Genomic DNA, 144,179 nt, shown 5'->3' with positions numbered 1-144,179 from the left:
CAGCAAAGATACTGTCAGATCTAAAGTCCCATAACAACAAAGGGTGTTTCGTTGTGATTTCTGCAGCAGCTCCAGCCGTTGGGGGAAAAATCACTCAGCAAAGCTCTTGTTTGGTCCAGTTCTCTGTGGCACCTCGAGGCAAGACTCAGCCAGCTGGTGACAGACACAGCAGCTTTCTGGGCCCTGTTCTAGTATTGCATCATCTGGGGAGGGGTAGGGTGAGGCTGAGCTAGCAGAATTCAAAAACAGCTTTCAGACTTTTACTGCCAGAGAAGACCAGGAGTTGTATGTAGGGTTTCCAAGAGACAAGTTGGTATGTGCCTTTGATCTTTATCAAGCTAAAAAGGGTAATATAAAATACAAAAATGGCAGATTTGTGTGTATATGTGGGTGAGTGTAAGAGAGAGAAGAGAGACAGAGAAAGTTGGGTGGGCAGGGGGAGAGAGATAGAGAGCACCCAGGATTGTCATTAGCAAAGAACAATTTTTAAACGCCTATCCCAGCCTTGTGCAACCCTTCTTGGTTGAGATGAAAGAGTTTCCAAGACGTTCCAAGAAATACTCCCACTAGCTGATTTCCAGATGCCATCTTGTGCTCCAAAGGGACAGGAGGCCTTTGTGGCTGCCTGGCTCCCACCACTGCCTGCTTCCCACACCAGAGCAGAAAGAAAAGTGGGACAGAACACGTTTTACTCCATGCAGGCTCGAGGCCTGATTCTAAATGAAGTGGCTTAGCTCAATGGCCCTTTAGAGAAGGTCAACACCACGTGGTCTTCATGTAGCTCTGGGTCCTTTAATACTTACTGAATAGCTGCTGGGTGCAGGTATAACAAGTAAAACCCATACCTGCCCAAATGCCCACTGCTGCCATCCTATTGTCTTGCTGCTCCTGCCCTCAATGAGCCCCCTCCTCCCAGGTGACCAACTTCTGCCCATCAGGTAGGCTCCTTCCCCACCCAGGTGACCTGAGTGCTAGACTTGGGGTTGGGCGGGGGAAGAAAAGGGAAGATGCAAACTACAGTGGTTTTATGAGAGCAGCACTGACCTGCCACCTGCCTACCAAAATGGGTGTCCCCAGCTCTGGGCCTCAGTTAACTATCTGCTGCCAGAGCCTTGAGCCTATGTTAATTATACAGGAAACTTTGATTTAGCAAAAAAGCTGATCTTGCCTCTAGTGACCTGCAGAAACTGCCCACAAGAGCTAGTCTTGAAGTAGCCCAGGTGGATTTCTTGTTTCTCATGTCAGTAGAAGGTTAGCAATCATGAAACTCTGTGACCATCACAGTCTGATCACTGACAATTTCAGGTTGTGGAACGCTTACTTTCTTTTAACTGGGTCTGCATTCTAAATTGAAACATAATTAGAGCTAATTTAACTTCTTTGGGTGCTTTACCTGAATCCTTATCTTGCAATTTGAACTTTCCTCTTGTAATTTAAGTGGAACTATATCAAGTAAACAGACAGTTATGTATTTAAATGACCATCATAATCCCCAGGATGTAGACAGCACCTCTCTGCCTTGGGCAGCGGTTTGCGGGCACACAAGTCTCGAACTGAAATAAGAAGGCAAGACATAATTAGGCAGCGCCTCTCAGCCTACAGTGGTGCCTTATGAGTCTGAACGACCAGGTCTGCGCATGGAGAGCCCGGCCTTCTCAGGCGGCGACAGGTGTGTCCTCCGGACGGGCTCCTGGCCGCCTCCACCAGCTTTCCCGGGCTGAACGCGGCTGGACTCCCCCAAGGCCTCCCCTTGCTGACAGCTCCACGCCTGGGGGACGAGAAGCGGCCTCCCCGGGGCGTCGCAAGCACCTGGGACAAGAAGAGGAGCCGACGTTGAGGGAGACCTGAGCAGTGGACGCAGCCAGCGTCAGCCTGGGCGTCCCCGGAGTCGCGGCGAGACCCTGGCTCCCCACCACCGCCCCGGCTCTCAGCTTTGGCATCGCGTCTCCAGAGAGGGCGGTGGATGACGAGGAACTGCAGCAGTGCACGACCCCCGGGCCTCCAGACGACCCTGGGGAGAGCGCGCTGAGTTCCTGGCTAGCGGCCCCCTTGCAGCCGGGCACCCCTTCTCGGCTGCGCGCAGCCACTTAGGGGCACAACATAAGCCCCTGGGGAGGGAGCGGGCTTCAGGGGCTGGGGAGGGAGCGGGCTGCAGGGGCGGTGGAGAAGAACGGCCCGGACGCAGCCGGGCACAGGGCGGGCCGGGCCTGCAGACTAGAGAGACGTGGGCTGCGGTGAAACCCTTAGGGCTGCTTTGCCGCGCACAGACGCGGAGGCCTTTACAAGGCCGGCAGGCCTCGCCCAGGGCCTGGGCCGCTGCAGGTGCCTTTGGGTCACACCCGGAGCGAATCCCACCCCCTCCCGGGCCCGCTTCTGTTTACCAAACCCCTCAGGCATTGCGTTAGTTGTGCGGGGGAAGGATAGAGGCAGGGTCCTCTGGCGGAGGGGAGGGAACTGGGGACCCGGGGCTGCTGGGGACGCAGGCGACAGAATGGAAGGCGAAGAGGCGGCAGCTCGAATCTGTCTGGGGTGATTTTAACCGGCGCAGAGGTGCAGCATATGCTTTCCAGGTTGGACTGCGGAATACAAAGAACGACTCTGAGCCCGGGGAGCCTCCTGACACCGAAACCAAACGATCCCGACCTAGGGGGGCTGAGTGGCAGGAGACCGGATTTTTTGTTGAGTTGCAATTAAAGAGAGATAATTAAGCCCGGAGCCGCGCAGCTTATTAATATTTATAGCCCGGAGCGACAGGGCCTGCGCTCGCTGGAGGCGGATTTGCAGGCCCAGGCGCGGAGCCGGTGTCTCCGGAGCCAGGGGCTTCTCAAAGACTCGGGAGGAGAAGGCTCGATGGGGAAATTGGGGAGCGTCCGCCTTCTGCGTTTCTCCTAATTACGCCAGCGGTCAAAGTCCGGCCGGGCCGGAACGTCCCGAAGGCCGGGAACGGCGCGATGCCCGAATGCGGGGCGACTCGGCCGCAGTATCGAGCATTTCGGAAGCCCAGTTAGGTCTTGTCTCTATGTTAGTTACCCAAACGTTGCATCTAGCAGTATGTTTCTGGCCACGGGGACAGACCGCGCGTTAAGGAAATGGCCCAATAATTAGGACTCGGGGTACAATGTGTGTTATTTTGCTGGAGCATGCGGGGCAAAGGAGACACTGGGTACATGCGGCCCTGGCTTTGGGGAAATTTTGCAAAAAAGAAAACGCCCTCCGGCCTCGAACTTCGTCCGCGGTCGGCCAGGCACCGCGCTGCGGTTCCTTTCCCACTCCGCGGTCCCCGGGTGTGGGCCAAAGCCCGGACCGGCGGGAGGAGCTCCCGGTGCCCGCATCGCTGCCCCGGCCTGGGGGATGCGCCCAAGCGGGCTGGAAGGAGGGGCTGCACAGGCGGCGCCCACAGGGTCGTAGCGCCAGGGCTGGGAGCCTGAGAGCGGTGGGTTCCCTGCCTGCGGCCGCGCGCTCAACTCCCGGAAAATGCGCGCGAAGCTTTTGCAGTTTGTACCGCACGCGGTTCTCGGATCTGTGCTTTTCGCGCACGGCGGGTGGGGGCGGGGAGGAAGCGCGGGTGGGAGTGGGCGGCCGCGGTTAGCTTCTCCTGTCACAAACGCAGGGTTTCGCTGGGGGCGCCGCTACGGTTCCTATGGCAACGCGGCTCCTCTACGCAGCCCAGGAGTCGCGGTCGCTGGAGGCTGCGCCGCGCACCGAGCTCTTCCCTGTGGACGCCGCGGCAGCCAGCATCTTCCTGCTCATGCTTTTCCTCATCTTCATCTCGGTCTGAGTGGGCTCTGGGCCTCTCCACCAGCCTCTGCTCCAGAACTGTTAACTGCGGGGGGGGGGGGGGGGCGGAAAAAAGGAATTTGTCGTCGCAACGCGCGTTCCGATGGAGCCTCACGCCACAAAGGAAGACTCATGCTGCACCCCGCGGGGCAGATGCGGCGACGCTGGACATCGCTGCTCAGCTGGGTCTGCCCCTCCGAGCCGTTTCCAGAGCTGCTTAGCGCCGACGCCCATAAATGAGGAGGAAGACTCCCTGTGTATTAAAAGGGGGATCCGCAGGGTTTCATTTGATAAGGATAATTAACAAAAATATGTAGGTGGCATGGTAATCGAGTATTCTTTACGCGTCTCTCCGCACACGCACTCGTACCTGAAAACGTTTTGGCAGGCACAAAATGATTTTTTTGTGTATAAAGAATGTGTGTAACTCCTGGATGGTGGGGTTCAGCAGGACAGATTAGTGGCATTAGATAATTTACAACGAGGATTATGTTTGTGCTGAAAATAAAAGCTATATTGTTTATTTAGTTCATTGCCATTTGCATGTGTCCAAGCCTTTTATTAACATTAACCAGCTAGAAAATAATGGCATAATGACCACCTAACCTGTTTTATCATGGGAAAGTAAATGTGATGAAAAAGTATTCAGCACCAATACCCAACAGATAAAAACATTTGCCCTTTGTGGCTAATTTACACATTGTTTGAAATAATGTATACTGTTCTTTTAATGTTCACTTTCTTGACCTTCCTGCAGTACTTTCAGTGACTGTCACACTATTTTCTCTCTTGTCCTCGTTGTTTATATTTTTTAAAATAAGCTTTTTGAAATTATAGAATAGTTTTAGGCTTACAGAAAAGTTGCATAGTTCTATACCCCACCTCCCGTTTCCCCTACTGTTAACATCTTAGTGTGGGACACGTCACAACTAATGAACCAATATTCACGCATTGTTACTAACCGAACTCCATATTTCATTTGGATTTCTTTATTTTTCACTTTTTCTCGTCTTGGATCTCATCCGGGATATCACATTTAGTCCTCATCCCTCCTAGGCAGGCTGTGACAGCTTCTCTGGCTTTCCTTGTTTTTTATGACCTTGAGCGTTTTGGGGATTTTTTTTTATTTTTAATGGAAGTATAATTTACATATAATGAAATGCAAAGATCTGAACTTACAGTTGTAAGAGTTTCAACCATTGCATACTCTTGATATCTACTTTTGCCCAGAAAACATCAAGTCTGATATTTGACATATTGTCACACAAATATTGCAGAAGTATTTATTTGTTAGTTTCTCCCACATATATACACATTGTAGTAAAAATTTTCCCTTGACTTTTCAATTCTCACTTAATATTTAACATTTTTCAATTTCAAAGGTCATTAAAGAGCTATTAACATAATGGTAGCTTTATGAGTTGTTGATAGTTTACTTTCAACAGCCTTCTTTTGGACACAAGTTAAGCTACTGATTGTTTTTTATTCTAGAACATTTTCCTTTCTGTAGAGAGTACAGTCCAGGCATGCTCCTTAAGAAACCAGACAAACTGGGGGATAAGTTAATCTGGGAAGTTTATTGGAGTGGCTTTGAAATCTTAAAAACAGTTTCTTTGTTTTTTAGTTCTTAATATTAAAGCAATAATTAATGCATTTATTTGTGCACAGCTCTTGGAAGAAATGTTTTTCAGTATCACATTGGTAATTCTGCCATAAATAACTGAGTCTCCTAACTGTAAAAAAGCCTTCCACGTGTCCTTAAATCTTTGAGAATTTGACACATGGTGTAACCCCTAAAGATGTATTTTTAAGTAATGTTTAAAAACTTAGAACTGGTGCTTAACAATGAGGAAAAAGGAAAAAAAAAGGTCTTAATATTATTGTGAACCATACTATAACCAAAAGCTTGAGGCAGACACATTTTTTAAACAACTGAGTAAAGCACTAAATTAATAGAATCTAATTTCCTCTTCGCTTCTGTGATGTTTTATACGAGTAGGGTCAGTGGATCACATTTTTATGGTTTGGTAATACAGAGTGGTGGACATCAGAGAGAAAAGGTAAAATTTAAGGTTGATGTTTTTCACCAACTATTTTAAAGAAACCCACAAACCTGCCCAGTGTGGTGGAGACCTTCTGGCCACGTTTAGGTAAAGCTGGTCATCTGAGAACCCATCTGTTGGTAATTCCCAGAGCTGCCTTTTAAATGTTTTTGGCTAAAATAGTTTTTAGAGTCAGGCCATATTCATGCCAACATGATTCTGGCCCATGTTATACTTATCTTTCTCAATCCACAAGTAAAAACCAAGCCAACTAGGGTAAAAACTGTTCCAAAGGTGTGGGTGGCTGTAGGCAGATGGTTTTCATTCTTTTGCCATGACAAGAAAAGATTCAAAAATCTGTATGTTTTAGCACTAAATATATTTTGCATCCATTCTTTAAAAAGCCTCAACTCCTATACAAATCAAGTAATATGAGCAAATATCTTCCAGAATGATAATTTTGAGAAGGATGTTGAGGAGTAATGCCTTTGAGTGAAGTCTACCTTCAGTTATGGCTAAGAAAAGACATAATGTTAAACACACCTGAGCATGTGTGATTATTTCAATTACTTGCCTGAATTTGAGTAAGCTAACTGTGACTATCAGAAAGGATGTCAGAAACAAAAATCCTGGTTTTTCTCTGCCTGCTACAAATCACATTTCAGCAGCTGTCTCTCACCGGCTGAGAGTTAGCTGAGTAGAGGATGACATAGATTTAGTCACGTGTGCACCGATTTCGGCGTAGTGATTAATGCATGTGGGCTCTGAAATTAGACAACCAGGTCCATATCTGGTGCCATTACTGACTTGCGGATGTTCTTAACCATGTCACTGAAGTCCTCTGGGTCCCAGTGCTCTCAAATGTTAAATAGAGATAATAATACTAACTTCATAAAACTGTTGTGAGGACTAAAGATATTCACATAATATTCAGAATAGGAGATACATAGCACATGGGAAGCACTCAAATGATAGCTCTTATTATCATTGTTTTTATCATTTACTGTTTTTAAATGCTTGCTGTAACCAGGTATTATGCTATACAATATGCTGAGGTTTTGGTAATATCAAAAAAACAGATGTTTTTCTACATCATAGAGCCTAAATACTAAATCCTTAGGTTTGAGCCCCATTCAACCTGCCTGTTTTAATTTAAAAAGTGTATTTCTACAGTACTTTAGGAGGCTGAGGCAGGAGGCTTGCTTGGGCCTTATGAGTTCAGGACCAGACTGGGCAACATGGAGAAACCCCATCTCTACAAAAAAAAAATACAAAGACTAGCCAGGGGTGGTGGCACACATCTGTAGTCCCAGCTACTCAGGAGGCTGAGGTGGGAGGATAGCTTGAACCCAGAAGTTCAAGGCTACAGTGAGCCGTGATCACGCCATTCCAGCCTGGGCAACAGAAAGAGACTCTGTTTCAGAAAAAAAAAAAAAAAAAAAAAGTTTATTTCTGACCTGTAATATTCATAACATTGTGCTAAATGCCGTTGATTTTTCTGTATTCTCATTCATTTTTGCAAAACAGATGCAAACAGAAAAACAACTGGGACTTACCCAAAGCTCCAGATAGAGAAGCTGCATTTCACACTTAGGTTCCCTCAGGACAAGATTCCCCCAGGAACACAAAACACAGCACCAACTGCACATCATCTTCCATTTACTCAACAGACAATGAGTATCAGCAACGTGTCAGGCATTGTTCAGAGCTGGCCATTCAAGGATAAAACACAGTCTTCATCCTCAAGAAGCTTATGGTGAATTGGAGGAAGAGACAAAATTAAATATGTAATCAGTGTACATGGGATAAGTTGCAGTGCAAAGATATAGGGCATCCTGCCGAGACTGAGGGGTGCAAGTGGACAAGAAAAGCCTCCCACAAAAGAGGCCAAGCATAGATGTCGAGAAAAACCATAGCATTAATCCAGGTGAGAAATAAGGAGAACCTGAGCCGAGAATGGGCTGTGCATGGAGAGAAGTTTCCGGGGTAAAGGCAAATCCTGGTCACCATTTGGATGTGGGGAAGAAGGGAGAGGAGAGTGTGAAGGAAGTCCCCAGGTCTCTGTTTGGGGGACCAGAGGGGCATGTACCCAAAGAAGGGGTGGAGCAGACATGCTAATGGGTGTCCATGGTGGTCACATTGCAATTACCAGCTCTGGAAGGTACCATAGATACTCATCCCAAGGAGAGCACCAAGAATTGCACGTGAAGCCAGCCTATCTCTTGAGAGAAATCCCTGTAGCCGGGAAGAGAGAAGACAAAATAGTAGGAAAATGGGGGGCAGGCACGGTGGCTAATGCCTGTAAACCTAGCACTTTGGGAGGCCAAGGTGGGAGCATTGCTTGATCCCAGAAGTTCAAGACCAGCCTGGGCAACATAGGGAGACCACGTCTGTACATTTTTTTAAAAAAGAATTAAAATAAAAATTAGCCTAGTGCAACGGTGCATACCTGTAGTCCCAGCCACCTGGGAGGCTGAGGTAGGAGCATTGTTTGAGCCCAGGAGGTTGAGGCTGCAGTGAGCCATGATCACACCACTGTACTCTAGCCTGGGCAACAGAGTGAGACATTATCTCAAAAAAAAAGAAAAGAAAAGAAAAGAAAGAAAGAAAAGAAAAATAAAATGGGGTGAAGGGGAAATACTTGACCTAGAAACATGATTAAAGCCTGCTACAAGGTTTTCTAGGGTATGATCACTTTCCTCATCCTAACACCTTTAGGTCAGGATAATTTCCTGTAAAAAATAGACTTACGGCTTTAGCCAGCGGAAAAATCTCGAAGAAAAAATAGCATTCACTCTGTAGAAAGTCACTTTAGAGCCAAATTTGATGCATATTTCAATCTTAAAATAAAGTATGTACAGAATTAGTTAGTTCCCTCATATAGGATTAAAGTGTTTAACCGTTATAAAATTTCTCAAGGAGTTTTAAGATTTGTGAAAATTGATTATTATGAATGTATTTCACCTAACCAATTCATTTGCTTATTCTTCTGGGAATACTAATGCCCAAATATAAAGCTCTAATTCATATGAACAAAGAAATCACTCTTACCGTATCACAGAGCCTGATTGGCATGAGTGTTGAAGGAGAAAGTACTCCTGTGGCTTAGAGAGGCAGTGTGGCATGGCAGACAAGAGCACAGGTGTAAGAGTAGCCAGGGTAACGTAAGCCCTGCCAGGCTCTATCACTTGCTTGCTCTGTGACCTTGGGCAAGCAAATACCTCCAAGCCTCAGTTTTCTCCTCTAGAAACTGGACAGAGTGATAGTACTTATCTTCCATGTAATGAAGATTAAATTAGGCAATTGCTGTGGTGGGAATATCCATATCCCTCCAAAATTCATATGTTGAAATCTAATCCCCAATGCAACAGTATTAAGAGATGGAGCAGAACCCTCATGAATGGGATTAATGCGTTATAAAAGAGGTGAGAGCTTGTTTGTCTCTTCTGCCATGTGAAGATGCAGCAAGAAGGCACCAGCAAGGAAGCAGAAATTGAGCCCTCATCGGACACTGGATCTACGAGTTGGTCTTGGACCTCCCAGACCCCAGAACCATGAGCAATACATTTCTGTTGTTTATAAGTTACCAGGTCTAAGATATTTTGTTATAGCAGCCTGAATAGACTAAGGCAGTCATCCATGTAATATGCTTAGCACAGTACCTGCAACATAGTAAGTCTCAGTATATTTATTTAGTGCTGATAACCCACTTAACTATCTTGGTGCCAAGTTTTATTTACAGAGAGTTGTTATCTTTTAAATTATTTATTTCTCAAAGTCTGGTTCTTCCAACAAGTCATTCCAGGATTTGCTATTGTACATAGAATTATGCCTGCATTTAAAATGAATGATACTAGAAGGAATGGCCTTATTTATTTCAAGAGATGTATTTTTAAATTGATAAAAACAAATGTAAAGTTTTGAGTATCATTTCTTAGGTAAATTTGACACCTCACTCTGTGCCTCTCCTGAGCTATAATGGTAGCAACAAGGAAAAGCTCTTTCCTCTCTGATGAATGTAACACTTTCTGAATTTAGGTTTGGTTGACTCTTCTGTTAACTCTCCAAACATTCCTGAAAGAGGGCTGCAGGGTGACCTCCAGCAGACTGGATGAGGGAGGCTGGCTTTTGTGTCAACAACTTATGCAAGCATCAGGTACTTCCATTAAACACAAGTGAAGATGCCTCTTTGCTCTGAACCTGGCACGCTAAAACTCAGCTTTGAAAGAAACACAATATTCTTTTTTTCTTTTCTTTGTGTTTTTGTTTATGTTTGTTTGTTTGTTTGTTTTTGAGACAGGGTCTTACTCTGTCACCCAGGCTGGGATGCAGTGGTGAGATCATGGCTCACTGCAGCCTCAGCCTTGTGAGCTCAACTGATCCTCCCATCTCAACCTCCTGGGTAGCTGGGACTACAGACTCATGTTACCATGCCCATCTAATTTTTTGTACAGACAAGTTTTCGTCATGTTGCCCAGGCTGAATTCCTGGGCTCAAGCAATTCTCTTGCCTTGGCCTCTCAAAGTGCTGGGATTATAGGCATGAGCCACTGTGCCTGGCCTGAAATCACAATTTTCGATTTTGGTTCTGACATGGGGTCATATTTAACTTAGCAGAAAGTTTGCACCTAGCAATAATAGCAATTGGCCAATATCCAGCCTTCCCCCAACCAAGCAGAAAAAAGATCTGGGGGCAAATGCCTGTGAGAGGTTGTGCACAGTGTAAGACCAACACTCTCGTGTGCAGTCTCCATGGAGAGCCAGAGCCTCCCAGCATGGGCCAGGCTCAGGAGAGCACCACAGGGGCGTGGGGATCCCAGGAGGAATGGAGCATTTTGTTCTCAAGCTCTTGGGCACCAATATATCACCCAGGGACTGTGAGTGGGCAGCAGAGACGCTTCCCCTCCTGCTCACTCCAGAATCCTTCATTGTGACTTCTGCAGTACCAGACCTTTCTTTTGCTCTTAGTACACTTAATGTTCTAGTTGCCTGGTTATTTTCCTTGAGTTAAAAAAGAACTCTAGGGTGAATGACCTCACCTAACCCTGGGGTTAGAAAGTGAAGGGTCCAAGAACCTGGAATAACACCCATGATTGTTTTTTAGGCAGAAGAATAAATATTTATCAAATAAATATTGGTCAAATGCTCAGTCAATGCTGCCTAGACATGTGTTCGTATTTCCTAATCATTTAACATTGCAATGTCATATCTTCAACGATCTTCAACAACCTCATGGGGAAGACTCCTACACTGCCTCATTTTTGGTAGGTTAAAGTGAGCCGTGCCAAAATAAGCAGTTTCTCAATGGTAGCAAAGAAGTCAGTTAGCTGAACTGGAATTTCAAATACCTTACTTCTGAGTTCTACCAACACACATACCTTTCAGTATCAAAAATACCATTTTTAGACTCTTTCTTGACAAAAGTGCAGAAAATAGGTGGTAGGTAACATATGTGTCAAATGCTAAATTGTTTCCTGTGGTTTTTTAAAAATGTTTTCCTATGTTTTTATAATAAGCAAAAAGAGCAAAGAAAATTACCAGAGTTCTGATTTTTTTTTTTTTACACATTGCTTGCCCACCTAGAATTATTTCTATTTCCCAGGAAATATAGTTTCAACTATATAGAATACACAGTCACATTTTTTAGAGAAATAATTTTCAATATAATCCCAACACACATAGTATGAGATACTTTGAGTATTTGCTGTCACATGGAATAAAATATGGTAAAAAAGCAAAAGCTGCAGGGCTGGCCAGGTGTGGTGGCTCATGCCTGTAATCCCAAAACTTTGGGAGGCCAAGGCAGGAGGATCACTTGAGGCTAGGAGTTAAGACCAGCCTGGGCAACATAGCAAGTCCCCCATCTCTAAAAATAATTAAAAACTTAAAAATAAAGAAGTACAAGCTCAAATAAGGACAACTGTCAAATCAATGTATAAGTCTGATTTTATTATTAGCCTATTACGTGCAGTAATGATATATTCTGAGCCCAAACCTGGCATATGACCTGGTAAATGCAAGGGGGGGGAAATGGGACAACTGTTTAAATTCAGAAGTCTATAAGAATTAGATGGCCTTTATCACGTTACTATTAAGTGTGAGGAAAATATTTTGGAATGACTTGGAAATACTTGAACACTCTTAATATTGACTTTAATTGTTCCTTGAAGTTCTTATTGTGTGCATTCACCTGTTACAAAACTAAAAATACTATTAGTAATGAGAATTCAACTTAAGAGTCTTAACTATGAAAACGATAAATATTAAGCTTCAGATAATATAGCACTAACTTTTTCCAAGTTAAACTCCAAAGACTATGTCTATAAAATCATTGGTTGGGCTTGGCTCGGTGGCTCACATCTGTAATCCCAGCACTTTGGGAGGCTGAAGCAGGTGGATCACTTGAGGCCAGGAGTTCGAGACCAGCCTGGCCAACATAGTGAAACCTCATTTCTACTAAAAATACAAAAACTAGCCAGGCGTGGTGGCATGCACCTGTAATCTCAGCTACTTGGGTGGCTGAGGCACAAGAATTGCTTGAACCCGGGAAGTGGAAGTTGCAGTGACCTGAGATCACATCACTGCAAACCAGCCTGGGTGACAGAATGAGACTCTTTCTCAAAAAATAAAAATAAAAATAAAATAAAGTCATTGGGAAATTGCACACTGAACAATGTCAGTGTGGGCAGACATTGTGGAAAATCAATCAGAAAAGGATACCTTTTCCCTCAATTAAGAAATGTTAACTTTCCCTGAATTAAGTGGCTGCTTTGATCTATTCTGTATTTTAGTCATGGCCAGATACGTCATTGTTTGTTCAGTTTGAAAGAAAAATAAAAAGAACTCAGAGAACTGTATCTGGAAAAGCATATTTACTGAGTACTTACTGTGTACCAGGGTCAATGCTCAGATACAGAAAAAGAACAAACAGCCAAACCAACAAATGGCAAATTGGCTCCTGGCCTTAAGGAGCCTCTAAGGAAACAAACCAGTAAATAGATGACTGCAAAACAATGTAGCGAGGTTCTGACAGGGACAGCTAGCTATTCTACCTTGTCACACAGCCAGAAAGTGGTTGAGTGACATCATCTAACATGGCATCTACCTCCCAGAACCACTTCTTGGGGATCAAACCTCCCAAAAGTTTCCACTGGAGGAGACTTCTCAGGATTTAATAGAATATATGCAATAGTTGAAAATAGACTTTGAGAGGATTAAGATGGGTGGTCATTTTGAGGATAATCCTTAAATCACACAGTGGCTTCTTACAGGGATCTGCTCAATAAGATGTTAATGTCACGTCTGAAGAGTGGGTACACAAATGCAAAGCACGGGAAAGCATGCACCACTGATGAGTTTCAAGTCGTGACCTAAATATGCAGCCCTTTCAATGGTAAGATTAGGCCTGATTAGGAACTAAAAACGATGTGTTTGCTTATTTACATAACCGAAGTGTTTGATATTGGTCAAGTTAATAATCTCCCCAGACTTATTTTCCTCATCTGTAAAATGGGATAATATTAGGACTGTTGCAGGGATTAAATGAGATAATCCATGTAAACTTGGAACTTTGCCTGCTACATAATGCTATATATTTTAAGCCAAAGCATAGTGTCTAAAGTAGAGATATTTTTGTTTTGTTTTTTGTTTTGAGACAAGGTCTCCCTCTGTCACCCAGGCTGGAGTGCAGTGGTGCAGTCACGGCTCACTGCAACCTTAATCTCCCAGACTCAAATGATTTTCCTACTTCAGCCTCCAGAGTAGCCGGGACCAGTGGTGCAGCCACCATGTCTGGCTAATTTTTAAATTTTTTTTGTATAAATGCGAGGGTCTCACTATGTTGCCCGGGCTGGTCTTGAACTCCTGGCCTCAAGCAATCCTCCCACCTCCTCCACCTCCCAAAGTGCTGGGATTATAGGCTCAAGCCACCGTACCCAGCAGGATATTTTTAAAAACGGAATAGATGCAGTTTAAAAAATGTTTGGGGAGAAAGGCAGAAATTGTATTCCGAAATCTTCCTTCTTTCTCTTTTATGTATTACTTGTGTGAGAATCATTTGTTAAAAATAGAGTCCCTATCTCTTAGAGATTCATACTGAAGTATTTGTGGGTGGGTGAAATGATACGATATCCAGGATTTGTTTAAAACTAATACAGTGGGTGGGGGCTGGGGAATGAGCAAGTCGATCAATGAACCAAGCTTGGCCGTATGCTGATCACTGTGGGAGCCGGGTGATAAGTACAAGGAGCATTGTTATACTATTCTCTCTACTTTTGTATGTGCTCGAAATGCATACTAAAATGTTAAAAAATAATAATAAAGGCAGAATGTGTAGCTACTGTCTGCTTTTATGTATAAATTCTCTGGTGCAGATTGAATGTCCAATTTTTCTTTTCAAACCAGGCAAGCATGAATTTCTGTCAAGCTGAGGCAGAAATCATGTTGCTACGGCAACTCTTCACCACATTAAGTGGTTGTAGAGTCAAAATGGCAGCAGGTTTTTTTGTTGTGTTTTGCTTTTCCAGGAAATGATCTTCGTGTCAGAAAGAGAAATCCATCCCAAAGATCCCTGCCAGCCCCCATTCCCTAAATGAGACTCCCTGTCTTGCCTACCATAGGGGATGAGGGGTGTAGGCTTCCACAGTTTTGAGCCAGGAAGAATAGAGGACAAGGAGTCCCTGGGGCAGACTCGTGGGGGAAACCACCTAAGTTAGGGGTTCTGCTGACTCTGTTGGCTGGGGATTCACAGCTCAGGTAGGGCTGCTGGTGGACAAGCAAGGAGATCCCCTTATCAGGAAGGCGCCCCATCAGGAAACATCTGTTTCTTGCCTTTCATGCCCTTTCCTGACATATGCAACTGATCAATGACAAGAAAGGGGGCCCAGTCCCCACTTCCTGCACATGGGACTCTGTTTCCATAGAGGCCCACTATGTGTCTTTAGAATTACAAGAAAACCATTCTTTGGCAGGGGATCTTGGGGTATCATTAAGTCCATCCCCTGCCTTCAGAGAGAAAGTCTCTAAATCATTCCACATGTTGACTCCAATGGCAACATGAGGGCAGAGGGAGCCCAAGCAAGAGCCATTAGGGTTAATTTCACAGCACAGAACAAACAGGCCCTCTTGGCTTTGCTCGCTGGAGAGATTAGATGGGGTGCCCACCCCTTGCCTGTTTGCTGTATTATCCTGGGCAAGTAATTTAACCTCTGTGTGTTCAGTTATATAAGGCCAGGTACAGTGGCTCACGCCTATAATCCCAGCACTTTGGGAGGCCGGAGTGGAAGGATATATTGAGCCCAGGAGTTTCAGACCAGTCTGAGCAACATAGCAGGACCTCATTTCTACAAAACATTTTTAAAACATGTTTTAAAACAGGTGCATGGTGGTGTGCACCTGTAGTCCCAGCCGCTCAGGAGCCTGAGGTGGGAAGATCACTTGAGCCCAGGAGTTTGAGGCTGCAGTGAGTTATGATCACGCCACTGCACTCAGCGTGGGCAACAGAGTGAGACCCTGTCTCTAAAAAAACTAAAATAACATGAAAAATTTTAAAAAGGGTTCCCTTGAGGTTGTGGTAAGAATGAAACAAGATGAAATATGAGGAAATGGCTTGAAGAATGCAGGGATGATTTGCTACTCATGTGAACAGGGAGGAAAATTACAAAGCCACTCTGTCATTTATTTTTCCCGCTTTTCCTGTCTTCCTTCCTTCCTCCCTTTCTCTCTCCATCTCTGTCTCTCTCTTTCTCTCTATCTTCTTTCTTTCCTTCTCCCCCTCTCTCTTTATGTTTTGATTTTTAATTCCACAAACTAACCTGAGATTTATTTTTCTGGCATGTCCATAGAGACTGTCTCTTCATGTTTTCAACAATTGGTTCATTTGTAGGCTTCTGGGTGCTGACAATAAGCACCTAGGACATTGCAGGCTAGTCTGTGGGTCCGATAATTCATCCAATACCCTAATAGCACTTATCACGCGATCTCACAGTGCTGGCTTTCTCCTTCCATCTCCCTCTAGCCAATCAAATTCAATACTTTATCACGCACACTATTATTGTTTCTGAAAATTTCCTGCACACTACAATCCAGAAATCTGACTACCTGGAATTTCATGTACTCAGTCAAGAACTTGTCTTTATTATGAGCGTAATGAAATGTTTATTTCAACTGAGTCAACATGTAGAGGGTTTTGTTTGTTTGTTTTTATGGTTTCCTGAAACTTGGTGCCAGCTACAAGAAGCCCTAGCATCCTGCTTGGCATCTGGGATTCAAAACATTTTTAAAGTGACAGGAAGTCTGTGCTGGCTTATATTTTCATACATCTCAGTGCTTTTGAACAGGCCACTTTTCACGAGGCTGCTTCTGTTCCCTGTGTTTTTGTTGTTGTTGTTTGGTTGGTTGTTTTTTGTTTGTTTGTTTTTACTTCAGGTAGAATTGCTGACAAAGGTAAACAATCAGAGGTGGGCCTGCTGTAAGGGTTGCCATGTCTCTCTCTCTCTCTCTCTCTCTCTCTCCTCTTAAAAACTGTAATACAAAGTCCCAGTTTTGGTTTTCGGAATGCTTGATGCTGCTTAGGCTGTGAACAGTGTGTTAGTTGTCAAGTGCTGGAGCGTGTCTTCGTTTAGTTTCCATAGGATGCCGTCTCTGGGAAGTGAAGCACATTTCTCCTCCTGAGCTCCCCCAGGGTGGAGGCCCCAGAGCATATGGGGCTGAGGCACGAAGAGCAGCACACAGCAAGGAGCCTGTGGGGCGGTGGTGGGAAGAGGAATGAGAGCGTGGAGTGGAATCTCAGGTGGATCCAGAGCCATGGGGAGCCACTGCGAGTTCTAGAACAGGGTGATGCAGTGAGAGCCTTTGAAGCCCCATCTGTCTTGTGGCCTCCTTCTGGTCACTTTGGTAGTCTGTAACAATCACTTCAGGTCGTAAAGCAATCTACCTGATGGCAGAACAGCCAAATGGCCTAGATGGGGCTCAAACCCACTAAAACTAAGATGTGTCAATATTAGACAAAGGAGCTAACAGACTGTGAACATAATCAATGAACTTTTAAAATGGCAGTGGAGGACAGGTGCAGTGGCTCATGCCTGTAATCCCAGCACTCTGGGAGGCGAAGGGGGGAGGATCACTTGAGGCCAGGAGTTCAAGACCAGCCTAGGCAACATAGCAAGACCCCAATCTCTACAAAAAATAAAAAATTAGCCTGGTATGGTGGCATGCACCTGTAGTTCCAGCTACTCGGGAGGCTGAGGCAGGAGGATCACTTGAGCCTAGGAGTTGAAGGCTGCAGTGAGCTATGATTGTGCCACTGCACTCCGACCTGGGGGATAAAGCAAGACCCTGTCTCGAAGAAAAAAGAAAAAGGCAGAGGAGCATCTTCCTCATTTTTAGGAAAAGTACAGACACCAAGGATTTGTTAAGGAGAGAGACCCCAGGAATTAAAAAGCTTTAAAAAGAAGATCCTATCCCTTAGTAATGTTTGCCATCATCATAAAAAACAGATAAAAAGTTGACATTCATGCAACGCTTTGCAAAATTCTTTACAAAGAAGTAAGTGAAGTCTTTGCGGAAAAGAACCTTGAACTCCAACTCAGAAAATACCTACATTGATGTGGAAAAGATACCAGACCCATCAGCCAAACAGACAGCTATTCATTCACTGTAAATGTAAGCAGTATTTCCCAGCCAACTCATTTGGGAGTAGAAATAGCATCTCATCAATAATCACGATTTCATATTTCTCAGTACACAGTATGACTCACGGGCAGTAGCTCCCAATCCTTTCTTTCTCAGATTCCCAGATTCCTCCCAAACACTCCCAGGACTTCAGGGGAAGTGTCTGGCTAATGTGAAGAGTGGAAGTTGTCTCTCTTGGTTCTCATGCCATTGTGTAATTTTCTTTCTCTTCTGCCCAACTCATAGCAGGGTGTCATGTGTGGCCATGGAGTTGGGGGAGCAAGGAGCTGCAGGGCCTGCCTCAGTCACTCGGGGTTTACTAAGGCTCTGTATATAGGATGTATCAACTGGGAATGGTGGCTCACGCCTGTAATCCCAACACTTTGGGAGGCCGAGGTGGGTGGATCACTTGAGGTCAGGTGTTCGAGAGCAGCCTGGCCATCATGGCAAAACCCCGTCTCTATTAAAAATACAAAAATTAGTTGGGTGTAATGGCAGGTGCCTGTAGTTCCAGCTACTCTGAGGCTGAAGTGGAGAATTGCTTGAACCCAGGAGGCAGAGGTTGCAGTGAGCTGAGATCGAGCCACTGCACTCCAGCCTGGGCCACAGAGTGAGACTCCATCTCAAAAATCATAATAATAATAATTAGTTTGGAATGGTGATGTGTGCCTGTAGTCCCAACTACTGTGGAGGTTGAAGCAGGAGGATCACTTGAGCCCAGGAGTTGGAGGCTACAGTGAGATGTGATTGCACCACTGCACTCCAGCCTGGGTGACAGAGTGAGACCCTGTCTCTAAAAAAATAGTAATAATAATGCCTCTGTCTTCATTGCCACCAAGAGTGCTGTTTTTGACTCCCATGTTCCATGGAAATGTTAAGGAAGCAGCTCTTAGTTTTTATTCCCTCCTATTTAATGGAAGACAGTCTATTACAAGCAAGGGATCTGAAGTCAGACAGACTTGGGATTTAGATTTTAGATACTCTTTTCTTTAGCTATGTAACCTAGGGCCAGTCATTGAGCCTCAGTTTTTCCAGCTATAAAATGGGGATGATCATAATAGTACCTCAGGACTAGGGATATCCTCAGGACTTAACTCACTGATCCATGTAAAACGCTTGCCACAGCGTCTGATCTTTGTTAAGCACTCAGTAAACATTGTTATTGTTGTCTTTGTTGTAGTCAATGTTATGTTACTGCTGTTCCTACTACTGTCCTCTTCATGTTGGGAATTAGCTATGAGTCCACTGGGACAAGGCAAGAGAACATCGTGAGTGACAAGCACCAGGCTTTTATAAGAACCTTCGACCCTATAAAGCTCCTACACAATGCCTGGCACATAGCACCTTCTCAACAGGGCTGACTTCCCCTGTTGACACGGTCTTTCCCCTCTTTAAATAAATGTGTCTGTCACCCATGGTCTGAAGGCAACACTTAATTATATTTTCTCTCCGTGTGTGTGTGTGTGTGTGTGTATGTGTGTGTGTATGTGTGTGTGTGTGCTTTAAACTTTTGCGATAGCTTTTAAGAGATATATCATTGTGGTTTGGGGGAGGAGTTGTATTTTGTTTTGTTTTATTTTTATCTTTATGTCCCTGGAGCTCCTAGCTAGGTTAACTGGTTCCCATTCCATCTCTTCAACAACTCTCTCCACTCCTGGAAACAGATCGGCTCAGCACTTCAGGAGTCCCCATTTTCCAGCTCTAGCTCTTCTTATAGGAAGTGCATAAAGTCCTGGGCCCGACGCTGCTGTCTGACCCACCACTTCAACATCGGCCAGCTCCAGCCGTTCTTCCTCCCAGATTCTGTTCTGCCCAAGAGCACACATTCCCGGCTGGCCAAGAGTCTTCATTGACAGTGAAAGGAACCCTCAGACGATTTTAAATATTTCAAAAATTCTAACAACAATCAGAGCTGGTTCTGCTGTAAGGGTTGCCGTGTCTAATTAAAATGCTATGAGCCTTGGCATGTGGCTAGAAGTACATCAGCTCTTTGGGGGCAGTACTTGCCGGTCCTGCTGGTTAGATGCTCTGAGTGTCTAACAAAAGTGGAAAACCAATTAGTCATAACTTCCTTTTTCCCTTGATGGGGATTAGGAATAATAAAGACTTCTTGGTGGCAAAAGGCTGGATGCCTCTGCTCTAGTCAATTCCATTTTACCAGTATAAATTTTCATAAAATCAAACCAAAGGTAGCAAAACAGGATACATAGGAATGTGAGGATATTATGAGCCCTTGTCACCTAATTGCACTGAGTCCATTTGCCCATGCACAAGGAAAGCCAAACACCAAAGCACCAGATTTTTGTAGAGAGAAAGGTTTATAGCAAGGTGGCTGTGCAAGGAGACAGGAGATGGACTCAAATCCATCTCCTTGTACTGGTCTCAAAGCAGTATATGTAAAGGAGAAATTCTGGGGGAGGGGTTTTGGGTTTGGTGAATGATTGGAGGAAGGGGAGGGGAAGTTTGGAAAATCCCTTAAGTGGGTGCGGTTGTCTCTTTGTGCTTCTTTGTGGCTGTATGTGCAAATTTGGGGGGAATTGGTATGAACCATATGGTATGAATTCAGACTGTGACATCAAAAGGTCACCCATCTGGCAAAGTAAGACCATTCTTCACAGTCTGTAGCCAGCCATATTGGTTGCAATTAGTTTCAGCTGTTTGGCTAGTTTTGTTTTGTTTTTTGTTGTTGTGCTTGTTTGTTTGAGACAAGTTCTTGTTCTGTCACCCAAGCTAGAGTCTGGAGTGCAGTGGTGAGATCACGGCTCACTGCAGCCTTGAATTTCTGGGCTCAAGTAATCTTCCCACGTCAGCCTCCCAAATAGCTGGGACTAAAGCATGTGCCACCATGCCTGGCTTTTCATTTGTTTGTTTTTGTAGAGATGAGGTCTTGCTATGTTGCCCAGGCTGGTCTCAAACTTCTAGGCTCAAGCAATCCTCCTGCCTTGGCTTCCCAAAGTGCTGGGATTAAACGCCTGAGCCACTGCAACCGCCCCAGTTGGCCAGTTTTGTTGCGAGTGGAGGGGATTGTTACAAGCTGCTTCCTTATATGCCATCCTGTAAGACAAGCTCAAGAATTCCTGTTACCAACTTCTTTAACCCTTTGGGCACAGTTTCACCTTTAGGGTCGAATGCCTGATATTCCTGCAGCCCAAAAGTCTGGTCTCTTTTAGGCTGCAGGCACCGGGGCGAGCACTTGTTTTCATGGGTGAAATATGCTGTTGCTTTCCAAGAGCAGCATCACCCAAAACTCTTTTGAGATTTTTGACCACCTAGTTTGTAGAGGACAGAGACACAAGGAGGAATATTCCCTGGCTCTTTCCCCAGCCCTTCCTACACAGGACCACCCTGTGGTACTGTTGCCTGTAAGTCCAGCTTTCCTATGCCCAGCTAGTTACAACAAATGCGTGGGAATCCTGTCCTTCCCCGGAGCCCTGCGGGTGGCAGATGGAGATCCTCAGTCCTCATCCCTCTCTAAACCATAGAGCACAGTGTTAGCTAGTCTGTTCATACTGAAACCTTAAAAAATAAAATAAAATAAAATAAATTTTTTAAAAAACCTTTTTTTTTTTCCAGACAGGGTCTCACTCTGTCACCCAGCTGAAGTATAGTGGTGCAGTGACAGCTCACTGCAGCCTCCAATGCCTGCGCTCAAGCGATCCTCTCACCTCAGCCTCCTGAGTAGCTGGGACTATAGGCACGCACCACCATACCCAGCTAATTTTTAAAACTTTTTGTAGAGACAGGGTCTCATTATGTTGCCCAATCTGGTCTCAAACTCCTGGCTCAAATGATTCTCCCACCTCAGCCTCCCAAAGTGCTGGGATTATAGGCGTGAGCCACTGTGCCTGGCCTCCCCCATCCTTCTTTACACGTGTTTTCTGTGCCACGTAGTTGATCATTTAAGATCTTGCATTCTCCCTCTAACATCTCACGTGCTTTCATTTAAAAAAAAAAAATTATCTGGGGTAGATTTCACATATTTAACAAGAGGGTCAAAAACCCATAGGATGCATGTGATTACTTTATTATGCTCACTAATGTACTTCATGAACAAACCAGAGTTACAGCTACCCACGTCCCTTGCTGCAGGCCCTAGGGAACTTTGCAATGAGTGCTTCATGATCCAGCCAAATATGGAATAAAGGTGTGTTTGACAAATCTTAACTCACATTGTGTGACACACTAATGTTATGTTTGTGGCTTAGATGAGAGTTTGCTGCCTTGGTATTAGCAGAGCCAGCAACCTTGTGAGAAAAACTTGGAAGTGATGCAGCTGCCTCCTGAGCCTGCATTTGGGATCATTCCGCTCACCGAAGCTTTGCCCAAACTTGGTGCTCAGTGTTTGTCCCCAGACTGGATGCTGGCTCACATTAGACAAGTCCAAGATTGGTGGCAAGCAAAGTACAGCAAGTGTCTATCAGGCAGGCAGGAGAACACATAATGAAAATTTAAAAGCTGTATAAATCTTCCGGGATTAGAAACACATGGAGCAGGAATCAGGCAAGGGTCGTGACAGAGACGGCAGAATGTCTCTAAATATTATTTCTGACAATACAAAATCAATTTACATTTAATACATTTTAAAACAGCCAACCTACCCATATGATTTGATATTACAAAGGAGAGCTGAAATGGAATCTTAATGTGGTTTGTAAGCATATTCAGCAGAGGTTTATTATTTCTAAAAATGCTTTGTGTAATCACTGTACTTTATCGTTGAAATTGCCAGGTTTTGTGATACAAATATATTAGATTCATAATTAAAATGCTGTTGTCTATTAATGCCGCCACAGCATTTTCCCCAGGCAGACACTTAAAAAAAAATCCTATATACTTTCAAGGATGAGTGATCTCCTCTTTTAGGAGAGATTCCTCCCTCCACATGCTTTATTTATTAATACAATCAATTCAGGGAAGAATAAAGCATCCTCAGAATGAGACTAATGAGGCCTAAGAGCACAAAATTGAAAATAGTCATCACCTTGGCCCAATTGTGAAATAGTCTCTCCAGACTACCCACTCTTCTGTAGTTTTAAAGTGGTATCGATTTCTAAGGCTCATCAAACAGTGTTTTCAGAGTAATCATCGAAAAAAAATAAAGATACAATGAAAGTTATTGTTGTTGTTTTCTGGGCATGGTGGCTCACACTTATAATCCCAGCACTTTGGGAGGCTGAGGCAGGAGGATAGCTTGAGCCCAGGATTTTGAGATCAGCCTGGGCAACATAGCAAAGCCCTGTCTCTATAAAAAAACAAAAAAAATTGCTGGGCATGGTGGCATGCTCCTGTAGTCCCAGCTACTCAGGAGGCTGCAGTGGGGGGTTATCGCTTGATCCCAGGAGTTCAAGGCTGCAGTGAGCTGTGATTGTGCCACTGCACTCCAGCCTGGGTGACAGAGCCAGACCCTGTCTTCAAAAAATAAAAAAACCTGAGATGAGGAGGATGAAGAGGAGAGAAGCATCATCAGGGCAGGAAACCAGCAGTTCAAAGGCCAGAGGCAGGATGCACTGGAGAGCAGGCCGGCCTGATAGAAGCAGAGCAGTGCAGACGTGGAGGGGGCCCAGCTGGGAATTGCCTCGGATGTCTTAAGGCACTGAGCAGCCACTGAAGGAGGGAGTGGGGCTGTCACTAGAAACACATTTTATATGCGCATTAAAAAAAATACTGTAGTTGCTGTTGTAGTCTGTACCCTGTGTCATGTCCTGCTCTTCTCCTAGCTGTATATCAGAAAACTTTTCAATGTGTTCATCAGAGCCACTGTTAGTTACAAAATGGTAAGTCATTCAACCATTCCCTTATAATCAGATATTTAGACTTTGTTGAATAATTTTGATTATTATAGAGTAATGCAAGTAATTTTGTACTTAATACCCTTCTTCCTATTTAAGAATAATTCTGTGTCAGGATATGTTCCTAGATGTCACACCAGCCAGAAGTGACAATATCCATTTCCTTGACTATTTGATGGGTGAAAAAATCATTATCTTCTAGTTTCAGTTTACATTCCTTCAATGACTAGTAAAATTGAGTAGGTCTCCATATTTTGTGACAAGTATTATTAGGGTAAAAGATAAAGTTATAAAGTAATTTAGTGAACACATAAAGAGAATTTTATACCCCAGGATTTTATATCCATAAAGGGTATTTTATACCCCAGGAAACCTGCGGCATGTGCAGACCAGTGAAACCATTTTAGATTAGGCTACAGTTCTTTAATAAAGCTATATTTTTTTAAATCACTGTGTTCTCTAAAGGCTAAATAAATTGTTCTTTGAAAGAAAGGCATTAACAAGCTAATAAAGTATACCTATAGATAATGGATGGAGAGTGAAATCCAGTATCTGTATGGCTTAGATACCAGATTAATCTGTTTATATGGCTTAAGCACAAATCTATGCCCAAATCAGTGTCCAAGTATCTACGAACTCGCCTAGTCTACCAATAGAAACACAGGCTCAACTTCTTTTTTATTGAGCTCAGGATGTATCTGTAATGATCTCATGGAGGGTGGCTTTTCAAGGAACTCCGGGTGGTTTTAAAATAGTGGCTTCACTGAACCACCCAACACAGGAAAGCTATGTTTTTCAGCCCATTAGGACAAACCCCAAATCAATTTACAACTGTATTCAGGAAAAGCTCAGAGCAAGATTGCTGAAGGAATTCACTTCAAAGGCCAAGTTCTAAGAGGGATTTTTTTCTCCCTCCAGCTGCCTCCAGGATAGGACCCTACTCTTAAAAGATTTGTTTGAAATTTACGTAAAATCTGGCTGGTTCTCTGGGCAATAATCACAACCACTGAGGCGAAGTCAGGCCTCTGATGGAGCAGACGCCTGAGGTCTGACTGCCTCTATAAAATGCAAAGATGACAAAAAAGGTTCTGGTATGAGTGGAACCATCCTTCTTTCTGGGGGTTATTTCCAGAGGCCACCCGTGGAGGGCCAGCATTGGGAGGCCCCAGCAGAAGAGTGTAGAGCTGGCCCCTGGCCGGCACATCCAGTAAAACCCAGGGCTGAGGTTGGTGGTGCATACCTGTAGTTCTAGCTACATAGGAGGCTGAAGCAGGTGGATTCCTTGAGCCCAGGAGTTCGAGGCTGCAGTGATCTATGATTGCATCACTGCACTCCAGCCTGAGTGACAGAACAAGATCCTGTCTCTAAAAATAAAAAAAAAAAAAGATAAAAATAAGCAGTCTAATGCCGTCAGTTCAATAGCTATTGAATACCCCTATAAAAGCCAATCATTTAAAAACTAGTTTTAGAAAAGACTCAGAATTCTACATGGCTATAAAATAAACTGTGAGTTAGAGGCAATGAATTCAGGAAGGAAGAATCATTCCCTCATCTTTTGTATTACAGTATGTATAAGACAAGGTTATCTTACGGCTGAACTGAGAAAGCTCTATGCTTATCTATAAGTCGAGTACAGACTCTTGGTCAAGATAAGGATGAGACTGCTAATTTAGAATTTGCAATGTGCTGTTTAAAGCTTGAAACTTCTGCGGCGAGCCCCTGGGGCCAGCTTGTCTACACTGCTTAAGGATGTACAGATAGCTGGCTTATACCAAATTTAAACAGTTATGTAACCTGGTTTTAGCTTTGTAACCAGGGCGTAGAATCTGTGCAAACTTTTTCTCAAATTCCCCTGAAATAAAGATACTTCTCACCTAGCATGCTGGTTCATGATTAAAAAAAAAAAAAAAGAAAAAGAATTCTATATGACACTCCACAGTCAAAGTAAAATGCTGAGGATAATAACTAGTTTAAGCCCAGCCAGTATAAAGCCACCGGGAATAAGGTTCAGCCTCTTGGCCATAGTAGCCTGTCCTTCTCATGCTGGAGTCTTGCACATTACAACCTCTATATGCAGCCCATTGAAGAAGAGAGAGCATTTTGCCAAAACCTTCCACGTGGAAAGCCAGTGTGACTAGACAGACTGTCTTTGATTTCATTATGGTCTGAAGTTTAGTCACCAAGCAGAGCAGCCAGCATAGGACCCGAGGCAGGGATGAAAAGGTCTCCAATGTATTTTCTGCCTCAAGAAATAGGGACTGTTCACTTTTGGGGACTTACTGTTTGCTTCTGTGCTCCTGAAACTGGACACCACTCTGGTAAGGGAAGGGTATGAAGAGCCAGGATGGCACAAAGAAAAGGATAATTAATCAGGTCATTCCTTGGCACTCAGCCATAGGTTCCTTGGCAACATGGATCCTTCAGCTGTCGGCAATCAGCCTACAGGCATCTTTCAATTATCAACGCTATTGGAGGGGGCAGTGATGTGGGTAATCCCAAACAGCAGATAATCCCTCCAAATCATTTAATTTATCTTTTGAATGATTTTCACATGTACACACATGATTTCTTCCTTCCTATTTATGTTCTGCTTAGGCCAAAAATAAAACTGATGTGCATTCTTTGAGCACACACCAATGAATGAGAAGGGTGGCTGAAGGACACTGGTCCTCAGATTAGACATTTTCTGTGGATCATCCACTCCTGGATGATCCAGGGTTTCATATATTGATTGCATAGACTCATAGCACTGGAAAGAACCAAGAGATCATTTCTTATTTCAAACCCTTTGTTTTGCAGATGAAGAAACTGAGTCACTGGCCTAAGACCATGTGGCTAGCTAAATATCCATCCAGCTGTCATTATTTTATCCACAAAACTTCTCCTGCCCCTGACTGTTCCTTTAACCAGTTGTTCCCAATGAGGGAAAAGTCATACGAACCCAGGTGTAGCTTCTGCTCAATCGCTTCTCATGGGCTGCGTAGTAGGATGCTACAAAGCCAGGCCCCAGACCAGTGGCCCCCACTCTGGCAGCTCATTAGAATCACCCAAGGAACATTTAAAAATCCTTGGCCAATTAAATTAGAATCTGGAATGGGGGTTGGGTGATTAGTGGGTGAGACCCAGGCATTCAAAGTGCAATTAGCTGGGCACAGTGGCGCACGCCTGTAATCCCAACACTTTGGGAGGCTAGGTGGGAGGATTGCTTGAGCCCAGGAGTTTGAGACCAACCTGGGCAACATAAGAAGACCCTGTCTTTACACACTTTTTTTTTTTTTTTTTTTTTTTGAGACGGAGTTTCGCTCTGTCGCCCAGCCTGGAGTGCAGTGGCGTCATCTGGGCTCACTGCAAGCTCCGCCTCCAGGGTTCACGCCATTCTTCTGCTTCAGCCTCCCGAGTAGCTGGGACTACAGGCGCCCACCACCACGGCTGGCTAATTTTTTTTATTTTTAGTAGAGACAGGGTTTCACCGTGTTAGCCAGGATGGTCTCGATCTCCTGACCTCGTGATCCTCCCACCTCGGCCTCCCAAAATGCTGGGATTACAGGCGTGAGACACCGCGCCCAGCCACAAAAAAATTTTTTAAGTAGCCAGGCATGGTGGTGTGTGCCTGTGGTCCCAGCTACTTGGGAGGCTGAGATAGGATCACTTGAGCCCAGGAAGTTGAAGCTGCTTTGAGCCATGATTGCACCACTGCACTCCAGTCTGGCTGACAAAGGGAGACCCTGTCTCAAAAACAAACAAAAATACCAAAGTGCAATCAAAGTCAAGAATTATTACCCTGAAGGCTGACTCCTTCCCCTACCAGCTGTATAGCCTCAGACAAACCCCCTCACCTCTCTGGGCCTCAGTTTTCTCTATAAAATGGAATAATGAGGATGGTAGTTTAATATTTGCCTTACTGTGTTGTTGGGAGGATTAAATGGTTTCATATATATAGAAAACACTAAAACAGTTCCTAATACATAGAAGGTGTTAGATAAATGTTAGCTGTTATAATTAGTACCACTACTACTGCCAGGACTATTACATGAGGGCCCTGTGGAAGAAGGAACATGCTGAGGGTTCTTGTTGAGACATTGGGCTAAATGGAGACTCATTTTGGGAAAACTGGCTTGGGGCCTTGAGTTTTAGGTTGACTTCTTCACTCAACAAAATATCCTAGGAGAGGTGGAAAGAAATAAATCAGCTCCTGAAAACAGATTTACCCTTCAACTTGGTGGGGAAAGAAGAGCATTTTAGTGGGTTATATTTGAGTGATATCTGTGTTTTTTAAACATACTTTATTATTTTTGTTTTTATTTTTTGTAAAGATGGGGTCTTGCATATTGCCCAGGCTGGTCCCAAACCCATAGGCTGAAGCAAGCCTCCCACCTTGGCCTCCCAAAGTGCTGGGATTATAAGCATGAGCCACTAGGCCCAACAGGATATCTGTGTCTTTTAAATTACCATAGCATTTGGCCATTGTTCACTTAATACTTACATCCATATTGATTATAAACATGCAATCACTACCAATAGAGTCTGAATTTAAAGCATTGTTGATTCCCCCTTTGCATTATAGCACGGCCCCCTTTGAGCCTCTGTGACACACCTTACATTGGGATGAATGTAGATTCCTAGGCCCACTGTGGTGGGGAACACTTTTGATATCAGTTTGTGGTTTTAAGAACCTTTGTATTATAACTTCACTGTGATGCCAGAAATTTTTCGATTCCCTATTGTTATGAACTAAATGCCTGTGTTCCCAACCCCACATTCATATGTTGAAATCCTAACCCCCAAGGTGATGATATTAGGTGGTGGGACTCTTAGGAGAAATTAGGTGATGAGGGTGGAGCCCTTATAAATGGGATTAGTGCCCTCATAAAAGGGACAGGAGAGTGCTCCCTGCTCTCTACCATGTAAAAATATGGTAAGAAAATGGCCACCTGCAACCTGGAAGAGGCTTTCACCAGAACCCAACCATGTGGGCACCCTGATCATGGACGTCCAGCCTCCAGAACTGTGAGAAGTCAATTTCTGCTGTCTGTAAGCCACCCAGTCTATGGTATTCTGTTACTGCAGCCCAACTGAGACACCCGATTTTATTTTATTAGCAATCTGATGAATTAGAAATGATCGTTACTGGCCTTCAGAAATTGACCTACTTACTATTGCTTAACGAAGTAGCAACCAATTTTGTTCTAAGGAAGCAGACACACTATACAATTAGTTTCAGGCTAAATGAAACAACCTCACATGCTTCTCACTAAATACTTACTATAAAGATGCTAGCAAATGGGCTTCCTTCTAAATAGACAACTATCATTTTACAGAAAAATGTTGAGACTAGTTATATTTAATAACACATAAGGCAAATGTTTGTATGCTACAAGATTTCAGAATTTATTTCTACTAGTAAAGAAATGATGTAGAAGTCAACTCGTAATATTTATTTATTTATTTATTTTTTACTTTTTGACACAAGGTCTTACTCTGTTGCCCAGGCTGGAGTACAGTTGTGCAAACGTGGCTCACTGCAGCCTCAACCTCCTGGGCTCAGATGATTCTCCCAACTCAGCCTTCCAAGTAGCTGGGACTACAGGTGTGTGCTACCATGCCTGACCAATTTTTTGTGTTTTTTTGTAGAGATGGGGATTCACCATGTTGCCCAGGCTGGTCTTGAACTCCTGGGCTCAAGTGATCTGCCTGCTTTGGCCTCCCAAAGTACTGGGATTACAGGCATGAACCACTGTGTCTGGCCTGCAACTCATGATTTTAAAGACTTCTTTTAACAAACAGGTTCCAAAGACCTCACTGTGTATTTTTTGCAAATTGTATTTACAAAATACAATTTTGTATTTACAAAATACAATATTGTATTTTGTGTATTACCAGCACCCCAGAATCCCATAATGCCTAGTCCCTGCTCCCACATAATTTTGATCCTGATTTTTAACACCATAGATTAATTTACCTTTAAAAATTGTTTTTTATATCTTAATACAAACATCTTGATTTTATGTAAGTAGAATCATACACCATGGACTCTCTTGTGTCTGGATTCTTTGCTCAGCATTGTAAGATCCATGTATATTATTGCGTGTAGTTGTAGATTTTTCATGTCATTACTGTGTAGTATCCCACACATAAATATGCCACAATTTATTCATTCTACTGTAGATGAACTTCTTATTGTTTCCAGTTTGTGGTTAATATGAATAGTGTTGCTATGAACATTCTAGTACATGTGTACATCGGTTCATTGGCTATACACCTGGAATTGCTGGGCCTTGGGGTATATACATGTTCAGTTTTAGCAGATTTTCCCAGTTTTCCAAAGTGGTTTTACTACTTTTCCCTCTTATCAGCTGAGTGTAGTCATTCCAGTTGCTGCATATCCTCACCAACCTTTGATATTATATACCTTTTTCATTGTAGACACTCTTTCACCGAACATTTTAAGAAAATAAAAAATAGACATTACAAATCATGCTACTGGAAAATGCTAAGCCTGTCCTCAGGACAGGACAGGTCTTTCAGTCTGCAGTAGAAGTGAAAAAGGGACCTGACTGGCATGACTGCAGAGCTACTGTCTTCACAGCTTTTCCATGTTACATGACTGAGCTCCTTAGGCAGTGGGGAAAAAAATACCAGGAAGGAACATGGCCCTGGTTCTTGCCCAGGCTGCTCTCTTGACAACAGGAACTTGGTGATCCCTGGAACAGTTCATATATATTTACTGAGCAGCTCCCATATTGGAATCTTGTCAGGAACCAAGCCTTTGCCCTCAAAGAGCTTACAGTAACCTCAGTGCTTTGGAGGGGCGACTCTGGCAGCCAGGCTGGGCATGTCAAACTAGAACAGGGAGGAACTGAGGCCAGGAGGTACTACAAAGTCCAGACACACAGAAGCGGGTACCAGAAACAACGGGGCAAATTCCCAATGATCTCATCTACTCAACACCTCCCTGGAAGTGTTTCCTTTATTGAAAATTCAGACATCTTAAAGTTAGTTTACCTTTGGCTTTTTACCCTGGCTTCTAAATGCTGAGTTTCTGCTAAAGAGGTCCTTGGGGGTCTTGGGCCAGCAATCCTCCAACTCCTTGGCCTGTCACCTTCTTAGTTGTCTCTGGACATTTCTAGAACATGGCTCCTCAGAAACACTCTAAATGCTTACAAACTTTTGTCAAGGGGGCTTGTTAAACACAAATTCACCTTCCTAACACTACTAGTCACCCTCAGCTACCATTATCCCTGCCAGAACATGCCTGGGCTTTAGAGTTCAAGAGAAAGATCTTTTAGCTGCAAAATCCCATCTTCTCTAAGCCTCAGTTTCTTCATTTGGTTCTGGGAGGATTAGATAACTTATGTAAAATACTTATTAGTCCCCTGGCATATATTGGGCATGCAACAAATGGTAGATAATATTATTAGCTATTATTTAACGTCTCACCTGTCAAGTCATATGGCAGCTTCAGTGGGGAGCCTCATCTCTGATGAGATTGCACTGACACCATGAATATGGTCACATCAGAAGAATGTTCCTTCATGACCATAGGAATCAGGCAGGCACCCATGGCCTGGGAAAGGGGTGCAGAGAGTCATCTGGTTGTGTTTTTCTCTCCAAAAATTCTGTCCTCTAAAACCATCAGGTGTTTTGACTTGATCCCAGTATTCTAGGAATTTTCTTCCATGGGTTGTTAGTTTCTCCACTTGTTCTGCAGGAAGACCACATGGTAAAACCCAAAATGCATAAACTTTTCTGGTTAATTTATCATTTTCCAAATTTAAATCTCATTTTTTTCAACCTTGACCCCAGTCTTTGGCATCATTCCTTTTCTCCCATTTCTTTATGTAGTTTGAAGCCTGCAAATGTGTTCTCAAACATTTTTCTTAAATGGTTACTCAATAATCATAGATGATCAGTCCCAAAGGTGAGTTTAAAATATGTTGGCAAAGAGCTTTCAACTCCTGTCCTGAGCTGACACTTGAATGATTTGCTGAGATTTTCTAACAAATATTTATTAAATATCCACTTTAGTTAAGGAGTTGTGAAATCCCCAAAGATTAATAGAAGGCTGCTTACTCTTAAGGGGCTCACACAGGCTCACATCTATGATCCCAGCACTTGGGAAGACTGAGGCAGAAAGATCTCTTGAGCCCAGAAGTTCAAGACCAGCCTGGACAAGATGGAAAAACCCAATCTCTACAAAAAAATTTTTAAAAATTAGCCGGGTGTGGTGGCACACACCTGTAGTACCAGCTATTTGGGAGGCTGAGGTGGGAGGATCGCTTGAGCCTAGGAATTTGAGGCAGCAGTGAGCTGTGCTAGTGCCACTGCACTCCAGCCTGAGTGACAAAGCAAGGCCCCACCTCTTAAAAAAAAAGGGAGTGGGGTGTTCACAGTCTTGAAGAGAAAACGATTAATCAGAGTACAAGGAGGGAAAGAGTATAAACCAGGGTAATAGGCATCCAACTCCCTGCTCCCCCTGCTTACAAGCTGTGTGACCTTGGGCAAGTGTCTTATTTTCTCTGAGCCCTTCTTTACTATATCATACAAAGTGGGAATAGTAAAATTCTTCGTGACTGTGTATCAGGTGGGTTAAATGAAGCAACACCTGAAAATCACTTAGCACATTAGCTGACAGAGTAGCCATTCAATAAAGGTTGGGTCTTAACCTTCTACCCCTGCTTCCCAGTTATACAGGAACACACACATAGACCTATGCCTGAAAAACTCAGATATATTTAGAACTAAGAAATATCTTTAAGTAATCTAAAAACTTAAAAGTTTTACATATGACACTGCTATTTCAACTAAACACTCATTTAATGACAACCATCAGTTACAAGGATCAATGGATTCAGAACATCCATACTCTTGGGGGTGGGTCAGGGGAGGCAGGGTACTGAGCCCACATCCTCAGACTCCACTGGGCAAGTCCAAAAAAGAAAAACAAGTTTTGACACACAATCTTTAGGTTTTGGAAAATATTTATCATAAAAAACAAAGGCAATGTTAAATTGAAGATATAAATGATAAAACATTTAACATTCTTTCTAAGTAACCCATGTTGTATAAAGTGATTCAGCGAAGCTTTTTTTTTTTTTTCAAAAGCACTGCCCATGTCAGTATCACCATACCTTATTTAACCACACTGATAAGCACCCTTGGAAACCCACTGTTTAACTTACAGAACTTTGGACTTTGTGGAAGTGAACAAACTTCAAAATCTACTTATTGCTGACATTGTTGGTGATGGTGCTTGGAAACCGTTTTTCCAAATTTGCTTTGCACCTAAGAACTGCCTGCAATCAGTAACAATATTAAAATAAAGTAGCTTGCTAATTGATAGATTATTATGTAGACATCACTTTGAAAAACAGATGTTCCCAATTGGATTTACTTGTTTTTTGCTAAATGATGTCCCTTTGGGGAATATTTTAGCATATATATAAATACATTTTAAAAATTGCACATAACCATACATAAAACTTAAAAACTTTTTCACATTGAGATGAGGAGTAATCATTTTAACTCTGTTATCAAAATACTATCAGAAAATGATTATTTTTTGTTTTTAAACAACACAATAAAAATTTCAAGCATACATAACAATATTTATATAGTGACTCTTTGTATGCCGATCTCAGCTGCAACAACTACCAATCCCAAGGCCAACCTTGCCTCATTCACACTCTTGTCCATTTCCTCCCTCCCTTATTATTTTGAAGCAAAATCTAGATATTATATCATTTCACCTGTAAACATTTCGTTACTTAACACTAAAATATAATGGCTACTGTCTTGTCAAAGTAAGTATAACATCATCATCATCATGCTTAAAATAACTAACAGTCCTTCATGTTATCAAATATCCAGTCAATGTTTAAATTTCTCATTGTCTCCTAATGTCATAATTTACTTTCTTAAAAACCAGATCCAAATAAAGTACATGCTTTGCAATTGATTGTTATGTCTTCTAAGTCTCTTTTTAATTATAGGCCATCTTCCATCTCTCTTTTTTTCCCTCTTTGTAATTTATTTTTCAGAAAACTGGGTTGTTTGTCCTAAAGAGTTTCCCCTCTTCGGGTTTTGCTGATTGCATTTTGGGGTGATATTTAACATCTTTCTCTGCACTCTATTTTCTGCAAATTGATAGCTGGAAGCTTTATACATATGTAAGATTTTTAAGGGTTTTTTTCTTTGGCTTTTATCTCCTTTCATTCATTCAACTTTTACTGAATACCTACTATGTGTCTGTTACTGTGGGTTGCTATGAAAACAAAAATGCCTCAGAAGCTTAGCTATGAGTGAAGGAAATGCATGCAAACAGAATTATAATCAACGCGTTTGGAGTTGAAGTTTAAAATAGCTGCTAAAAGAGCCCTGAGAGGCAGAAACTAGCTTGCCTGGAGTCAAGGGAGCCTTCACTGATGAAGTGATTTTGAATTGGGCTTTGAAAAATAATGGGTAGGAGTTTTCCAGATGAGAACATAGGAAGAGAGGAAGTGCAGGCAATTTCCAGTCCAAGGGATCAGCACATGTGAAGGCAGAACATCTTGTAAGACAATAAATACAGCTCAATGATCTAAGTAGAAACATTGATGACAGTGTCCCTGAACTGGATAAAAAGATCTTAAACTCTTTAGTTCCTGCCTCCTCAGTCTCTAGAGAAGCTTAAGGCTTTTAGAAAGAGTTGATCATCTCGTCCAAGGGGAGGAGGAGCAGTGTATGGAGAGGATTCCAAGAGCAGCAGAGAATGACAGCAGATGAGTGGTCAGGGAATCTGAGCACTCCATAACAGAGCTTCAGACAGAGCCCAGCTGGCCTGTTCCAGGACTGGGGTCTTTGGTATATCCAGTGACTGGCATGTTTTACACATGCATTCAAAGGCAGCCTTTGGTAAGATGGTCAGGTGAGCAACGTTCATTCTTGTTATTTCCTCAGCCCCCTTGGCATACTCCTCTCATTTTCCCTGCTCCTGCTCCCATCACCTCCATCCCCAACAGCAATGACCCTGAACAATGAGGAAAGAATCTGATTCTGCAAATATGAGAAGATGCCTGGGGGAAAAAGAAGGATCAAAGGGAAACGCAGGGTGGTGGGGGCGGGGGCAGTGAGAGAAGTAGAAAGCTCCTGGAACAGCCCTTCTGGAACAATGCTCCCAATTACTGGCTGCTCCCTGAGATGATGCTCCCGTTTCTCTCCTTCTCCAGTTGGCAAACTGCAACTCATCCTTCAAGGCCAGCTCAGGGGCCACTGTCCGTTATCTCTGTGACCTTTTGCCTTGCTGGATAAATGCTCCCATCACCGTGCTCTCACAGCACATGAGCAAATCTCAGTTCCCTCATCCATCACTCTGTATATAATCATCTACTTGTGTCCTCCCCATCTCCTCCATGTGACTCCTTCCAAATAAGATTGTGGTCCACTCCTCTCTAAGTCCCTGTGCCTACTCTAGTGATGGCACATCAAGATATTCTGTATACATTTGCTTTTCGACAAATTGAAAGTATTTACTAGAAGCGTTTGGCCTGCATCCTTTGCCACACTCCACCTCTTTTTTTCCCTCCCAGTTATAAGAGGGCATAGTAGATGGTGGTCAAGAAATAATGTCCTAACTTTGCTATTGTGGTGTCAGGCCTAAAAGTAAAGAGCAGTATTACTTGTCATCTGGGGAAAACCAAGAGGGCCGGCCTCAAATGGCCTAACTGAAAGCCTTCTTCCCTCTCCGTTCCAGCAGATAAGGTCCCCTAGCCAAGCTACCCTCCTCATCAAGTGGACCAGATGCTGTTCCTGCTTATCCCTGAGTACTGGGTTTCAGTTCCCTGCCAGCCCATGCAATTGAAACAAACCAATCACATCATCCTATAGGAAGCAGGGGGCACCCCACCCTCTTGTTACCACAAAGCCTGCTTCCCAAGCCCCTGCTTATTCATTCAGTTCCCGAGGACAATCTTCATTCGCTCTTGTGTGCCGTATCCTTCTCCCCCTGGCTATGAGTACATGTGACTAATAAGCTGCTGTCAATCTCAAGTGTCCAGTGTCAGGTGCTGTGTGTCTGGCCAACGACATAACCTTAGGGTGAGAATCCCTTCCTCACCAATGTGGTAAATAGGAGGTGACTAAAACCGTTAGTCCCACAAGAATAGCAGTGATGGTGGGAAGTGGCAGCCAGCCAGGCAGGGATGAAGGAGACCTAGAAATTTTGGTTAATCTCTGTCGTGAGTCTCATTTCATGCTGAGCTCCTGAGTTCCTAAGGTAGTACTGGTCACCTGTACACGATTGCCAATGTTGACTGAAAAAAAAAAAAAACTGGCAAAATGTGCATTTGCCCAGGTAAAAAGTCTGCATGCGTAATGACTAATACCACATGTTGGGTAGTCCAGATATTTCAAAAAATGGCATCCCCGAGAGTGGAAATATTGCTTTTTTAAAGGTCTTTAATTGAAATATTTGGGCCCAGACTAAGCTAAATTTTATAGGATTGCTGAGGTTAAACTCTAAGAGAGCCCTAAGCTGATTTCTTTACATTCCACGTTGTTTTTCCCTTTTTAACCCAACTTAAAGCAAGGGGAATCCATTCGGTACCAAAGCACTAACCAGCTGGGGTTATCCAAACAAGAGTAGATATTTTCGGCCTGAATTATTTCCATAATTGCACCACTTTCCACTTGGCAGTAGAGTTATTATTCTGCAACTGTATTTCATGTTTGTGAAGGAGCAGACTCCTCCCAGCCTGCAACTATGAGACAAAAGCCACAACTCTAAGATGCAAATCAGCATCCCAGCCCTCATTTAATAAAATGCTTATTATATAATCGTTTTAAGACACAGGTATTATTAGAAAAATGAGGAAGTAACAACAACCAAAACGAAAATGAAGAAAAACCCAATCGTCAGAAATGCATCAGAGCAATGTTCTCTTGAAAAAAACTTTCCCTGCTGAATCGTTCACTTTTCAAATATGACTTTGTGTTAGAAAAAAGTTCAGATTCCATCCAAAGTTCAAGTCCATTGTTCCCTAGGTAATTGCCACAGATCAGCAGGGTATTACTCTCTGATGTCCCAGCAGCAAATCATTCAGCTGACAGCATTTTAACATCTGTTGTAGACATTTTTTAAAAAGCATCTTTGGCATCCAGAGGAATTAAATACATCTGATAAATGTCTGAGACTTTGGACAAGGCTCAAAGTCATTTTTCCTGAGTGAAGAAAGTACACTAGAAAGAGAGCAAACTGTATTCACTTTTTCAAATTCCCTAAATACTAACATTTGCATTTTACTATGGGTTGCTATACTATTTATTATTTCAACTCTATCTTACTCTATAGAGCACATTACAAAAGCTAGCAATAATTCTCACCTTACGTGCCTGAAAGGTCGTTTATTAATTTAGTAAAACCTAAGTAAATAATAACATTTCAATCGTTCCATAACCCTCCTTGTCTTTTCCCATCAACACCCTCCTAGGACACCCAAGATGGCACTGCCAGCCACAGATGTGTGGCATAGGTGCTCTTGTTTTCCCATGGTTTTCTATTCTATTTCTAAATATTGTTCCATTCACCTTTATTATAGACACTGACTCATGGAATAGTTACAGGAACGTGTCCATAGTCTCTCAGAACTAGGAACAGAGCACAGAAATCTCTGTTCTTGACTGTTTGTACTGACCCCTGGAAATTCTATGTGTTTCAGTGGGACACAGACCAGGGCATCCTTTTCCCTGATCCTGTTGAGGATGTGGAAGGAGTGACAGGAAGACTGTGGTCAGGAGTCTGGATTCCAGTCCCGCTTTTATCACCAACTAGTATCCTTTGGCAAGGTCTGCTTTCTGAACCTCACTTTCCTTATCTGTATAAGGAAGACATTGGATCACAGGATCATTTAAGGTCCCTTCAGATCTAACTTTTTATATGTGGTAGATCATTTCTGATGGTGGTCATGACAATCCTTCCTACCTCCTATTTCATACCTTTTTTTAAAGGTACACTTTACCTAATAGCTACAATAAAACGCATACATTTTGACAAATGTATACACTTGTATAGTGCCACAATCAAGGTATAAAACACTTCCATCACGCCAAAAAGCTCCCTCATGCCCTTTTGATGGCAATCCCCATCCTCTAGCCTCAGGCCACCAGTGATCTGCTTTCTGTCACTATAGATTAGTTTGCTTTATCTAAAATTTCATATAAATAGCATAATATATGTGCTCTTTTGTGTCTGGCTTCTTTCACTCAGCCTAACCACATTCCTTTTGTAATGTGCCTGTACCATCCTCCCATTAAGAGTAGAATCTATTTTCCAGCTCCTTGAATCCAGAATGGCCCGCTGACTTGCTTTGACCAACAGAATACAATGAAAGTAATGCTGTGTGATTACTTCTACCCCTTGGTAAACCACTGTCATGTAAAAATGCCTGAGCTAGACTACTGAATTACTGAAGACCATGTGGAGTCAGAGGGAGGCACATGGAGGAGGACCAAGGTCCAGACTTGTGGATTAGGCCAACTTGGATCCTCCAGCCCCTTGAGATACCCCTAATCAAGACCACGTGGAGCAGAAAAGAGCCATCCTCCCTGACCCCCACCTGAATTCTTAACCCAAAGAATTGTGAGCGAATAAAATGCTCTTGGTTTAAGCCACTAAATTTTTGGGTGGCTTGTAACAACCAAAACTAAAATGATGAGTCTTCTGCCCTGTCTTCCTTAAGGTCCAACAGAATCTCTTTCTGGCCCTAAGACTATTAGCTAACTATACAGGTGTTTTCCCTGAAATTTTTTCTACTTCTCTTTCTTTCCTTTTCCTATTGTTCCTCCCTCAGGTGTCATAAATTGCATCTAAATTCTTGTAACTCTGTTTCATGAACTTGAAAACTGCAGTGTATTTTTCTTCCATTTCACTTTACAGGGTTAAAGAGTGTCAAATGTTTTCTCTCTTCCCTTCAGATCCAGTGTTCTGGCATTTGAATTACAGCATGTTCTAGAGAAAAATAAAGAGTTTGGGAGCCAAGAACCCTCATTTTATACCTAATGAGCTGTAAGGTTCTGGGCAAGTTTGAAAGCTTCCTACACCTGACTTTCTTCATGTAATTTCATGAGCTGGTGGAGACAGCATAAACTGCAAAAACAGAAGAGAAAGTTAGTCAAAAGCAAAGTGCTCTTTATTTCCACAACTCTGACAAGTTTTCTGCAATGATATTTGCATGCCCTCCATGTGTCAAGTTCTCTGTCACAGGCTTGAACATGCAAGGTAACGTTTGCCTATCACCAGGAAAACAAGATAAACACTATTTCTGCCTTACGGGCTTTTGCTGGAAGTAAGATCTCTCTCTTCCACTCTCACTCTCTTGCTCTATCTCTCAGTGTGTGCGCGCGTGTGTGTGTGTGTGTGTGTTTTATGTTGCTGTTCTCCACAACCGTTTTGTTGTGGGCTACTGTAAGACTCGTTATGGTCAGGCAAAATCTGGGTGAAACATTCTCATGGAAGGGTGAAAGGTGAGGTTTATATGAAAAAAAAAAAATGCACAGGGCCTAAGACTTCTAGAAACCACCCTTAACAGTAAAAGAATTATGGTAGTCCTCTTTTCCCAAATACAATTTTAAACTTAAAAATCACACTAAATCATAAAATAAAGGTAAAGAAGCTCATTTCTAATTTGCACCTTCATAATTACTTCAAAGCTTTGTTTGAAATATCAAATAAAATCTTTCCAATTTTTTTCTCTCATTTTTTTCTTGCATGTCTTTGTTTCTGTTGGTGTCTTAGAACAGAGGATCTCAAAAAATGATCCCTGAACCAGCAGCATCAGCATCACCTGTAAACTTGTTTGAAATGCTAATTTGGGGGCTCTACCCCAAATCTACTGAATCATTAACTCAGCGGGTAGGGTCTAGCAATCTCTGTGTTTTAACAAGCCTTTCAGGTGATTCTGAAACACTGAAGTTTGACAGTTACTGCCGAGGACAGATACTTGGGCTGCCTGTTGCAGTTTATCAAACTGGCTGTTCATTAGAATCTCCTGGGAAGCTTTATAAAATTATCAGTGCTGGGACTCCAATGCCATAGATTCTAATTTATTTGGTCAGGGGTAGGCCAGGAAACTAGTATTTTTAAAGTCTCGTAAGTGATTCTATTATGTCTACCAGCATTGAGAATCACTTAGCATTTTAGGTAATCTGGCTTTGACTCCTAGGCTTGAGCAACTTGGGGGAGAGAAGGGAGGAGCTCAGCATGCTTCCTCGGTTTAGGCTGAAGAGGATAGGCAGGGAAGTAGGGATAGTTCAGAAGAATGTTTAAGCAAGTCTGAAATAAAATACATTTAAATGTGAAATGTGGAAGGGGGAGAATTATAGTTAAGCCATAGTCTTCAGGGAACATTTGAGGCAGTGAGCATTTTAGACTGAATGACAGGAAATAAGTTTAGAGAAAACCGGTGGAAGAGAGTCAGAGATAATACAACTGAGATACATTAGGCTTGAATATTCCTTATGGGGCTGTACTGTGCACTACAATCCCATCATATATTTACATTCTAAGCCTCTAAGCTAACATTATTTACTCTTAAAAAAAATCCTGGGAAAGAACACCTCTATTTTAAAAATGTGTTTAATTTTGCTATTCTCCACATTATTTTTGGTTGTATATTACTATAACATTGGTTATGGTCAACCAAAGTCTTGTGAAGGAAACTTTCTCATGGAAGAGTGAAAGCTGATTTGATTATAATAGCTAGTAGTAGGATTTGTGAAGTAATTTTCACTTACCCAACAGTCAACTGAAGAAAACCACTAAGATCATTTTTAGGCTTTTTAAATATTACAGGCATAAAAAAGAAACTTTTAGAAATGGATTCGTTCTGGTTAAAAGTTTTTTTTAAAAGGATCTGACTTTTAAATTGTATTTCATCATATATTTTTGATATGTTCATATCTCAGATGAGTTGAGGGACTAAAGAAATGAGTTTTTAAAAAATTGGTGAATAAAAGGAACCAACTAGCAAAGAAGGTGGTTGTGGCAAATGTAAAAATAAGAACAAAGATGTAGAGAAAGGATGAAAGGGCCCTGGGAGTGGAACAATATGAAAGAAGGGACTTTTGTGTTTTGTTCACTGCTATATCTGTAGCATCTAGAACAATGCCTGGCACATGAAAAATGCTCAACAAATACAGTGTACTTGTTGAATAAATGACCTCCAAGGATACCTCCAGTTTTGTGAACCAGGATGCGATAATTACTGGGTGATTGAGGAATATATCAAATTTTTAACTTTTTTATTTAGAGCTTTCCAGCCGTACTGAGACAGGTGTTACAAACTTTCCCAGCCAAGACGTGGTCTTTTCCTAACGAAAAGTTCCAAAGGAATGGAGATTCAGACTGGAGCAGTTTCTTAGAGGAGCTGGCTACTCTGATCCTCTTCACTCCAAAATAAAGTGTACTCCCGCTCACTTCCCTCAAAACAAATCCACCACTTATAAATGTGCAACCTGTGGGGCCATTTTTGAAACAGGTAATAAATAGGAGGATGTGGCCAATTTTCATCTGAAACACTCCCCAGATATGCCTCCAAGCACTGTGTACACCACCATCTTGTAGGTGTTCTGAATGTCCCCAAGTCCCATGTTTTGCTCACGAGGCATGCCACCTTAACTCCCAGCTGCTGGAAATGAGAATACGTCTGAGGATAACAGAGAAACAGTAATAAATGGCTTCCATTTTCTTCATACATTTTTGATGGGTTGACTTCAGAGAACCAATCCCTCTAATGAAGTGGAAAGCATCCTAGAAGTGAGAGCTCACTTGTTTCACTTTCTTATTTGGAAAATGGAATGCTGGCGTGACCCCTTCTTAGCTATTCCTAATGTATTACTGCTCCAAAACACAAAGAGCAGGTTCAAAGAGATAACTTCTCCTGGCATCATTCGCCTTTTGGTTTTATGTCTGTCTCACAATAACTTTAGATAATGTGCCCTGTTTCTTTTTTATCCACTGATTCAGCAAATATTTACAAAGCCCCCAGAACACTGCCAGGTACCGTGCTAGGCCCCAGGAAACAAAAAATTCCCTGCTCTCCAAAAGGAGATAAAAATCAAGTGGGCAGAGAAGCCAATAAACGTGTAAAATGCGTTATCATACCAGGAGGTTATAAATGCTACAAAGAGAAATAAAACAGGAGTATGGGAGATGGGCAGTAACAAAAAGCTCCAAACCCGAACTTTACTAGGCTGCTGTCAAAACAAAAATATTCTATGCTCCCCCAACCCTGTTTTTTTTTTTTTTTCTAATTTTTGTTTTGTTTTTGCCCTTGCAGCTTGCCAGCTCTCACAATAGCTGCCTTTTAAATAGTAGTCACTCTGAGGGATGAGAAATTACCTAATGGGTCCAAAGGACACTATCTGGGTGGGGGCAGCACTGAAAGCCCAGACTTCACCACTCCGCAATACCTGGAAGCAACAAAGCTGCACTTCTACCTCCTGAATCTATAAAAACAAAACTAAAATAAACAATAGATGCTTCACTGCTGACCCCAAGCCCCTTTCTTCTAGGTTCGGTTTCCTCCCGCTTCTCTGACCAGGCGCTTCCATTGGCTCTGCATAAAAATTCGAAGATTATGGGATCCCCAAGTCAGCTCGCAGCCCCACAGCCCTCCCGCCTTCCTCCCCTCTCTTCACGCCTCCCTCAGGCCGGCGATGCCATCAGGGCCTGTGTCTGAGGCGTCCGCCGGATTCAGCAGAACAAACATCATAAAAAGATTATTTGCGAGAGGAGAAGACGATGTTGTGAGAACTTGGTCCCAGACACCGTCTCAGAGCGGCAGAAAAACCGCAGGAAACCTAAGGAGCACGACCCTGACGGCGACGGAGGCGGTGCGCGCGGACAGCATTGTCACCTCCCGCCGACGCCAGGGCTCAAATCGGAACGAAGACGGGGAGGCCACAAATCCCGGCTTCTCCTTTCTTTGGCTGAGGCGGAGAAATCGCCCCGCAGTGCCCGGCGCGCCTCCCGCGGAAAGCGGGCGGTGACTATTCCGACAGGCCGCCCGCAGCGCTCCCTTTCCGCAGACAAAGCTGCTTCGAAAGGCGCTCCGGGGCTCCCGAGTCACCACGTTCCGTTCGACAGAAGAAAGCGAAAGCGGCCGCTCCCTGTCAGGCAGCCAGACAATAGCGGCGGACAGGCCGCTCCACGCCAGCATCTTTGTTTCCCTCGCGCCGGGAAACGTTCCCCGGATACCACAGAAACCAGAGGCCGATACCACAGAAACCAGAGGCCGCTCTTCCCGCTCGGACCTTTACAGCGGGCGGGAACGCGGCGACCACCTCCGTCTTGGGGAAGCGGCAGGCTGAGCCCCGCACCTCGCTGTGCCCTCCAGAGCGAGCGCAGGAGGCAGGCGAAAAGCTTCTGCAGGCGCTTGCTGCCTCGCCGACGTCTCAGCTCCGGCGGCCTTGCGGCCTGGTAGGGCGGGAAGTAGCGCCGGCCCCGCGCGGAAGGAAACGTGAAGCGTGATGCGGTAGCGCGGCTTTATAGAGCCGCGCCCCCAGAGACGCTGCTGTCGCTCTGCGTCGTGTGTGAGCTTTGTTTCGGCCTGCGCTGCCCGCTGCCTGCTGCCCGCTGCCCGCTGCCCGCTGCCCGCTGCGGCCTTGCCCCTGCGCCTCGGAGTAGCCGCCGCGGGCCTCTCTGGTGGAGCAAGGAGACCCGGAAGCCGTCCCGGGGCGAGGGGGTAGCGGCCTGGCCTCTTGGGCCCTCAGCATCGCGCCCACCGAGCCCTCTGCCCGGGTTTGGGCGTGGAGCTTGCGACGCGACCACTTCCTGGGCTGTGCTTCTGCCCGAGATGATGCCTCGCCGCGACGCCAGGCCCCATCTATCCCCTCAGGCTTGACAGCGGGTGCCAGCAGGTCCAGGCCGACTGACGGGCGGAAGTCGGCCCGGTGCTCCCTCACACGCTCACACGCCGGGCGCGCCTTAGTTTCCTCTATTGTGACAGAATAGAAACGAGAAGATACAGGTTAAAATTACCTACCGGCGCATAATGAGTTCTCCAGCATCTAGCTAGTTCTACCATAGGATTAATACCCAAAACCACGTGGGTAGAGCTGAAAAACACGATGCTGTGGGGGGAAGAACCCGAAAAGCCATAGTCGGTCTGATTCCATTTATAGGACATTCTAGAAGAAGCAACGGTGGCGATGCAAAGCAGTTGCTTGGGAAAGGAGTGGAACAGGACAGCATGGAATGCACAGGAGCAGGGGAACTTTGGGGCAGTGGTGGGACAATTTCATATCTTGAAAGGAGCGGCGGCAACGTGACGTATACAGTCGCCCCAAATCATCAAACTGTAATTTCTAAATGGGTACGGTTTATTAACATTCAAATTATAAGAAAAGTCATTTCCTCAAAAGTTGGGGGGTGGGGGGAAGAGTTAAAGAAGGTCGTGGCTAGGTGGTCGTTGAGGAATAAGGGAGAAAATCACAGTTTACAAAATCTGAGAGCTAAATCCTTGCTGTTTCTGAATTGAGAAGCAGTGGACACCAGCAGTAGGAATGGCTCAGGTCCAAGGAGGCCATGCCCTACCAGACCCGGTTGATGTGCTTCACCGCATTTACTCAGTCTCACCGTCCACCTCCACCCCGGTCTGCACCTCTCGCTTAGGGTAGAGGCCTGGCCTCCAGTGCCATCTCCCGACAGCCTCCCCCAGGTGAGGGTCATGCTTCAGCACTGCCTGCCGGACAGAGAGGCTGTGATGATGGGATGCTCTGACTCAGACTCAGGTGAGAAATTTGAAGGAACAGAATGCTCTTGCCTAGCAGTTGCCTGGAGGGGTCAGGTGCTGCCCCCAGAGAAGTGGGAGAGTTAGAGCTCCGTGAGGCATACTTTCCCCAAAGGGCGCAGAAACATGAAGTAGTCAGCATAGAAACTCCTCTCCCTGCCATCCACACAGTCCCAAGGCATGCTGGTTCTACATGGCTTGTCTGGAAGCTGTCCTTGAATGTGAAGTTGTTTTCAGCTCAATAATGTATTTGCCTGCCTTCGCCTTTCCTTTCACCCTTACCACCTTGGAATTGTACCTCCTAATAAAATCTTCGCACTTAAACTTGGCCTCAGGCGCTGTTCATGTGAATCATTTTGCAGCCTTTGGGCTTTAGATCTGAAAAAGCCTTTGTGCTTTTCTGAAAATTTGGCAACCACAATAACACAAAATTAGGATTTTTTTTCCCTGGGCTCTGGTTTACTGTCCCATTAAAGTGCTTCTGTAAAAGGCAACCCAATTGAGACCAATGCTGAATTTATAAATTTTTATAGGTATGCCCCTGTTTGAAGTTGCTAGAGATAATAAAAGTTTGGGCTTCCGTTTATTGGTTCCTAGTGGTGTTTATTCTCAAGAGTAAATTCCTAGAGCATTAGGCACTTAAGTGCTTTAAAAATTTGGAAACTTAAACCTGAGATGCATGCAAATGCAAAACAAAATGCTTTCAAATCATGATCATAAAGCTGTTAGTCTTGGGGGTCTACTTATGTTTTTGGTCATGTTCTAGCTTTCCTAAAGACATCAGGGGAGGATATGTTAAAGCCTTTTTAAGTGATTTCTGGTTCATAGTGCTTTGCAAAACAATTTTTCTTTGCATTATTTTGTATATTAAATACTTCAGTAAGTGTTTTTAATGATAATGGCCACTGGCTTTGTGGCCTACTGTTTATTGCAATTTTGTCGGGCCTTATTCTAGGCTTCCCTTTCACCTGGGCTTCCCAACCATCTGTAACTTGATCAACAGTAATTTGAGATGGGAATGGCCAGGGTCATATGTTAAATAGGACAGTTCCACTTTTCTGACCGCAAAATCCTTCCCTTCCTGACCAGTTAAAAACTGTTACATAATCTACAAACACATAGCTCTAATAAGTTCTACTACATACCTTGGCAAAGGTCGCACCTGAAATCTACCTTTCTATTGGCACAATACATTTTATTAGAGATTTTTATTGCTTATAATTGTGGCCTATCAGAGCACTTAATTATTTTTCATAACACATTCTGCCTTCATCCACATCATCATAGTGAATTGGTTTTTGCAAGGAAAACTTGGTCATCCTAGCATGTGAACAATTTTTAACCTTTTTTTGAAAAATGTTTCATCTGAGGTTAATTTCTATTGGGAGCAAAAATAAAGCCAGGCTGTACACATGATGTGTTTAAATACATTTTCACAAAAAGAAAAATATTAAGAATATCTTGGGTTATGGACATGCAGTATCAGAAGGCATCCCAATAAACAAAAGTGAGAGCTTCTCTTTAAATCCTAGCACTTGATTATTTCTAAATATATAAGGGCAGATAATGTTCAGCAAACATGCAGGTTTTACAAATTGGCTTCTTCAGAGTAGGTCATAAGCTTGCTGCAATTGTGTTCCCATTACTCAAACATTTTTAGAATTTTTTAGAAATTTGCCACAAGAGTCTGAGTCACATTCTTTTAAATGACATCATCAGTGATAGCAAATCTTCCTCCTCTGAGAGCAGATTTTTAGAAATACTCAAGTCATTTGAAACCACACTGAGTTTAGTAACATCATTTGGCAGGGAAAAATTGAACTAGAAAGAGTAAAAATAAGTGAACTGATTAATGCTTTTTTAAAAATTAAACTCCAAGAAATGGAGGATTAGGGAAACTTTGGAGCAGAAATTAATGATTAGAAACAATGTTTTTGATCAACTCCAAAGGTAATTCTTTGGAAAAAGATCAAGAAAATGGAGAAATCGCTGATGAATCTATTTAAAAAAAAAAAAAAAAGAAAAAAGAAAATATAAAGGAGAAAGGAGATATAACAGATATGGATACTTTTTTTTTTTTTTTTTTTTTGAGACAGTCTTGCTCTGTTGCCCAGGCTGGAGTGCAGTGGTGCGATCTCGGCTCACTGGAAGCTCCACCTCCCAGGTTCACGCCATTTTCCTGCCTCAGCCTCCCAAGTAGCTGGGACTACAGGTGCCTGCCACCACACCTGGCTAATTTTTTGTATTTTTTAGTAGAGGCGGGGTTTCACTGTGTTAGCCAGGATGGTCCAGATCTCCTGACTTCCTGATCTGCCATGGAGACTTTTTATAAATTATGTGAGACTACTATGTGAAATTAGCTATGTGCTAAACATTTTTTTCTGGAAAACCATCAATCACCCAAATTGAATCTAGGAGTAGAAAAACTAAGTATATCAAAGCTAGGGGAGAAATTTAAAAAGGCCTAAAGACCGAGAGAGGCTTTAGGCAAATTCTTGCAAATTTTGAAAGACATAAAATCCCCTTTCTAAATGAATAAAGACACTAAAATTTAAGTATTTTGCGAGTGAAACCACTTTTATTATAAAACCTATCAAAAATGGTATATGCCAAGCATGATGGCTCACACCTGTAATCCCAGCACTTTGGGAAACTAAGGGGGGAAGATCACTTGAGCCCAGGAGTTCCAAAAGACCCCATCTATACAAAAAGTAAAAAATTATCTGGGCCTGGTTGGTGGTAGGCTCCTGCAGTCCTAACTACTCGGAAAGATTAAGTGGGAGGATCATTTGAGCTCGATAGGTCAAGGCTGCAGTGAGCCGTGATCTCGTCACTGTACTCCAGCCTGGGTAACAGAGCAAGACCCCGTCTCAAAAAAAAGATAAAGAAAGGACACTCAAAAAATAAAAGTTCACATAAGAAACTCAATGCCAGAATTCCCCCCAAAATACCAAAAATGCCAGCAAATTAAATTCAATAAAGTCAGTCATTTTAAACAATCAGGTAGATTTTATGCTAGAAATGCCAGGACATTTCAATACTAGGAAAATAGTCTATATAAAAATACATTTAGGTTATATAAGAATAAGAACCTTATTATCTTGATAAGTGATAAAAATCTAGCACCTATTCCCAATTAAAACAACTATATTTTTTAAAAACTTTTAGTAAATGTTAAACTGATAGCCAACATCATATCTTTTAATAAGATTTTATAAAAATAATAATGGTACTGGTAAGACAGCCAAATTAACTTTACACCTTCTCTCCGAAGGCCTCCTGAGTAGCTGGGATTACAGGTGCACGCCACCATGCCCAGCTAATTTTTGTATTTTCAGTAGAGAGGGGGTTTCGCCATGTTGGCCAGGCTGGTCTTGAACTCCTGACCTCAGGTGATCCACCTGCCTCGGCCTCCCAAATTGCTGGGATTACAGGTATGAGCCACCGCACCTGGCCTGCTTTTTATTTTTTAATTTCATAAAGTGCCTTGTACATCTTCCCACATCAGCACATATAGACCTACCAAAATTTTTTGTAGTGGTTAAGTACAGTTATATGAATGAACCGTGATTTTTCACTCACCTATTAGGGACCATTTAGACTATTTTCTTGTTTTCTGCAATTACATACAGTTAGAGCATCCATGAATGTCTTTGCCTATTGATGCAGGTGTACATGTTGGATTAATGCCTAGCAATGGAATTGCAGATTAATATTTGGATAGCTATTTCCAAATTAATATTCAAAAGACTGGATTAATTTATAATTCTACTAAAAGTGTGTGCAAAAATGTCAATAATTGTTGAGGCTAGGTGAGAGGCACATTAGACTTTCATTTACTTTTGTGTATATTTTTAAATTTCCATACTCAATGACAGACAGGCATTTTCATTAAAAGCAGGTATAAATATGCCTGCTTTCACCACTATTATTTAAAATTATGCTGAAGTCATTCTGTAATAAGACAAGAAACAAAAATACTAAGTAAAATATTGCAAAGCAGTAGAAAAATTGCCTTTATTTGCAGAAACTTTTTGCCTAGAAAACTTAAGAAACTTTATTAAAAATCTATTATAAAATAATTATTAAAATCAATAACTTTCTACTGATCTAGCAATAACCTATTGGGAAATATAACTTTTTGGGGGTGTTGGAACCTGGGAACAAATATATTTCTTAAAAAGATTCTATTCACATATAAATAATATTGGCAAGAACTGAAAGGGATTTATACAAAGAAAAAGAGAAAAAATGAAAGCAAAAAGATTTGAATAGATTGAGAAATATGTATGCTCCTGGACAAAGATATCTATCCCTTAATTTGCAATTGTAACTAAAATTCCAACGGGACATTTTTAGAAGTTGAAAAAATGTATTTCCATCTGGAGGAAAAAACAGAGTAGCCAGAATACTTTGAAAAGAAAGAATAATAACATGAGATTTACTCTACCAGATGTTAATACATATTATAAAGCCATAATAATTACAATAATATTGAACTACTGAGGAAAGATTGACAAATAAATATTTCAGAACAGATAGCCCTGAAAGAAAACTCAATATTCCAATAAATGAAGCATCACTAATGGAGAAGACATGGATTATTTAATAACTGGCACTAGGAAAACTGGCCAAGCATTTGGGAAAAAAAATCAGATTAAATGTTCACTTCATGCAGTCTACTGAAATACATTCCAGATAAAAAGATAAATGTGAAAACTGAACTATAAAAGAAGTAAAAAAAAAAATCTAAATGAATAGCTAGGTGATTTTTGGATGGGAAAGAACTAACCACAAAACAATGGAAGAACTCATAGATTTATCTGCAATAATCGTTTAAAGCATCTGTATACCAAAAATTACAACAATATCAAATTAGAAGTTGTGAAGTAGAAAGATATTTGTCATGACTATCATAAAGTGGAAGAGTTAGTATTTACATACAGGTCCTTAACAACTCTTTTGAAAGAAGAAATCCCGAAACCTTTTGGGCAACAACAGCATCATTGAGCTTAAATTCAGAGAACCAGTTTGAGAGGAGAGCTCATTTGGAAGAATCACTAACTTACTGAATTTTTAGAATGTTAGGTTTTTATTGTATGTTTTGTTTTGTTTCTTCTCACCTCATTTCCTGTGTTCAAGGTAACATTTGGAAATGCTTTCTTCTCCAGTTTTTCAAAAGCTTCCTAGAATATGATACTTCCTTATATCCTTTGGAAGAGGTTCAGTTGATCTCATTACAACCCCAGGGGTAGATACTCTTACTATTCCCATTTTCCAGATTAGGAAGAAGGTATTTTTGTGGCTTTAAGCATAAGTAGGCGGCAAACTGAAAAAAATTGACATAAACAAGTCATTCGAAATAAAGTCATTAAAGGAGAATCCAAGCCAAGTGAACACTATTTAGAGAAAGAGAGACAGCTGTTAAAAGTACCTGGCAATCCTCAAAAGACATGTGCTCAGCCAGGATCCCTACACCCGCCCTCATCCTTAGTTGTGACAGACCACGCCCAAGGGATATAGCCTAGCTTTCGCCTCGAGCTAGAGAGATGAGCCTGTGAGGAAGTACACCGACTTCAAGGGGGAAACACCATCTGATACCTGCACTTGTGCTAGCATTTACTGGGGGCTTAAAACTGAAACTGTCCTAATCATGTTCTGACCTCATAATATGCATGAATCATCTCACGTAACCATCACCAAACAACCCCAGGATTTAAGTACATTTATGATCCCCATTTTCCACTTTATGGAATTGAAGTTCCACAGAAAAGTTACATAGCTTGCTGAAGTTCACACAGCTAGCAAATGGTACAAGCTGTATTTGAGCCAGGCAGGTAGCTGGGGATGGAGCAGAAGCTCCTTGGCTACATGAAGCCAGTAGCTATGTACAAAACCCTTTCATACACAAGAGCTCATTTGACCTTCACAACTTCTTTGTGATGAGGTCAGGAAATATTCTCCCCAATTTACACTAAGACAACGGGAAGCTAGAAATGTGTTATTGGAATTAATCACCTTTTAAAAAAATATCTGAAAGAGACAGACAGCAGGGCATGGATAGACACGTGGTAAGGAATGACTGGAAGGAAAACAAGGCTTAAAAAGCTTGAATCACAGAAAAAAAACAAGGGCCCTGAACTTTAAATAGATTAAACACAAGCTGCATTGAAGGGAAGGAAGCAGGGGAAGGTTATCCTGAGCACAGCAAGAATGAAAATCATACCAGTTCATGAGCCAGCAAGGGGTATAATAGTACTAGATAATAAACATTGAGAAAAATCACACCCGTAGCATTTCCGTTATTTGGAAGCTATCTACCTTCCTGAAATACTAACTCCTAGTCCATGTCACTGTTTAAGAATCATGCTGTTAATTTATGTCTGTTTATTTACATGACCTTTGTTAGTTTAGATAACAAGACCAGAAGTTGTGTACAAACCACTAAGATGAAGTTCCCACTGAACAATAGGATTTTCACCTAGCTTTTAAATACCATCATGGTAATAAAGTTTGTACAAATACTTTTAGAATTTGTTCACATAGAACTAAAACAACATCCGTTAACCTCTGAACTTGTTGCTTGTTTTTTCTATCACATTTTTTTTATTCTGAAATACTGTGAGTACAAAGGAACTTCACAAGAAACATGCATGTTCTGAGAAACTTACTTTTATAAAATGATTCATGCTAAATGCACTAGCACTCCATCTGTTTAAAAGTAGGAAAATAAAGGATCCTTTTGCTATGACTTATTACCTCCTCATTTATCTGATTTTGTTTAAGTCCAGTTTGACAGTTATCAGAATAGATGCATATATATTCTATACTTCGTTCACAATGTTTAGTTCTTTGGAATTTAAAATCAATATGCATCATCAACTGTAAGGGAAATTCTTTTATCTACTATAAATTATAGCATTCTCCTCAAGTTTTATGAAATGTTACTTAGTAGCATAGGATTTATCATAAGAACATTGTCTCTGTAGTATTCATATTCAATTCAACATTTTCTAAATAAGTGTCCATCTAAATCCTCTCTCAAAAGTGAACAAATTTCCTGTAATCAGCCCTTCTTGACCTTCCTTGCCTTCTTCAAATATGTATTCTTTCCTTCTATAATTCTGTCCCATCAAAATCCTTCAGTGACCTGTAGCAACCAAACAGGTTTTCAGTATTTGATCTCAAATAGTTTAAAAAAAAATTGGAGGATTGTTCAGACTGAAATATTTTGGCTACGCCTCCAGGGAAAAAAAAAGGCACTCTTAATCCATGGTTATAACAACATTGTTCTGATTTTTTTTTTTAATTGCCAGTGTTGTCATGAATGAAATATAGGATGACTCATCCAATGAGAATTTGAATGCTGGTGTAAAACCATAGAGAAAATCCAGGTGAGTTGAAGGAGAAAGAGATCAGGGACTTGTGAACAAAATGCAGTCAGAAAACGAAAAGAGAGTCTCTATGAATGCAGGAAAACAAACAGCAGGTTTGAACTCTAATAGTTAAATCCTGCTAAAGTCTACTGACATATGACACCAGGATGGGAGAAAAGCCGAAGGGTGAAAAGTTTCTAAGCTGACTATTAAATAGATGTAACTCACTGACGAGTGTGCCCATGTGGGATTTTAATTACTCAGACATCTGTTTGGCGAAGTGTACTACTAAATAGGGATCAAATACAGAGATCAAATTACGTGGGGCAGGGAGTGGAGATGACATTCATGAGTCAGAAAGGAGAGCTATCGGCCAGGGGAAAATCAATCCCGGCTTTACATCTCACCAACAGAGAAGCAATTATTTTAGATATGGGCTGGTTAGCATCCTAGGTCATGAATTTAATTAAATAACCCTCGAGTGGCAGAAAACAGAACAAACCACTGTATTTAACCGTCAGTAAGACATGCTGCAAATAAATGGTCCAAATTCCTCCTTTTTTCCTTCCCTCCTCCCGCATAGATTTGTTGTAGTTTTTCTTAAATTCACAAATCTCTTCCCTTTCCTAATGTAGCCTTCTCAGTGGCATCCAATAAATTCATTTACATACATGGCTTGAATCAGAGGCAGGGTTTGTCTCCAAAATTCCCACAATGGGATACTTGGGAAGGGGCAGGAGGGGAGAAAGGCACGAATTAAATCACCATTTGAATTCCTTCCTTAGGTTCAATAAAAAGGCTAACAATACACAGAAATATCCTGGGATCAAAGAGAAGACCCTGTGGCCTCATTGGACGTTAGTAGGTGCCTTGGAAGAAGCAGAGGCAGGAGACACAAAGGAGTTCAAGTGATTGGAACAAGAACTGTAGAAGACATACCTAAGCACAGGAGAGGGGAAAGAGAGCATTCAATTGCTTTTGAAATGAATATTTAAAAACCAGCCTCACTCAGGGTGGCCCCTTGCAGTCCTCTGCTGAGTCAACTCTCTGCTTGGCAGCCTCTTGTCCATAGCTGACTCAGGGCAGAAAGGTGATTGATTGCCTTAAGAGCCTTCCCCTGACCTCTCCACTCAGCTCTCCTTCCTCCACCCCACCATTCTTCCAGAGCCCAGCTCAGATCCACAGGTTTCCTCCAAAATGCCTTTCTTCCATTTGCAGATAACAAAAACCAGTTGGAAAGAATATAGGTAAAAGAGTAAATTTACTGGAGGGAAGAGTCTTACAAGGAAGAGTTGAACAACTTAACCTCCCTCAGGGAGAAGTAGCCCAGGGCAGTTCCCAGGACCTCAGAGGCTGAAATCTACAAGTTCCTCCAAAGGGTTGGCTGCCATTAATGATTTAGCTACCAACTCCCAACTACTGTCTGTCTGTGCAAATCTAAAATTCCTGGGAGAATCTGATTGGCACATATACACATGCACTCACATACACACACACACACACACACACACACACACACACACACGCACAGTATGTATTCAAGCTCAAGCTGTTAAATAAACTCAGAAAATCATCCTACAATGTGGTTCATTCCTTCTAAACTGGTCTTTTTGCTACCATTTTAAAGTTCTAAGAAGAACTACTTCAGATACCATTAACCTGAGTTGAGCAGGTGTGGAGGATGGTAGAGCCAGATTCCGATGCCCAGTGAAAACAAAGTGGCAGTTGTCCTGACAGAGTAGATCTTGAAAAGAGCCTTTTCTTACTTGGGCAAGCTACACTTATAAAGTGTCTTGGCCAAATTCCCCTCAAGGGTTGCAAGCAACTAGGATGGCTCATGGAACTTTGCAGCCTCATTCATTTATTCAATAATTATTTCTTGATCTCCTGCTGCGCACTAGGCAACTATGCTAAATGTTGTGCTGGATACAAAGATGAATCAAGCATGGTTCCCGTTCTCATGGTGCATAAACATAGACCTGCATCTCTTGTGTGAGCAACAATCTTAAGGGCTTCTAAGAATAATTTTTCATATGAATACTGATTTTTAAATCCCCCTCCCTTGGATGAGAAACCTAAAAATTGTGCCTGAACTGTGAGGCAAGGTCATTTGTTAAGGTTAAGATTTCACTCTTGGTATTTAGAGCCTTCATTAGGCTACATCAGATGAGAACTGGGATGGCTTCACAATTAACCACAGACAGGCATCATTTATTTTTACCATGTGACTTGGAGGGTATGATGGTGCTGGGTGTGGAATTACCTTTTGAAAAACCACTGATGTTTTCTTTCTCCTCTGAACCAAATAGATAACTGAGCATAAGTTAATTTTTAAAAATTCTAGCCATTTACCTTACCTTTATTTGGGAGCACGATTGGGAAGATGCTTGGCAGCTAAGCTCCCAGAGGCAATACAGGACTTCTAATTAGCAAGGACTGCTAAGGCCACAGAGAGTCTACCTGGGCTATACATGAGAAGTGTCTGAACTTCTGGTTTGGATTCACATCTGAGAAAATTTGACGTTCTGGTTTGGTTGGATTCCAGTTTGAACCAGTTGCCTATGTGTTCTCAAATTTGGGGTGGCGGTGCTCAAATTAAGGTGTCAATTTTAAGATTTAGCAAATTATTAAGACTCATCCTGGTTGTGGGTTGAGGATTTAATTCAGCTCATATTTGTGGGTAAGGATATAAAACATGTGACCAAAAATCACTGCAGTTGGAGGATGGGTTTGTTGGCCCTTGGTCCTAAAGAGGAGATATGGGTGGAGCACTAGACTATTATGGGCCACCCTTTGTGCTGCTCAGATCCACTTGCCGCTTGGGGTAAGTTCATCCACCCAGTACTCGACAATTCCAGGATTCTCATTGGTCTTTATTACTGGGGAAACTTATAAGGTTAATCAGCAAACTATAGTCACTGCAGCTGCAATAGATCTCAAGCCTGAGGTAACTGACATTTCACCCTCTTCTCTACCCTGTCCTCATTCTAGAATTGCCTCAGCCACTGCCAGCAGCCATGTGGTCTAGGCAGACTGTCTGATGGGGTGACCCAGACCCTTGTCTCCAAGATTCTGAGTCCCTGGTCCCCATGTCTATCCCAGCCATAGCTTCTGTTCTTGTCTGCTTACTGTTAAAAGTAGGCATGAGAGCATCAGGAAACATCCCATCAGATCACCTGTGTGCCAAACATTCTTCCCTGTGTTCTGTGACAAAGTTCTACCTCCTCCTGATGATCAGGATCAATGGTCTTGCTAGTTTACTGACTCTTTTTCCACTGGTCTCTTGGCATAAGGAGACTGAAGTGACTGAGTGGCAGCTGTAATGTGAAGTACGATGGGACTTTGTGTCCACTGATGAAGTATTACCCCAGTAAAAGCCAAGACCACTTGACCCATAGAATCTAAAGTTTTGGGGACAGGAAGCACAAATTCCCCAAATGTACCTCTGGGAATGACAGTAAGCAGAGCCATGCCTACTTCCCCCCTTCTCCCTGTAGTTTCTGGACCTATGTATTCTACCTACTGGGGACATAGCACCATATAATGGCATTGATTTAGGGTGGTATCTCAACCTTGTGGGGGTATCTTCTCCAAGCTGGAGCCTCAGTTGCATCTTTAAGAGGACAGTCCACCATTCTATCATACCAGTGGCTCAGGAATGGTGTAATATGTGTGATAGGACCAGTAGACTCTGACCCAAGGCAGTATCATATGGAATCTAATACCAGTGGATCAAGCATTCTTAAGTCCTTGGGTAGTGGTACTGGCTGAGGTCCTATGGATAGGAAAGGCAAATTCATGCCAGAATATACAACAATCCCAATCAAGATGAATTCCTGCCCTTTCCAGGGTGGAAGAAGTTGAAGTCAACTTACCTCCAAATGGTTGGTTGGTCTCGGTTTCTGTTATTGACAGATTAGACATTTGGCAGCAGCAGTGGCAGTAGCTGGATCAGATTTGGTGAATGGAAGTCCATGCTGTTGGATCTATTCATAGCCACCATCCCTGCCACCATGGCTACTCACTCCGTTTATGTGCCCATTGTGCCAGCACTACAGTAGCCAACGAGAGAGGCTGCTGCATGCATGGCTGAGTCATGAATGTTGTTTAGTGCCTTTTGGTAGTGGCTGCTTTGATGTGCATTAACATATGACACAAAGTTCTTCACACCTTATATCCATACCAATCCTTCTGCTTCTAAGCCCCTGACCAAACTACCACCACATTCACCACTGTCCATGAGCCTGCATATGTTCTTTACTTTGAACCACTCTTCTTTTCACACAAAGTGGATGACCAAGTGCATCCTGTGGAACTTTGCCTATTGGAAGGATTTCTCCCTCACCACCCTTTTTTAAGATCACCCTAAGTAGGGCTGTAGTGCGGCAGCATCCATTTTTGGCTTGCTCTCTTATGCGGAGCCAGCCAGCTATGAATGAAGGTCAGCACTTTTCTTCCTCCATCAGCTGGCCACAAGGGACACCTCCTTGCAGCCGTGGTTATGAGCTGAGATAGTTGTGAACACCGTAGTTATAAACACCAGTGCAATAGGCGTGGATGACATGCAGGTCTGGGCCATCAACTGGTACAACTTACTTGTGTCCTCTGGCCCAGCTCATGCCCAATCCTGTATCTGCCACTTCCATTTTGTGATAAATCGCCACCAGGCCCACCCAACTTTATAACTTGGCAGGTCTGACAGAGCCAGCTCCTGATGAATATCTCAGGTTCCATAGTTACTTGATGTCTGAGGGTCAGGTGCTTCATTTCAATCAGGGCCCAGGGGTCTGCAAGAATTTCCTTTATTTATTTATTTTTTTGAGATAGGGTCTCTCTCTGATGTCCAGACTGGAATGCAGTGGTGTGATCATGGCTCACTGCATCCTTGGCCTCCAGGGCCCAAGTGATCCTCCCACCTCAGCCTCCCAAGCAGCTAGGACTACAGACACACACCACTACACTCAACTATTTTTGTATTTTTTGTAGAGATGAGGTCTCTCTATGTTGCCCAAGCTGGTCTTTAACTTCTGGGCTCAAGCGATCCTCCTGCTTCGGCCTCCCAAAAGTGCTGGGATTACAGGTGTGAGCCACTACAACCAGCCAAGAACTTTAGAATGGCATATTGTTGTTTACTACAGATAATATGGCCCTTCTCCAGAATCCTAGGGGGTCTATGCCGTGATTCTTCTATTGAGATTGGTTACCAGCAACTATCCCCAGCATTCTTTCCGACCACAGATTCCTGTAACACCATAGGGTCTGTTGAGGGATATAGCAGGGCTTCTTGTACTGCTGTCGAGACCTGCTACAGGGCTCTATCATCTGGTAAAAGGGTTGGAACAATATTCTGAAGTGCTGGGGAAATAATTACTAAATATACTTGCTCAGGTGCTTTAGGTTCTGTTGTCATAAAGATCATCCTCTCCTTCACCCAGTGGGTCCCAGATCTGAGATCTGAGATCTGACTCAGGTTTGGAAACTGAGCTAGTGACTGACTTTTTACCATGACAGCTGCCCTCAGCCTCATATTTTTATTTTAGAAATTGATACTTGTTGACTGCTCATTTATCTTGCCTCTAGGAAATTCTATCAAGCATTTTCATAGCTCTCTGTAGAATGGGCCCCTGGATGCCACACCAATCTTGCCACTCATTGCAAAAACTGTGCACACCTTGCTTCTGACAGTTAAGTCTTGCTACTTGGCCTCTGTTATTTCAGGATCCTATCATCCTTATTTCTGTTAAGGAGCCCAGTTCTGTAGCAGTGTCTCCTCCAGTCAACCCTGGCATAGAGAAGAGTGCCTCCACTAAGATTCTCAGTGACTGTAACTCTCTTAACAATGCATTTCTTATCATCTTACTGAAGAAAAATACGAGAAAATGTTAACATTCCCTTTGGCACTTTACTCGCTTGTATTGTTTGTATGACTTAAACTATACATGCAAACAGAAATAAAAAAACAGAACACTCAATATAGGTTACAATAGTTTTCATAGAGTCGGACTTCTTTATATCCAAAATGTGCTTTGGTCTTGCATACATACAATGTGGCCCCAAATTTGGTAAAAGGTATGTCCTCCAGGCCTTCACTTAGAACGCAGTCAGCTGGTGGGTTTTCCATCCCCACATAGGCTATGTACTCCAGCATGCCCACCTCTCTGAGTCACTTGACATGTCTTCCAGTTGGCCCTGGCAATTATGGCATTTCCACTTCACTTGCCATGGGCTGTTGCTGCTTTCTCCAAGCTTCCAAGAGTCATCTTATCACCCTTGTCAGAGTGATAAATCCTATGTCCTGGAAGAGTGCTCCCATTATCAATAAACTCTCCTTTATCCAACTTTGGTCAGTCTTCTCCATGACTGTATAGCTAGCTATGAAAATGAGCCAAATATTTCCTTTTGTGTGCAAAATGGTACTAGGACATCCCTTCATTAAGGACTGTCTGGCTAGAAGAGAGGGACACCTGTTATGTCCCAACCCAGGTTCTGAGATGAAGAAAATGAAGCCCAGAAGTGTCACTTTCTGGAGATCTGCCATCTTGCAGTGATGATACATTATTAATATAATTTTTTTATTCAATTTTTAAAGTCAAGATGAAAAGGCCATATGGTTTATTCCAAAATGTGCTTTGGTTCTGCATACATACAATGTGGCCCCAAATTTGGTCTCACATACAGTGTTTATAAATGGAAGAATAATGTCTTAATTAGCATCTCTGCTAACTTAGATTGTAGGTTTTATTGCAGAGCACACTTTTCTGTGGGGGAAGGGGGAACTGAGGGAAGTAATGGGCACAAATGTTTCCAGGCGTTGCAACAAAATGCTTATACTTTTTATTGATATTAACTTTGACTCTTTGATTTTTTTTAAATAAATTTCTTCATCCAGTATCATTGTTTATCTGAAACTCTTTTCGAAATCCCTTACAAAAGTGAAAAGAAGAGTAACAAATATGATTTATCAAGCACTTATGTGCGTGGTCACACAGGTTGTGTACTTCACAAGCACACCAGCACTTCTCAGGGGGCACAGTTCACATATTAGACATCATGGATTCGCATATTTATAAAGATAATTTTCCAGCAGATGGCAGTAAAGTGTGTTGCTCTAACAAAATAAGACTATTACAATAATTGCTGCCAGATGGAAATAAACTATCTTGAGGACTGGGCACCTTTTATATTATACAAAGATACAGAGAGTAACGGTGGCACCATTTACTACATGCCACACCTTCTGCTCGCTCATCCTCATTTAATCCTCAGAATCTGATGTAGTGGGTGCTATTAGCAACTTGCCAAGGCCACTGACTGGGGTGGTAGTTTTGAGATTCTTATACGGGTCTACTAAGGCCTAGAGACTTGAGGAGACTTGCTGTAGTCAGAGCTAGCGTGACCTAAGGTCAACCAGAAGCCTAGAGGCTCTTACTCTCAGTCCAACCTGCTGCTGGTTCTCCTGTGTGCTCATCACAGTGCTGGGTGACACTGGGGACTGAGAACAGGGCACATTTCACTCATCTAAGTAAAAGGTCATCTTCAGTTAGTGAAGAAAAATATGGGAAAATGTTGACATTCCCTTTGGCACTTTACTCGCTTGTATTGTTTGTATGACTTAAACTACACATGCAAACAGAAATAAAAAAATAGAACACTCAATATAGGTTACAATAGTTTTCATAGAGTTGGACTTCTTTATATCCAAAAATACTTTGAGTAAACCATTTACTATCAGTAATGCATAAATTTTAGCAAGAGTGGGCCAGGCGCGGTGGCTCACGCCCGTAATCCCAGCACTTTGGGAGGCTGACGCGGGTGGATCACGAGGTCAGGAGATCCAGACCATCCTGGCTAACACGGTGAAACCCCATCTCTACCAAAAATACAAAAAAATTAGCCAGGCGTGATGGCGGGCGCCTGTAGTCCCAGCTACTCGGGAGGCTGAGGCAGGAGAATGGCGTGAACCCGGGTGGCGGAGCTTGCAGTGAGCCGAGATCACACCACTGCACTCCAGCCTGGGTGAAAGAGCGAGACTCCGTCTCAAAAAAAAAAAAAAAAAAACTAGCGAGAGTGTATTACCACAAATTCTATATACGTGAGGAAATTTAAAGGCTTTATTTAATGTATAAATATCCATACCAAATCACTTTGCAATAATGATATATGTTGGTATAATATTCTTTATCCAGCATTCAGTTTAAATCTACTTTAGAAAATGTATCAATCATGAATAAAAGAAGCCCATTTATAAATATTTTGTATTGACCTCTAACTTAATCCCCAAGGAAATATTTTTCCCTAAACCCACTAAAATTAAAAACAAAGTGAAAACTCTATCTTCCATGAAACAAGCAAACTGCAGTAACTTTTGTTTTTAATTTTAAAATAACATGTGTAGCATGAATACATTTTTCCAGAATTTTTCTAGCTGTACCAAGGTTTGGAGAGCTATTTGGAACTATCTCAGCTTGTTAATGACCATTCCGTTTTGGGTTGTGAGATCTGGAGTCATATTTTTGCTTCTTTCTTTCTCCATTCATATACTGCCTAATTTTTTAAAAAAAATTAACTTATTGATACCTACAAAACAATAAAACCCACCATTCTTTAAAGTAATATCACTGGATATGCATCTAATTTTATGGCCTACCAAGGCCTCGTAAAAACAAAACAACGTAAGTATTTATGTTACTAGAAAAATAAGTGCATGAACAAATCTAATTTTAAAAGTCAAAAGTATCTTAAACAACTGGTAAATGTAATAATTATAGGACAGCCACTTGATCCTTTTAATCTCCTGAAAGAAGCAGAAGAGCTGCAAATCAACATTTTCTAAACAGTGAATTCTGTGGCAGAATAAGCCAGAGTGTACATAAACCTCAACATTTGGTAGCACCTATTTTAATCAAAGAATTGGCTCTTTGAAAACACAACAGAAAAATTCTTCATTCTTTCAAGGTTAGTTTCTAAACTTGACATCTGGGATGGGAGATGGGCCTCACCCAAGAATTTAAGGTCAGGGTTTATGTTAAGCAGGACCTCAAATCAAGTTTAGAAACAAGCAAACCTTTCATCCTTTCTTTAAGGAAAAGGGTTTTCTTTGAGAGAAAGGGGTTAGAAAAACAGGTCAATATCCTGTAAATATGGGGTTGTCATTTGTTTTTCCATACTACATTAAATATGCCTGCTTTGTGTTCAGTGTCTTGTGCCTATTCCACTGCCTGTCTGGGCAAATGTGTTTATATTAGAAAACTCCATGAGGGCAGGAAACGTAGGGTTTTTTTTAATCATAAATCATCTGGTTTGAACTACACTTATCTAAGAGTGTGGGGCCTGGGGAATACTGCACAATTGCTGGCTAAAATATATAATCTGTCATTGACTATTAGGTTTTCCATTAATCACATGTTAAGTTTGTATAAAATGGATTTGTTTATAACATTGTTATTTTCACCATTGCAGGTTATTTTCATAAGCTTCTTATGAGTAAGCTGAGCAACTATTATCACCCTTACTATAATACTTAACAGAAACAGAGACTAGAACCTATGTTTTCAACATCTCTTTTCAGGTACCACTGATTTCACCTATTTCCACAACAGGTGAAAGGACTGAATCTATAATAATAAGGTCCAAGTAATTCTATTCCTGAACTGAAGTCCTAAAAATAGTTGTTCATGTAAGTTGAGAATTCCTAAGAACCGGGGAATTTTAAATAAACTCCTGGGGTTGGGGGGTGGGTAGGGAGCAGTGGGACAGGTGTTTGCACAGGGAATTAGAATTGACAAAATTCAAATGAGGGGTGAAAAATATCAGTGGATTATCATTAATAACAGACATTATTTTTGCCCTATGACAAATGAAAAAGATTTTGTTTTTATATATACTTTTTAAATCTCACAACATACTTTTCAAAAAGTAAAGCTTCATTTTGTTTAAAGAGTTTTATGTCAAGAAACATTTCATAGCATAAATTTTCCACAATGCATATGATCAAATTATAACACCCATCTGAACACTATTAAGTATTTTATTACTTTGTTTAGTACTGTTTGATAAGTATGAAATTATCTATGAAGTGAAAAATTTCAACTAGGAAATCTGACATTCCAACAATATCTGAGGTGGTTTTAACCCAGATAAACTAAATTCTGTCATTACCAACACATCTAAGAAAAACAGCCCTAATGAAGAAAGATAAAAACTACTTTTATTTTTTCCAATTAAAAGATTCATAAGACAAGCTGTGTAGGCATGAAGGAAAGAAAGGAAAGCTATAAAACTGGGAATACAAATTACATTTTCCTATTCAACAGATCAAAGAAATTGCTGCAAGGAAACAAAATAGGCCCAAGGAAGTATTTAAAAAAAAATGAAATAACCAACAATCTTAGCCGGATATAAGGCAAAACGAAATGGGGTAATCTTGGGTATTATGAAGTTTTAAAAGACATAACAAAGTTATGCACTGTTAGGAAATAATGATGACAGAGATGAATCCAGAAAATACAAAAAACAAATGGGTAGCTCCTTTTGCATGAAAAATTAAAAAAAAAAAAAAAAAGAGAGAGAGTCCAAGAAGGAAACCTGAAAACAGAGTCAGACTGGAAACACTGTGGCCTAGGGGCTGTGTGGGTTATCATTCACCTCCTCCAGGAGAGAGCAGCAGAAGTAATATCCCTTTAAAGCAAAAGACACACACACAGCAACTAACCAAGACCCATAAATCCAATCACATATTCCCCAAGGTCAGCAACACACTGATAGGAAAAAATGAAAAGGACAATTCTAATGCTGTTTTTATTTAAAATTTTATTGAAACCCTCTTTCACCTGTTTACCACTTCCTAAGTAAAAATGCATGTAAAGTCTGAGCCTGATGGTATTATCTTCAAATTATTCCTTAAATACCTGAAAATGTGACTTTTGAAACTTGGGAAAGTGATGTTAGGACAAGGATCCATTTTACATGCCTGCTTCTTTGTTCATTCATGAGCAGAGCTAGACTAAGAAACCTTTCAATGAGAGGGAGAGCATGTATGCAGGAGTATAACTCTTTATTCTCAATTCTACCCTCACTGGCCCCATGAAAGGTAAGGAACACTTTAGATAGGGTGGGGAAGGAGGTTTGGAAAACTTGTGATAAAGAGGAGTAGGTTTTACTAAGAATTTAGGAAAAATTTAACAGGTTACCCACAGAGTCTGTGTCTTAAGTTAACGCACATATATAACTAGCATCAGAGTCTCCTTCAAGTGCCCTGTGTATCTGTCATCAGTTTCCTCCTTCAAAGATTTCTCTTCTCTATACTACTACATAGTTAGCAAGGCCAGCTTTCCTTGCCTATGCCTATGACGAACTGGCTAGAATAATTTAGGGTTTTTGAATGCCATCTCTTATCTATATCTCATTGGAGGTGTCTGCATGTATGAGTGTGTGTGGTTTTTAACAGAATAACAAATGCCTTAAGGCCCTTTAACGTGTTTTTAAAATCTACCTTGAGAACAAATCCTATGCATGCGAATGACCATGAATAGTTCCTCATATATTCAAGCTACTAAGGTTTAAAGTATTACATAAATTTAGAAAATATTATCTAAAGGTATATCCCATTAAATAAATCTAGAATATACTTAGTTCAAATATTTAGAAAGATTTAATTACTGTTACTCAAAACTACTCTGCTGTGAATTTGAGTATCAAAACATAACTTTGCTCAGTTATTAAGTGGTTGATAGCTGTCCACCCTCTGCAGAAGTGTATCTGAATATCCAGGGGAGTAATACCTGAAAAAGAAAATACGCTATGAAATGCTGGTGAAATGATCAACACAGCAGGCACATAAGGTTCAATATAGGGGATTTATCTGAAATAATTCTGTGAGTGAAATCTCAAATACACTCTGAATAATTATGCTCCAGTAATGCTTTGTGCATAAAGTTAGAGGCTATCTAGGAAGAGAATACGAATTCATAAAACTGTGCTAGAGAAGTAGCAAAACCTTTAAGGGATATAAATGTAATGGCAAAGGGGACATTTTCCAAACAAGAATCTTCAATCCAGTGACAATATTTTATTATAGACTTCATTTTAATCATATCAAGTGGCTAACGTTGCTTTAAGGATCATAGCTAATAGATTTTTTTCATAAGTTAGACTACACAGTCTATTGTTACTAATCAACTTCTGCATTCTAACTGCCTTAGAGATCATTCTCAGCATGGATTTTAATCAGATCTGGTCACCTAGGAAAACAAAAATTTCTGGGAGTATAATTCATATTGAAAAACTATTTAATAAAATATAATTTAGTATTGAAAAACTATTTACAAATACTTGTATCATACAAACCTAGGAAATTAATCATTTTTACTATTAATAGTTCTTGGGCATCTATAGTACTATACATTTACATTCATAAATTGAAAATTTTATACAAGATTTAGTATAAAAGTATTAAATATGTTGATCAGTGCGTTGTGAGATGCTTAATACGTCATGGAAATAACTTACATGCAGATAAATGAATGTCAAATAAAATTCAGCAGGCATTCTAGAATAACTTTTTAAATCTATGGAAGTATAATTCAAAAATTCTCAAAACACTCAAAATAATTAAGCTTCTGAAGGCATTTTCTCCAGATAAAACCTAATATTAGAGACTTGCTTTGCCTTTTGTTAGTTATCTTTATCTATGACCAGATGCTTGACCTAAAAACTCATAATTTATATTACACTAAAATTCCTTCCACAATTTATCAAGTTAAGGTGGACCAAAAAATACAGCTGTATTTTCTTAGTAGTGAGTAGTGTGCTTACAGGCATCCATAGTTAAACAGCTACTTATGTACACACCCAAAAAAGCTACCTTAAAGAATGTTTCTCCTCTAACCGCCTCTTACTCTTGAAAAAATTGTCTTTCAACAGTGGGTTTCTTCGAAGTATTCTTACACTGAGAAATTCACAACTGCTTCTTCTGTGAGTTAGTCAAAAATTTTAAAGCAGGCTTTACCTTCCAAGGCCTTCAAATGTATCGGACACCAGATAATATGAATTCAAGAGGTAGATTTTTAAATATCTTTAAAATTTTAACCTTTTAATTTAAATATTAATAAATTTTATATTTTAATGTAATAAATATTTAATTTACCATATTAACATATTAATATTTTACTTATTTAATAATATAGTATTCTTAGTATTGATATAATGATGTTATCATTGATATTAGATTAATAATAATTGTTATTACCATGTTAAATATGGGAGCCACGAGCTACATGTAGACTGAATGGGAGCCACCAGCTACTGAGGACTAGAAAAATGGCTAGTATGGGCCGGGCGCAGTGACCCACACCTGTAATCCCAGCACTTTGGGAGGCTGAGGAGGGTGGAACACCTGAGGTCAGGAGTTCAAGACCAGCCTGACCAACATGGCGAAACCTCGTCCATGCTAAAAATACAAAATTAGCTGGGCATGGTGGCGCATGCCTGTAATCCCAGCTACTCAGGAGGCTGAGGCAGGAGAATCCCTTGAACCCCGGAGGTGGCGGTTGCAGTGAGCCGAGATCACGCCATTGAACTCTAGTCTGGGCAACAAGAGTGAAACTCCGTCTCAAAAAAATTAATTAATTTTAAAAAATGGCTAGTATGTCTGTATTTAGATTACATAAAATTTACAAGTGGTTCCAAACATATATAAAAGTTTTCCAATAACTGCATCAAGTGTCAGTTTATAAATTTTAAATTCAATATTAAAAATTCAGTTTAACAGACATACTAGCCATTTTTCTAGTCCTAAGTAGCCACATGTAGCCCTTTGGCTAAGCATTTTCTCATTTAATTCTAACTATGAAATAGGTAATTATCTTTAACCACCTTGTACAGATGCAGAAACTGTGGCTAAAGGGGTTAACTATTACCTTCAAGGTAATAGTTATAGTAAGTAGTTATAACTGAGAGAGGAATTAAGGTCTGTTTGACACCTAAGCCTGAGCTCTTAGCGTACTCCTTCGGAAAGAACCAAAATGAGCCTCCAGGTAAGACCAGGAAATTCCTTCCTTCTGGCCAGCAACCACAGCTATCCCAACTTACCTCTAAATGGCCTTTAAGAATGTAAGTGAATTAACCTTATCCTAGACCCACAGAGAATTGGGGTTATTATTATATTGTTATGATACCAGAAATACGCTGAATGGCAGACTGTGTCCATGTCTCCCTCCCCAAATTAGATGTTGCCCCAAAGCTGCTTCCCCACCCCAGCTGAGGCAGAGATTTTGAAGAAAAAGGAGTTCAAAATCACCTTATGGCTGTGGAGTGAGCCAGGCCCAGAACTTAGGTCTTCTAATGTCTAGTCCAGACCCCTTTCCTCTCATTTACCTACCTTGCTTCATTAAAAAAATTTAAAGATTACTAAATCGGAAGGCAGTATGAAATAAATATTTAGGTTAGTAACAGATGAATGTATCAGTTGATAAACTGTCTTACAAAGGATAATTAATTCTAAAATAGTTATCACCAAGTGATTCTTGAGAATTCTGTAATTGTAAAAATAAAACTATTTTGAGATTATATTTGTCTATTTTCATAGAAAGACAACATTTCCAAGATTTCTATAAAATACCATTTTATAGAACCTAATGCTTTAAAACATAACTGAGGTTTTCCTACTTGCCCTGTGTGGGTGAAATATATATGTATCAGAAATTTCATAAGTCAGGTAACCAAAATTCTTTATGATAATTAGCCAATTTTAAAAATGAAATCCCAGTCCACAGAATTGGAGAAGTGGAGAAGTTAAAAATTTACAATGGTATTTTGACAAAAGCACTAGATTAATTTCTTTTTTTTTTTTTTTTTTTTTTTTTTTTTGGTGAGACGGAGTCTCCCTCTGTCACCCAGGCTGGAGCGCAGTGGCACAATCTTGGCTCACTGCAAGCTCTGCCTCCCAGGTTCACGCCATTCTCCTGCCTCAGCCTCAGCCTTCTGAGTAGCTGGGACTACAGGCGCCCGCCACCACGCCAGGCTAATTTTTTGTATTTTTAGTAGAGACGGGGTTTCACCGTGTTAGCCAGGATGGTCTCGATCTCCTGACCTCGTGATCCACCTGCCTCGGCCTCCCAAAGTGCTGGGATTATAGGCATGAGCCACCAAGCCCGGCCAGCACTAGATTAATTTCTAATGTGATGGAGTTTGCAGTTTTTCCTGGTGCTCAATTAAAATATGCCTTCAAAAAAGTGGAAAAAAAAAAAAAACTTCAATAAAGTACCTTACCATTGGTTGATTCTAATAGGTCATTCATTCTGGGGACACTTTAGTTCTTTTTTTTTTTTTTTGCATCTTTCTATAAGTTTGTAACAAAATTGCATTGAAAGTTACCTTAAACTTATATAAAATATCATTCTTCGTGAAGGGACACATATTCCACGTATAAAAATTAATTTTATTTTCTTCATAAAGGATTTTAATATTTCCTTTATTTAACGGTTTTACACATTTTATGTTATACAAACTTATAAAACATAAATTTGTGGCCGGGTATGGTGGCTCACACCTGTAATCCCAGCACTTTGGGAGGCCAAGGTGGGCAGATCACAAGGTCAAAAGATCTAGACCATCCTGGCCAACATGGTGAAACCCTGTCTCTACTAAAACCACAAAAAATTAGCTGGGAGTGGTGGCACGTGCCTGTAGTCCCAGCTACTTGGGAGGCTGAGGCAGGAGAATAGCTTGAAGCCGGGAGGCGGAAATCGCAGTTGAGCCAAGATCACGCTACTGCACTCCAGCTTGGAGACAGAGTGTTATATGTAGACTAATTGTACATGTTATGATATATCACTGCTTTGATGTATCATATATATTAATATTTCAAAGCTTACCTATTGGAACTCTTTTGGTCAAGGAGTTCTCATAAACTTCCTAAAAAGTGCACAAACTTGCAACTCTGGAAAGAATTTACTGGGTAAAAATATGTGGATAGAAAACAAATTTTAATCTTAAAATTGCTTTTGTGCTTTTAAAATTAATGTTACCATATGTATTAAACACCATTGATATTAAATAGGAAGAATTAACAGACATGTTGCAACTTGTGTAAGTATGTTACAGCATGTAAGTTTTAAAAATTAGCATTTATATTTTCCAATATTAATCAAAGAAAATAAGAAATAAATGTAGGATTAGAAAACGTAGATAAATATGCCTTTATCCTGCATGCCTTGGGGGCATTTTTAAAGATTCAGTTGTTTGGCCGGGTGGGCGGGGTGGCTCACGCCTGTAATCCCAGCACTTTGGGAGGCCAAGGCGGGCGGATCACGAGGTCAGGATATTGAGACCACCCTGGCTAACACGGTGAAACCCCGTCTCTACTAAAAATACAAAAAAATTAGCTGGGCGTGATGGCTGGCGCCTGTAGTCCCAGCTACTCGGGAGGCTGAGGCAGGAGAATGGCGTGAACTTGGGAGGCGGAGCTTGCAGTGAGCCAAGATCGCGCCACTGCACTCCAGCCTGGGCGACAGAGCAAGACTCCGTCTCAAAAAAAAAAAAAAAAAAAAAAAAAAAAGATTCAGTTGTTTAAATCATTCTCTTTTCTTTGTAACTTTGCTTTTATTTATTTAGAGTTTAGTGGAATAGTTCTCCTTTAGGCTTACAAGAACTGAGGCTTAGGTTGAATGCTCTGCAAATCAACTTCATTTAAAAATGAATCTTTTTTATTAATCCTGAAAATAGCATCTTGCTATATTACTCTGAAGTACCTGTAAATAATAAACATCATTTTGGGGTTTTTTTTGCATTTAGATAATAACTTTTTTGTTGTTACTCAACATCTCTTTTCTGCCTGTGATAGTCTCATTAATGTAAATGTGAGCTTAAGGTAGAATAGTAATATGCAGGGAACTATGAAAATCAGAATCTATGGGCCTTTTATAATCAGGTATTCACAATTTAAAAACTGGTTACTTTGAACTCTATATTTGGGTACTCTTTAGTAAAGCATATGTTAAATTAGTACAAAAATGTCTTAAATGACATTCCAGTTTGAACCGGAAATGTGCGTGTCAGTCAGATCATTAATTAGTTTGGCAGGGGGAGGAGATCAAGAGAGAAATAAAGGTACATATTGGCCTCACGCCTTATTTCAAAGTCCACATTTTGACACAGTGGATATAAAACCTAGACTTGAAAACAGAAAAACTACATTCTAATATTAAACGTTTCAAAGTCCATTTTCCCCACCTCACTATTTCCTCGGGGTAACAATTGTTAATACTGTTGATGTATTCTTGAAGGAGAGAACCAGGTTCTGCTTTTATCTCTTGAACTTTTTTAAGGCCACCACTTGTTACAAAAAGTCGTCGAGCTTTGCTATCATGCGGCAGCACCTTGCAAAGTGAAGCACATAAAATATCAGCTTTTCTTTTCCAAGTTAGATTATTACTATTGAAAAGCAATACTGTATGTGAGAAAATGTAAAAGAGAATTTATACCCAATATACCTATAACATAATGAGCCAAATCTGCTGCTAATTTGAAGTGAAATGTGCTCTTTTTAGAATGTGTTAATTTTTAGGTTGAAGAAATGAAATAAAGGCAATGAACATGGGCAAAGGCAATGGAGATCCACTCACAGATGTAAAATATAAAGCTTACATCATTCAAGGTCTCTTTGCTCCCTAAGAATTTAAAGGCAAGCTCCTTAACAAGGCACAAAGGGTCCTGTGGGACCCAGCTCCTAAATACCTCTCCAGCCACCACTAATCTCCATCCTAAATATTGTTTCAGTAACATTACAGCATGCATGCTGTGTCATCTCTTGCCTTTGCCCACGCTGCTACCTCTTCCTAAAATGGCTTTCCACACTCCACAAACCTCTCCCCTTATGCTTGGTTAACTTTTAATCATCTTTTAAGACTTAGCTCAAGTGTCACCTCCTTTAAGAATCCTTCTCTGGAAGCCCATATCCCCTTATCCCAGGATGAGTTGAGTCCTTTTCTTCTGTCAGCATTCTGTCAAACCACCATCCATGTGCTTACCACATAATACCTAAATACCACACAATTATTTTTATTTTAATTTTTAATTATCCATTATATGTCTGTCACAATGTCACTGAAGGCAGAAACTATACTTGAGTTCATTCATTCATTTCCCTCGTGCCTGGTACCTAACAGAGGTTCAACAAATGTTTAACAAATGAATGAATATACTAAAGAGTAGGCAGAGGAAGGGGACTGAAATGTTAGAGAGACAGAAGATTAGAAACATAAGGAATCAATAAATCCAAGAGAAGGTTTCTTAAAGCAACCAATGAAAACTAAAAAACAAGTCACTGGATCTGACAGTGAAGAGAAGGTGCTGAAGACTTGATGAAAGGCAGCTGTGTGCGGAGGGGTAGTTGAGGAAGGCAGGCTATCAGCAGCTGAGGAAAGTGTCCCAAGTAAGGAAGTCAAGGCAAACTTTAAAGTTTCAGAAAGAGAAAACAGGGAATCAGTAGACCATGGTAGGATAGAACTAAAGGCTAAAGATGTTGCAGGTTTTGATCTTAGGATCAAGGAGACTTGAGCACGTTTGCATGTTGACAGAAAAAAGCCAGTGGAAATGAAGAAATTTATTATGAGAGACAAAAAAAAGACTGACCAGACTAGGAAGGTCCTGGAGAAGGGGTGGGGTCACAATGTGGGAAGTCCTGCTCTCTTCCTTGGTCACTGCTACTATCCTTCTGAGAGAAACAGTCTTTTTTTCCCATCTTGTTCCTTCTGCAAGGACCAGCTCTTTTCACTGGTCCTTCCTCCATTGAAGCCCTATCTGAACACTTCAGATTACATTCACTCATTCCTTCTTTTAAAAAAAAGTTTATCTCCTAGTCTAGTATATTGAAATGTTTTCTAATTGTTTTGTCTACTCTCCTCAGCTAGATGATAAAGTTCCCTGAAGAACAACTTAATCTTTTTTGTCCGTTCCCCAATGCTCAACAGAGAGCTGGGTACATGTAGGCATTTAACAAATAATTAAAACCACAAAAGGATCTTGCTAATAGAGCTATAAATCAGCTGGACAATAAAAGATTGCACTAGTATATATTTGTAAAAAATGTAATATTCTATAAATATATTGGTTTTACATATTTCGTTTGGCCTGGAGAATTTTCATTACTTCCTATCTCTGTCCCCAGCCACTTCAGTATCTTTTCACCTTCTACCTTGCTTTATCATCTCTTTTTAGTGCTTTGGTATCTTTAGATTAAGAAAATATTCCTGAAGGCACATTTATAAGTGTATATGATACAGGTACTGTATTTATTTTATCTTGGGGCTGTCTAACTTCCACACATCCCACTGGTTTTATGTATTTTGAACTCTTAATGTAGGTTAGTGTTTACTTTCATAGCTACTTCAATAAAATCAGAATATCTCACTCACTAGCCTAAAAGATTAAACTACAAAATGAAACTTTCAGAAATAACGTCAATTACCCAGTTCAAGAACAGATAACTCTGTCTGTAGATGATCTACTCAGCCCCTTACCCCTTATTACTCTTAGATGACCAAATTAGCTGGTCACCTTCTTAGCACCCAAAAGTACACACAAAATAAAGAAATGGATCAATTTCCCTTGCAGTAATTTAGTCTTTTCTCTGCATTATTTGGTTATTTAGTTGGTTTGTCAAGAGGGCATGCCATTATATTCCTCATGTTCCATATAACTAAGAGGGGCAGGTTATTTTATTGGAAGGAGGAAGAAAGGACATAGGTGTTTGATACACAGAACTGTATCCTGCCTGGGTGAGTGGCTTCAGCAATGTGAAACTTCTACTTTCCTGTGGCTCTGGCACTTGACGGCCAGTCATACTGTTGGAGGTCATGAACAGAGCTGAGAGAACTGAAGGCTGTTAGCAGACTCTGTCTTTCAGATGAAGACCTAAAACTAGACAAACTTATCTGTAGGGACTACTTTAAAAGTTATAACAATACATAGTTTTTGTTCATTATTTGTAGAAACATAGTGTATGAATAGTAATTTCTCATTTATATAGCATTATAACTGACTATTCAAATGAATTTGCCACACCCCATTCATTTTTTTTTAAATCTTTTAAATTAGCCTGACCCATTTGCATGTTTTATTTCTTAAATACAACTCTTTGGTTGTTTTTGTTCTTTTGAGTGCTTAATATGTGCCTGGGATTGAGCTAAATGCTTAACATACAATATCTCATTTACTCTTTACAATGACCCTATGAAATAAGTACTCTAATTATTTACATTTTATGGGTAACCAAACTAAGGTTTAGAGAGGTCAACATTTTGTTAAAGAATTACAGAGCTGGTAAGTGGGAACTCTAGGTACTCCAATTCAGAACCTGAGCTCATAACCACCATGGGCTACTACTTGTACAGACCTCATTTTCCTAAGTCAAATTCACTAAGCATAATTTAGCCAGCTCTTGATAGCTTAGGGTCACCATCCTGACTATCAGTGTCTGTGGTAATAGAGTCATTCTCTTTCATCCTTTGCTATTGGTAATCAGCTCTGCTGGCTGTGCCCACTTATAGCAGCTTGACTTTTCTACCTTACTACCATTTACTATCATTTAATCTGCAACAATCTAAGAGATATGACAGCTATATTTGTTAAAATTGTTCATAAAATAAGTCGATATGCTCCAAATGACTGTCTGAGAACATCTTCAGTAAAGTACATGGACTTCATGAAAGATATTTCAGTGGCTCAGAAACCTTTTTCCTTTTCTCTTTATGAGCTTTGCCATATTCCCAGGTGAGTGAAATGAAAGACACTAGAAAGATTACTAAAAGTCACTTATCAATATAAATTATCTATATTATGAGATTTATTTTTTTCTGGGAACACTTAAAAAGACAGTAGAGGCTCTAAGGAAAATGTGAGGATGAAGAAAGTGTTTTATTTACATGTGAATTTTATTAAGGTAACTTCCCTGTCCATACAGATTGGTGAGAGTTAAGCAGTAAAACCATGACCCCGTGTTACAGAAAAAGCTACTGACCCAACAGAAAAAACAATAACTTAACAAATCATTTTAATTTTCTTCCTCCCCTTAGAGGCTGGCATTTCTTACCTTACTGAACTGTCCAACCACATGTTTCAGAATATTGGGAGGAGCATCATATAGAAATGGTTCAAGGGCTGGTAAGTAGGTACATTTTTGCAGGATATTCTTTATGGCTTTTTTACTCTTGAAATACAAAGCAGAATGTATACATAAGTAAGTAATCAATGAAACCTTAACAAGAATTCAAATCTGACATTCCTGGAATTTGAAAATAAAATCAATTTCCTGGTCTAAGCTGCAGTTGTTTCATTTTTTTAAATTGTTGTCAAAAAAAACTCCTGCTTTGATTGATTTTATCATAGAATATCCTACAAGTTGTCTTTGTGTTAAGCCTTAAATGTAAAGTATATTACTGAGCTCTTAAAATACCTAGAAGAAAATTAAAATTATAAAGCACAAAGTTACAGACTATAAATTAATATGTACTATATTAGAGTAAAAATTTGTATACAGGAAACTGAGATAACTAATACATCCCATTTCTTCTTATCAACAAATACGAGAAAATAATTTAGTTTTTTGAAGAATGTCATTATCAGGCATTCTATATTCTCCATGATTTCATGGCTTATACCTATGCAGTCAGAAGTGGCTACAGTGTGCATTATTCAATGAGCATTTGCAGAGGTGCTGCTATAGCTGGTAGGTAGACATTTCCCCATTCACAGAAGCAAAACAGATAGGATCTACTCAACTGCAGATCTTCTCAATACAGGGAGTGTATCACCCACAAGCAGAAGAATACGTACCATATGTACCATTTCTACCTGCTCCTGCACTCCGTATTTCAAGGTGACATCATGTGGTGCTGACCCTTGCTACAAGTGGAGAAAAACCCTGATGGGGCTGCAGCACATTATGGCAGCCAGCCCTCAGGCCATGGTTGGTTGTGATTCATTTTCTTTGTCTTAAAGGCTGTCCCCTTCAGTTTGGAAAGCTTCACAACAATTGGGTTTGTCTCCAGTTATTTTCCACTAGAATTCCACATCTGCTTGTCTGAGGTTTTGTGCTTCAGTGCTCCCTTATGGCTTTTCTCTTCACCTATTCTCTCTCTGAGGCCTTACCCAACCTGGTCTTCTGGGATCACCATATTGTTTTGCTATTGAGTGTTTTGCAGTGCTCTCGAAATGTCAAGGAGCATTGTGATTTTCACATCATGAACTTTGTAATTGGTAAATCTATTCAGCAAAACTTTATCACAGGTGTGTTATTAGTAAAGAATCTCTTGAATTTAAGGTTTCCTGGAGACCCAGGCTAAGCACTCTTGCATAGCCTCTTATTGCTTGATACATTTATCCTCAAACACTGTTTTATAAATTAGATTAAATAAAACAAGGAATGTAAAATATGCAGCCCAGCTTTTTCCCACAAGTAGTATAATGTAAGTTGGAATTAAACTCTCAATTCCCAACATAATTGGGAACTATCTTAAATCGTGATAATCTTAGCAAGCTAACAAATTTAACTTCACTGTTATCAGTGAAAATGTTCTTGAACAGTGTAGTAGAAATCGCATACACTGTACAATAAAGACAGCCTTATTCTAGTAGTTCTAAGTTAATGTATTGTCAAGTTATTAATCAAGAACTGTAGAAAAGAGTCTAATGACACTAGAAATTCACTGAGCTTTACAATCTTTCATGTGGAAGAAATATAATCAGCTTATGATTATATTCTTCTAGATAGAAATGTATATCATAATTAATAATCAGCTGTATTATCCAGCATGATAGAAATCCTAGTTACTTAAGACTTTCTTTACATGTCTATTTGACAATGAAAAGGAATGAAGTACTGACACATGCAACAACATGAATGAACCTCACAAATGTTACCCTTAGTGAAAGAGGACAGGCACAAAAGTTCACATATTGTATAATTTCATTTATATGGATTGTCCAGAAAAGTCAAATTCAGAAACACAGAAAGTAGATTAATAGTTGTCTGGAGCTGGTGGGTATAATTGAGAGGAGGAAGACGGAGTGACTACAAATGGGCATGAGGCTTCCTTCTGGGATGATGAAAATGTTCTGAAATTTGATTGTGAAGATGGTTGCACAATTCTGTAAATTTACTAAAAATCATTAAATTGTGTATCTAAAATGAGTGAATTTATGGTATGTAAATTATATCTCAATAAAGTTGTTAAAAAGACTTAAACTCACCCAGGTGCGGTGGCTCAGGCCTGTAATCCCAGCACTTTGGGAGGCCAAGGGAGATGGATCGTCAGGAGTTCGAGACCAGCCTGGCCAACATGGTGAAACCCTGTCTCTACTAAAAATACAAAAATTAGCCAGGTATGGTGGTGGGTGCCTGTAGTCCCGGCTACTCAGGAGGCTGAGGCAGGAGAATCACTTGAACCCAGGAGGTGGAGGTTGCAGTGAGCTGAGATCGTGCCATTGCACTCCAGCCTGGGCAACAGAGTGAGACTCTGTCTCAAAAAAAAATAAAAAAAAAACAAACTTAAACTCCTTTCTTGAATTGCAAATATTTTCTCCAAGTTTGTGTGGCTTGTCTTTTCATTTTCTTAATGTTAACCTTTTCTTTTTTAAAGACAGGATCTCACTTTGTTACCCAGGCTGCAGGGCAGTGTCAGGATCATAGCTCACTGCAGCCTCAAATTCTTGGGCTCAAGCAATCCTCCTGCCTTAGCCTCCCAAATAGCTAGGACTACAGGGAGGTACCACCACACTCTGCTAGTTTTGTTTTGTTTTTTGTAGAGATAGGGTCTCACTATGTTGTCCACGCTGGTCTCAAAACGCCTAACCTCAAGTGATCCTCTTGCCTTGTCCTCCAAAGTGTTGCGATTACAGGCATAAGCCATGTGCCCAGGCTTAATGGTGTCTTTGGAAGCATAAGAGGTTTTTTTTTCATTTTGATGAAATATAATTTATCAATTTTTAAAATCACTTGTGTTTAGGTAAAATATCTAAAAAATAATTGCCTAACCTGAGGTCACACATATTTATTCCTAGGTTTCTTCTAAGAGTTTATAGTCTTAACACTTATATTTAGATCCATGATCCATTTTGAGATAACTCTGGTATATGGTATGAGATAGGGGTCCAAATTAATATTTTTACTTGAGGATACAATTATCCCAGCACCTTTGTTGAAAAGACTATTCTTTCCACATTAAATTGCCTTGGCATCTTTGTGAAAAATCAATTGATGATAAAAAGGGTTTATTTCAGATTCTCAATTCAATTCCATTGATACATATGTCTTTCTGTAACCAAGTACCACATTATCTTGATTACTATAGCTTTGTGGTACATTTTGAAATTGGGGAGTGTTAAGTTCTTCATTTTCAAGATTGTTTTGCTAGTCTGGGTTCTTTTCATTTCCACATGAATTTTCAGATAAGCTTCTCAATTTCTGGGGGAAAAAAAAAGCCAGCTAGGATTTTGATAGAGATTATGTTAAATATATAGATCAATTTGGAGTATTGCCAGTTTAACAATATTGAATCTTCCAGTCCATGAACATGGAATGTCTTATAATTTATTTTTTAAGTAATGTTTTATAGTTTTCAGTGTACTAGTCTTAAACTTTTGTTAATTTGTATGTATTTAATTCTTGATGTTATTATGAATAACATTATTTTCTTAACTTCATATTTGAATTGTTTATTACCTGTACATGAAAATACAATTGAGAGGCCAGCAGCAGTGGCTCACGCCTGTAATCCCAGCCACTTTGGGAGGCCGAGGCAGGTGGATCATTTGAGCTCAGGAGTTCAAGACAAGCCTGGCCAACATGGCAAAACCCTGTCTCTACTAAAAATACCAAAAAAATTAGCCAGGCATGGTGGTACATGCCTGTAATCCCAACTACTCAGGAGGCTGAGGCACAAGAATCACTTGAACCTGGGAGGTGGAGATTGCAGTAAACTGAGATTGCATCACTGCAATCCAGCCTGGGCAGCAGCCCAGCCTGGGCAACAGAGTGAGACCCTGTCTCAAAAAAGGAAATACAATTGATTTCTGTATATTGATCTTGTATCCCATGACTTTGTTGAACTCTTATTAGCTCTATGATTTGTATGTGTGCGTGTGTGCGTTTGTTGGTGTGTATGAATTCCTTAGGATTTTTTTACATATAAGATCATGTCACATGTTGGTTTTAAGATTCGTTACCTTCTAGAAGATATGCATTATGATTGGTTGTTTATGGCTGTGAGCAAAATAAAATAGCCCTTACAACTCCATACCATGAATTGTACAGAAATTTTACGGGGTCAAAAAAACTCTCCTATTTACCTAGTTCAGTAAATCAAGTAATATCTTACCTTGAGCTAATGAATAACAGATTATAAATTTTCCTAATTGTCATTGCATTTAGTAGTTAATGTTTATCCTTAGACACAATATATGACGATGTCAGAGAAGGAATCCTGGGCTATCTATTGAGGGCATTCTGAGGGTTTGGGCCTGGTTTACCTATTAACTAGCATAGCATCTACAGTTCTAACTTTATTCATTTTTCAGTCATTCTAAAAACTGACTGTATCCTCCCTGATTAGGGCTATTGGAAAAACCACAGTAAGTAACAACACTATTTTTTTTTACCTCTTAACACTACACATAAAAATAGCAATTAACAAAATAAAATTGACAATACTATGGGAAACCAATACAATTTCAATTGTTTTTCACTAAAAATTGGAAGAATACCAAAAATTACTAATTGTTGCTTTCCTTAGTAGATTATTGATATGGCTTGCTCTCAGTGTTGGAGAGTAAACCATATCAACGGTGTGGCCTGCTATCAGTGGTGGGGCCTGGTGGGTCATGACTGGATCATGGGGGTGGCTTCTGATGGTTTAGCACCATCCCCCTAGTGCTGTCTCATGGTAGAGTTTGTATTGGTCTGTTTCCATGCAGCTGATAAAGACATACCCGACATGGGGAAGAAAAAGAGGTTTAATTGGAGTTTCAGTTCCACAAGGCTGGGGAGGCCTCAGAATCACAGCAGGTGGCAAAACGCACTTCTTACATGGCAGCAGCAAGAGAAAATGAGAAAGATGCAAAAGTGGAAACCCCTGATAAAACCATCTGCTATCATGAGACTTAATCCCTACACAAGAACAGTATGGGGAAAACCACCCCCATGATTCAAATTATCTCCCACCAGGTCCCTCCCACAACACTTGGGAATTATGGGAGTACAATTCAAGATGAGATTTGGCTGGGGACACAGAGCCAAACTATATCAGAGTTCTCATGAGATCTGCTTGTTTAAAAGCATGTAGCACCTCCCCCTTCGCTCCCTCTCTCCTGCTCTGCCATGTGAAGACATTCTTATTTCCCCTTTGCCTTCTGCCATGATTGTAAGTTTTATGAGGCCTCCCAGCCATGCTTCCTGTACAGCATGCAGAACTGTGAGTCAATTAAACTTCTTCATCAATTACCCAGTCTCAGGTAGTTATTTACAGCAGTGTGAGAACAGGCTAATACAATTATCTCGAATGAAAACTGCTCAAAAATTTTAAAAAATTCTTTTCAGAAAGTTATTTTTGTTCTGAAAGCATTGTGGTCCAAAGAGTAATAGCTATTAAGATGAAGAGGAACACAGGAGTAAATCTTTATGACCTTTGGTTAGACAAAGCCTTCTTAGATACAACACAAGAAGCATATGCAACAACAACAAAAATAGATCAATTGAATTTCATTAAAATTTAAAACTTTTGTGCTGCAGACAATATGATCAAGAAAAGAAGACAACCCACAGAATGTGAGAAAATACTTGTAAATCATACATCTGATAAGATCTTGCATCCAGAATATACAAAGAACTCTTATAACTCAATAATAAAAAGATAAATAACCCAGTTTAAAATGAGCAAAGGGTCTGAATAGACATCTCTCTAAAGAAGATGTATGAACAGCCAATAAACATATGGAAAGATTTTCAACATCATTAGCCATTTGACAAATGCAAATCAAAACCACAATGAGATACCAATTCAAACCCACTAGGATGGCTACAATCAAAAATAAAGATAATAACAAGAGTTGACAAAGATGTGGAAAAAGTGGAACCATCATACCTTGCTGGTAGTACAATGGAAAACAGTTGGGCAGTTTCTCGAGATGTTAAACAGAGTTAGTTATCCATTGACCCAGCAGTTTCATCCCTGGGTAAATACCCAAGAGAAATGAAAACATACATCCACACGAAAACTTGTTACAATAATGTTTATAACAGCATTATTCATAATAGTCAAGAGTAGAAATAATCCAACATCCATCAGCTGGTAAATGGATAAACAAAATGTGACATATTAATACAATGGAATATTATTTGGCAATAGAAAGGAACAAAATACTGATATATGCCACAACATGGACAAACTGTGAAACTTCAACTAAGTAGTAAAGAAGGCAGGCACATGGTTAGGTGTGGTGGCTCACACCTCTTATCCCAGTGCTTTGGGAGGTCAAGGTGGGGGACTGCTTGAGGCCAGGAGTTCAAGACCAGCCTGGGCAACACAGTGAGACCCTGTCTCTCCAAAAAAGAAAAAATTAATTAGCCAGATGTGGCAGTACACACCTGTAGTCTTAGCTACTTGGGAGGCAGAGGCAGAAGGATCACTTGGGCCCAGGAGTTCAAGGCTGCAATGAGTTGATTATGCCACTGCACTCCAGTCTGCAACAGAAAGAAACCCTATCTCTAAAAAGGTTATATATGTTGTATGATTCCATTTAAATGAAATGTCCAAAAGAGACAAATCCATAGAGACAGAAAGTAAATTAATGGTTGCCTGGGGCTAGGCAGAGGGGATACAGAATCACAGCTAATGGGTAGCATTTCTTTTATGGGGAATAAAAATATTCTAAAATTAGATAGTGGTGATGGTTTCATAATTCTGTAAACATACCCAAAACCATTCAATGGTACACTTTAAATGGATAAAGGTATGGCATGTGAACTATAGCTCAATAAAGCTGCTAAAAAATGAAGGGGAACAACTATTACCGTAAGAACATAATAATTAAATAATTATCTTAAACATAGTTTTATAACTAGAATGAGCTGATTCAAATGCCAAAGTAAGATGAAACATTTCAATATGATGCCTCTAAATCCAAACAAATAAAGGTATAACTGCCTGAATACTTTCATAACACGTAGATAAGCTTATTAGAAGAAAACTTCTTTTCCATTTTTATTAAGAGATTTGGAATAACATGGGAGCAAATAGTAAGAAAATCTATAGAATGTGAGAAAGTATTTACAAGTCATACTTTTTATAAGAACTTGTACCCAGAATATACAAAGAACTCTTACAATTCAATAATAAAAAGATAAGTAACCCAATTTAAAATGAGCAAAGGATCTGAATAGATATTTCTCCAAAGAAAACATGAGAGAAATTACAAAAGATTGCTCATTGGTTCTCCTGCATGGAAACCAATTAGAGAATGCTTACAGAAGCTGACATGCCTTTGGGACAAAATGAACTTCAACATGGGCTTATAATTTGAAAGCTGCCATAGAGTAACAAATAAGAAATACCATTAGACAGTTCTTAACACTCTTGGATACACTTTTCCCTACTGAGATGGTGTCAAATCGAACAGGTTTGGATGAACTTTTATTCTATACCCTTTAAAATAACAACTGATAGAATTCAAGAGACCATGGGGAAAGAAAAAAGAATGATCAAATCCCTACAATAATAAAATATCTGGATGGGCTTGAAGCCTTTAAAAGATTGTTGATGGAATAATGACTGGTAAAGATCCCACTTTTTAACTTACTACTCAGTGTATTTCCTGAAAGTAATACTGTACTAAATATAGGCAGAAGGAAGTCAATTTCTATTAGTTAACCTAAAAATACCACTTGTTAAACACAATGAAATTTATCTTACTTCAAAAAGTGAAGTTTTCAAATGTATTTTTCTCCAGTGATATGTATACAACATAGTATCATAATAATTTATTAAAAGGTAAGTTATATAAGGTAGTAGTATATAAAAAGTACATACTCTTACCTAAGGGACTATTTGCAAGGGCTTCTCAAGCTGAAATTAGTATTGAGTCCACTATTAATGATTTATGCTCTAGCTCATACATCTCTTTACTTTATTCCCAAAACTTAAGAGGAAACTCAGGAGGATGGCAGGAGAGGATGGAAGAGGAGAAGGAAAGAAGGAGGAGAAAAACAACAATGATAATGAGTTAAAGAAATATGAAGCCAAAAGAGGACTACATATATAGGTTAAAATTATATACATGTATACATGTATATCAGCTGTGCTTGGACAACTTAAAGCTGGGAATAGAGTTTTGGTTTCTCACCAGAAAGTTAAAGAGACGTGCTAAACTAGAAAAGACCTTACATTGTTAATCTTTCTCTCTTTACCAAGCATTGCCAAAGAATGCACATGTGAGAGACATATGAAGGAAGTTCTAAATCTATTAAATTATTGTTGGTCTAGAAAGCCTTATAAAAACTGAAAAAAAAAAGTTAAATCTTAGAAACCAATTTCCCTCAATGCATTAGTAGAGAAATAATATGCAAACATGACCAAATATACATAAATTTACTTTTATAAAATTTACAAGTCAAATAGATAATTCGCTATACATAACTTTCAGAGTCCCTTAAGCGTATAGTTCAAGTAAACTTCCCATCTCATTATGCCATCTAAAGTTAAGTTTCACCAAATTGTTTTCCTATTTGTTAGTTTACTGTTTTAATTACAATTTAAATGTAATTTAATTTACTGTTAAATTATTGTCTGTTCTGTGAACTTCCCTCAATCCAAGTCAATTTTACAAGCTGCTTTCAAAAACTTACAAGTTTTCCTAATAGGAACTATGCTGGAAAACATTTTATTTCTTTTTTTTTAATTCTAAAATCATTAAACAATCCATCCTTCTTCATATTCATGTTTTGTGAAGCATTTTATTGCTAGTAATATTTCAGAAAATCTGCCTTTTAAAAATGCATGATTTAAAAATATTTAATTTAGTGAGTCTTATAGACAATTTTTTAAAGAAACAAATATAAGACATATAATTAAAAGGTCAGGTGGCCTTGGAATTAAAGAGGTAAATTATGGGTTCAAAAATACCCTCTGACTAGTTATATGATACATTTGAAAGGTACCTTAAATTCTTTTGGATTCCACTTTTAAATGTAAAATGAACTAGAGGTCTCTCCAGCAAATTCGAACTAAAAAATTCTATTATTATTCAATTCCTACTTCATAAGAAAAGTCAACAGGAATGTAGAATGCATTAACCATTCATTTTACAAACAACTTTGCACCCATAGAGAATTTTCTCTAAAATATATCACTGATTTTTAGAGACAGGGTAACTCATTTTCAAAGAAGAGTGAAGTCAATTCTGATAAATTTGTATTTCTTGACTCATAAAACAATATTGTCCATGATGAAAACAAAGAGATTTGAAATGACATATTTTTTAAATGAGCCAAAATCTTCATAAAACAGAATTAAGCACTTACTTTTACTTGGAGATCCTCAGAACTTTCTGTTGACATGTACAAAGAAAGCAGAACTGGCAAAGCATTTGTGACTGCAACAGCCCGTGCGTGTTCAGGAGTGTGTCTTCCAATCTGTCCTAAGGCCCAAGCAGCTGCAGCCTTAATATGATCTTCCGGTTCTTCTGACAAGCAGACTGACAACTGGGGTACACCCTGCAGCGTGGATCAAAAGAGCAAGTGTTATGAATCTAGAGCAGGATTAAAGAGTCTTCCATGTCTCTCAAACATGAGAAGAAATCATTTCGGCCTTGATCCTTTTTTCCTTAAACGGTTCAATAAATGAGCACATCACAGGGGCTGTCATTTCTTAAGTCAATAAAATGACTAGAACTAAATTACCTTAATTATCGGTAACAATTCAATTAAACCAAGAATTTCTCTACTAGCTTTTACCCCCCAAATAGAGAGGTATTTAACCAGACAACAGATGTCACAGACTAGGAAATAGGCAAAGCCAGATTTTACTGTGACAAACTAAAAATGTTTAGAATTTTAAAATCATTTATTTTCCTTTGTTAAAAAGTTTAGAATATTTAAAGAAATTGTCTTTTCACCAAATATAATAAACCTGATATAATAAGCCTGAGAATAAAATAAATCAGTAAGAATCCTAAGTACCTTGTCAATGGAATATATTCACTAACACCTTTCCTGAAACAGTACATAAATAATTTTCCATCAATTATGGTCAACTTTTAAATTATAGTTCTTTCCACTTTAACATGACTGAATGTCAAAACAATGATTACTTTTGTTACACAGCACATGCTTACATTTTGCATCTTATGCTTCAATTTTATCTAAATAATAAAAACAGAATAAACTAAAGAGCCTCAAATACATTACATTTTGTATACCCAAGGAACAATTTAGAAAAATCAAATTCTAATTCCAAATTCTGTATAGGTGTAATTTTCTGACTAATTTGAATATATGGTAATCACCTTAAATTTGGTACCACAAAAAAAGATCACATGGTTATGCTACCACAGCAAAGGCCAGAATCATCATATGTACTTTTATTCTTTACTTTTTAATTTGGTTATTAAGACCAATTTCCTGAAGAGGTCAGCTATATTTCTTCATTGGCTTCTTTCCTACAACTAAAAATGTATGTCTGCCAATATTAAAGGTCAGACCTGTCTTCAGAATGAAGCAACTTTCCAGAAAGCCCACATGTCCAGGATGTAACAAGACTGAAGAAGCAGGAGGAAAAGGAGACTGTGCCTCTACTCCATCCCCAAAGCTCTGACTTGTTGGCCTCTATTATAATGAATAACAAATAAGATAAGGCATGCAAATTTGCTTTAAAATTACTATTTAAATGTAAGGTATTATTGTTAGTCTTTATAGTACCACACAGGAAAAGCAGAGTGCTACCATACTATGTGGCTTGTCTGAAACTGCTGGAGTTTCAGCAAGCAACACCTTGATCTCTATCTGAAAAACAAACCAAGTGAGAAAGGCCAGCAGCAACCTTAGACCAAAGAAGGGGAGAGCTCCCTGCTTAATTTCAGGAAGGCATATGGGAAGCAATGGCAATTGCTTCTTCTTTCATCATTCTTCCCATGCAGAAGCTTCATGACTATCCACAAAAGAACCAAGGATCAAAAACCTGGTAACATCCTTACCATGACCCTTCAGAAAGCACCACTATTGCTCTAGTCACTATCACGGTCTGTGGTAGTAGAAGAACAAAAGGAAAAGAGCAGGATAAAAGGGAGTAAAGCAAAGAATTATCAGGAAATAGGTAGAAAATAAAGATCTGAGGCTCCTTTCTTTTCTGAGGATTAGTAAGGGATAAAAAAAAATCCACGTTTCTGTTTAACATACAGCAGCAGGTTTTCTATGCTGATAAGAAACCCACACCCCAGAGGGTCAACACACACACTGTAAGCACACAGGCTTTGAAGCATTCGTCCAGAGATCAATATTTATTCATTAGCACACATTTCGTAAGCACCTACTATGTGCCAGGGCTGCACTAGATGAGGGGTTCTTACAAAATTGTGAACTGAGATAAAGCAAAAGCCCTAGAGCAAGGAAACAAAAATGCTGCTATCTGACATGTGCTCTGAATTGCCTAAATCTAAGAAGAGAAATAGTTCATAAAAGCTGAAGAAGAGAAAGTGGATAAAAAGGGATGTCCTAGCCATTGTCATCTCCCACTCAAGTGGCAGGAAATGGAGGGGTATATAGACCTCCCAGAATACTGAAAATTACTACTGGGCATGTCATTTACAAATAGGTGTTTCTAACCAAGGTAAGCTTTACATGTTTGTAGATATGTACAATTAATCCTTCAAGATACAAATAAACGTAATATTTAAATACAGATAATACTAATGCTCAAAATAGTTGATATTCTGTTGATGAGAAATGCTGAGTAAAACTTTAAACTTCACATTACCTTGCTAATAAAACTTGCTAATAAGCATTGAAACAATCAAAATTTTTTTCAGGTAATTTTTTTGCTCCAGTCAGTTATATTTTGTATTCTGTGGGAGAACATTAATCTGTGGTTCTGTCTTAGAATTTCTTACTGCAACTAGAAGAAAACGAAGCAAGAACAAACCTTAGAAATGATGACTGCCATTGCTAGGTTCTCAGAATGAGCTGCTACATAACCAAGCATCATGATGCCAGGCAGCCGTGTGTTCCCTTTGCAGGACCCAATGCAGTCAATCACGGCAGCAACCCCTCCTGCGTTAACTACCAGCTGTGAAAGCTAAGCGATGGGAACAAGAGTTAGATCACCAGGACCCTATGATGGTCTTTAAATACAGTTTAATATTGCCACACTCTATTTAGAACCTAAAAACAACTGGTGAAATTGAATTATCATTTAGTGAAATTATTATATTTATTAAAGAAATACACAAGTACAATAAACCTGCTAGTTCAAATGCACAAACTGTGAGGCGCTTTATTCTGTGGTTCAATTTTTCATGCATCGATGGCACAACTTTTCTCCCTATTATAATGGATGTCAAAATTCCTCATGTAGACTCTAAGCCTAGGGCTAGTTCATAACTAACTACTGAAACCCCCCATCACAATGGATGAGTATGAAGCAGATTAATCACTGAATGGTGAAAGACAACGTCAGACTTGAAATATTCTAACCTAATTAGTCCCCCTTTGCTAGTAATGATTACTAGCTGAGTGCACTTTAATTTTGAAAAATCTCAAGCAAATAAAGATGTTAGATGAAATAAACAATGAGGACTTAAAGTTTAATGAAATAAAAATTGATTAGTCAAAATATACACAGAAAAAAGATACGTCAGAATCAACACAGGCTTGCTTTCTCTCTATTTCTTTCCCATCTAGGAACTCAGAGCAGGAAATCACCATGTAAGAGCAGCTACTGGAGTGGTCACAGTAGGCCAGGGGACCTTTGTGATTTCTCCCAACCTGGAGCTATAATAGTGTTCTCACTACTCCCAGCTGACACAAAATGGTAAGGATGGCAAAGTTCCATTGTCCTCACAATCTAGAAATGGAAAGTTGGAAATGACTAGAAGCAGATTTCAAGCTCAAACTCTGCTAATATAACCCAGCGTTCTCAACTGGAGGCAGTTTTGCTCCCTGAGGAACACATGGCAAAGTATGGAGACATTTTTGATTGTCACCACTTGTGGGAGAAGGGTGCTTTTGGCATCTAGTGGGCAGAGGCTAGGGATCCTGCTAAACATCCGCCCTACAATGTGCAGGACCAGCTCCCCACAACAAAGAACTACCCAGTCCAAAACATCAGTAGAAGACGAGAAATCCTGACTCAACTAGATCATGTGCCACAACCCCTAGGCCCTGTAAACAAACTGATGTTTTATTTAAAAACTAAAACTAACTACTACATATTATTGTGCCTTGAAGTTTCTTTTCACCTCGGGTGTATGTTTTGCAATCTCTCTAATTAAAGTAGAAGCATTTTTCTTCACGTATTCATCCTTGTCCTTCAGACAGGTAAGTACAACTGGAAAAATCTCTGCTTCAACAACCATTTCTGCCAGATCCACGGAATGTTTTGAAACCTGACTGAGAGCTGAAAGGATCTGATGCTGTGAAGCAAAGACAAAACAAAACAAAATAATACAAAACACTATATAGCATCCACTACAGAGTTCAGATGTAATGTAAACAGTTTTATATATATTCAAATTCCTTTATAAAAGGAAAAAAATGTACATGCCTAAACAGCTTAAGATTTCTGAGTCTTGAGACATTCACATTCTAGTCTTATACCCAAGTTCTAAAAATTCCTAATTTCCAAAATTAGTTCTCAATATTTTGAAACTTTATCTATTACAGATGATTAAATAACATGACCTCTGGATGAATACCATTTCTTAATTATGCAACACTGAAATTGCTAATTTATGAGACAGGTGATCATTTAGTACAAAAATCATCAAGCAGAACAATATCTTTGACATGATGCTGATACCATTTCAAAGAATGTTCCATTGCTTAGTTAACGTTAACAATTTTAAAACATTATAGGATATAACTATTAGAATACAAAAGTATAATTGGTGACTATTAACTAAAAATCAGATTTTAGAAAGCTATAAAAAAGCTAAGATAAATATTGCAATTTCCATAAGAAACAATATTATAGTGGTGGATTCAAAAATCTTTAGGTCTTTTCCAAACCAGAGATTTAATCATTATGTGATTCTATATTTTAATTATTAATGTTAACACTGTTGTTACTTCTGATCTTGTACATAGTTTCCCCAATCACATCTTTATCTAATCCTTACAGTATTATTTTCACATATTAAGAGACCAAATACATAATATATTCATATCTGTTTTCAATGATAATTTATTAATTATTTTTAGATGCAAAATATTCACGTGTACACATTTCCATTTTCTTACATTATAAGAAGGCTGATGTATTTTTCAACCTTATTTTGAAATACCTTCAATTTAGCATCAGGGTTCAGGATCATCTGGGCTAGGTGAGCAACAGCTCCCGCATCCACTACTGTCTGTGCTAACTCTGGAGAATGCTTTGCAATATCACTGAGGGCCGAAGCAGCAATCCTTTTCAAAGCAATTTCTGGCTCCTGGATACAGAGTACTAAAAGAGGAACAGCTCCTGCATCCACCACAGCTTGTGACAGTTCTGTGGGTCCAAGAAAAGTAATTAAGTGAGTATGGGTGACTGACCCTTGTGCAAGCCATTTTTCACCCTGACAGATACAGCAAAGAAAAACGGGGAGGGTGTACTTCACTCTCTCGACATCTGCATTTCAAATCAGGCTTCCTGGTTTCATAAACCATGTGGACCAATCCTGAGCTGAAAAGAATACAGGTCAATAGATGGACCTCCATTTACATGAACACATTTGAGGTAGATTAGGCTGAAATGGCTTGTTATTCTTTTTTTTTTTTTTTTTAAGAGACTAAGCAGATGTCAGCTGTTTAAGCTCTGACAATTCTGCACTTCTCAGTAGACAAGCATTTTATGCATGGTTTACAATAACAGAGAAAATTTAAGTACCAAAAATTTACCAACCACACTAATTAGGCAGTATTTTGCGCTATTTACGTGAGTAAACGTTAACTCGAATCTTGTGCCAATAATGTCAATTTTTAAATTCCTTTTATCTTTTAGTACTTTTAAAAGATTTTTTAAAAATTTCATACAAAATAGAAAGCTGCCTTTTCATTGTACATATAAAAATACTTTCAAAAATGAGATCTACTACTAATCAATAAACTTTTGTATATAAATGCTAATGTTTAGATACAAGAATAAATTTATCTTACTCTCGTCAGAAATCAAGCACATATCTTTTGAATATACATGTTGATTTACTTGTATGTCCAAGAATAGCAGCTACAAAATTAGCACACTTTAAATTACAGATAATGGGAGACAGGCAAGCAAACCCATATAATATTATGAAAAAACTGCCTTTTGAGAAGCATAAAGCACCACACACAGTTACAGATTCTACTCACATTGTATTCACAGCCCCTCTTACTGAATTACAGACACCCATTTCTGGAATCTCTTCCTTTCAAAATATGTTCTTATTTTCCCAGATGTGTAGTGCCTTAGTTATATATAAATGTCTTAACTGTCAAGCTAAGAGCTCTATTTAGCATATCACTTAAAGACTTTAATTTGAAGATAATACAGTGTTTGATTTTCAAAGTATTGGTAATATCACAACTTCTAAAAGAAAATGTTAGCAAATACAGGTTAGTGTCCAATATTTGCTTTCCTTAAATTATCATAATTATCTTAGAAGTCCCAATATTGTATAAACAGTTCATTCATTCTTTCATTAAACAAGTATTAATTTCATTAAACAAGGCTATTAAGTGACAGGCTCATTCAACTCGGCGCCAATGACACACTTCTGCAAATTAACACTATATTCATTGGCAAAGGTATGTTTCAATTTTTAAAATTTGGTGTAAAAGCTAGTATACTATGGGAAGTTCTTATGTAATCTCAAGAACGAGAGGTAGATGAGAGGAATATATTTTGTTTTGCTTTGTTTTTAAAAAAGAAGACAATAGCCAACAGACGGCAGTATCAATCTAGCAATATAACAGGTTCCTCAGAAACAGCCTATGGGATGCTACTGCAATAGACTGAAGACCATGAAGACAGCAGCTGACACAGGTGGTCACTGTTTCTTTTCCCCCACCACACCCCCACACCCATCCAAAGGAAATGGGAAAAAAATATAAAATGTTATATTACATGTAATTTCTAAATAAAATACTCATTTTCTGATAATTAACATTCTGCTTAAGAATTCGACTCAATCCAAATTATACAAGTGTCATATAGTGATAATTTATATGTCCCTATTTAAGCACACCTGGAATATATATATATAGTGGGCCGAATATTTTGTTTTGATGTATTTTCACTTTTATACCGTTTCTAGGAGTAAAGAATATGCAGCAAACTACAACGGTTTAAAAGTACTATTAATAAAAACTCAAGGTGCTTTTTAAAAAAACATCTATTATCTATCTTTATAATTCCCATTCATTTGACCTTGTTCCTTGAGTAATTCTTGTTCCTTGAGTAATTCTTGAGTGCAATATCCTTCTTCCTTAGAATAACATAATGTTAATAAGAAAGCAAATTCTGTTCTTCTAACTTGTTACCCAAGTTTTCTATTCTCTCCAGAGTAGCAATGTTAGATGTGGGGAAGGCTGGGGATGGCCGTGGAAAAAGATTTGCCATGAAAGTAATGAAGTTTCCAAGGACCTAAAGTGGGCCTAGCAATTTTGTACTTGCAATTTCATATAGTTTACATCCCCAAATGTGTACATGGTTCTACTGGTCTTGAGTAGCACACTTTTTACTTAGAAGTATTGTTCTCCTAGCTTCAAACATAAGTTAATATTAAACATCAGATAGTGAATGTATATACAGATAAGAATACAATAGGCCTAAATAATGTAGACTCTACATATTACACATCCAACAGGCTATTTCATTCTGCCTCTATCACTACTCTTTTTCCCATTATTGTTTCCTCTGGTGTTTCTATGCCAGTCACTGTTGGTATCTACCCAATAGCCATCGTCAGCTAGGGCATAGGCTTGTGAGCCAATCCTAGACCTAAGCAGAAGTCAGCTAGAAGCAACTGTGAAAGCTCTGTAATAAACTGAGATACACAGCAGAAAATACTACCTCTTCTTTGTTGGACATGGTCATGTCTGCAAATAGCATCTGGAACTCCTACATCCATCTTGCAACTATAATGGAAGAAATCACCAATATGCTGAGGATGGCTGAGTACAAAAACGAAAAACATCTGGGTACTCCATGACATTGTTCAGCTGCAAAACCAGCTTTGGAACTGCCCTTACTCTGAACTTTGTGTCATGAGAATTTAAAAAATGTCCTTATTGCTTAAGCCACTTGTAGTTTACATGCTACAACTTACAGCTAAAAACATCCTGATATAATTCCTTCCTCTCTTATGCTTGGTGTCTGTACATGGTTTTCTCTCCTCTTTCACTCACTGAATGTTCATTAAGTGCTTACTATGTGCTGCACACTTGGCTAGATCTTGGGGAAAGGGAATAAAAACATTGTTCTGTTCTAGAAAACCCTGCTCAGAGTGAATACATGAACAGGCCACTGCAAGTACAGAGCAGAGCCAGGAATCAGGTCTGGAGCGTTCAGGGAAAATGTATACATAAGTATCATTTCAGTAAGTGCTTCCAACCTTCCTTCCTTCTCCTCTTTTCTTCTTTTTTTTCTGTATTTTCTTTCTTTCTTTCTTTCTTTCTTTTTTTTTTTTTTGAGATGGAGTCTCCCTCTGTTGCCCAGGCGGGAGTGCAGTGGCGTGATCTTGGCTCACTGCAACCTCCGCCTCCTGGGTTCGAGCAATTCTCTGCCTCAGCCTCTCGAGTAGCTGGGATTACAGGCACCTGCCACCACGCCCAGCTAATTTTTTGTATTTTTAGTGGAGACAGGGTTTCGCCATCTTGGCCAGGCTGGTCTTGAACTCCTGACCTCATGATCCACCCACCTCGGCCTCCTAAAGTGCTGGGATTACAGGCGTGAGCCACTGCGTCCAGCTTTTTCTGTATTTTCTACTAGAAAAAAACCAGCAGCAACCAAACACATACAAAACTCTGCACACCTAAAAATCACTTCCCATAGGAGAAATCTCATGAAGTTCATTTTAAACTCAAACATGGAAATGAGTTTTTAGATATCCAATTATCACACTTATGAAACCAAAGATTGATATGTACCGACTTAAATGCTCAAAAAAGGTTGACCAAAAAAAGCAGTGAGCCAAGAAATTTATCTTCAGTCCCTGAAAATATCATTGCCTCATTTCAAATTTTAAGTAAATCTTCAAAAAATTTTTATAATATATCTTCCATTACACAATAATATGTGACATATCCTATACTGTTATATAACAAACAAGATTAAAAACTGGTTATAACTATGTCTAAAAATGCAAACAGAAAAGGCTACATGTTATACCAACATGCTAACAGCATTTATACTGGGTTGATGGTACTATGGGTGGTATATTTTTTCTCTGTTTGCCAAATTTTCTTCAATGTGATTTTTAAAAAAGTAAATATAAGCATGTCTCTTGCCCATACATATAGCTACTGCTGGGCCTAACTGTACTAACATTATTATTACAAAGAAAAAAAACAAATATAAAATGTTTAGCTTATTTTTTAATATAGCAGAAAGTTTCTTATTTTAAAAGATGGTGGAATATATGTCTTCTTTAATAAAGCACACCTAAATAATGCACATCATACATACTACACATCCAACAGGCTACTTCATCCTGCCTCTATCACTATTTTTAAAATAAATTATATGAAAAGAGTGTATAATTCTTCTTCAAAGAATTAATAATATATACTAGAAATAATATTCATTTACTTTTTCACACTTACCCTGCTGCCTTAATTCATACCCTTATTAAAGTTAAAATATTACATTTTTTAAACATTAGGGGTTATTTATTTTTAACCTTTTTTTTAACTGCAAACTGTCAGAGGAAACTATCCAATAGTTTTCTTATTCATGAATAATAATTAAAGTTGTTTATTGCATATATGTACACAAAAATGTACAGTCACCAAATTTGATGATCAGTTGTTTTTAGTAAAGGAATAACTAGTTTTATTTGGCTTAGGAGTAGCTCATTTTGAGTGAAGAAACTGAGGCAGCCTCCTCTGTGGTACTGTGACAAGGGAGGGGGAAGCGTCATCTTTTCACACTTCTCTGCCTCTCTCAGTTTTTCCATAATTCTTTCCAACAACATTTATGAGGGTTATGTGCATACAGTTTTTTGATCAGTAAAAACTTGGGGTGACAAGACTTTGCTTCTCACACAGTTGCATTTTCTTAAGAATTTCATTCTGTGCTGTTCTTGGAATCTGGGTTTTTGGTTTGTTTGGTTTTTTCCTAATGAAGGGCTAAGCTTGCAGTGATCTGTCAGTAACAGGCATGAGAAGTGTTGCAATTTAAGTGGATCAAAATCTTCAACTTAGAATAATCAAAAACCTCAGTATGACTTTAGGTTTAAGTTTAAAACAAAAAGAGAACGTAAATTAAAAGGAGTACTTTTAAGATCAACAACATTCATAAGATTAGTATTATCTAAAGCTGCATGAGTGGAACATTAGAAATAACTCTGTGTTGACTGGAAGGGAAGAGAGCAGACAGGAATGCCCCTTAGCATAGTATAAGTATGGTTGTTACTAGGTAAATAAGACAAAAGTAATCTTCCTTTAATAGTGCCCCAGTGACTTCAATTACGTCATGGCTAGTTGTCTGTTTAGATCAGAAGTGGTCAATGCAAATGACCACAGGGCCCGGGAAAGTAACTAAAATAAATGAAGCCACAGGACATTAAAAAAAAAAAAAAAAGGTCGGGGAGTGGGAGAGCAGTAGTGAAGTGCAAAAGCCTAGGGACCATCTACAAGGGGCAGCAGTGTCTTAGTTTCAGTCCAGTGTTGCTATGTAGGAATATAGGCCTACTGTTGTCAGGACTTTTTTTTTTTTTTTTAATGTGAAATTGCCTGGTTTTTAAGTGTTAGCAATTTTTTTTTTTTTTTTTGAAGAACACTGTGTGAGACAACATAGTGCTGGCCAAATAAAACACACCTCTCTGTGGGCCTGCTACAGCCTGAACCACCCCATTTTACAACCATAGACTTAAATCTTACACCCGCTAAAACAGCCTGTGCGGGGCTTTCTGGGTATGGAAAGGTGATGTTCTTTCTACTTTTAATTTTTGAAGTCATGTTTGGGGTCACAGAGGAAGAACAACTATTGTGGTTACATAAGAAAATTCAGAGAATTCCAAGAAATTAATAAAAACCTAAAAATTGACTCATAAGAAAGGATTACTCTAAACATATGATACTCGAATAATCTTTCAGCTCATAATGGAGATGTGAGACAGAAGAATTTGAGCAAACAAGTGATCATGAGGACTCACAAAAAGAATTCAAAATGAAGAGGTTCTCCAAAAAGAAAAAAGAAAAAAATGTGTATCCAGCACACTAATTAAAATACTCCTCTGGAACTCTAATCTCTTTAAACTTTATTGCTTTTTAATTTTTTTTCAAACACTGCTTTTAACTGTCTCTAAGCCCTACCAAAGTTATATTTTGTTTCATTAAAAAATACAAGAAAGTTATAAATTAATCATTTCTTTGCAGTTAGGTGGCCCTATTTATCAGTTTGAAGATGGGCTGGTTTTTGCCATAAAAATATACAGCTGTATCACTTCAAAAGCTTTTTGAAATAAAGCAGGTTTAAAAAAAAAAAAATCTACATTTTGCCTGGGTACAGTGGCTCATGCCTGTAATCCTAGCACTTTGGGAGCCTGAGGTAGGCAGATTGCTTGAAGCCAGGAGTTCAAAACCAACTTGGACAACAGGGCAAAACCCCATCTCTACGAGAAACAAAAAAACCACAAAAATTAGCCAGGCATGGTGGCAAGCACCTGTAGCTACTCGGGAGGCTGAGGTGGAAGGACCCCTTGAACCCAGGAGGCAGAAGTTTCTGTGAGCCAAGATCACGTTGCTTCACTTCAGCCTGGGCAAAAGAGCAAGACCCCATCTCAAAACAAACAAACAAACAAACAAAACCTACCTTTAAAATTGGCTGCCACTTATATGATATTAATGTTATGTTAATAATAATTCCTCATCCCATTCAACCAAATTTTTCATGATTGGGTGAAATTATAATAACAAATATGTTGCTGCAATTACCAAAGCTGGTTATTTACTGGTAACTCCAGTATGATTTTGGTAATAGCACTTCCAAAGTAAAAGAAATCTGTTGGCCAGGCGCAGTGCCTCACTCCTGTACTCCCAGCACTTTGGGAGGCCAAGGTGGGAGGATTTCTTGCATCCAGGGGTTCAAGACCAGTGTGGGAAACAGAGAGAGACCCTGTCTCCAAAAAAAATCAAAAATTAGCTGGACATGGTGGCACGCGCCTGTAGTCTCAGCTACTCGGGAGGTTGAAGTGGGAGGATTGCTTGAGCCCAGGAGGTCAAGGCTACAGTGAGGTGTGATCATGCCACTGTACTCAGCCTAGGCAACCGAACAAGACCCTGTCTCAAAAAAAGAAAAATCTCTTTAGGTTTTGGTCTAACCCAGCTGTTTACAACTGGTTTAGTTATCTACTGCTATGTAACATCACACCAAATTTAGCAGCTTAAAACAGCAAACATTTATTATCTCATAGTTTCTGTAGGTCAAGAATCTAGGAGTGGCTTACCTGCCAGGTTCAGGCTCAAGACCTATCACTAGGCTACAATCAAGAAGTCAACTGGGGCTGCAGTCAGTTGAGGATATGTGTCCAGGCACACTCGTGGGAGGGTTAAAGGGGATCTTTAGTTCCGTGCCCTATGGGCCTCTACATAGGCTGCTCATGATGAGGCTTCCCCCAAAGTCAGTGATTCAAAAGAGAGGACCCAAGTGATTCAAAAGAGAAGACTCAAGATTATAAAAGACATTTCAGTCTTTTATAATCCAAGCCTGAACGTGGCGTAGCATTGCCTCTGCTATAGTGCGTTGGTGCAATGGGGGAGGGGACTACACAAGGATGTGAATAAGAGGAGGCAGGCATCATGGAGGCTGCTACCACAAAAAGCTTTGTTCTACTCCGACACATCTGCAAGACAACATCCCTCCATAGGCAACAGTGACTCACTAGAGCTATCATTCTCAGCTGAGAGATTGACATCTCCAATTGCAGGTGGAAGTGAGAAAAGCATAAAGGGAGAATTTGCATATTACTATGTAAAAGTCTTGAGTGATTTTTATATCTCACACACACACAAATGTCATTTTTCCTACTCTCATCATTTCTATCTTGCTTCCCTCCACCCAATCGTCAGAGCCATTAGTTTAACCCTAACACATGGGTTGAGTGTTTGAGAGCTTAAGGGTTAACATACATACATACATTTGCTTTAAAGGCGAAATAATTCTGGCTCCTTTAAAAAGTCAAGTGAGTCAAATAAGCCATTTATCTGGAGTTAACAGGGCTTTAGTAAGAAATTACAATCAGCTGGGAGGGAAGCCTGCTCTCACAGGACTCAAGTAAAAAGCAGCTTCAAAACATGGTAAGAAAAAGTCAAGAAGTGGAGACCAGACAAAAGGAAAGTGAGAAAAAACCAACAACAAAACACTTGGTTATAGCCTTGAACAACAATAGGCTGAGGAAATTTGAAGTCATTTTAGCTCCCATCCCCACCACTAATTTAGCATTAGACTTTTAACAGCTGAGACCAAGCTGAATAGAGTAACGCAAAACTACAGAGAGGGTCTGGAGTGTCCCGGTAAAGAAGAAAATAACTAAAATAATTGGAATTACATCTTTACAAAGTAATGCTTTTTGAATCTAGAAGTTGTTTCATTTGTTTCCCACCTGCTTTATATAGCATTTGCAACCATAGTTGTGGTTTCACTCTACCTATAACTTTGCATTTTGCTTAAAAAAAAAAAAAACCTGCCCAGACTTCACCACTTATGCAATGTATGCATGTAAGAAATCTGTACTCGTGGCCAGGCGCACTGGCTCACTCCTGTAATCCCAGAACTTAGGGAGGCTGAAGTGAGCAGATCACCTAAGGTCAGGAGTTCAGGACTAACCTGGCCAACATGGTGAAACCCTGTCTCTACTAAAAATACAAAAATTAGCCAGGCATGGTGGCATGCACCTGCAATCCCAGCTACTCGAGAGGCTGAGGTGGGTGAATCGCTTGAACCCAGGAGGCGGAGGTTGCAGTGAGATGAAGATTGCACCACCGCACTCCAGCCTGGGTGACAGAGTCAGACTCTGTCTCAAAAAGAAAAAAAAAAAAGAAAAGAATAGAAAAAAAGATCTGTACTTGTACCCCATAAATACATAACAATTTTTTAATTAATATACAAAAATAATTTTTAAAATAAATAATAGAAAAACAGTTTTAAAAACCAAGGAAAATGCATGTTATTATTCAAACTTCAAAGGTATTCACTCTTTGCTCCAGCCCAGTGCTAGGTAAGAAGTCCCTGTCTTCAAGGAGCACAATCTGATGGAGAAGGCTAGACAGCAAAAGGCCACAGGTACTCTGATGGGATTCTCTAGAACAGGTAAAAGAGAGAGAAAACAGAAAGAGGAAATAAAAATAAAACATTGGGAGGGTAATATGTCGATGTCGTGTTTTTATAAACGTGGTCCCTGGTCAGCAGTGCTTGCTGTGACTCCCCTGAGTGGTTCTCACACCCTCATGGGTTTCCACTGGCTACTTTTATTTCTGAGGATTCAGCTAACCCAACATTTTTAACAGTTCCCTAATATCCCACTGAGCAAATATGCCATCATTTACTTAACCAGTTTCCCACTTGAGGACATTTAATTAATTTTTGGTTTGGTTTGGTTTTGTTGTTTGCTATTATATAGTATAATGAACCTCCTTTGCATTCAGATTACATATTAGTTATCTATTGTCATGTAACACACAATCCCAAACTGAGCAGCTTAAAACATCATCACTTATTATTTCAGTGTTTCTGTGGGTCAAGAACTCAGGAGCAGCTCAGCTAGGTGGTTGTGGCTCAGAATTACAAAGTTGCTGTCCAATTGTCAGCTGGGGCAGTCACCTGAAGGTCCACCTTGAGGAGGATCTGCTTCCAGCTCAATCCCGTCATTGCTGGGAAGCCTCCATTCCTTGCTGGCTGCTGGAACCTCAGTTCTTCACCATGTGAACCTTTCCATAGGCCACCTAAGTGTCCATGTAACAGTTTCCCCTAGAGCAAGTGGCCCAAGAAAGATAGAGTGCCCGAGACAGAAGCACTGATTTTTTTTTTTTTCTCCAGAGGCAGGATCTCACTCTCACCCAGGCCAGAGTGCAGTGGCGCCGTCACAGCTCACTGCAGCCGGAAACTCCTGGGCTCAAGTGACCCTCCTCATCCTCCCAAGTAGCTGTATACCACTATACTCAGCTAATTTTTTTTTTTAAGAGATGAGATCTTGCTATGTTGCCCAGGCTAGTCTCAAACTCCCGGCCTTAGGCAATCCTCCCACCTTGGCCTCCCAAAGTGCTGGGACTATAGGCATAAGACACTGTGCTTGGCCTCTTATCTTTTATAACCTGTTCTCAGGAAGTGACATACCATGACCTCTGCTGGTCACACAGACCAGCCCTGGTATAATGCAGGAGAAGACTAAACAAGGGTCTGAAAACCAGGACACATGATACGGGAGGCTGGCTACTACAGGTCATACACACACACACACACACACACACACACACACACTCTTCCACAAGTATACACACATGCATGTATGTATACTTGTATACATGTATGTTTGTATACACGTATGTATAAACAAAAATAACACATATGTCTTTTTGAGACCACAGAATTACTAGCACATTGCCTTTTAACAAATATCTACAAAGCATAGACACAGTAATTTTATGTGCTACCCAATAGAAATATTATCCACATAATGTAATTTAAAACTCAAAATTAGCCACACTTTAAAAGTAAAAAGAAATAGATGAAAATAATTTTAATATACTTTAACACAATATATCTAAAATATAATTTCAACATGCAATCAATATTTTAAACATTTAGTGAGATATTTTACATTTTTTCACACTAAGCCTTGGAATCTAGTGTGTATTTTGCACTTACAGCATTTCTCAATTCAGCCACTAAATTTTCATCAAAAATGCTCAATAAGTATTTAGATTTCAAAAAGTTTACAGTTGAAAAGGTAGAGTCACATACCCAAGTTGCTCCAATTATACCTACAAATTTTTAAATAACTAAGTTGAGTATCAGTTTTTAAATTTACATTAATTAAATGGCAATAAAATAAAAAATGTAGCTCCTCAATGTGCACTAGCCTCAGTTCAAGTGTGCAAAAGTCTCACATGAATAGAGGCTACCATACTGCTAACACTGTAGTGTCAGATCAAAAGGGATATAAAGAAATGGTCTGTGGCTAGTTATAGCATAGTGATACCAAAAACGCTAGAGGTCCTATCTTCAAAAATCCTTTGAGGTGGCCAGGCACAGTGGCTCACACCTGTAATCCCAGCACTTTGGGAGGCCGAAGCGGGAGGATCACAAGGTCAGGAGTTCGAGACGAGCCTGGTCAACATGGTGAAACCCCATGTCTACTAAAAATACAAAAATAAGCCAGGCGTAGTGGCAGGTGCCTGTAATCCCAGCTACTTGGGAGGCTAAGGCAGGAGAATCGCTTGAACCTGGGAGGCGGAAGTTGCCGCGATCACGCCATTGCACTCCAACCTGGGCAACGAGAGCAAAACTCCGTCTCGAAAAAAAAAAAGAAAATCCTTTGAGGCAATTAACTTATTCCACACTTTTAGAGCAAACTAGTTCATTCATCTAAAGCCCTGATAAGAGCAAACCAAGCTCCAAAAATTAACTGTGCAAAATCAGTCAGCTAACATGATGAGAATACAGCTCCTATTTTCCTGTAGACTGTGGATTTAAAAATCTATGGGAAAATAAGATGATGAACATGTCTTATCTCAAGGTACAATTCTTATGCTAACCAAGTCCTGAGCTTCTAATAGCAAACTCTCTTGTAGATGTTTGTGAAATGCTCAATTGGAGTACTTTCAAATTTCAGTCAAGTACATTTTGCTTCATTTGAATTTCTAGAAATTCAAATGTAAATAAAAGTGGGTTCCTCCCCCCAATATCAAAAAGGTATTAGGCAGATTTATATGCCAGTGACTGGAAAACAAACTAAGTTCAAGAAACAATAGAGAAACATGTCATGGTGCATTGTTCACACTTGGTTTATTTCCAAACCACCAGTATACAAAATATCCTTCTCTTTATCCACTCAGCACACATACACTTAATGACATTTCTCCCACAGGTATTTGCATAAAGCCAAAAACAAAGATTTAAACTAAAAGAATTGTAGATGTTATCAAGCAGAGGAGCTATTTTGTGGGACAAAGCACTTTCCTTCCTCTTACTACTGCATGTATCACTTCCTCCTGTTATTTCTATGCCAAGGACTGTTCAGTTGTTATCTGGATGTAACAAAGTTCTTGAGAAAGTAAAGATTCCTCTTTTTTGCCGTACAAAAAAGGTAACTCATAATTCATCTTTTTTTTTTTTTTTGAGACAGGGTCTCACTCTGTTGCCCAGGCTGGAGTTCAGTGGCACAATCATAGCTCACTGCAGCCTCAACCTCCTGAGCTCAAATGATCCTCCCACTTCAGCCTCCCAAATAGTTGAGACCACAGGTGCACACCACAACATCTGGTGAATTTATTTATTTTATTTATTTTTTAATACAGGGTTTCACTATGTTTCACAGACTGGTCTTGAATTCCTGGGCTCAAGTGATCCTCCCACCTCAGCCTCCCAAATTACTAGGATTACAGGCACGTGCCACTGTGCCCAGTTATAATTCATCTTTCATTTACTCTAATGTATAGTCACCCAATGCATTATATATGCTTTTTAATACAGTATTGTACATTGTGTCAGTGTTTGCCTAGCTGTCTAGATGACCTTCATGCTTATCTGTATTAATTTTTCTGCCTTAGATTATAAAGTCCCACACATGAGGTCTTAGTCAATTTATTTTACTTTATACAGTGGGAAAGATATGGGAACACTGACATAAATGTCTCAAGTACATTTTGATGATTACCATGATGCTGACATTGTTAAATAAATGGATTGCTAGCCTCATACAAAAAGTTAGAGGCATGAGTAACTTAGGAATCTGAGCTTATATATTACATTTTGTTGCTCCAGATTCTAAGTTAAAAAAAAACTAGAAGATTTTATTAGCCAAGAGTTCCCAACTAAAAATATTACAAGAAATAAAAACACAAAAGATCACATTTTTTACCAGCACACAAACTGAACCCTAAAAATAACCAACCAATTAGGTAACTACCAAGTAAAACAAGGTTATAATTAATTAAAATGTTCTTTTGTTTAGCACATTTGGACTCTATGCCCAAAAAACATAGAGGGATATTTATTTTCACTTTATACTTTTTTCACTAGCACCTAAAAAATACAAAGATATTTGTGAAAATAAGTGTTAGGGTCAAAATAAATGAAATATATAATATATGTTATCCCACATACCTCATTTGCCTCTATGTTTGTGTTCCTCAACCCCCTACAATAGAAAAAAAGGTATGAAAAGAAAGATAAAGAAGCAAAAGACGTTACTGGAACCAACCGAAATCTATAGGCGTCAGTAAAGACGGCTGTCTGCAGGGCCTTTAAAATAATTTTTAATTACCAGGTTCTAGTCCCTTCTCCCCATCCATTCTCCCTCTAAGAAAAACCATTCAAAGTCCTTAGCTCTTATCTCTGATATTTGTCACTAATATTTGGGTTTTTTTAAAGTTAATTACTTTGAAAATTGCTAAGACTAGATTTTGTGTTCTCACCATAAATAAGTAGGTGAGATGTTTTAATTAATTACTGCTTCCTAAGCCTGTTCTGCACTATTTGAGCTATTGATATTTGTACATGGGTGGCATAAGAAGAATATTCACAAGAATTCTGAATTTTAAACTTTTCATTTTATCATTTCATCATTCGATACCAGATAGAAAACAACTGGGCTGCCAGCTCATCTTGAGACCTTGCTTACATTATCTATCTAGTAAAGAGGATACAATGGACTCAATGTTTCCGTCACGTCCACATCAGCCAGCCCCTGCAAGCACTGCTCATCTCTGGCGCAGCAAGCTCATCTCCCAACTGCCACACAGCTGGACAGAAATCAGGTCCACAAGAGAAAGAAGAGTCAACCGGGTGGAAAGCGGCCAACAAAGATTAGAAACAGAGGTATCTGGCAAGACTTTCAGATATTACAAGGAGCTAAAAAAGAATGATGAGATCTTGTACACATTCCTCCCTCACAGTGTAAAATGCAAGAATCTCTGGAAGTGTTGAGCAGTTGCCAAGCAGTTCCACCATAAATTGCTGTGTGACCAGAATAAATCCTTTAACCGCTCTACTTGAGTCTGCTCATCTATGTGACAATTATATCAATAATTTAAAAGTTGTAGAATGTCTAATCAAATGTATTCCTCTTTGCCAGGACCGAGATAAGCCAAAGTTTACCCCAAAGAAACACCTTTTTTTTTTTTTTTTTAGCTAAAGCTCCCAAAATAAACACTTAAAACTCATTTTTGAGCCCAAATGCGGAAGACCATTCACTCAAAACACTTCCGCACACTTGCAGCCAGGCTGCTGCTCTCACCTTAGTCCCAAGTGCTCTCATTGCAGCCACTGTCTCCACAGAGGGCCATTCATTGGAAGCACCCTCCACAGAGCCACAGGACTTCAGTCACAAGGCCTGAGGGAGGCTGCTGGGGAACAGGGGAAGAGGGCCTGGAGCCTCCTGCAGCAGCCTCCCTCACCTACCTCCCAGCAGCTGAGCCATCAGCTGAGGAAGCCCGGTGGCTGGGGAATCCCACCGTCCCTCCTACCTTGCCCATCACGCTTCCAGCTGGCACAGGCTCTCCAGGCACCCTTTCCAAAAGCAAGACTATTCCTTGGAAACAGTGACAGATTTCATATTGGTTGAATAAATAAATATGTTAATAGAATAACTATACAATATATCTATGTACAAAACTGCACTTGTGCCCCTTAAATTTATACAAACTTTTTAAAGTTTAATTTATAAAGTGGGCATGGTAAGAGATTAACAACAATAGCTAATAATAAAAGAGAACAATTATAACAACAGACTAAAAAAAAGTTGTGTGAATGAGGAAACAAAAGAAGAATTCTGCAGAGTGGGAAAGGGTTACAAAAAGTAAGATAAGAGAAAGCCAACCTGAGAAGAATTCTACCTCACCTGTCACTAAGAAGCAGGAAAAACTAGAAAGAAATCACTTATTTATCTGCAAAGTCAGAGGTAAACATTACCATGTGTCTTCAATAACTGGTGATTCAATCATAAAATTTAATGATATGATTTGTACACAGTCGGAAAAAAAAAACCCCCACCATTTCTGGTTGTCAGCCCCAAGTTCCCTTTGGCTGTCTGTAAAATGCTCTAAAATCTTTACATAGAAATAAGTTTTAGAAGTTGTATTTTTCGAACAAGGAAAAGTCAGGTAATGACCATCAGCTTCTCTCTATGCTTATTTTAATTTTGTTTCCTGTACACAGAACATTTTCCTTCTATTGTCCTTAAAAGTACATATTATTTCTTTTGCATCTCAATTTAAGATTTATATTTCTTAAACTGTCTAACCAGTTTTCCACTAATATTCATTAATCTCAATATATTTTGCTTTTAGGAAATCATTAAGAAATCAGGTAATTTTCAAAAAACAAACAAAAGCCAGACGCAGTAGCTCACACCTGTAATCCAGCACTTTGGGAGGCCGAGGCAGGCAGATTACAAGGTCAGGAGTTCGAGACCAGCCTGACCAACATGGTGAAACCCCGTCTCTACTAAAAATACAAAAATTAGCTGGGCATGGTGGGGTGTGCCTGTAATCTCAGCTACTTAGGAAGCTGAAGCATGAGAATCGCTTGAACCCAGGAGACGGAGGTTGCAGTGAGCCGAGATTGCACCACTGCACTCCAGCCTGGGCGACAGAGCAAGACTCCATCTCAAAAAAAAAGAAATCAGGTTATTTGGAGGTAAATCCTCCATTTTCATTGATATGGATATGAGTGATGACTTTCATGGTTTACTAGGTAACAATTCCCTTTCCTTCTGAGAAATCTATGCAATAATCTCTTCTGGGAGCTTCTGGGTCCCAGGCCCCTAACTACTGTGAAATATTGAAATTACAGTGGAAATTCCATGTGGGAGCCAGATTATACCAAGAATTTGGAATGGGATCCCTAAGACAGATCCTGTTTATGAACTATAATCATTTTGCCCCAGCCTCAACAAAATGAAGGGATGGAAATGTTATCTGTGGGGCACCTGCCTGAGAGAGTATCTATATGGGACTTTGAGTTGTCCCTCAAAGCTCTTTTCCAACACTCATGTTACAATCTGTAATGTGTCCCTCTGACTTAAAAAAAAACTTACTCATGTAGTTTCCCATGATAACCAGCTTCTGATTTAAAATCCTGCTGTAGTTTTCTCAATCAACATGTACTAAACAATAGTCTTAAGGTGAACCTTTTTGGAAAATCAAAATCTAGATTTAAGAAAATAATTTAATAATTTGTAATTTAATTATGAATAATTCTAAGCATGACAACAGTTGTCTTTTTCAACTTGCCTTCTATACTGTTTTATTTCTATTTTGTCTGTAATAATGTCACCATTTTAAGAACCAAATTAAATATAACCATAGGACAGCCTCTTCCTGTTTCTGTTTTGAAGTTTTTCTTCAATACTGTTTCAGGAAGTATTTAGTGAAGCTGTATGGTATAGTAGTTAACATAGGCTTTACAGTCAGACAGTTAGACTCAAATTCCAGTTCCACCATTAATATAATTTTGGATATCCTTTCTAAAGTCCACTTTATTTCTCCATTTAACAGGGAGAGTAATGCCCACCCAAGGGTAGCTGCACTCAAAATGAGATAATGTGTCTGAAGCACACAGCACAGAGCCAGGCATATACTAATTACTCACTACACAGCAGCTAATATTTTAGACATAGACACACACTGAAAATCTGGAACATGAAGAAAAAATTCCTTAATTTTACCACCTTAGGAATACAAACATGATTTTTTTGTAATTATATCCACATAAAAACTTATTTTTACATTATTATAATTGTAATACACAATCTTATATCTTTTTAACATTATAATCACTTTTCCATGTTACCATGTAGGTTCATAATTACCTTTTAAATTTGTTGCCTCAGATTTCATTAAGTTCCATAATTTATCCACTAAATTTCTGCCAAATATTTGAGGGGTTTACAAATCATGCTATAATAACATTTGCATGAATATAGCTTTTCCATGCTGTGGAATTCTTTCCTTAGGATGAATTCTCAAAGCAGGCTTTTTTAGGGCAACAACTTTAATAGTTTTGTCAAACTGCTCTCCACCAGTTTATACAATTTGTAGTTCCTCCACCAATGTGCACACATCATATTGTCCACTGTAACCTTCAGTATTAATACTAATATGTTACATTTACTGAATATTTCCATATGCCAAAGCACTGACCTAAGTGCTTTACATGTATCATGTCATCATCCTCACAACAAATCTCTGATGTAACCACTATTAGTCATCCTCTTCCGCAGATGAGGAAGCTAAGGTTCAGAAGGTTTATAAGCCATGTCCGAGGTCACACAGCAACTAAATGGTAGTATCTAAACTAAACTCAGACCCTGTCTAATGCCACAGTGCTCTTAACCACCTGGCTATATTGCTGCTTTACTCTTCTGCCACCACTCCCTACTCAAATAACAGGTTAAAAAGATCTTCATTGATGTTTTCATATAGAATTTGTTGATTACTAGCAAAGTTGATCATTTTTACATATGTTTATTTTAAAACTGTATTTTCTTCTTATGTTATTTGTTCATAAGCAAATTCTGTAAAGTGATGGGGAAAATTATGTTCCTCATTTACTTTTTACCAATTGGGTGCGTCGACACAATCCTCTCACAAGAGGCCCAGGTCCCTTCTTGATGACCCCACTGAGCTGTCAGTTTATAGGAGAACATGCTCCTTCTCTTCTTCCTGCCCAGTATGAGTTGAATACCAATATTTTCCAGGAAGTTATGTCCATATCTCCTCAACATCACTCACTCATGATATGTCTCCTGGTTGGTTTGGAACTCCCTATCATGAATGGGCAGGAAGACCAAATGACCCCAAGAGGGTGACTAACTAAAATAATTTATTAGGTTAATGCAAAAGTAATTGGGGTTTTTGCCATTAATGGCAAAACCACTTATGCACCAACCTAATAACTGAACCAATTTACCAAGGCCTTTGAGACTCAAGCCCACTCTCCCACCCCCTGCCACCCCTCTCTCCTTTACTCCACCTCTTCAAATTTCCCTTCTGCTAAGATAAAGACTGAAATATATAGGGTTTTTTTTTTGTGAATATATGACCCAAACAACTTGGCCATCATTCAAAACGTACTTCTCATCACATACAGAAACATCATTGAAACCCCACCTATGTTTTACTAAGCAAAACTGGATTTACCTAATAAATCTGAATTGTAATAATCCTATTTTAAAATATGCTCCTGCATATTTTAAATTACCTGCATTATGTCTTGCAATATATCTAAGTGCCCAGGCTGCAGCCTCCTTGACTCCAGGGTCAAAATCTTCCAAGCATATGACCAGCGTATCCAGTGCTCCACAATCGACTATTGCCTGAGCTAGCTGGGGAGAATGTTTACCAACTGCTCGTAACACAAAGGCAGCTGCTTTCTTGTAGAAGCGCTACAAGGGTCAAACAGACAAAACTCAAAATGAATTGAGTACTTAGAAAACCAAAATCTAAAATAGACCAAAACTAACATAAAAATAACATTAATGTAAATAAATCTCAACAGCTTTTGAATATAAAAGATGAAAAACATCCTGCAAAATAATTTTGATTATTTGATGTGCCCTCTGCTTCTGTTCAGTAACTCAACTGAAAACAAGGTAGGTTTTACATTGTATTTCAAATGTTTTACCCTGAAGCCTGCATTTGGAAATTGTATAAAATTATAAACACACTTTCCACAAATTCATAAAATAATGAGATTTTATGTATCTGCATTACACCAAAATGTATTGTTTGACCCTTGGGAACTCTTAGATTGTTAGCATGTGCAACTAAGCTCACTGTCAACAGACTAATTCATTTCCTTTACTTGCCCTCAGTCTTTAAGCATGGTAGGCCTTTCATGACCTCAACTAATCTTTCTGGTGTCCTAAATTATTCTGAAGTAACAACCAAGTTCCAAAATGTGCTTACAATCATCAAATAAACATAAAGGCAAAACATTCACGACACATTTTAAAACTTTTCCTGGCAAATAAATCAGCCAAACAATGGGATATAAGTTATTTTCTCTAGAAATGCTTTTTTAAAAGATAAAAGCAAATTACTTACCATTTTGTAAATTTTAAATACTGCTTCATATTTATATTTCCTATAGATGCATTGTATCTCACTAAGGAATGAATAAATGAAACTGAAACACAAGACTAACATGTTTCTCTTCATATCGCTAAAAAAAATTAAATGTATAGGAAATATGTGGCTGTGACACTCACTATGGTTTTATGGTTAGCATAATGACACAATGATGGTCTCCTAACTCTTTCTGTTATTAATAAAACCCAATTAATCCCCTATTTTACATTCTAAGTTTCTATTTCTTCACAGTGACTACTGAAAAGTGACTAGTTGACTACAGCACCTGTTTTGAAAGCATTCTATTCATTTAGACTATAATATTGATACAATGAAAATTACAGGAGAAAAAACACATCAGGTACATCTTAAACATAGTGTATCTTAAAAATCAGTATATGTTGCTAATATAAGAAGTATGCTATGTTAGTACTGATGTTTTTGATTTGACATATTTTCTTTAGTTTCTTAAATTATATAAGTAACCAAATTTCTACTAATTTACTCTAAATATTAGTGTAGAGTTTTGAAGTAGGTTTCTGTAGATTATTTTCTTACAAATATGGGGAGAAAATGGTGATACATTTATTTTCATTACCTTAGCTAACTTGACTTTTTATACTGCAGAATTGTCAAATTTACAGACCATTTATGGGTATCAATAGTCACTATTAATTACAGTGCCTATAACTCACACTTTCTGATCTCATTCCCTCTTTCTCCTAATTTTCACTTCCCCCAAATTCCTAACACTCTTCTCTTCCATTCCTCATCAAAAGAAATGCCAAAAAAAAAAAAAACAAGCAAAACCACAGGACTTTGTACCTCATAAAGAGGAGATTAAATCTCCTGTGAGAAATGACTTAAAGGCTGGAAGGTGAGGGAGACAGAAGCTTGTGCAAAGGCTTCGTGTTTTCACTGCCTCCTCACTTTTCTGCTGTAGTGCTTTTTTGTCTCTCTACAACTAATTAACATTCATTCAACTTAGAAAACTTCTACTGAAAATCTTCTACATGGGATACCAGAATACAGACTCTGCTCTCAAAAGAAAGAGCTAAGAGTCCAAGAGGAAGAAAGCCCAACAGTATTTGATGATAGAAGGAATATCTACAAGAAAAATAAAACTTCTGTGACTCCTTGTAGAGCTATAACAAGCATTAGTAAGTGACTCTCTGATCTATAAATATAAGGCAAATTTCTGTACCATTAGGATTTACTTTTATTCTGGCAAAATACACATAACATGAAATTTACCATTTTAACCATTTTAAAGTATACAATTTAGTGGCATTTAGTGCATTCACAATGTTGTGCAACCATCACCACTGTCTAGTTCTAGACTATTATCATCAACCCAACAAGAAACTTCTTACAAATGAAGCGGTCAATTCCCATTCCCTTTTCCTTCCAGCCCCTGGTAACCACTAATCTGCTTCTGTCTCTATGGATTTACATATTCTGGACAGTTCATATAAATGGAACCATACAATCTGTGGCCTTTTGTGTCTGGCTTCTTGCACTTAGCATAATGTTTTTATGGGCCATCCATGGTGTAGCATTTATCAGTACTTTATTCCTTTTATGACTAATAATCCATTGTATGGATACACAACATTTTGTTTACCCATTCATCTGTGGATCAAATTAGGTTGCTTTCACCTTTTGGCTATTGTGGATGCTGCTGCTATGAACATTTGTGTGCAGGCTTTGCTGGAGCATCTGTTTTCAATTCTTTTGGATATATAACTAGGAATAGAATTGCTGAGTCACGTGGTAACAAATGTTTCACTGACTGCGGACCTGCCAAAGTGTTTTCACAGTGGTTTTCCCCATTTTACATTCCTACCAGCAATGTATGAAAGTTCCAATTTCTCCATGTCCTCACCAACACTTGTTATTTTCTTTTTATTTTTTATTATGGCCACCCTAAAAGGTATGAAGTGATACCTCATTGTGGTTTTGATTTGCATTTGTTAATGACTAACGCTGTGGAGCATCTTTTCACATGCTTCTTGGCCATTTGTATATATTCTTTGGAGAAATGTCTATTTAATTCCTTTGTCCATTTTTCAATTGGCTTGTCTTTTTGTTACACAAATAGGAATTTAATCCCAAAGATATGTCAAGAAAGCACTATCCCTAGGTTATGATAAACTAACAGAATAGAATGAACAGTCCAAAACCTACCTACAGGTGGTCCTTAACTACTGTAGAAACCAAATAGCTGGCATTGCATAGAAATAGAAAGTAGTACCAGATAGGAGGGGGAAAAAATGGGGCACTTTTAGATAGTGCTTAACAGAGTTGACATGCCTATAACTTGGTAAAAAAGATTTATCAAACCTTCCATTACACATACTTATTCTCTTCCTCTTTTTGGTTGCTTCTCTACCCCTTGCCTCAAGGCTGTCTCTCACTATTTCCCTTAACTTGGTTTCACCAGCATATAAGGACTGCTGAGATCAACTATTTGCCTAGGGTCTACATACTTCCCTAAGTCAGATCCAATAGCTTTGTTTAAAACTCTCATATATAGAAATACTGCTTTATGTATAATTCCCCCTAAAAAAGTCTATTTTCTCCTTATATTATCAATAATAGATAAATGGTGGTTATCAGCACCAAAGCAAAATACCCTGAAAATATGATTACATGCAGCTCAGATAATTGAAGACTGTGTTAACCCCCTAATAATTTTATGCATACAGGCTTGCAACTGCATCCAAAGTGTCACATTTTAAAAAATCTAAAACAACAAAAAAATAACTAGTTTTTTAAAATTCTTACATTCTGTTCTGCCAATGAATAAACAAGCTGTGGAAGAATGTCGCACTTCACAACAGCTTCTGCTAGGTCATCATTGTAATTGGCCAGTCTCCCAAGAGCCAAAGCAGCAGTCTGTTGAATTGTTGGGACCACGTCCAGAAGAAGAGTTCTCAGCAAAGACATTACACCTGAGTTAAATTATGAAAGAACAGAAATCAGGAAAATTTAAATTAAAAAGCAAAAATACAACTCAGTATATATGCAGACAGTAAAATTAAACGGAAAAAATCAGTAAAAATAAAACTATTCACTGTAAACTAATGGAAATTTAGAAGTACCTAACTGGCCAAGACACAGAATAATACAAGCTATCATTGTTAAACCTGCAGTAGAGCACGGAAATAAGAAAGGCTTTGGATTTAGGTAAGAATCCCTGATTCAGCAAGTCCTGTCTATATTACCTGACAGGGTTATTATGAGGCATGCAGAGGAAAGTTGTAGAGTATGCTATGATGTCTAACACAAAAAAGATAGGGCTTGCCCCCAGACTTTGCAAATCTTATATTTCAAGGCTCACTTCAAGGCCTCACCTGCGTATTATCTCCAAATAAATGTCTTGGAGATGAGGAAGTGTACTACTAGTGCTCATCATATTCATCCAAGGGTTGAATGCATAGTAGGTATATCATCATCATCACCACAACACCAACAATAGTAAAAGTAGCTTATATTTATCAAGGACTTATTATATGCAAGCACTGTTTTAAGGACTTTTTTCCATAATAATTCATTTAACTTTTATAACAAAACTATGAAGCAGGCCCTACTATTATGTCTATTTTACAGACGAGAAAATTGAGGCTGAGAAAGGTTAATTGTCACACAACTAATGAATGGTAAAGTAAGGTTATAATTTATACATTTTTCATTGATAATTGTTAAATAATACATATTGAAAACTGAGGAGGTGGGAAGAGAGATACCAATAGTATTTGCATTGTGGTCATTTTACTGGATATTCCAGCTCTTTCTATTAACTTTGCCTTACTGTAAATTCTGCAAAAGAGTCGACTGCTATTTCTGTTTTAATGATGCTGTTTTAGTCTAAGATTACAAGAAACGTAATGACAGAAGGGGTACTATAACAAAGTACCCCTTGACTTTCTGCACTTTAATTTACACCAGTCTACTCAATTAGATATCATTAAATCTTTTCTTTAAAAACATATCCTAGTTATACACAAAAGCAAATATTACCAGTATTCTTTTATAGTATTATATGCAGAAATATTTGAAATGGAGCAAAAAGAAAACATTTACAGTAGCACCTAAACACTTGATCTTAGCCAAAGGCCGAGAAGCCATTATAGTAACACTTAGGATTAACCAAAATAAAAGAGTACTAGCAAATAACCTAAGCAGAGAGCAGTGATGCTTATCACAGACACATTTAATGATGTGACCTATGGATTTTCCTAGTTTCCGGTTTTACTTAGTCATTAGTTTCGTGCCTAAGTTGGCTAGGTTAGATCAACTTCTATCACCGTTGCAGTTGTAAATCCCACAAAGGCTGGTAAGGGCTGCAGGCACACAGAGCCCCTGCCCACACTTGGGTCATAGCTCATGTTCAACAAATCCAGTGTTCATGGGTGTTGCTTATATATTATTATCTACACTGTTTGATAGAGATAATTTCTGAAATACCCACAACAAAAGTTTAAAGCACAGAACAAGGTATTAGCATGACTACTCAATGTTAACACAGGTTATTGCAGGAAAGTTGGATTTAAAAAAATTGTCAATCTCTTTGTAGTTTGCTTTATTACTTGATTCATTGTTGTTGGTTTCTTACTGAGTAAAACACAAATAAAATAAAAATTATCATTTTGACCATTTTTAAGTTTACAGTTCAGTGGAGTTAAGTACATACAAAATGTTGTGTGAACATCACCACTAAGAACTGCCAAACTGTTTTCCACAGCAGCTGAGCCATTTTACATTCCCATCATTTTACGAGGATTCCAATTTTTCCACATCCTCACCAGCACTTGTAATTTTCCATTTTAAAAAAATAACAGCCACCCGAATGTGGATGAGGTGGTGTCTCATTGTGATTTTGATTTGCATTTCCATAGCACTAACAATGTTGAGCATCTTATGTGCTAATTGGCCATATGTACATCTTCTTTGAAGAAATGTCAGGCCAAGCCCTGTGACCATTTTCGAATTGGGCACAGGGCATGGCCTGACATTGTATTGTCATTATCGTCGAGCATTACATTCTTATCTTTTTTTTTTTGGGTTTTTTTGAAACAGGGTTTTGCTCTCTTGCCTAGGCTGGAGTGCAGGGTGCAAACATGGCTCACTGCAGCCTCAACATCTCAGGTTCAAGCAATCCTCCCACTCAGCCTCACAAATAACTGAGTGCACTGCACCTGGCTAATTTTTTTCATTTTTTGTAGAGATGGGGGTCTCACTATGTTGCCCAGGTTGGTCTCAAACTCCTGGGATCAAGAGATCCTCCCATCTTGGCCTCCCACAGTGCTGGAATTACAGGCATGAGCCACTGTGCCTGGCGTTACTTCATATTTTTTATAATAAATACACACTATTTTAATTAAAATAAGCCAATACTCTAAAAAAGAAAAGCTAGATTTGTTAAGATGTATTCAAAGTTTCATAATAAATGCATTAATGAGGCAAAAAAAGTATACTTAGAATAGCTTTAAAGAATCACAATTAAGTTTCATGTTATTTTTTCCTGATTATTCTGGGCTTTTTACTTTGTTTTTGGGGGGAGATACATAGATATATAGATATATACATATATATCAAGTGGACACATAAATATATACATATTCAGATATCTTTATATAAAATAAATATACACATTTAGATATCTTTATATAAAATAACTATAGACATCTAGATATCTTTATATAAAACAAATATAGACATCTAGATATCTTTATATAAAATAAATATACATTTATATATCTTTATATAAAATAAATATAGACATTTATATATCTTTATATAAAATAAATATAGACATCTAGACATCTTTATATAAAATAAATATAGACTTTATATATCTTTATATAAAATAAATACAGACATTTATATATCTTCATATAAAATAAATATAGACATTTATATATCTTTATATAAAATAAATATAGACATTTACATATATTAATATAAAATAAATATAGACATTTACATATATTAATATAAAATAAATATAGACATTTACATATATTAATATAAAATAAATATAGACATTTACATATCTTTATATAAAATAAATATAGACATTTACATATATTTATATAAAATATAGACATTTACATATATTTATATAAAATAAATATAGACATTTACATATATTTATATAAAATAAATATAGACATTTACATATATTTATATAAAATAAATATGGACATTTATATATTTATATAAAACAAATATAGACATTTACATTTTTACATAAAACAAATATAGACATTTATATTTTTATATAAAACAAATATAGACATTTATATTTTTATATGAAATAAATATACATTTCATATACATGTATATGAAATAAATATACATTTCATATACATGTATATGAAATAAATATGCATTTCATATACATGTATATGAAATAAATATGCATTTCATATACATGTATATGAAATAAATATGCATTTCATATACATGTATATGAAATAAATATGCATTTCATATACATGTATATGAAATAAATATGCATTTCATATACATGTATATGAAATAAATATGCATTTCATATACATGTATATGAAATAAATATGCATTTCATATACATGTATATGAAATAAATATGCATTTCATATACATGTATATGAAATAAATATGCATTTCATATACATGTATATGAAATAAATATGCATTTCATATACATGTATATGAAATAAATATGCATTTCATATACATGTATATGAAATAAATATGCATTTCATATACATGTATATGAAATAAATATGCATTTCATATACATGTATATGAAATAAAGATGCATTTCATATACATGTATATGAAATAAAGATGCATTTCATATACATGTATATGAAATAAAGATGCATTTCATATACATTTATATGAAATAAATATGCATTTCATATACATTTATATGAAATAAAGAAGCATTTCATATACATTTATATGAAATAAAGAAGCATTTCATATACATTTATATGAAATAAAGATGCATTTTATATACATTTATATGAAATAAAGATGCATTTTATATACATTTATATGAAATAAAGATGCATTTTATATATTTATATGAAATAAAGATGCATTTTATATATTAACATGAAATAAATATGCATTTTATAGATATTAACATAAAATAAATATACATTTTATAGATATTAACATAAAATAAATATACATTTTATAGATATTAACATAAAATAAATATACATTTATAGATATTTACATAAAATAAATATACATTGTATAGATATTTATATAAATATCTATACATTGTATAGATATTTATATAAAATAACTATACATTGTATAGATATTTATATAAAATAACTATACATTGTATGGATATTTATATAAAATCAATACACATTGTATAGATATTTATATACATTGTATAGAGATTTATATACAATAAATATACATTGTATAGATATTTATATAAAATCAGTATACATTGTATAGATATTTATATACATTGTAGAGATATTTATATACAATAAATACACATTGTACAGATATTTATATACAATAAATATACATTGTATACATATTTATATACAATAAATACACATTGTATAGATATTTATATAAAATAAATATACCTATTTATAGATATTTATAAAAAATAAATATACCTATTTATAGATATTTATATAAAATAAATATACCTATTTATAGATATTTATATAAAATAAATATGCCTATTTATATAAAAAATGCCTATTTATACATATTTATATAAAACAAATATGCCTATTTGTATATATTTATATAAAAGAAATATGCCTATTTTTATATATTTACATAAAATAAATATACCTATTTTTATATATTTACATAAAATAAATATACCTATTTTTATATATTTACATAAAATAAATATACCTATTTTTATATATTTATATAAAATAAATACACATATTTATATATTTATATAAAATAAATACACACATTTATACATATTTATATAAACTAAATATACACATTTATACATATTTATATAAACTAAATATACACATTTATATATATTTATATAAACTAAATATACACATTTATATATTTATATAAACTAAATATACACGTTTATATATTTATATAAACTAAATATACACATTTATATATATTTATATAAACTAAATATACACGTTTATATATTTATATAAACTAAATATACACATTTATATATATTTATATGAACTAAATATACACATTTATATATTTATATAAACTAAATGTACATATTTATATAAACTAAATATACATATTTATATATAATTATATAAACTAAATATACATACTTATGTATTTATATGAAACAAATACACATATTTACAGATTTATATGAAACAAATATACATATTTACATGTTTATATGAAACAAATATGCATAATTACATATGTGTATATGAAACAAGTATACATATTTATATATATTTCTATGAAATATTTATATAAATTTACATGCAATAAATATTTATATAAATTTATATGAAATAAATATTTATATAAATTTATATGAAATATATATAATAAATATATATTTATATATAATAAATATATATTTATATAAAATGAATACATATAATAAATATATATATTTATATAAAATAAACACATATAATAAATATATATATTTATATAAAATAAACACATATAATAAATATATATATTTATATAAAATAAACACATATAATAAATATATATGTTTATATAAAATAAACACATATAATCAATATATATATTTATATAAAATAAACACATATAATCAATATATATTTATATAAAATAAATACATATAATAAATATATATATTTATATAAAATGAATACATATAATAAATATATATTTATATAAAAAAATATAATAAATATATATTTGTATAAAAAAATTCATATATTTGTATAAAATAAATATATATATTTGTATGAAATAAATATATATTAACATAAAATAAATATATATTTACATAAAATAAATATATAAAATATATATTTATATATTTACATAAAATAAATATATAAAATAAATATATATTATATGAAATAAATATATAAAATATATATTATATGAAATAAATATATAAAATATATAATATAAAATAACGATATAAAATATATATTATATAAAATAACTATATAAAATATATATTATATAAAATAAATATATAAAATATACATTATATAAAATAAATATATAAAATATATATAGAAAATATATAAAATACATATGTTTATAGACAATAAATATATAAAATATATATGTTTATAGACAATAAATATATAATATATACGTTTATAGACAATAAATATATGAAATATATATGTTTATGGAAAATAAATGTATGAAATATATATGTTTATGGAAAATAAATGTATGAAATATATATGTTTATGGAAAATAAATGTATGAAATATATATGTTTATGGAAAATAAATGTATGAAATATATGTTTATAGAAAATAAATGTATGAAATATATACTTATAGAAAATAAATATATAATATATACGTTTATAGAAAATAAATATATAAATATATACGTTTATAGAAAATAAATATATAAATATATATGTTTATAGAAAATAAATATATAAAAAATATGTTTATAGAAAATAAATATATAAATATATATGTTTATAGAAAATAAATATATAATATATATATTTATAGAAAATAAATATATATAATATATATGTTTATATATATATACTATATATTTATATAAAATAAATATATATTATATATTTATATAAAATAAATATATATTATATATTTATATAAAATAAATATATATTATATATTTATATAAAATAAATATATATTATATATTTATATAAAATAAATATATATTATATATTTATATAAAATAAATATATATTATATATTTATATAAAATAAATATATATTATATATTTATATAAAATAAATATATATTATATATTCATATAAAATAAATATATATTATATATTCATATAAAATAAATATATATTATATATTCATATAAAATAAATATATATTATATATTCATATAAAATAAATATATATTATATATTCATATAAAATAAATATATATTATATATTCATATAAAATAAATATATATTATATATTCATATAAAATAAATATATATTATATATTCATATAAAATAAATATATATTATATATTCATATAAAATAAATATATATTATATATTTATATAAAATAAATATATACTTATATATTTACACAAAATAAATGTATACTTATATATTTACATAAAATAAATATACACTTATATATTATATAAAATAAATATATACTTATATATTTACATAAAATAAATATATACTTATATATTATATAAAATAACTATATACTTATATATTTACATAAAATAAATATATACTTTATACTTATATGAAATAAATATATACGTATATATTTATATGAAATAAATATATACTTATCTATATGAAATAAATATATACTTATCTATTTATATGAAACAAATATATACTTACATATTTATATGAAATAAATATATACCTACATATTTATATGAAATAAATATATACCTACATATTTATATGAAATAAATATATACCTACATATTTATATGAAATAAATATATACTTACATATTTATAGAAAATAAATATATACTTACATATTTACATAAAATAAATATATATTTACATATTTATATAAAACATATATTTTTACATATTTACATAAAATAAATATATAAAATAAATATATATATTATATAAAATAAATATATAAAATATATATTTATATAAAATAAATATATAAAATATATATTTATATTAAACAATATATAAAGTACATGTATTTCTACAAAATAAATATACAATGTACATGTATTTCTACAAAATAAATATACAAACTGTATGTATTTCCACAAAATAAATATATAAAATGTATGTATTTATATAAAATAAATATATAAAATATATGTATTTATATAAAATGTATGTATTTATATAAAATAAATATATAAAATGTATGTTTTTATATAAAATAAATATATAAAATGTATGTATATAAAATAAATATAGAAAATGTATGTATTTGTATAAAATAAATATATAAAATGTATGTATTTGTATAAAATAAATATATAAAATGTATTTGTATAAAATAAATATATAAAATGTATGCATTTGTATAAAATAAATATATAAAATGTATGTATTTGTATAAAATAAATATATAAAATGTATGTATTTATATAAAATAAATATATAATATAAATATATTTATATAAAATATATATTTATATAAAATAAATATATATTTACATAAAATATGTAAAATAAATAGATATTTATATATTCATATAGAACAAATATATATATTCATATATTCATATAGAACAAATATATATATTCATATATTCATATAGAACAAATATATATATTCATATATTCATATAGAACAATATATATATTCATATATTCATATAGAACAAATATATATATTCATATATTCATATACAACAAATATATATATTCATATATTCATATACAACAAATATATATATTTACATACAACAAATATATATATTTATATACAACAAATATATATATTTATATACAACAAATATATATATTTATATACAATAAATATATATATTTATATACAATAAATATATATTTATATGCAATAAATATATATATTTATATGCAATAAATATATATATTTATATGCAATAAATATATATATTTATATACAATAAATATATATATTTATATCTACAATAAATATATAAATATATATATTCATGTATTTATATACAATAAATATATAAAATAAATATATATTTATATATTTATATACAATAAATATATAAAATAAATATATGTTTATATATTTATATACAATAAATATATAAAATAAATATATATTTAGATGTTTATGTACAATAAATATATAAAATAAATATATATTTATATATTTATATACAGTAAATATATAGAATAAATATATAAAATAAATATATATTTATATATTTTTATAGAAGAAATATATAAAATGAATATATATTTATATATTTATGTAGAATATATAAAATAAATATATATTTACATATTTATATAAAATAAATATATATTTATATATTTATATGAAATAAATATATATTTACATATTTATTTTTATATATATTTAATTTTACATAAAAATATTATAAATATATTTTTATATATTTATATAAACTAAATGTATATATTTTTATATATTTACATAAAATAAATATATATATTTATTTTACATAAAATAAATATATGAAATAAATATATATATATTTATGTGCCCACTTGATATATTATGTAAAGGCAGTGGTTTATCATCTTTTGAAATTTTTCATATTGAATTATATTTTGAATTAAATCTAAAGAGCTTTGAACACATATTAAGGATTTAAGAATGAATTAATTTACCTGGCATTCTAATATTTAATTATAAGTGTTTATTATAGTATTTAATCTACCACAAATCTCCTGATTTTAAAAAATTTTAGTTTACAGTTTAGAAGTAAAATATTTTGCCCATTCAAAAAGTTATTAACTATTCCATATACCCAAGGGAATTTTTTTTTCTTTTGAGACAGAGTCTCACTTACTCTGTCAGCCAGGCTGGCACCATCTTGGCTCACTGCAATCTCTGCCTTCCAGGTTCCAGCGATTCTTCTGCCTCAGCCTTTTAAGTAGCTGAGATTACAAGCATGCACCACCATGCCCGGCCAATTTTTGTATTTTTAGTAGAGACGAGGTTTCCCCATGTTGGCCAAGCTGGTCTCAAACTCTTGAGCTCAAGTGATTTACCCACCTTGGCCTCCCAAAGTGCTGGGATTACAGGCGTGAGCCACCACATCTGGCTGGAATTCTCTTTTTTATATATTTTCTCCATGTTTCTATTGCATCTGGCTCATTGAATATTAATATAAGGCCAATAAAATGACTCATAATTCTCTTCCTTCTATTTCTATAGCCAATGTCAAAGTTAGGCTTATATGTGACGTTTCTGCTCTATTATAATTTTCCTATATTGTTTAGTTTAGACAGTAGCACAAAGAGAATTTTGAAAAATTTTCAAATCTACAAATTTATATAAATAAAAGCTAAAGTGTCCATTTGAAATATCTGCTGGAATAACCTTATTGGAAAAGAAAATAAATTCTCAAAAATAGTACCCCAAATTTCTAGTCCTTAAATTGCCTCTTAGTGCTTCATAATTATCAGTCCCCATGTGCTTCTCTTCCTCTAAAGAGACATGTTTTTACCTCTTACACATATTAAACATGGAGACTTTGTTATTCTAACTACAAGTTTCTCTTAAAAATACAGATAAATATGCAAGGAAACTGCATAAAAATAATGACAATGGAAGGAAGGAAGGAAAGAAGGAAGGAAGGAAAGAAGGAAATAAAAAGAAATTTTTCTTACCTGCCTGTCCATTAGGTATCCAGAGATCCATGGTGAGTGAATGCATAGAAATTTAGAGTTCACAAATTAAAGCAGTCTGAATAGTTGCCACAATATCTGATAAACAAGGCCTCTAGTAAGGAGCCAATGACATCACTGGGGCTCACTTGAAGGACGCAACATATACTATGTAATATTATATCCAATACTAAAAATAACAATTCACATATTAAACTCAATTATCCATAAAACAACTGTCTGCTCTATAAAAATGATTAAATTGTGTGAAAATATTTTTGAAATTTAACTTTAAGATAAATCTATACAATGCTCCCATACACATAATTTATAGCTTTGAGTTCCTTGCCTATCTTTCTTATTCTAGTGCTATACTGAAAACACTACCTTTTTTTTTTTTGAGACATGGTTTTGCCTTGTTGGCCAGGCTGGTCTTGAACTCCTGGGCTCCCAAAGTATTGGGATTACAGGTGTGAGCCACTGTACCTGGCCTGAAAACACTGCTTTTAATTCCCATATTGCAATCCAGTTATGAAAAAAAAACAAACAAAAACAAGAAGCCACTCAAAAATCAAAAAAAAAAAAAAAATAGCCACACTGATCCTGTCCACAGTCATTCATTCAAAAAAGATATCAGGGTTAACCACATAGCAAGCAATAGGAATACATACATGACTTAAAGTTTCCTGACACCTACTGTCAAGAAACTAATAGTCTAGTGAAGGAGATTATAGAATAGCCTCAGAACAATCACAACTCTTTCATTTAATTTGTTATAACACAATGCAGGCCAAATTATTTTATTTTGCATGCCAGTGACATATAGAAATCATCGGGAAGAAAATGTCAAGTTTTTCCAATGACAAAAAACACCTCATTCATTCTTATATTAAAGCATATAATTTATATACATATTACCTCAGTCTGCTGTCTTACAAAGACATTTAACATTGCAACTTTGTTCCTTTAAAAACAAGTATCCCCCTCACAACAAGTTTACCTATGTAACAAACCTGCACATGTACCCCTGAACTCAAAATAAAAGTTAAATGAAAAATAAAACAGTTTCTGCAAACTGGGCCTTAAGTCCACTTATGTCACAGTAAAGTTATCTTGTTGCCTTAGTTACCTCTAACCTGCTTTTAAAATTTTTTTTTATTGTGGCAAAATATACACAACAAAATTTATCAATTAAACCATTTTAAGTGTACAATTAAGTGGCATTGAGTGCATTTACAGTGTTCTGCAACCTTCACCACTATCCATGTCCAGAACTTTTTCATTATCCCTAACAGAAACTCCATACCCAGCTGGGTGCTGTGACTCATACCTTTAATCCCAGCACTTTGGGAGGCTGAGGCAGGAGAATCACTTGAACCGGAGAGGTGGAGGCTGCAGTGGGCAAGGATGGTGCCACTGCACTCCAGCCTAGGTGACAGAGTGAATGAGACTCCATCTCAAAAAAAAATCATAAATTTATAAAATATGTTAGATATTTGTTACCATAAATTTTACAAAGCTTTAAAATTCAAATTCCAACAATATGCTTAATTTTAATCTAAAGTTACATTCTATGTAACCACTTACTATGAAACTGCTACTATAGTTCATTCAAGTTTTACAAGAAGCGATTTTTGCACAAAATTAACCAATTACACAGTAAAGGATTCACCTTTCACTGTCAATATTACCATCTGACTCAGGCATTCTTTCTGGGGTCCAATAAGAAATAATATAATAGAAACTTCATGCTTTACAAATAGAAGGAAGGTTACATGACTGTCCATGTTGAGAGGCAACAGAGTAAGGTGGTTAAAAGCATGAATCTAGAGGAAAACTAATTGGGTTCAAATCTGGACTCTGCCACTTCCTAGCTGAGGGGCCTTGGCAAGACTACTTAACATCTCTGTGCCTCAGTTCCCTCAAATTCTAGGACTACTCACAAAGTTATTGTGAGAATTAGATAAAATTTCTAAAGTGCTAGGAAGATTAGAACAAAATAAACACCATCAAGTGCTTGATAAATAAAAATGCTAAAGAAATCAGTTCCCTAAATTTACTATATTTTCATCCACGTAATTTTTTTATTAGTGAATGACTCATTAATTAATACCATCCATTGTAATGAAGAACTATTAAAGGTTCAATGGCCCCATAGTTAGAGGCTTTTTTTTTTTACCATACATTTTTGAATTACTCTTGACTGAGTAATTCATTCAAGATATATCTATCAAGAATATACACAGTATTAAAAACACAATTGTCCTTGACCTCTAGGAACTTCTAAAGGGGTTGTGACAGATAATCCCAACATACTATGATGTATGCCACTACAGGAGAAGTAGAGAGAGCTCTGCAAACATACAACAGAGCATCTAACCCAGGCTTGGAGGGACATGGGGAAGCAACACAGGGGAAAGTGACACTGAAGTTAAGATCTGAAGGCTCTCAGGCAGACTTTGCCTGCCTGCTGAAAAATTGGAGGGGATGGAGAGAGAAAGGATCGAAGAGTATTGCACCCAGAAGGAATGGTATAAACAAAGAGCAAAAAGAGTTTGATATGTTGACAAAACTGAGAATGTAGTGTGACTATAGTGCAAGAAGGGAGACAGGAAGGTGGAGAAAGAAGGCTAAGAGATAAATAGAGACAGAAGTCCTGAAGTATCCAATAAACTATTTTAAGCATTTTGAACTTTATCTGAACCTTGATGTCAGTGCAGTGACAGGATCAAAATCACAGTTTATAAAGAAGGATCACTCTGATTACAGTGGGGAAAAAGGATGACAAGGGACAAGATGAGAGGCAGGGAAGACCACTTAGGAAACTATCATAGTTACCGAGCCAGATATGAAGATAGCCTGGAGAATGGTAATGGCAAAAGGAAAGGTGAAAGTGAAAGGTCTAAGGAGACAAACTGATTATTGGAAAGGAATCAGTGATATTTCCAAGTTTCTGGTTTGGTCAAAGGATGTATAGTTGTTGCCCACTGTTGAAGAAGCCTCAATAAATTCATACTGGCTTGAAACATAAAATGAGAGGAGTGAGGTAGCAAGAGATAAAGCTAAGAAGTTTACTTGGGGTCAGATCAAATTTGGCTGTAGGCCAAACTAAGATTTTCTCATTTTATTTTAAGGGGAATGGAAAGTCACTGGGGAGCTTTACTGTTTGCCCCACTTACTCTCAGGGAAATTAATAAAAATGAAACTTTGAATAATTCCAGGTCCACCATGTATAGCTGTGCAGGATGTGCACTGCACAAATCGAAGGAATGCCGTTCACATAGATTGATATAAATGGCACCCCTGAAGTTGTACAAAGCACAGCACAGCAGCCATCCTTGACACAGCATGTTATATCGTTCTCTAGTTTGTGTGAATAAATGTCTTATATACTCAGTAAAATAATAAACCTCTCTAGGCCAGAGCTTATGTTTTAAACTTCTTTTCTATTCTTCAAGTGACCTAGCATAGGTAATTTGTAATTTGTTCTCAATATACAGCTAGCCCAACGCTTGTGCTATTGGACCTAGAAACTATCACCCACTTTGATTTTACTACTACAACCATTACATATTCTCCTGTTATAGTTTAAGTCTAATTATACTTATCATCCTTACTCTAATAGATTTTTAAATATTTCTATAACAAATGATGATATTTAAATGACGATTTTTACTGAACCAAGTTTCACAACACTGATGAATTGTATAACATGTTCTCATTTCCTTCACTGGTCATTTTTTATTTAAAATTATTTGTGTTCCTCCCCTGCCTTTTTTTAGATAAGAATTTTCAGGCCTTGATTTGGTTTCTCCCAGCCTTTATTGATTACATACCTCTGGCCATTGTTCCTGCATTTGATTAAGAAATCACAAATTTTGGTATCACATATCTGTTTGCCTTGTTTTCTTGAAATACTTTTTCAGACATAAAGTCAGTTGTGATTTAGGGTGTTATCCCTTATAACACACAAAAAGTCTTGTAATTTATCTAAAGTGTCAGAATGAATCACAAAAAGTATGGCTTTTTTACATAGAATTCAATTGTAATAGTAAATAATTCAAGAAAGTATTATGAGCAAGAATAATCTGTTTTCTCCTTTGAAATTTATTCTCATTAGCTATAGTATCTTCCAAGTTTTGTTTGGTGATTCAGTGTTGATTCAGTTGTTTGTGAGTAAAGGACTACCATATCTGATATATCATTTTTTAGTGGGAAGGGCTGAGAGGAAGATGGGATGGGGACCAGCACATCATCAATTCATTCACTTATTTGGCAAACACCTATATAGCATTTCCCATGTGCCAGGTACCTCTCTAAGAAATTTACAAATAGTAACCCATGTAACCCTCATTACAATCCAATGAGGTAGATGCTCTTCATAGCTCGAGTCTATGCTCTCTCGTTTCTCCTCCCTACTATCACAGTCCATTTGCCAAGAAAAACTGGCCTATGTGCCAGGTTTGGAATGTATACCAAAGGGTATATAGTCTGTTGAATTCACATTATTTCTGCCATTAGCATTAATCATAACTGTCTTCCATTGTTACTGTATGAAACCAAAATTTAATTCATTTTTCCAGTGCAACTGTCTGACTCTTTTTTTTTTGAGACGGAGTCTCGCTCTGTCGCCCAGGCTGGAGTGCAGTGGCGCGATCTCAACTCACTGCAACCTCCGCTTCCCGGGTGCCTCAGCCTCCCGAGTAGCTGGGATTACAGGCGCCTGCCACCACACCTGGCTAATTTTTGTATTTTTAGTAGAGATGGGGTTTACCATGTTGGCAGGCTGGTCTCAAACTCCTAACTTCAGGTGATCCACCCGCCTCAGCCTCCCAAAATGCTGGGATTACAGGCGTGAGCCACTGTGCCTAGCCAGGCTGTCTCTTGATTAGGTCCCAGCCACCACCGTCTGTCTATGAGATTCTCAACTGAGTGAGAATGTAGAACATAAAAGCTATGCGAAGTTGGATTTGCATTATACTCTAGATAAAATGATTGGAACTTAACATATTTACAATTACATGACGAAATATAAAATGGGCTTTTAATATAGTTTTCAAATTAACATGTTAGTTCCACATATCCAAATCTTTCTTTCCAGCTATCTCTCTCCTGAGCCCTAGCACTCTACATCACCATAGTCACTGACGCATGGATATCTCAGACACGCTTCAACCACTGAGGAGTAAAATCACCATTTCTCTCTGCTCTTTGCATCCTTTCTCTACAGGTGAATGGTGCTAATGTGTCCAAGCAACCAGAAGTCCAGGAGGCATCTTGAAGTCATCTCTCACCTTACCTGCCCCGACCCCTACTCCTAAGTCACCGAGTTCTGCAGATGTTACCCCTTTAACATTTCTTATCCAACATGACTGCTATAGCAAAAATGAGCACCCAGTCTCCTGATCCTGATTTAATCCCCTCCTATCTACTCTCCAAAAGACTGTTAAAATTGCCTTTCTAAAACACAAAATGGATCCCATGATTCTTCCAATTAAAACGCTTCAATGGCTTTCCATCAATTTCAGGAGAAATCTAAACGTCATATGAGGCCCTTCATAATTAGACTTGTTTCTTCTCCAACCATGACTGACTCTCCTCTCCTTGCCCTATTACCCTGAGCTCTAGTCATAACTAAACATTGGCCTTTTCCATGGGTACCACCTTTTCTCTTGTCTTTGTGCCTTTACACATAACGTTCCCTCTACCTGAATGCCATTTTATCTGGCTAACTCCTAGGAAATTCAGCACAGTATCTGTGTGATTATATACCTCCTCCTAGGTGTCTCCCTTGAACGATATCCCTCATTCCCAAATCTTGAGCAAGGTGCCCTTCAAATAAACAATAATTTATTTATATGTCTTTCCATTAGCAAATAAGCCACTTAAGCACAGGGACTATGCCTCCAATTTTTGCATGGTCAGCATCTAAACATCCATCTGATACTTGGACACTCAATAAATGTTAATAGGATAATGAATAAACCAGCTGTGAAAATTAACGTGCAATTTTCTCTCTTCAGGTAAATTTTAGTTAAAATAAAAGCAAAATGGGTAATATTGTGTTCACAGTTGTCTTCTTTTTAGGTACAAGAAGTCAGGTACGTGCATAGCACTTTAACACAAATTCACAAAGCTTTAAGGAACTCAAGGGGGTCATTCAAACTATTTCCTCACCTAAAATCACCCCATACCATATAGACAAAACTCTATTTTAATTTGGAAGTCTTTTTAGAGAGCTGCCAATGTTGAATTAGTCCTGTCTTCTCTTACTAATGTGTTTTCTCTTTTACAGGAAATACCTAATTACATCCATCTGTTTGCAGAAGACTGCAATCAGGAATGGGGCAGCACAGGGAATAAACAGGACAGTACTAACAGGATTATCTGCTCCAAGAGTTTTCATGGGTAACATGTGAAGAGAAAATGTATGGAAGGCAATCAGTTTGAAAATCTATCTTTAGATAGAATTAATGTTTTATTTTATTCACACTTCACTACTCTAAAATATTTGAAATAGTTTACTCCAAAATATTAATATACGTATACAAAGGTATGTATACAGTCCCACCTCCCCTATGTAGTGGGGAGGAGAACTGATATTTTATCAGAAATGTAGGTTAAAGATAGCTGCTGCAACTGAGTTCTGAACAGAGCACTGAGTTTCCTGGCAGCAAAAGTAAAAAAGGAAAACACTTTCTGAAATAAAAATAAGCAGGAATTTTTTTTTCCTGAAATTTCATATCTAGCACCTATATATTACATATTATACCTATACCATGTAATACTTAATAAATATTTCATTGCTGGGCGTGGTGGCTCATGCCTGTAATCCCAGCACTTTGGGAGGCCGAGGCAGGTGGATCACCTGAGGTCAGGAGTTCAAGACCAGCCTGGTGAAACCTCGTCTCTACTAAAAATACAAAAATTAGTTGGGCGTGGTGTGGTGGCACATGCCAGTAATCCCAGCTACTAGGAAGGCTGAGGCAGGAGAATCACTTGAACCCGGGAGGTGGAGGTTGCAGTGAGCAGAGATCGCACCACTGCACACCAGCCTGGGCAACAAGAGTGAAACTCCGCCTCAAATAAATAAACAAATAAATATTTGTTGAATATGCAAGTTTATCTTCATATTAAGAATTTAACAAGACAGAAAATGTCTTCACAGATTTATAGCAGCTACTGGAAAATCTAAGCATCTATTTTTTAAAATAATCCCTCAATTTTTTTTAAAAAAGGGTGATATATTATTAAACTAAGTCTACAAAGACATTTATATGGGAAACTAATATAATCTAGCCTATGAATATACTTTAATAGTGATTCTAACTTGACACAGGTATAGAACACAGAATATTTAGAAAAGTGAATAGAGATCATTTCATTTAGACACACACACACACATACACGCACACACAAATATCACTTGTTTTCAGCATGACTTTTTTTTTTTTTTTTTTGAGACGGAGTCTAACTCTGTCGCCCAGGCTGGAGCGCAGTGGCGCGATCTCGGCTCATTGCAAGCTCCGCCTCCCAAATTCACGCCATTCTCCTGCCTCAGCCTCTCCGAGTAGCTGGGACTGCAGGCACCCGCCACCACGCCCGACTAATTTTTTGTATTTTTAGTAGAGACGGGGTTTCACCGTGGTCTCGATCTCCTGACCTCGTGATTCACCCACCTCGGCCTCCCAAAGTGCTGGGATTACAAGCGCGAGCCACCGCGCCCAGCCACAGCAAGACTTTTAACAGAAACTAAATAAACAATAAATTTTAAATTGAGCCATCCTTATGAAAGAAAGCATGGAGTATATGGGAAAATCAAGATTTCACTTTGAAAATTAGGGAGGCCTGACTTGTATTCACACAGGCCATTCCACGCACTACAAGACAAGGCCAAATTTTTTCTCAAGATGTAGCCCTGAATTTCTCCTAAGGCCAGTACGACCACTCAATAGAAATCCCAAAGTTCTGCCCCCATGAACAAAAAGTACTTCACACAAAGCATGATTAAAAAGCAACAAATATTAAGTATATACTCACATCAATCAATCAACAAACACCAAGTGCCTCCCACTTCACTGTATTCTACCCCTGGGTGTTTTCAAAAGCCCAGGAGAGCAGTCAGTAAGTCACAGACAGCTGACAGCCCAGGGCTCTGAAAAATTCTCCTCTAGCCTGCACTTCATGCAGACAGGGTCTCAGTCCAAGGTAGTCTCTGCAGGACTACCTCAGTTCCCAACTTCCAGTGGATTACAAACTTTCCTCTACTTGCGTTTAAAGAGCTCCTGGTTTGATTAAGATTCTAATTAGAAGCCCAAGGAAGCCTAAAGGCCCTCTAGAGTTCTGAGGCCAGCTTAAACACTAAATACTACTCCCACTACCTCAAACCTGGAGGAATTTATCAATTAAAGTCAGCCCTGTGCATCTGGCCTCCACTCAAAGTCCACGGTAGTCCTCAAAGAGACCTCCAAAGCCACCAAATTTTCCAGTTATTGGACAGCCATTGATACTCAAATACCTAAAGACAGCACTTGTTTCAACAGTTAAAACCAAGGTTTATTAGGAATTCCTAGAATCACATAAAACAGTTTACTAATACCTACAAGTTAAAGTAGAAAGACCACAAAATGAGGCAGTATTAAAAATGAGTTCTAGTTCCACTTTGGGGCCTAACTCACTTTGTGAAGAAAACAATTATCCAACCTGTGGATGTGAAACAATTACTACTTCCAGAAACTTTTCTTCCTCATTCAGTTACTTCTTCCTTCATTCTATTTAATCATTTTGATTACGCTATGCATGGAATTTATGCATAGCATAATGGGCTTAGTGGGTTTAGTGGGGAAAACAAAAATACTGGGAGCAAGGGTACCATAAATCAAGAGATTTGATTTACTGTGAGGGCTCAGGCAAGATTTCCTTGAGGAATCAACACCAAAACAGAGCCATAAAGACTGAGTAGAAATTAGTTAGTCAAATAAGCATAGGGAAAGATTTCAGGCAGAAGTGCAAAGGTCCTGAAACCTCATTCAAATGTAAAGTAGGATTATGGCATACCTAAATAACTTTTCAAAAACTTTTGAAAATATCAAAACTTTAATCTGTAAAATTTAACCTATGAAATTTGCTATTTGTAAGCCTTCTTATAGGCTCATCTACAGCTTAAATTTTTTTAATTGTCCATTTTTTTTCTAAGGAAACAATGAGAGCCTAACCCTGACTCTATTATTTTCTACTAGGTACCAATGCTCAGCTAACAAAACAGATCAATGTCCATGTAGGAACAGTGGTTTGGAACACAGAATAAAATTCTGACTAAGTTTTTGTTTTTAGAACTTATTGTTTGGTGCATACAAAGCCAGAATGTGTATAGCTCCCTGGCATATTTTCCACTTAAGCATATGTAACAAACCTCTCTATCCCTATCTTTTAAAAAGAAGTCAGTGTTTTGAGTTAATTATCGTTCATATTCACAACTGCTAAGACTCCTTCTATACCAAAAAAAAAAAAGTCAAATTTAAATAGCATGATTGGTTACATTTTTTGTAGTTGCTTTGTTAATTTTCTTTTCAGTTTCAATATCCTTTGAAACAGCAGGTTTGTAAGAGGATCATAGCACATGTACATATCAAGGTATGTCTTAAATACATGATAAATGCTTACTCAGGGCTTTTCCTTCTCATAGCATATTAAGAGGTACTAGATAGTTAATCTGGAGCTTTTACCCTGCTCCAGACACATGTAATCTAAAATTACTTTATGTCAACCACATATTTGACTTATTTTCTTGAATTCTGAACCCATTAAATTGCCTCAATCTGAAAATTAGCTTCATACAGGTGCACATTTAAGGTGTTACGCAAACTTATTTATTCCTGCTCTTCTGAAAATGTGCATAACTACTGATTTGCTATGTTCTACTATAGGTTGTAATATGTAAAATTTTGAGTAATATTTTAAACTTTACCCCACTTATATAAATAGCTGGTTCAGGAAAAGTGTATTTATATAGCTAAGTTTAAAAGTCATTTTCTTGGAGCTTCTATTAGTGTATTTCGAAAGACCTCCTAAACAGAACTAAAAGTGGCCTGGTATTCCAATAAGCCACAAAACATGTTTCTTATATTTTATAACTAACAAAACACCTCCAATTGCTGAAATTTTACAATTGGTAGAAGTAACAATGTATTATCTCTATTACAGTCATGTGTTACTAAATATTCAGACAGGAAGTATGAAAATTTGTTTTTAAATAGCTGCAAGAGGTAATGGGTCAAACATAGAATTTGAGAGTACATAAAGAAATTTTATAACAGACATTAAACTTTTTAATTGTCATATTAGTTCTTTTAATTTAGAGGAATAAAACCTTAGTGAGGAAAAAAAAAAAACACCTCAAGGTTATAGATGCTTTGTACACAGTTCTTTCTAGTAATAATTTTGTTCAGAAATCAAACTTACTACCCAGGCATGGTGGCTGAGGCCTTTAATCCCAGCACTTTGGGAGGCTGAGGCGGGTGGATCATTTGAGGTCAGGAGTTTGAGACCAGCCTGGCCAACATGGTGAAAACCCTTCTCTATTAAAAAAAAACAAAACAAAACAAAACAAAAATTAGCCAGGCGTGGTGGCACGTGCCTGTAATCCCAGCTACTCGGGAGGCTGAGGCAGGAGAATCACTTGAGCCTGGGAGGCAGAGGTTGCATTGAGCTGAGATAGCACCACTGCACTCCAGTCTGGGCGACAGAGTGAAACCCTGTCTTGAAAACAAAAAAGAAAGAAATCAAACTTAATCTTTTCCAAATAACTCTGAAGAAAAGATCTTGCAACATACTTTGTCTGCTTTGGCAATTACTTTGGACATATTTAATAAAGCAAATTCTCTTATTAGTATATAAAAAAACAATAAAAAAGATCAGAGACTTAAAATGAAATAAAAACTCCATTGACAATTTTCACCTTTAATATTCCTTTCACATAGAATAAATTCAAAAATTCTTAACAAGGGAATTACTGGTTTGATCATGATGCCCATATGGAAAATATTTTTTACATTATCTGGGATCCATGATATATATTTACTTAGCATATTGGAGGGAAAAATGAGAAAACAAACAAAATCTTCCTAGATATGTAGACAATATATCAAAGTCAGGAGTAAAATGCATGGGTATCTGAAGCTACCAAATGAAGGCATTCGACTGAAAAAAAGTTTGACCATAATGTATAATTGATTTACACATACTGAGGCCCATTCTAAAGCACTTTTTTAAAATTGTAATTTTTAAAAGAACAAATCATTTGAATGGTTAAGTAAACTGACCATTAAGAAAGAAAACTGGCCGGGCGCAATCCCAGTACTTTGGGAGGCCAAGGCGGGTGGATCACGAGGTCAAGTGATCGAGACCAACCTGGCCAACATGCTGGAACCCCATCTCTACTAAAAGTACAAAAATTAGCTGGGCATGGTGGCGCACACATGTAGTCCCAGCTACTCAGGAGGCTGAGGCAGGAGAATCGCTTGAACCTCGGAGGTGGAGGTTGTAGTGAGCCGAGATCATGCCACTGCACTGTAGCCTGACAACAGAGCAAGACTCTGTCTCAAAGAAAAAAAAAAGTTTTCATAACAAAGCTTACAGGTTATTTTTTAATCAAAAGAATAAATACATTGAAATATTCATTATGTCTCTATTTAAAATTGCTAAAGGAATGCTTGAATTGAATCTCGATAACATGAAATTTGTTAAAAGTAAGTTCCTCAGGAAAAGAAACATTTTATCATGCTACCCAGATATTAGTCAAGTGCAGAGAATTTCAAAACATAAAGTTATATTCTTTTCATATTCGTCTTTCCTAAGCCAGACCATAGTGTAGAATCTTATATCTAAGCCACTTATACAGTCAATTTGGATTAAATTCCATTGTGAAGTCTACATTGCACTCTTATGGGAGGAGCTAACCTGCTACTACTCACTAAAACATGATACTCCATATCTTAAAAGTTATGTATACTTTAACATCTCAGTATTAAAATTTAAAAATAATATCAATTATTTTCCCATTTTAAAAGCTTTAGTTTGGCTATATTCATATTGTCCAGAAAGTAAATCTTTGTTAAGTAGTAAGTGTCCATTCACAAAGGCCATTGTGAGGGACTGAGAGAAAAAACTTTAAAAGTTTACACTTTAAAATGCACTTTTAAATGCACTTCTAAAATGTAACATGTTCTAACACCTTAGTCTGTGTTAGTCTGTGTATATGAAATACTGTGTGCCCGGTATTGTTCTGGGTACTTTGAGGAGTACAAGTGCATACACACACACACAGAATACAGAAAATTAACCCATATAAAACAACTATAGAACAAAGGATTATCAATTCTGAAATGACAAAATTTTAGAAATGGAGAACCGATTAGTGGTTGTCCAGGGTTAGGGATAGCAGGAGGTGTGTGTGGCTATAAGAGGGCAACAGAGAGGATCCTTGTAATGATGAAACTGTTATGTATCTTGACTGTGCTGGTGGTGGATACACACGGAATAAAATTCTATAGGACAAAACACACACACACACACACACACACACACACACGAACAATTAAAAGGAGGAAACCTAAATAAGATCAATGAATTTTTATCAATGTCAATGTCCTCCTTGTGATATTGCACTACAGTTTTGAAAAATGTTACCATTGGGGGAAACTGAGTAAAGGGTACACGGGATCTCTCTGTATTATCCCTTACAGTTGTGAATCTACAACTATTTCAAACTAAAATGCGTTTAGAAGATTATAAAATATACTTTATTGTAAATACACGCCCCCAATAAAAACACACAAGGAATAAATGCCAAAAATCCTAGTGACAAAACGAAGTATCACATAGGTGCAGTAGTAATTCCCCTCAGAGAAACCCAGAGTAATCATTACACCTAAATATTCTTGCTGTCAACATGTTAGTTTTTTAATTATGTGTTAGTTTTAAAGATCACATCCTATAAACTGAAGATTTCTCATGACACAGTAGTGATAAAATGCTACCTTACAGTTCAGATGGTGGTAGAATCATCCAAAAAAAAAAAGAAGAAGAAGAAGAACCATCTTTCTCTTATCAGTTTATGTTATGAGATAAGAAGATCTCTCTCCCTCTCTCTCCCTCTCTCTCCCCCTCTCTCCCCCTCTCTCCCCCTCTCACATCTGCAAGAGTCCGGACTGAGGAGTATAATGAACGCGCCACAAGGATTTCGCAAAGTCTGGTCTCTACCTACTTGGAATTTCTTGGAAAAGATTCAAGCATATCATTCCCCTTTCACTAAAGCAAGACGAGAAATCACGTCTAAACCACTGGAATTGCTTTGCTGTGAGGAAGTCGAAGGTGATCAAAGGCAGGGTGGCACGCAAAATGGCACTTGGATAAAATGGGTCTCATTAGGGTAGAGTCCCATTCACGTAAAACGACTTCCAGGCAATTCCTAGGGCCTCGACTTTCAACCCGACATTTGCCTGTGTGCAATGAAGATGGAAATAGGGACATCGGGCACCTCCCACACCCATCTGGAAGCTTCACCCTCTCGGCCTGACCCCCAAAGACCCGCTGAAAAGAATGGATGCTTTTGCGAACTCCAGTCCCCACCCTGCGGCTCCCCAAGAGCTCCACGGGCAGGGCAGCAGGGCAGAGGCGTCGGGGACTCAGTGCGCGGGGGGCGACGCGGGTTCGGGCTCCGGGCTCACCCGCGTTCTGCAGCGTCTCGATGTTTTGAGGTCTAGTCGCCAGCTCCGCCACCATCTGCACGAACTGGGTCCTGGCCTTCTGGTATTGCTCGAACACTGCAGGAGACAGAGTCGGTGGAGCCCACCGCACCCGGGTCTCCTCGCCGCCAGCTAGTTAGGGCACCTGCCCGCCTCGGCCCTACCTTGCAGCACCTGCCTCTGACTCATGGCGCCCCCGCCGCCGTCTGCCCTCCTCGAGCTCTGCGGGGAAGAGGCTTGGCCTGCGAGTCCACCAAGGGGGCGATCGTGGCGACGACTCGGCCTCCGACGGGAGCCGCTTCTCTGTGTACCCGCGTCTCCCGGGCAACCTACCGGAACCGGAACGCGGCCGTCTCGCTGCAACGGCCAGTCCCGGGCGTGACGTCACGGCCGCGGTGCCCGGGCGCACTGAGCGGGGCGGCGGCTCGAAGACGCCCGAGCTCGAGGACTCGGACTGCTGGGGCTGTCAGCGCGCCAGGCTCGCCGAGCCGCCGGGACATCGCGCGCCGTCGAGTATCCCTGCACTGCCTGGAGGTCGGAGCTCCTTACAAAGCGACCCCAGATCGGCGTGGTGTCCTGACTGCGGCGCGGGTCGGGACCAAGCGCCGGGAGAGCCCCACGCGCCAAGGGAGCCGCGGCCAGACGAGTAAATTGCAGCCCTGGAGTTGTCTGAGCTTCGACGGTCCCGAGAAATCTCACACATCACATTGTACAATCCGATCAACACATGAATGTCAATGCAACTTAAATGTTGCATTGACATTTAACACTGCACTGACAGTAAAACACTGATTTAAGAATCCGTGTTTTCTTTTGTAACCCGCTGTTATATACCTGGCATTCCTGGTTTCAAGATTCCTGGAGGAGCATGACAACCATGTTCATACACTTAATTACACTGTATTGAAAGCATTTAATGAGCACTCAGAGACTCAGTGAAGAAAGCAGATGAGGAAAGGATGTGATGAATGTCCTGTCTTCCCTGGCTTTCTCCTAATGACTACTAATTTTGCTGTTTCCTCACTTTTATGTGATTTGTAAACATTTTGTCTTAGTCTTTTAAATTTAGGCTTCGTTATGTTGATGAATGACATCTCCAACAGAAAAGGAGACAGAACCTTTACCTGGAAAACCAGACTCTCCTATCTTATATAACTTGAACCCTTTACCCAGTTTCTTTTAACAAAATTGAAGTACTTAGTCTATTACTGGTTTCTAGCTTGTCTTTGAAAACTATATACCAGTTGTTTCAATGACAGTTGTCAACTTTAAATGTTCCTCCATCAGAAACTACAATTTCACCAGATGTCAAGTGGATACATAGCCGCAGCTGCTGCTAAGTAGTGCCAAGACAGGAAACCCCTTGATACTTCTTCAACAGAAGGGAGCATGCAAACTTAACTGGTTCTGTATTTGGAATGAGTCCTCTATAATAATCTTTGAGATCTCACCCTTAACTGAGCTCTTGATGAAGTCCTGATATTTTGTGGAGCTCCAAATATTTGGGGAATGGTCCGGCAATCAGAAAGAAGAATAAGTGTGTTTAGTCGGGTCCCTAATACCCCCGAAGGGCAGGTACATGTCTTCTGCTTCTACAGCTCAAAAGCCAGTGATGGCCACAATCTTTTTACTTAACTCAAAGTCGTAAGTTTTACAGTGATATCTATATTTCCCTATGGGAACATGTCCTTTAAAATTAAAGTTGTGCGTTCCCATTTAGAGACGTGGGAGGAAACAGATTGAGTAAATAATTAAGATTGCAAATAAGCCTTGTAATTTTCAGTTCCTTGTTGAATGATGAAAAAAAAATCCCCTTAAAACTAAAAGTTTTTATATTTGGTTTCAGTCCTTAAACAAACAATTCAAACTCTTAAGCTACTCCAACTGCCATTTTTAGCAATTGCTTTACTATTTGTTTTCCATTTTAAAAGTGTTAAGAGCTCAATAGAGGGGGAGAGGTCTAAACCTATAAACATAACACAGTATGGGATGCTACTAAGTTCTTTGAAAACATACGTTCAAAAGCTATGTAAATTAGAGTCTGAGTATCTGTTATTAACAATATCTTTAAGTTAAATTGTATTATTCCTGATAAAACATAATATAGGATGCCTACTTCACATCTGAAATTGGACATATTAAAGAAGCTAGATCTTTGCTCTTTATTCTAGGTTCCTTCTTAAAAAATCTTAAAAACTAAATGGAGAAATGTATGTAACACAGAGTGATTATAATATGCATATAAGTGAAATTATCAGTAATTCAAGCATAAAATATGGCAGATTACTTTTACTGACAAAACCAATCTGTATTTTCTGACCCATTTTTCAATGTACTAACTCTAAAACAAAATACTATTCTGTTTTCTAAAGTTAAATGAATGTCCCATGATCACATACACAGCTCTAAACTAACAGTTAAGCAATGAAAAAGAAAACAATTCAAAGGGATACTTCGGTATTTTAAAAAGTATTACAGGAAGATTACTGTTCTTAAAGTAGCAGCTGACTTTAGAGATATACAATGTAATTGGCACATAAGACTATACATTTGATTGAGAATGAACCATTAGCTCAACAACTTGCAAAAAAGTGTTTCCATGAAAGGTTTGTTTGGAAGCCTTTGGCTACTTTTATAAAAAGCTAATCATAATATGTAACTTCAAAATCACTTTTTCAAATAATTCCTCCTTTATTTATGAAAATGAGACTGAAAATGACAACAAAATAAAGCCAGTTTTAAAATCCTGTTGTTTCTCTTTGCATATCTCCTTTGAGAATTCAGAAAATCCTATTATCATGGGAATATATGCTACACATGCCTAAAAGAAGCTTTGCTAATTTTAACATCCATGTATTTTTTCTTCAGTTCCTAGCAGCATTTTAAAATTTAAAGATTTATATATGCTAATTAGATATTAACATCTGCATTTTCAAACTGTCATTGAGTTGAATCAAGTGTTTATATATATTCTGCATCAAGCCTAACACGTATTCATTATCAATGTGTGTCAAACACCTTGCTAATAAAAGAATGTGCCTTTCTTCCAGGACATGAAGTCTACACTTCATTCTACCAGCATATACCGCAGCCTGCATTCATTCAATGGGCATGTACTGCAGTCTGCCACTGTTTCAAGGGCTGTAATTGCTCTAAGTGTTATTAGTGTTTTGGGGGCAAAGATGAGGGACTTATGGTAAAGTAGGCGAAGAAGTGAGAATACCTAAAACATCATTTAAATAACAAAAGGCTTCTTGTTTTTAATAAAAATTAGCTGAGTTCTATGTAGCTATGAAATTTCCCTCCCCTAAAATAATTTTTTCCCCAAAATGATTGTTAGCATTTAAGAAGGCATTCAACTGGCAATTGCATGTAATTACTGAAGTTATGAGTCTACATTAATCATTTTGCAAACACTAAATTTAAAATTACTCAAATAACTCCATAGTTACATACTGGAATTAAAAATAAAGGCTTTACTTAGTCCATAACCAAGTTAGTGGAACAGAAATATTACCTATAATGATGAAAGTAAACATGACTATCTTAAATGGTGCATCGCGCCTCTTTTGGGAAATAATGTCAGGATTTTAGGTCTGAGCCGACCATACAGTTATTTCATCAAGTCTGTCAGCAGAGCAGAAGACACTTGTACACTTCCATCCGGGAAGGGAAGATTAAAATTTCTATGCATGTTTTGTGTTTATGACTTACTCCCTATTCTTGGCTTTTCAAACCTTTTAAAGTCAACTCTCTGCATTTTAAAGTTTTTCTTTTTAGTGTTAAGGTCAATGTCAAGATGACAGTGGTTTAACTGGCCCCAAATTCCTAAATATATACCTGTACCTGTCTTCCTTTCCAGTAATTCGGAGGATGAAGAGATGGAACTAATCTTTTCCACTTCCAAAGAAACCCGTGATTGGGGGATTCCACACACGAATAATTTTGCTTCCCCAAAAGGCACCATGTAGTGCAAAGTGATTGATACTAAAAACGGGGGCTTTCAATGTGTAAGTCCGAAATGCAGCATGCCGTTTTCTAAGGCGGCGGTGACATGCATAAAAACAAATTATTGGAGCTTGATGTGTGAGTGTGATATAAATATCTTCCGTTTAGACTTGCGTGCGTTTTCTTAAGTAATTCAAAACTGTGCCCAAAGCCTGCATCACGAGCTGGAAAACACTAAGCGCCCTGCTCCAGATGCCGGTCAGCCCTCCCGCTCAATACTTCCCACCCCTTTAAAATGTTGGCGTTGTTGGACTCGTGTCAGAGAAGGTCCGTACTATCCTCTCCACCCTTTAATCAGTGCAGGACACAGCAGACAAAGACAGAAAGTGCCACATAAGAAACGACTCTAGAGAGCCCACCAAGCCCGCGTCCGGGCCACGCATTCCCTAGGTGCATGTCCCGGGGGGATTGCACCGCGGCTGGCCGCCCGCCTCTAGCCGAAGCCGGACGCCGGCGGGTCCCCAAGCGGGGTGTCCACCGGGTCCGCGCTCCCGGGCACTGGCAGGCAGCCGCGTCCAATGTGGACAGGAGTGTCAGACCGAGGGCAAGGGAAGAACGTGGTCCTCCCCGGCTTCCTCGGCTTTTCCCATTCTTCCCAAGTTTCTCCAACTCCAACGAGCAGCTTCGCGGTGTCTGCGAAGTTTCTAACGGGGGAGGCGGAGCTGGGAGCAGGCCGGGAGCGCGGGCGGGGGCCCAGCGGGTGTCGCGGGAGGAAGGGGCGGGGGCGCGCGGCCCCAGGGCGCCAGTGCGGAAGCGCCTAGCGGGCCGGGCCGGGCCGGGCCGGGCCGGGGGTTCTCTCCCGCGGGGCCTCCTGGGGCGGACTCGGGCGCGGCGGCCGAGGTGCGGGCGGTGGAGGGGGCAGGCCCCGACTCTTTCGCTCCCTCCGCGCTGCGGGCCGCCGGCCTGAGCTGGGAAAGGCGCGGCGGGCGGCTGGCGAGGAAGGAGGCCTCTGTCCTTTCGCTTTGCTTCCCGGGCCAGGCTTCCAGCTGGAGCCGCACTGCCTCGCGGGGGCCGGGGCGGAGGTCCCTGCCGGAGCCTCCAGGAGGAGCGGCTGCCCCGCGGGCGGGGAAACGGTGCGGCTAACTCGCGGGGGCGAGCCCGGAGCCGGCGGAGACCGGAACCGGGGAACCCAGGCCCCGCGGCGCTGGCGCAGCCAGAAAACTCGCTGCGGCCGCGCCGGTCGGCCTACTTCGCCCCGGCTGTCCGCGCGCGGGACGTAGAAGAGCGCCCTGGCCGGGAAAGGTCGGGAGGGGCTTCAGGCTCTTTCTCGCTGGAGTAGGGTGCGGAATCCCGCACCGCCTTACACCGGCCGGCCCCCTAGGACCCCGCGGCGCAGGCCGGATCCCAGAGGCGGGGATAGGAGCCAATAGCTGATATAGACAAAAAAATAAAAAGCAGCTGCACCTCATTGCGCATGTGCGAGTCTCGATTTTTTTTTTAATTTTTTGACGTCATTTCGCGATATCAAGTCCCAAGCCAAAATGTCTTGTGCATTGGTTATTGTGAAGAATAATGGACTGTATGTTCTGACTCCTGGAAATTACTGCAAAAGCACCGAGAGATGGTTTTCAAGGTTTCTGAAACCTTTGAAAAAAAAAATAGTGTTTCCTGTTTTGCCACTCTATCTGTCCGTTTTTTCCCCAGAGATTATCTGAGTAGAGCGTGAGCTCCGCTAAAACGTAGGCTAAATTCGAGGACCCGGTGGCACTACATCTCTCATTCTTTCAGAGGAGATGCTTGCACTACAGTTTGGATCCTTGCTTTTTGACATTTCAGAGACAACATCTAAATATTGCTAAAGCTGGATTACTTTACCTCCTACTCCAATATTACCTAATTTTTTTACAGTGAAAAAATAAAAGTTCCTATATGAACAATATAAAAGATGAACTACCTATATGAAGAAAATACTAATACTTTTCCCATTAGTAAGACAAATCTGGTCTTAAGGAATTGAATTATAAAGAAATGCTTTTTATTCAAGGAATGCTTTTTTTTTTTTTTTTTTTTTTTGCCCTGGTGAAATAATATGCAATTGCTTATCATTTTACTTAAAAGTCAAGGGTAACAGTCTTGGAAATTTACAAGTAAAGCTGAATATTGCAATATATATATTGCAAATAATTTCAATATATATATGGTCATATCCCAAAGAGAAACAATTTACTAATAAATTCCTGGCTTAAAGAGTGTCTTGCAATACTAAAAACACACAATGGGTAAATGAAAATAGAGATTTCTTGTAGCCCAATTGAGTAGAAAAGCATTGAATTTTAAAAAAATGTGGTTTATGTATAATGCCTTAGATGTATGGCAGAAGTTTAAGAGAGAAACCAAGTAACTGAATCAGTTCTCTTTCTGGGAAAGGATATTCCCAGAACTCACTGCAGACCATGATAATGTAATAGACTTTTGTTGCACTGGAGTCTCTTTTTAGATTTAGAGAGGCTATATAAATTGTGTATATTAAAGTTCAGGAAAATGCAGTTTCCTAAGTCTATTTTAAAGGTTGCTTGCAGAATTCAATGACAAGCTTACTTTATTGTAATTAATTTCCTAAAAAGTGTTCTCCAAACTGATAAGCATTTTAATAAGAATTATTTGAGCAGAGTGATCACTTGGTGAAAGTGAGGGGGAGTTCCACTGAATCTAGTAACTTCCATCTCCTTAGAAAATGATGGGACAGTTTGAGGAAAACCCCAATGAAAATGTCTTAAGAAAATTGTCATGAGGCATATTTAGAAAGAAACAGCTGGTAAACACATTTTCCCAAGCTTACTGTAACTGAGTTCTTCAGTTATCCTAGAAAAACTGTAATGTATCATGTTCAAAACAAAAACACTCTCCTGAGGTAATTACTGATAACATTAATTTGTCTGATTCATGAACAGCTATTAATAAGAGCTTCTGAAACATCACTGTATCTTTGCAGTACAATTTACTCGTAAGTTTTTTGGAAGTGTACTTGCCGAACTTAGGAGTTTTGTTGAGAATGTTGGAAAGAAGTCAAAAATTGAGTGGTAATAAGATTCTATAGAAATGTAACCGATTCCAATAAAAAGTCCTCTGTACGGAAGTACATTATGGAAATGACGTGGTTGTCAGACCTAATTGCTTGGCTTTTGAGTCCTCAGAGAAGAAATTCTACAGCCTTAGGGGTGTAGCCTCAAAAGCAGCAGCGTTCCTGGTTTCAGTTTAAATAAAACAATGAAATCCATCATTATTCAAGTCAATAGCGATAATTCACATGAATATGAATGCACTTTGATCTTATCCTTCAATTCATTGAAAGACAGTCGTAATGAAAAAGGGAGATAATCTCTTTAACTTGGTCCAAAGCAAGTTGTTGGAGCTTTTCTTTCTTGAAAGACCGTAGAAAGGAACTTTTCACTAAAGCCTTGCTTTCCTATTTTTAAGGTGCTGATGGGGGTGGTTTGGCAAGCTACAGGTCGTTATGCTCCCTCTAGGAACCAAGCAGTGCTTTCTTCTTTTAGGTAAACTGTCTTATTTAATGAACTTGATATTTTGTGAAGCTTAAAGGTGAACCTCTTTTAATAATATACCTAAGAGTCATTTCAGGAGGCATTAATTTGAGTTTACCATCACTTGTGATTGAGACATACTATTTTCAGTATGCTTTAAAGCTTATTTAAATTAAAGAGGATATTTCAAGGTGCCTTGTCTTAGTAGATTTGCAATATCCAACGCTAGATCCTTAAGCATTCCTGTCCAGCTGTAAAGACAGTTAATGCCATGTCTGTGCTATCAGAAAGTATGAAAGCACTTTAAAGTTGCACCTTACTTGTGGCTATTTAACCAAATTTTTAGACACTAGATGAGAAATTAGCAGTTTCAAGTTCTTATGTACAATTTGTCATTCTCCTTAGAATCCTGAAAACATCTGTCAGATATTTTAACATACAATCTATGGCATTTGAAATATAATTAAGTTAAATATTCATGAATGAGAATATCTGATAATGCTACCAGCTTGGAAATTGTTTAGCTTTTCATTGAGTTCATTAAAGATATCCAAGCTTTGTGCTAGTTATCAGTAAGTTAGGTTTTTTTCCTAATAAGAGTTGTTGAGACTTCTGAAATTCCCTGGAAGTCCGACAAATATTTGTTATGTTCAAAGGACTCTGAAGCTTACAAAGATGAATAAGGCAGGTGCTTATCCTCAGGGAGCTTTAAACTTGGAAATTTCAGCATATTTGTGATTTACAAGAAATTTTAACCCATTAAGACCACTCAGCTAACAAAGCCGGGACAATTATTAAGAGCGAAGAAATTTGGCAATGCACATATTTCCCGAGTTATCCTAGTAGCTAAATAAAAGACTTAGCTGTATACTTGAAGGACTTTTCTTCAATAAAACCTGCTTAAAACATTAGCAAGAGTTCTCTTGTTAAAAAAAAGTTAAATTGGTGTCCTAGAGCCACAGAAAAAGTAGATCCCTCAAGGGTTAATGCCAGTCGTTTTCTTTATGTTTCAAACCACTCAGTCCACAGTGCCAAGGGTTGATGCGAATCATCCAATGAAATGGAAAAAAAAGTGTTCCATCCACTGATAAATAACTAGCATCCAGATGCAACAGTTACACAGCCAACGCAAATGGTTACATTCTGGATTTCATGCAAAATATTCATGGTAGGCGAAGAAGAAAGATAGCAGCGGGTGCTTGTGCCTGTGGCTCTAACCCAGAGGAAAGCCACTGTTACCAAGCGCAGACGCAACCATGAGCTCTTCTTTGTGTCGATGTTATTAGAAAGGGAGTGGGCGTTTGACTTCTTTCTTTGGCACCACCCTTACTTCTGATGTCAAGAAAAGCTTTCTAATTGGCCACTGAAAAAGAATTGCTGATCAACTCCGCGAACAGGGCACCTGGGGCTGAGACTCAGCGACGCGCCCGGATTTGGGGGGCTCAGGTGCCCGCTGCTCGCGGCGCGCGCCGCCCCTGTGCGCTCCCAGCCGCCCCTATTGTCTGCGGTGGGGGCAGGGCCCAGCCGGGGGCGCTGGCTTTTGAGCAGAGCTGAGGATTTTGGAGACTGAGGACCGGAGGTGGGGGCGAGAGATGTCACCGAAGGCAACCCCCAGGGTTTCAAATGCTCGAGCCGGAGGTGTAGGAGGAGGCAGAGGTACCAGCGGCTGCGGCGGCGGCACTGGCTGCAAATCGCCGTCGTGTGGTTGCTACTGGCAACCGAGCCTCTGCCGAGCGCGCAGCCCCGCAGCCCCTGGAACGAAGGTGGCAAGGGAAGCGGCTGCCGCGGCGCGGCCGCGCCGGCTTGGCCGCCCACAGGGCTCTCGCTCCCGCCCGCGTCCCGCAGTCCCTCCGGGCCTTGACTGCAGCTGTGCGGCAAAGACGGCCGAAGGGCTCTCGGGTTGGGGGCCTCCCTGTCTCGGAAGCGTCAAGTGACTGGCGGCCTCCGCGAAGGCAACATGGCAGCTCGGGCTCCAAGAATGGGATCCCTGCGGTCGCCTGCGGGGCGGGGGTGGCGGGCTCCCGTTTCTAGGCCGGGAGTGAGCCCTGCCCGCGCCCCCGACTCCCAGCTAGGTCGAGCCAAGGGAGCCGCGCGCGCTGCCTCGCCTCGCCTTCGCCCCTCGGCCCTTTGTTCTCCACTGGGCGGGCGCCTCACGCTTCGGGGGCTTTTCATGAAAACCTCGAAGCCTCGGCCACCCGAGGTGGTGACACCGGCCCTGCTAGCACTCAACAGAAATGACTGGCATTCCCCGTCCCCGGTGGGGACCAGGCAGAGCAGGAGGCGCTAGGGCGGGATCCCAACCGACCCTCCCCGCGGAGCTGCCTCTCGTCGGGTAGGTTCCTTCCCGCCAGGCCTGAGCTTGACGTTTCCCCTCCTCACCTCGGAGAGGGGTGAGGCGGGAGACCGGGGAAGGGACACGCGGGGCCAAAAGACAATGCCCGTCACCCTCACCACCCCAAGGAAATGAGATTCTCCCCGAGAGGGAGAGGAAAGCTGCTCGCTCAGAGTCGTCCTAGTCTCGAAAAATAGGTGTGCCAAGCGTGCCTTTAGGTCTGCGCTGGATTCCACCAGGCTTTGGCGCGGGCAGAAGCCGGGGGAAGGCGCCTCGCAGAAAGTACCCCCGGCCCTCCCCAGGTCTCGGGCCGCCGGGGCTGCACCACCCGCGGGACGAGCCGCGCCCCGGAGCACCGAGGGGGGTCGACGCCCGCGGAGGGGGAAGGCCAGGGGGAAATTTGCATTTCGTAAAACCGCGGTTAAGAAATGACGATGCCACGTAGACAAGCCAGTTGTGACGTTCAGCACAACGTGCTACTGAACTACCGAGATCCGCCACCAAATGGCGGCTCCGGCAGCCTGCTGCACTGATAAAGAGGACTCGCCCGCCGTCGCCCATTTTAGGCTGCTTTCACTTCTCCGCTGTTTCCCTAATCCCTTTCCCCAAGTCGTCCCTTCCTCTCCCAGTTTTAGGGCGCACGGGGAGCTCCCATGTCCGAGAAGCTTCTGTGCTCTGGGGATCCAGCAGGCGCGGGCTCTGCAGGAAGCCGCCGCGTCCCGGCAGCTTTCGGAGGCGATGTCCCAGCCTCGGCCCACCAGCTCCTCTGCCCGGCCGGGGGCGCCGGCATTCCCAGGGTCGCCTTGTCCGGGGACCCATTTTGGCGTCGCCTTCGCGTCCCGAGACGCGAGCCTTTGCCCAGATCTTGAGATTCCCGCCGCGCAGCCACCCCTCTTCAGCCCTGTCACCCGGTCAAGGCTGTTTCCCAGGGGATTCGAGCGCTTTCTTTCTATTAAACGAGTCCAGCGGGAGGACCCTCTCCTCTAGGCCTTTCCAGTCACAGACATGAAG

The 144,179-nt window shown here is 38.5% G+C and overlaps 1 protein-coding gene across 8 annotated transcripts; it reads right to left on the bottom strand.

Moving 5' to 3' along the window:
• Positions 1-48,569: 48,569 nt before the first annotated feature.
• Positions 48,570-136,088, bottom strand: SPAG6 (sperm associated antigen 6). Of its 8 annotated transcripts, XM_054437064.2 has the most exons (11): positions 133,511-136,088; positions 133,329-133,424; positions 108,933-109,099; positions 105,277-105,460; positions 86,957-87,162; positions 85,913-86,086; positions 84,598-84,750; positions 81,984-82,175; positions 72,504-72,620; positions 68,645-68,790; positions 63,047-63,195 (listed from the first exon to the last, which is right to left on the bottom strand). In XM_054437064.2, exons 1-11 carry the CDS (start codon positions 133,533-133,535, stop codon positions 63,126-63,128), a joined length of 1,530 nt encoding a protein of 509 aa, XP_054293039.1. In that variant the 5' UTR covers positions 133,536-136,088; the 3' UTR covers positions 63,047-63,125. The 8 variants fall into 8 exon arrangements, with proteins under 8 accessions (XP_054293044.1, XP_054293039.1, XP_054293042.1 ...); XM_054437067.2 differs by lacking the exon at positions 68,645-68,790; XM_054437065.2 differs by lacking the exon at positions 133,329-133,424.
• Between the last annotated feature and the right edge of the window lie 8,091 nt (positions 136,089-144,179).

This window comes from Pongo pygmaeus, chromosome 8 (assembly GCF_028885625.2).
Source record: "Pongo pygmaeus isolate AG05252 chromosome 8, NHGRI_mPonPyg2-v2.0_pri, whole genome shotgun sequence".
NCBI lineage: Eukaryota > Metazoa > Chordata > Mammalia > Primates > Hominidae > Pongo > Pongo pygmaeus.
This window is presented reverse-complemented; position numbering and strand designations above follow the sequence as displayed.

What these genes read in the sequence shown, in the direction of transcription:
- SPAG6 (XM_054437064.2), bottom strand. Translation starts at nt 133,535, where the DNA reads ATGAGTCAGAGGCAGGTGCTGCAAG. An exon ending in TGGCAGTCATCATTTCTAAG is followed by an intron (nt 82,176 to 84,597) that starts GTTTGTTCTTGC and finishes TCCACGCTGCAG; the next exon opens with GGTGTACCCCAGTTGTCAGT. An exon ending in TACCCCGAGGAAATAGTGAG is followed by an intron (nt 63,196 to 68,644) that starts GTGGGGAAAATG and finishes TTTCTTTTTCAG; the next exon opens with GTATTACTCCCCTGGATATT.